At 36.8% G+C, this 144,179-nt stretch overlaps 1 protein-coding gene across 1 annotated transcript; it reads left to right on the top strand.

Moving 5' to 3' along the window:
• Window positions 1–71,153: 71,153 nt before the first annotated feature.
• On the top strand, window positions 71,154–139,277 carry LOC117432353 (spondin-1-like). Its single transcript, XM_034054150.3, has 16 exons — window positions 71,154–71,793; window positions 73,521–73,627; window positions 80,374–80,507; window positions 84,063–84,136; window positions 84,367–84,489; window positions 88,698–88,846; window positions 126,200–126,264; window positions 131,882–132,083; window positions 132,499–132,639; window positions 132,848–132,923; window positions 133,264–133,446; window positions 135,148–135,321; window positions 135,787–135,954; window positions 136,071–136,235; window positions 136,634–136,897; window positions 137,961–139,277. Exons 1-16 carry the CDS (start codon window positions 71,565–71,567, stop codon window positions 138,122–138,124), a joined length of 2,418 nt encoding a protein of 805 aa, XP_033910041.3. The 5' UTR covers window positions 71,154–71,564; the 3' UTR covers window positions 138,125–139,277.
• The last annotated feature ends 4,902 nt before the right edge of the window (window positions 139,278–144,179 follow it).

Raw genomic sequence — 144,179 nt, 5'->3', positions numbered from 1 at the left:
TTTCCCTGTGGTACAGTATATGGGTTACAATAAGAAACTGGCTTAACCTTGGTCTCCTATCAGGATTCATTTGGACACTGCTTGAGCTGTAATGGTTATGGATGTACTTCCACTTGGCATTTTATTACTGTAGTGATTTAGTGTTTAGAGGCTCCACGCCTATTACCTTTCCTTTTCAGTAAATGTCTTGTGACTTGGGAACAGTCCTTTGACAGCTGCTTTATGTTGAAGAGTCAGCACATTACCGGTTTGAAGGATTTCTTCCTCATACCTGCAGCACCTGCTGTGCTGGTGTACTTCAAACACATTCTTTACCTCTGAGGTTATTTAACCTCCTTACTTCCAATTGTTCTCCCTAAACCTCCTAGGTAATGACTGGGCTCCTGCAAAGCTCCCTGTATACTTTCATCTTAAGCAAACTAAAGCACACCAGGCAGCTGTTTGTAACTTGCCATCTAGATCAGGGGCTCTCTAACTTTTTTTGCTGGGCCACCCTTTGGAAATGTTTCAGGCTGTGTTTAAATCAACAAGAAGCCTGTCATTTGTGTCGCTTGTGTGTTTCTGCTTCAAGATGGTTGTTCGGTGTGAATTAAGATTTAATTTTGCCATCAGAAATGGAGCGAAGCATCAAAACCTTGCATATAGTATCGGTACTGTCTACTTGTAGACTCCTCTGATTTGTAAATAACACCTTTTTTTAAGTTCCACTTTCAAAGTCTCTTCTTCAGGGGTATGTAGACATTTAGAAACATGTGTCTGAAAAGTGTGCGTCTTACCTTTTGCAGACAACAGGATGCAGTTCTGGGAGCTGGACGTGCTTGCAAACAAATAGAGTAATAACATTGTCCAAGGATTGTGGCAAATTGAGAATCCGTGTGAAACACAAAAAAATCTGAACATTTAAAAAAGTTTTTAGACCGGCGCTAGCACTTTATACACAACTATATACACATACAAACAAGCATCTGGACACTTAGTAAACAAGCGGGAGGTCCGGCTGCATATGACATCCTTTACTGTTAAGGATTAAGTGTATACTCGCTGTAATGTAATGCTAAGGATCTTTAGGTTATGTCAGTATGTTTTTTGATCACGCGACCCCCTCTACAATAGCCTTGCGACCCCCTTTTGGGTTGGGACCCCCAGTTTGAGAAACGCTTATGTAGATCATCAAGAGAATGCATTTCTAAACAATGCCTGGCAAAATAAATCAAGAATGAATCATGAATTGCAGGCCAATATGGTTATGCATTAAACAGGGTATAAGTGGAAATGTGAATTGCTTCTAAACAAGCTCTCTGTATGGGTGGTTGTGCGCGTGTATGTGTCTTAACTCCCACAATTTTCTAAAGAGCTTTTAGAAGGGCTTTGAAGATCAAGGCATTTTTTTTTTTTGTTAAAAAAAAAAAAGCTTCTTTGCATTTTCATTCATTTTTACAAAACATTCTACCTTAGTTCTTTTCATCTTGAAGTGCTCTTATCATTTTTTTTTTAAAGCTTTACCTGAATATTTGATCCTTGTCAGCAACTTTTATTAATATAAAGTAGAGAAATTTTAAAAGCAACTAATGATTTATTTACAATTTCTGATGTTTCTTTGAATCCTGTTGTCACTTTTGAAAGGTGACAAAATCCAGTTCATTTTTAAAAAACTAGAGCCAAAAACTGCATAGTCTGAGGTCTATTAAGCCCCTGTATTATTCTTGTGACATTAAACTGACATGGATTTTTTCTCCTTCTAAAGGAGTAAATTACAGACTGGAGGCCCCATTGTCACTGCTGCCACCTTAGAAAAGGAGTTTGCTCGATGTTCTTCAAAACAGTAAATACGTGCAACTGTCAATTTGAACCTTTTATTCAAAGGGTGTTGGGCAAATACACTTTTAAAGTGTGTGCATGCCTTTCTTTTGGGGGTCTGGGTTAGACTAGGAAATAGGCTTTAGAGTATCATGTGGGGATTTTAAATCTTGTATTCTAATTCCAGGAAACCAGATACAGTTTTGTGAAACATTTTTGCCATTATAACACACATTAATATTTCAGTCCCGTTCGGACACAGGGATTTTCTTATTTCACATTTTGATCCAAAGATAATTTTTGGTCAAGCAAGAGCTGTGTGGAACACCCAGAGCTCCTTGCAGGTGGCAATCATTGGCGTTACAATACATTATAATTAAGACTTTGGAGAGCAAGATGATTGATTGGTACATAGTACGTGTGCTGAGCGACTACGGGGAAGTCATGTAAAATGAAGAGAAAAAGGAAACCAATTTTAGCAAGTGCTGAAAAATCAGATACATAACTGCATTGAATTCTATTTCTAGCTTCATATGTTGTAACAAGCTACTGCACTGTTTTTACATCAGCTGACAGGGCCTTAACCCAAAGACTAAAACTGGCAATGGCTCCACCTTCTCAAACCTTTTTAATCACAAATTATAATATTAATATAAGAAACCAACCAATCACAGTCACAGATTTATCAAAAATCCAGCACATATCAATCCTGTTTACAGAAGTCATCGACTGGCTGGAAGACTACAGCACAATTTGAAAGTTCAAAAACCCAAACCAATAGCAATTCCTGAAGTACAATCTTAATTAATGAGTATATAGCATATATAGTGGACCAGTCCATATTTACTATATATATAGTAAATATGGACTGGAGAGAAGGCATTTAGTGGTTAACTATGGCCCACAAGGGAAGAACTATAGTTACCAACAGGGGAATATAATGCCCGTAGCCACAAGAGGTAACTATAGTTCTTCCCAAGGGGCCTTTAGTTTCCCACTATGAGCCGAGGTCTGCCGTCCATATTTGTTTTATGAATCATTCAAGAAAGTAATGTTTTTGAAGTTATTAAAGTTTTTTTGGAATAGAACTGTCCATCTGACTTTCTCACTGCGGCATAGAACTGATGACTGCAACTGACTGCCTCCTCAGGACTGCAAGTCCTTTCGATACTCAGTTTAAAAGAGTTTCATCCGCACCCCAATAGAAACACAAGCAGCCTCATACCACCACAGCTAATTATTTCCTAAAGCTTCTTGCTGGCCAACAAAGATGACTTTTTTTTTTTCTCCACAATCTTGCAGTGACAGCAACCCTTTCAATGCAACATATCTCTTGTGGAGACCTCCCTGATAAAAGGCTGTAATGTAACACAGGGAGAAGATGGCCTGTCAAGTAAATTGATGGTGGGAAGCTCAGCATGTCTTTTTACATAATGTGCTGCAAACAAAGTGCCTCTTCAGTCATGTGGTTTAGGTTTTCTGCACATTTTCTGTTACAGGAATATCTACCACAGATTACTTCTCAGTCCGGATACACTATACAGATATTGCTTGCCCCTGATGTAAATGCTTAAGCAGGCGCAGAATCTGAAGGGGAAAGAGGGGTGAGGGATGGAATGATGCTGTATAAAGACGTAAATTGTCTTTAATGCAAAAAAGCCAGTCAATTCTAGTAGGTTAAAACTAAACTTCGTAAACTTCAAATAAGAAAGAGAGAATGAAGAAGAACGGACCTACATCAGGGTAAATATTGGTGCCATACCTCCAAAGTTTAGTATTGTTGAAATAAACCCTAGATAACTTTTCTTTGCCACAGCTCCATGAGCTAATGAGGTTGCACATATATTCATGAAATACATTTTTAAAAAAGGAAGTGTGTCACCTTCGATTACAAAACTGGATTTTCTGAAATCCGATATTCACAACTGCCTGTTAAAAATGAACATATGATTCCCTCAAGTAATCTTCTATGCATTTCTACTAAACTGATTTTGAAATGTCTGAAAATCATATCAAGCCAGACTCCCTTACAGTGAAAAAGGCAAGATTTAAATCATATGTTAATATTATGTCTTTTGTATCTGGACTTGAAGCTTGTAAATTCTCTTTTTCTGCCTTTTCAAAGCTTCTTTCTTTGCCTTGCAAGGTCTGCAGTTTGTCTCTCCCTTGTATTGATGGGCCCTGCATACCAAATAAGATTGCAACATTCTGAATATGCAGATGTGGCTAAGTATTTCGTGAGACTGACAGCATATCCCTTTCAGACTAGCCTGAATAGGACTTGAACTTCAAATGCCCTAATGCTTCCGTTAATATTAATGATCAACCCCCCTGGTGTGTGAACAAAATTAGAATGACCAGGGTTAATAGGCAGTGAGCACACAAACAGTGCAAAAACTGAATAGGCTCTCGCCAGAGAGCGAGCAATCATAAAACTCCCTCTGTGTATGAGGTCTGTTGTGTATGCATAATGCCTGCCAACTTTGTGACTTAAAATCAGTGAAAAGAACCTCAGGAAAAGACCTCTTCATACAGGAAGTTGCTCATGTTGAAATATAAACTTTGCTCACTTTTTTAAATCCATTAATTACAGAATAAACTAATATACTGCAGCATATACTGCTCTGCATAATTTTTCTGCATATTCTCTTTGTTAATGATAGTATGCAAAGAATAGAGGAGCCCCGACAAAAACTGAAAAAAAATCAGCTGCTTCTGCATTCTGAGTGAGAAACGTATTTTCTAGCTATAGACCCATGAAGGAACCAAAGACAGGAACATTCTTCTGCAGAGAAGAAGGCACCCTGAGTGGAGCTGATCTTATTAGTACAATACCAAGAAGACCTTGAGCTCACAGCTCCTGCCTTGAAAAGCAGGGGTTCCCCTCATCTAAACCTTTCAACTGAGGCAAAGAACGTGTGGTTAAAGCTTTATATCGGGCTGCGGGATTCAAATCACTGATCAATCAACCTGTGGACAGTGGTACGTAACTGTATCGTCAAAAATACTATGTAGTAGTGCATAAATACCCCCCACTGGCATAATTCAAGTTTGTGTACCAAGATTGTGGAAATCAACATCATTATCTAACAGTAAAAATATGCTAAAAAAAAAACAAAAGCAATTTAGTGATTTAAAGGACATCATATTTAGATCCGTTGTGATCAATGTAATAGACCCCAATGTAGATAGTCTCTTTGGGTGTATACACCATACTGTATAAGTACAAAGATTTACAGTGTCACACTGAAAATAACTCTCTTTACTGAGACAAGATTTAGGGGGACTAAACGTACAGCATTTTCTGTCAGGATTTTTGTTTCATATAAAACTGTTATATTCTTTCCCAAGGCTCTAAAAATCCAATGCAAGGAAAATACTTGGACTAGTTGCATAAATAAAACTCCTTATGCACGTCACTTAAGCTCAACACTTAAGGGGATTACTTAGTGCTGCACAATACACTGTAATTACTCTCCTTAGGGAAGGTAAAATCCTTAAGTGCCTGTGATGTCATTATTAATAGCCAATGGTTGAGGAGCTTACTGGCCATGTTATCAACCTGTCACTGTGGCAACATGATATTCTTTCGTTTTTAACCAATATTTACCCCACAAACAAACATGTCAGTAAAGAAAAGGAATCCAAACTGGACGGAGGCAGAGAAAGTAATCCTGTTACAGGAATATGCAGTGTGAAAATGCATTTTAACCAGCAGGTTTAATCCTGGGGTGACATCTGCCCTGAAACAAAAACACTGGGAAGAAATAGCAGAATCTGTTAACATAAGAAACACTACAGTGAACAAAAACCTTCAGGAAGTTAAAAAGAAATATGAAAATGTGTCCTCAGCAGCAAAAAAAGAATATAGAGAATTGAAAAGGGATCTAGAAAAAGCAGTAAGTGAAAATATCTGTGCCAAATCAGGGAGTATCCATGCTTATATAAGAAATGTCAGCCGTGGTGGGGTTCCTGACTATAACCCTTTGCTTAAATTGTGAGTAGCCAGGTCACATGTTTAAGCCAGGGATTTAACTTTACGAAAACACACATGCTCTTTCGTTATCCAAACTCAAGCCTAAAAATGTTTATACAATAATAATTCCATATTCCTTTTATTCGGACACAATTGTTCAAACAAAGGGAAGAGAGGTCCATCTCAGAGACACAAGCTCTGAGTAACTGCATTTCACACAAGAAGGCAGACTATTAACTTAATTGAACAATAAGAAAGAGAATGCATCTCGTCAGATAGCATCTCATTATCTCCCAGTTCTGTCCAGAAATGAACCACATATCTAGTCAGAAAATGGTAAATGCATGCAGCCTGCTACATTGTAACAATTAGGCTGGCCCGCATAACCTCTGTTTAATTGAAGAGTAATCCATACTTAGGATTTACATTGAAAGAAGGGAAAGGGCAAATATATTTTAAAGCGATGGTAAGGTATGAACAACTTGTGTAGATTTCAACAATCTATTTCAAGTGATTCTTTTTTACCCCAACAACCCAACAAAAAAGCTACAAAGGTACAGTATCTTCTTCTTCAGTTCTTTTTGGTAAACAAAATGCAGTTCTGTGTCCTGTATTTCACTGGATCATTTCATTGGGTCCCATTGCTTAGAATGAAATGAAAAAATATTTTAATGTTTTAGCTTGACCTGGACCCTCACAAACAGCTGCACAATCAACAGCAACCTTTATATCTGATTCCCTGGGACTTTCTTCAAGAATCTTAGCTGTATCCACCTACACCCTCCCTCCCGGTCCAAACGAGAGGCCTGTTGAACAGCCTCCACAGGTCTGGCCAGGCCCATGACTTCCTTCACTGGGGCCTCATTCCCCACTAGACTTACAGAACACCCGCAAAGTGGAGGAACTGGATGGAATCCGTACAGCCATTACTGTGGACACAGGATAGTGTCAGCCTTAGATCCCATATATACATGAGTGTGTGTGTGTGTGCCTGGATACAATTCAATTATATATATATATATATATATATATATATATATATATATATATATATATATATATATATATATATATATATATATATATATATATATATATTTAAGGAAAATAATAATAATAAAAAAAAAATATATATATATATATACATAATGCAGGAATCATGAAATTTGGCTGCTAGGATTCTGGGCAATACACACATTGCTTGTACTATACTGTATCTTTAGGAAGTGTGAGGCCTTGTGATTTATCCCTATCCTGCTTCACAGAAGGTGCTCTGGTTTAAAGTCTGCAATTGGTACAATTGGCAAACGCTGCTTACTGGTACCAGAATCTCAATTTCAGAAATGAATGTTTTACTGAAGAATCAAAGACTTGCTGAAAACAGCAAGAAAAAGCTGAGTAGTGTCTGAAAGGAGCCAGCTGCAAAAAATAAATGAAAGGCTGTCTATTCTTAATGCTGAGTCTGCTGCAAAATGAACTGACAGCTTCAGTTATTGCCTGTGGAAACATCCTAGACCACCTTAAACATTTAAAAGCGGTGCATGTATAGCATGTCAGGTCTTTAAGAGCCGTGTGCTACAGTGCCTACCCTCTCTTAAAGGAGACAGAGCTAACAAAATAAGTCCAGTAAGTTTCAGGATTGTGACTGTTCTGGACAGCAAAATAGAAAATATAACTAGTTTCTTTGCAACATATTATTTGCTTTTACAAGACCTGGTTTGTTTTTGCCTATAACTATAATATCCTTTTTGAAAGTGTCCAAGTGCCAGCGGGAAGCAATATGACTGTTGAAACATAGATTGATAAATCCAGTATTAAGATTTCTTTTCTAATCAGCGCATTCAGAAGATCATGACAGCCTACTTGCAGCATCACAGACTAATTAACTGCAATTATTCAGTAGTTACAAAGAGCTTAAGGTACCTGTTTTCATACATCATTTATGAATGTGTTTTCCAATGGTAGTGTCAACCATGAACCCTTAGAATTATTAAAGTTAATATGTACAGATCCTAATATATATATATATATATATATATATATATATATATATATATATATATATATATATATGGAATATTAAACAGCTGACTGCTGGTTGAAAATGTGGGAACTGATTTTTAGGTCCAACTAAAGCCACATCCTTGTACTGAAGCTTTAATGTTCGATGTAGCGGCTTGCAAAATTGTTATCTAATGGCACCTGGAAATCTCCAAAGAAGCACCTAAACAGTTCAAGGTTTGATCCTAACCTAAACAGTTCAAGGTTTGATCCTAACGTAGTGGAATCTGGGTGTATTCAATAATGTTATTTGTCTAGGGCCAGGGAATGGTAAAATGCTTTGTCAGCAGCAATAGCTCGAACATTCAGTCCATTTGCTTTATAATCTTTCACTATTTAATGTTATGGAAACCAAAACTAAAAAGCACTGGTCAGCGAATCAGTTAGGAACTCTGAATATTAGATAAGAACAAAGTGATATCCTGAGAATAAGAAACAGAAATAAGTACAGGTGTGGAAGTGACACAGTGTGGCAAAGTGGCTGTAGTGTGCAGGTGTAGCGTGCATGTGTATTGCACTGTTTAAACTACGGGTTACAGTCCCGAAATAATATACACAGTACTAAACAACACAAGACACACGCACAATACACTTTTACAGTGTAAAAGGAATTCAGAGACACATTGGTCTTAGTCCTGTATTTGTACAGGTCACTACTGGTCAAGTACAAAGCAAGGGAGCAGTGCTGAACTGTAGCCCACTCCAGAAGCAAAGTCCCAGGGTGGCAGAAGGGGGTTCAGGTGATAATTGCCTCAATTGCCTTTTTGACTGAGGAATCGACTTTCTGTGTGCTATTCAAGGTAGATAATACTACACCAATCAGTATAGCAAAGAAAGTGCACACACACCAGGAAATATAGCCTTCTAAATGGAACCTTTACTAGGGCCTGTGTCAGGACATGTCTAATAGGTCTGCCTAGATGAAGTTCTGCCAAGGTAGTGAAAAAACAAAAGCTCATAAAAGTTCAATTTAGGAGCATTTTGCGTTGTGTTTTCACACTTCTCTTGACAATATATATTGTGTCTCATTTGGTACATAACCCTTGAAAGTGTTTTGAGAATTCCCTTAATTGTAAAACACCAACCATTGCTACATAATGCTGGCAGGTGATTTATGCATTCAATACAATGCTTGAAGAGCATGTTGTTTTTCTCAATCCTTCTACCTAGATGAACAAGCTGTGTGGAAATACAACAAACAAGCATATGGAGAAGTACTTTACATAGAGCTATGGCCAAAAGTTTTGCATCACCCTATAGAATTAACTAATTTTGCTTCATAAAGTCAAATGAAACCTACTGAATAATGTTATGTTAACATATTGAATTACATATTGTACTACTAATATGGAATCCAGTAGTTCTTTTGCGATATATTTTTGTAGTTTCTTTGATTATATCATGTTAAAAAAAATATCTAAATTATGTTCATAGTTTTTTTTTTTTTAATGTAATTATGTCCCATGGCCCATATCATAGCTGTACATGCCCATAGCATTTATGTTGTATACAGTTTGTTGCTGCTGGAATGATTCATTGAAGAAAGTCAAAAATTGTACGCTAGGATAGAGAGTTAAGTGGAAAGCTGGCAGATTTTATGCAGATGAGAAATAGGTTTCCAGCCAAACCATCTAACAATATGTTTAAATATTCAACTCATGAGCACAAAAAAGACAGAACAAAGAAGTTGGAGTGAGATAATAGAAAAAGCAATAAGCATTTTATCAGTAAACTCAATAAAGTACTGCTGCCACAGTGATAGGCAAAGAACTCTGATAAGCACAGTCTGCACCCCATGCATAATATTTAGCAAAGTAAAATCTTCATTCTTTATTCATTGTTCATTATTGTCATCTACAATTAATATGCAATTCAAATCACATCCTCACAATTATGCAGGTGTCAAGACAAGAGCTTAGTGATTTTTTTTGTGTGTGTGTGTTGAAGCTACCTCCACCCTCTGCTACCTCCACCCTCTGCTACCTCCACCCTCTTCTCCTCACTCACCTCCTCCCTCGACTCCCTCTGTCCCCTCACCTCCCGACCCGCTCGCCCCTCCCCTCCCCATCCCTGGCTCTCCTCTGTGCTCCGCTCGGCAAGAATCACACTGCGATCTGCTGAAAAGAAATGGAAGAGAACCAAACTCCCTGCTGCCCTAGACCTTTACCGCACTCTTCTCTCCTCCTTCTCCTCTACTCTCTCCTCTGCTAAATGTGCTTATTTCCAATCTGTAATCCAAGCCTCCACTAACAACCCACGTAAACTATTCTCTACCTTCTCCTCCCTCCTAAACCCTCCCCCCCCTCCTCCTCCCTCCTCTATCTCCCCTGACGACTTTGCCTCCTTCTTCTCTTCTAAAATCTCAGATATCCGCAAACTCTTTAACACCTCTCCCTCCCCCGCACCCCCTCCTGCTCCAACCCCTACACCCACTACATCCCCTACTAACTCGCCCTCCCTCTCCACCTTCTTGCCCCTCTCAGACTCTGACCTCTCCTCCCTGCTCCAGGGTCACAAACCCACCACGTGTGCCTTGGACCCCCTCCCCACTCACCTCTTTCAAGCTGCTGCTCCTGCTCTACTCCCCTTCATCTCCTCCCTCCTCAACACCTCTCTACTTTCTGGCATCTTCCCCTCTGCCTTCAAAAAAGCCTCTATCACTCCCCTCCTCAAAAAACCTACCCTCGACCCCACCTCCCTCCAGAGCTACCGTCCTGTCTCCCTCCTACCCTTCCTCTCCAAAACCCTCGAGCGGACTGTACACCGCCAGCTCTCTGCTTTCCTGTCCAACCACTCTCTGCTTGACCCTCTCCAATCTGGCTTCCGCTCTGCTCACTCCACTGAAACCGCCCTTCTCTCTGTCACCAACTCACTTAAGTGTGCCCGAGCTGCCTCTCTCTCCTCTGTCCTAATTCTCCTCGACCTCTCTGCTGCCTTTGACACTGTTGATCACTCTATTCTACTATCATCTCTTGCTGACCTGGGGATCTCTGGCACTGCTCTGGCCTGGTTCTCCTCCTACCTCTCCAACCGCACTTACCAGGTAACCTGGCGTGGAGCAACCTCCACACCTCACCCTCTCTTGACTGGAGTCCCCCAAGGGTCAGTCTTGGGTCCTCTCCTGTTCTCTCTCTACACCCGCTCCCTGGGCCCCCTCATCGCATCCTATGGTTTCTCATACCATTTCTATGCTGATGATGCTCAGATTTTCCTCTCCTTCCCCACCTCTGACTCCACCATCTCCTCCCGTATCTCTACCTGTCTGTCTGCTATTTCCTCCTGGATGCGCTCGCATCACCTCAAACTCAACCTCTCTAAATCTGACCTCCTTTTCTTTCCCTCCTCCTCCCCCTCCTCTGATCTCTCTATCTCTGTTCCTCTGGAATCTACCACACTCTCTCCCTCTTCCTCAGCTAAAAACCTTGGAGTCACCCTGGACCCCTGCCTCTCTTATTCCCAGCACATCTCCACTCTGGCACGCACTTGCAGATTCTTCCTGAGCAACATCCGAAGAATCCGACCCTTCCTCACCAACTATGCTACCCAGCTCCTGGTCCAGGCCCTGGTACTCTCCCGCCTAGACTACTGCAACTCCCTCCTGGCTGGCCTCCCTGCGTCTGCCACCCGTCCGCTCCAGCTCATCCAGAACTCTGCTGCTCGCCTGGTGTTCTCTCTACCTCGCTTCGCCCACGCTACTCCACTACTCCGCTCGCTCCACTGGCTCCCGATCACCGCTCGCATCCAGTTCAAGACTCTTGTACTAGCCTACAGATGCCTTGATCAGACTGCACCCAGCTACCTCCAGACCCTCATCTCTCCCTACACCCCCACTCGACCTCTCCGCTCCGCCTGCACTAGAAGACTGGCTCTACCTCCGCTACGCTCCCCTGCCTCCCGAGCCCGCTCCTTCTCCACCCTTGCTCCGCAGTGGTGGAACGACCTTCCTACAGATGTCAGGACTGCCCAGTCCCTGACCACATTCCGGCGCCTCCTTAAGACTCACCTCTTCAAACAGCACCTGTAGAACTCCTCTGTTGTATCCTGGGACACTATCACCCTTCATTTAAATATGCTTTATTTTGCTCTTATCTGCCCCCTATTTTACTGCATTTAATCCTGTACCTCTGAATATTGTAATCTCCCAAGTGTTTAATCTGTAGTATTTTGTACTTAATCATATCCTGATGTAACTATCACTACTTAATCATATCCTGATGTAACTTTCACTATTATCTGCTGTATTATTGAATTGTGGTTTGTCACACTTGAGAATTATTGTATTTCTTGTTCTTATTGTATGACTTATATTGTAACACTTGAATGTATTTGTATTTGCTTGCGATTGTAAGTCGCCCTGGATAAGGGCGTCTGCTAAGAAATAAATAATAATAATAATAATAATATGGAACTGATTGCGATGCAGCAGCCTCACAAGGAAGTTGTCACATGAACTGCTAGTGATTAACCTTTGCACTGTAAAACAGTTTTATCAAAACGCCCTCAGGCGCAAGTTTGGCACGTAATGTATGATATCATTTTCATCAGCTTGTTGTCTTGCAAGAAGTGTATATAGGCACTGATTTGCCTACCAAATAAAAAAGCCTAAATATTTTTATTCAGAATGTTGTCAAGGTGAATAAAATCAACAACAGGGCATTCTTTAAATAAATGAACCTGTTTGGTGTCGCAGAATTTTGAAAGAAATAAAAGGTATTTATTATTTCTATCTTAAATTTACTTTACAAATAGCTTTTGTTAACTTAAACTTGTACAATGTGCAGTAACTGGAGACCATCTTGGTCAGAAAGTTTTTTACCAGGATTGTTTATCTCTGGTGTAATATACAGCACATATTGTACAGCACATAGATAAGGATATTTGGATTATCAAGCATGTGTTGATGTAAATGTCAAAACTGTGATGTCAAAACTCTGACATCCTTAATTGTTAAGCTCTGCCTATGGGGTGATGCCTTATAAATATTGTTTCCTCGTTATTATTGTTAAAGGTATTTTGTACCCAGGACTAAGTCGTCAAATAATTAGGAGCTACAGGAATGATTTATGAGTTTATAAGCAAGATATACTTGTCTTCACTGGGGGAACAGAAGAATGATTAGCAATAATATATTGGTTATACTGGGCTTGTACCATACAAGACCAATCTTTTTTATCTGTGTTCTTGATTAAATATCAAGCTTACATTCAGAGCCCCTTGCTTCTTATCAGACACAATTCCACAGTGTGTTGTTTTCTTTTCAGGAAGGTCAATCTGCAAACTGCTGTCTCAACAAAGAAGATGAACAATAGAAAAGGCAGTGTGGCCAAGAGGGTCGGTGGAATTCATCAAGTGGCACCAGTATATGGCATGTCACATCTGTGGACAATGAAATGAAAGATATTCAAGAGGTATGCGCTTCTAATTAAATATTAATATTTTATTCTCATACTTTTTCGATGTCTGTACCATATAAAGGCATTATACAGCAGCCACTATCCATCTGAGACTGTTTAATCTTAAATGTCTGTGCAGTAAACACACTGTTCATTCTTTTTTTGAGATGTATATTTAAGTGAAGCACAGTCCTAATAGTTCCCTATATTAGTGCATAGTGTTGTTTTATATTAGAGGTTGGCACAGGTAGAAAATCCGGAACTGGGTACCCGCAGTGAAATATACTTGGGTACCTGAAAATGAGAAGAATAGTCGCAGCAGTTATTATTATTGAGGTGTACTTGCCACTCGCTGTGTGTTATTGTTTTCTGTAAAACATTGATATCCTGCCAGTTAAGAAAAGGCTTAATCATGCCAAGCTTGTTTTAACATTGTCTTTATTATGCTGGCCAGAGACCCGCACATTTTTTTTAAATTCTCAAGTTAATTAATCGATACCTGGGTAGTAAAAAGAGACCCGGGTAGTGTCTGGTAATTTAAAACCGACCTCTACTTTAGATGTTGTACAACAGGTAGTTACCTGTGTTTATGTTTTCTGTACCAATGACCTCCTGTTATCATGTCTTAAAATAATAAGTACAATAGAGATTATTATGCCAATGGATGAAAATCACTTTTTGCAGTATTTAAAAAGCAGCTACTGACATGTGTCATTTACATTTATTGTCGTCCATGAACAAAAAATGTCATTATACAGTATAACAGAAGAATTGTTATCAAGAAAAAGCCACATTAAGGTAGAGAGGGCATGATAAAGGTGTGACCTTATATGGCTCATAATTGCTTACTGTCACACCTAAGTAAGTAAAGCCAGAGTTAAGAGGATATAGCAGAAGAAAGAATGTCAAAATCATTTATGTACTTGGATTGCATGGAGGGCTGCCCATTCACATCATCTGTAAGCCTTTTAAAAATGCTGTGTTTAAAAGCAGTATTAAGAACATACTGTGTAGGCTAGCATTGTTCAGCCCACTTGCTTGGGGAAGGTCTGACACAACTGCTTTTCTGTTACCTAATCATAGAGCAGCTATGTGGGAAAGAGCACAATAAGGTGAAGATAGGGCTATAAGTCCCACACGGCCATTTCCACTGACAGGCAAAAACACACAGTGCGGCACAATCTGCTGGGAGGTTACTTTATTCACATGTTGAATAGAGAGAAAAAAAGAAACAGACAGGGACTTAACACTTTCTGAATGTCCACGGGTAGGCTGTAGCAAGTGATAACATTCATGCAGTTCCTAAATTGTTATCTAAAATCATTACCCTTCAAGGTTTGGAAAGGTCACTGACGCAACTAAGAGAAATAAGATGGATTTTTCAAGCCAGATAACATTGAAGACCTTGGTGAAACTTAATGCGGTGTCAATAGAGGAGACAATGTAAAGATCACTATTGCCTTTCAACATTTTTATTTGCAGAACTTCATACCACTGTTAGTTTATGCTCCAGCAGCACCATTTATTAGTATTAAACGAAGGGCTTATCAAATGCTCCCACAAGAGTTTATTTGCCAAAGCTCTGGTGGTATAGCACCTAGAACATGAGAATAAAACAGCAAGTTAAAGAATACATGATGTTGTCATTTTGATGGAATTGTATATGCATTTGTATTAAATGTTTTAGAACCTGGTTACAGCTTTGCAGCAAGTTATATACAACAAAAAAGATGTGTGCTTTTGTTAATATTATCCACACAGGCTTGCATGTTTTCTATATTCCCCGTGGGTGTAATTTTGTTTCTCTTTGTATGGACAGCTGATTTTTTTTTTAAATTTAAGTTTATGGTATTGTCACAAAGACGACCAGAGTGGGTGGCGTCAGACCAGAGCCAGGAAATAAAACAACAAGAGAGAGGTGGAGTTTGGTGGAGCTGAGCGAATGGTCTCGCTCAGCATTTAATAAATAAACAGAACAGCAAAATAAAAAAGGTTGTAACATACAAAAACACAGGGCACGGCACTGGTAGCCAAAATAAACAGACAAACAAAACAGACTACACAGACAAACACGGTGAGCTTCTATTTTTACCTCCGTCTCCAATCCCGTTCTCCACTCACCGAACACACAACCCCGAGTGAGTCAATATATACTGTTGTGCTGGGATTCAATTACTAATTAATTATTCACTTGAATCCCAGGACGTGAATTAATTACGTGCAACCTTGTGCTCACATATTAAATACTTTAAATGCACGTGAAGTGAAGTGCAATCCTGTGCCTAAATACAATTATACATTTTAAATAACTCGTGCTGCACACACCCATTTATATCCCGTGCAGCCATCTCTATACACCAACATTAACACACAACACGTAACATACAACACAGAAATGCACACAGGGGCGGAGCACATTGCCACAGGTATATATTAAAAACTATCTGAGCTGAATAAGCATGCTTCAATGGCAGCCATCTAGACCTGTGTATTCCCATGACAACAAAATCTCTGTTGCTGGGGCCTTATAGCTGTGTCAAGCGAAATGTGATTATTTTTTACTTCTTAAAATTCCTTGCAAATGTCAGTCAGCCGTGTTTATAGTTTCAATTTACAGAAGCAGGGAGCAGAGAAGCAATCTAGTGGCTATTGTTGGGTATCTCGTGTCTTGGATGAGTTCAATAATGATACTCCTGTAGCCAATATAAAACTATATCTGTGCACAGAACCCCTACAGCAAAAGGGCTGCAAAGTAATGTGTCGCAGTTTGCTAATAAACGCTTACCTTGGTTTATAAATGGCTGTGATCAATGCTAGTTATGGGTGAGAAGAGAACAACAAAACCTGCCTAAAGCACAAAGTGACCTTCCTACTGTTCTTATTTAGTCATGTTGTTCTTTTTTTTTAAATAAGACATTATTGTGGTGCTAGCTGTTATATACTGTATTGAGAGCCATTTAATTTCAGTCATCCCTTTTTAGAAAACCAAGGATTCTGTTAACATGCAGCATTACAGTACTGTGAACCTCTTTGTTTGTCTGCTGGGAAGGACAGGAGCTGTCTAGAGTCTTAGAGTAGACTGTCAGAACTTAATTGGGTTTCTTAAAAATAAAATCTATTTTGAAGGTGTGGGTGTGCAGGATGCATTCAGCGTTATATTGCAAAACTCTGTTACGTTGGTTTAGTGTCCCTGCATACTGGTCAACTTACAAAACATTAATATTTTCCTTTTTAATTTTATTTGCATATATGTTTTCAGTCTTTTCCTCGGAATTTGTTTTACATTTCCAATAGCACCATCTTCCACGGCAAGAATCTGAAGGTGCTTTACACAAGCTAGACAGTAACAACTCCTTGGCAACCCAGTTTATATTTAGAACAGTGTCACAAAGACATCCTTAGGCCTGGAGTTCCACAAGCTGGGTGTGTAGTATGGTTCTTGCATCAACTGACTTGAATGCTGGGCTCTCTTACAGCTGGAGTTTCGATTGATTGCCTAAATTATTCAAACAAATCTCCCTATACAGTATCAAAAATAAGCACATTCAATGCAACCTTGATTATCTGAAATGTGTTGCCAGTGGAGTTAAAAGAATATAACTACCTACCTACAGCAGTGTAGAGTAGTGGTTAGGGCTCTGGACTCTTGACCGGAGGGTCGTGGGTTCAATCCCAGCTAGGGGACACTGCTGCTGTACCCTTGAGCAAGGTACTTTACCTATATTGCTCCAGTAAAAACCCAACTGTATAAATGGGTAATTGGATGTAAAAAAAAAATAATGTGATATCTTGTAACAATTGTAAGTCGCCCTGGATAAGGGCGTCTGCTAAGAAACAAATAATAATAATATATCCCCCCCCCCCCCCCCCCTCCCCCACATGCAGAGCTTAGGCACATTACAAAACGATGCTCCCACTGCAAGACAAATGGTAAGTGCTCTACTAATTCCCAATGTCTGATTTCTGTGTGGTTTTATGTTTTTTTCAATGATCTTTCTGTGTATAAATCTTTCCGTTTTATATGTAAAAAAAAAAAACCTGACCTTTTTCTGTTGTTGCTTTATCCGCTATTGCTTGGTAAAACAAGCTTATCAATTCTGTCATCCTCTCTGAAAGTAATTGCAGTCGTGGTATATAAATCCATTCCTGAGTTTTACGTGCTTGCCCCCAAGTTTGCAATAAACAATATTGGACTGATTTATTATAATAAAAATAAACATCTATCAGTAATAAATTTTCACACATAGCATAAATCCATTCAGTTTAATGCTCTTTTCGGTTTACTGTTTGTGAGGGTGTGCAGAGTATGTTAATTCATTTTAAAGTTGCAGTGTCCCTTTCTATATATTTAAAAATATTTCCAAAGAATTTTAGAATTGAGACATAAATTAAAAAAAAAAAAAAAAAAAGAACTTTATGAACATAATTTAGATATTTTATTTAACATCATGTAATCAAATAAACTACAAAACGATATCGCAAAAGTTTACCGGAAGCCATAATAGTACTACAGTATTTAAGATTTCGAAATGTCACATTTTTCAATTTGTCAGTTTTTCGTTAAGTATATGGAAAACCACAAAGCGGTATGTAATTCAATATGTCAACATAACATTATTCAGCAGGTTTCATTCGACTTTATGAAACAAAATCAGTTAATTCTATAGGGTGATGCTAAACTTCTGGCCATAGCTGTACAGTAGTAACAATAAATAAAAAAAAAAACCTTCAAACGAGGTCAAAGACCACATGATTAGATCTGCTGTAATGGAATATATTTATAAGGAATACATGTCTGGGTGGCCCAGCATACCACTGTTATCCATGCTCCTTGAGTATGTTGTGCACTTGTGCTTCGTACTGTCCCCTGAGGATGTGATTATCTCATGGTATTACCCCCCATGTGCCCTTTTATTGTATTCATACTCAATCATGCTCCTGGGGTGTGCACTAACATTTTATTAAAGACATTTTATGATGATTAAACAGACAAACCCTTTGTGAAAAGGCATAAGTACTGCATATTTTAACATATTATATGATACAGACAGTTAATCAATTTTTCCTGTGACGGCAAATACAATAATCCATAGGCATAAATCATTAAACTCTGTTGATCATTTTCTGAAGTTCCTATTTGGGTGGCTTTCTGAATATAAGTAAATACTGGACTGTATTGGGATTTTTGTTTGTGTTTGAAATATTGTATTTTTGTGGCAAGTGTTAAATACTGTAGGATTTGTTATATTCTGACCTGCTTAGCTTCAGATATGATCTGTTATGTTTATATTAGGTTCTTGATCAACTTAAATGATTTCCTTCTAGGTGGATGGAATCACGCTGCTAAGGTGTATGCCTCAACCTAATAGATTCTCGCATAGTTGCCATGCCTCATTAAATCATCTTTTCTCAGAAGTAATAGGATTTTCTGAAGATTGTAACACTATGTATAAATGTGTCATTTTTAAAGAGGATTTTTGAAATAAGAGAAGCAATTCTATGCATGGTTAGCTTTTTATTTGCTTTTACAATTGAGAGACTACAAAAAGATGACTGTATTTTACTTCATTTACTTTTTTTTTTTTTTTTATGCTTCTGTGCTAGCCTAACTGATTATTTCTGCTGTCTGTTGCCTGCCTGCCTGTGAGTTTGAATTGCTTCTGGTTTGTCTTTTATCCCATACAGCACTGAAAATATATGCAAAATATGCAAGATAGCTATATTGGTTTAATAACACCACTTTTCTTTCTCTAGCAAATCACAACTTAATCTTGATTTTTGTTATAATCTGGGAACTGGTGTCATAGAACCTGCTCCTATGACAGAATGCAGAAAAAACACCTTTAATGCCCATTTGAACAACCTTTATTCCCGACAGCTGACATTCAGTAGTGCCTGCTTCACAACCAATTTCACAGGCAATGCCAGGCTCTAACTTTACTCATGAATCAAAAGTTCCTACCCAGTGCATTGCAGTGATCTGGTTCATATGCTTCCCTCATAAGATATTACTATGAAAGCGTGTTTCATCAACAGAAGAGCTGCAGATGGACTCAGTAGGTGATAAAACTGTTGCCTTGTGTGTTTCTCACTGATTTGTAAATGACTTGGCTAAAGCCATTCATTCTGCTAAACATTCACCCTGGAAGGATCTGGGGCCATTATGGATCTCCATCCCAGAGAGAGATAACAAAGACTGTCGAGAGAACGGCCGTCTATAAGGGCACCCGTGGCCCAGTGGCCTGATGATGTAATGCAGAAATACAAGCTTCTTTGACAATTCATTTGAACCAGACTAAAACATTTACTGTGAGATCATTTGTCTCTGTTTTGCTTAATAGACTCTGTGTGCCCAGCCCCGTACAACAAATGTTTAATAGCCATCTGCCTCCCTAAAAAAACAATTGCATTTACTCTCATTATAATAAACAAGGAAACACTGTGGTGGCGGCCCCCAGCATACCAAGAACTCATTACAGACCACATTTTAGGCCTGGTGTTTTGGGAACATGGTGCCCTGTGTTCATCCGTTGTTTTAGTTTTTTTTGTAATGTAGCCCTTCAGGACAAATCAAAATTTCCAACTAACTTAAAAACTTTTATTTTTAATTTGTAAGGTTTACTTAAAATATATGTGGTTGTTAATTACGGTTTTGGACATTATTGGTATTGTTTACACAAGGTAGGGCATCCTATGGTACAACATATTAGTCTTCTTAAATGAAGCTGCAGAATGGTTTGTTTGAACACTTTTAGAAACAAAGGATACTCGTGAACACTGGTGCAAAATGGCATTATTTTCTTGAATCCTTAACTCTAATGGCTAATTTGAAAATACATTAGGGTCTAAGTTTCTCTGTGTTTATTCCCTGGGCTTCATTACCCCAGGCTCCACAATTTGCCTGTCAGGGTTTCCTTGATAAATCTATCTAATGAGGATAGGAAACGGAAACACAGCTAAATTATACATCATTGTTGTAGTCTAAGGAAGTCTCTGGAGGTCTCATAACTGACCTAGAAACCTTTCAGCTCCCCTTAACAGCCTTGATTGACATTTCTAATTTATTTCCTAGGCCTCTGCTTGTTGTTGCAGCTGTACAGATGGGATACAATGATATATGGTTGGACTATATAGAATTGTTGCTGTGGTGATTTAACTAAATATACACAGCTGTGGTAAATAATATTGCAATACAATTGAGAGGGCAGCAACTCAACCCCCAAGTGAAGGAATCTTTCTGAACCAATGAGAGGATTGCTCTTCTGGAACTCTGGTGTCTAGGCAGGGACATACTGTACATGCAGTCATACTTACTGGACTCCAGTGGGAAAAGCTTCAATTCCTATCCTTAGCCTTACTGCTGCAGAATAAGGTATTCATTCCGTTTCTGTTTAAAAATTGAAGTCTTTAAACTGCCTTTATGAGCCTGTTATGATGAACACAATTGTTGTTTGGGGTGACCAACACAAGAGTTGTCTTTAATTTACTGTTAAAATGATCTGCAGATTGGGGCTCCATTCATCTTTGATGAACAGTTTATTTGAAGTTGTGTGGCATGAAATAAGCTGTCTTTTTGTTTGTTGTTATTTATTTTTACTCAATTAGTGAAAGGTTAAATCTCAATAGTAAGGAATGTCATTTTGTATAGTTTCATTTATTCATTCAAGGAGACGTGGGGACTGCTAAATTTAAGAGCAAGTGTTCTTAATTACAAGGCTAGGGCCATGAATACAAGGCCAACATATTCTCACCGTACAGTACTTTAATTTGTCATGACCTTAACTGCGTTATCTGTTAAAATGTGCCCTGAGATTTTGCAACAAGCTCTTTAGTTAAATAAAACACAGCTTGTTGCAAAAACTTGTGATTGTGGGAATATGTCTTCAATGCTTTCCCACAGTTGGTTCTACACATTAACTATGTTACTTGGCCTTTAATGCTCTGTTTTAATGCCAGTTGTTAGAATTAAAGAATGTCAGGAGTGAAAACTTCCGATTGCAGTGGTTCTCCTAACTTGTATATTAGTCCATGTTTAGAAATATAATGAAGTACCGTACATTCTTAGTTGGTGTAAATACCATTTGTATAATCAGTTCACATGAGTTGGAGTTATCTCTGTAACTTGAGAACCATCGAACACTCTAAAACACATTTACAATAGAAAAAATAATATATATATACATAAACAGTCTGTTAAAAAAAAAGTTATTAAACACCTTCAGTTCATTTCATCAGTTCGTTTGTGTTTGAACCACTAATGGCCTGACCTTTTTTTTTAATGACAGTACAATCACATGCAGTGTGACACATTAGGGCTGGACTTGCTTCAGTTTGGTTTAGAAAAGTGTTTTTTTTTTTGTTTTTTTTTTTTTTTTTTTAAATGACAATACATGTATTGTGGACAAATCCTTAAAGAAAGGTATTTTTTTTCTTTTTTAATTTAGTGGTTGCCAATTATTTTTATTGTTTTCTCCCCAATTTAGTAATGTCCAATTATTTTTAGTCTCATCCCACCGTTACCACCCCTGCGCTGACTCGGGAGGGGCGAAGACAAACACGCTGTCCTCTGAAGCGTGTGCTGTTAGCTGCCCGCTTTTTTACGCACTGCAGACTCACCATGCAGCCACCCAGAGCTACAGCTTCGGAGGACAATGCAGCCCTGCGCAGCTTACCGGCAAGCCCGCAGCCACCCGGCCAGACCACAGGGGTTGCTGGTGCGCGGTCAGGACACGCCGAGGACACCCTGGCCGACCTAGCCCTCCCTCCCCCCGGGCGGCACTCGGCCAATTGAGCGATGCCTCCTGGGAGCTCCCATCCTCGGTCGGCAAAGGAATAGCCTGGACTTGAACCGGCAACGTCCAGACTATAGGGAGCATCCTGCACTCCATGCGGAGAGCCTTTACTGGATGCGCCACTCGGGAGCCCCTATCAGAAAGTTAATTTTTAAGAAGACTGTTTTAGGATTGGAAACCTATACTTTTCATATATATATATATATATATACAGACGTGCTCAAATTTGTTGGTACCCTTACAGCTCATTGAAATAATGCTTCATTCCTCCTGAAAAGTGATGAAATTAAAAGCTATTTTATCATGTATACTTGCATGCCTTTGGTGTGTCATAGAATAAAGCAAAGAAGCTGTGAAAAGAGATGAATTACTGCTTATTCTACAAAGATATTCTAAAATGGCCTGGACACATTTGTTGGTACCCCTTAGAAAAGCTAATAAATAATTGGATTATAGTGATATTTCAAACTAATTCGTTTCTTTAATTAGTATCACACATGACTCCAATCTTGTAATCAGTCATTCAGCCTATTTAAATGGAGAAAAGTAGTCACTGTGCTGTTTGGTATCATTGTGTGCACCACACTGAACATGGACCAGAGAAAGCAAAGGAGAGAGTTGTCTGAGGAGATCAGAAAGAAAATAATAGACAAGCATGGTAAAGGTAAAGGCTACAAGACCATCTCCAAGCAGCTTGATGTTCCTGTGACAACAGTTGCAAATATTATGAAGAAGTTTAAGGTCCATGGAACTGTAGGCAACCTCCCTGGGTGCGGCCGCAAGAGGAAAATTGACCCCAGATTGAACAGAAGGATAGTGCGAATGGTAGAAAAAGAACCAAGGATAACTGATCAGTTTCTGATCGCACCATCCGTCTCAAGTGTTTAACCTGTAGTACTTTGTATTTAATCATATCCTGATGTAACTATCACTATTTAATCATATCCTGATGTAACTATCACTATTATCTGCTGTATTATTGAATTGTGGTTTGTCACACTTGTACTTTGCTTGAACAAAAGTTATTGTATTTCTTGCTCTTATTGTATTACTTGTATTGTAACACTTGAAATGTATTTGCTTACGATTGTAAGTCGCCCTGGATAAGGGTGTCTGCTAAGAAATAAATAATAATAATAATAATAATTATGTTGAATAAAAAATCAAAAGCAAAGTCTGATTTCTATTAAATATGGAATAAACAATGGTGGATGCCAATTACTTTTGTCAGTTTCAAGTTATTTCAGAGAAAATTGTGCATTCTTCGTTTTTTGTGGAGGGGTACCAACAAATTTGAGCACGTCTGTATATTGCCTCACTATTTAACATTTTCCCCACTGGTATAGCCTTTTGAGAGTGGAGAAAAAAAAGTCAAGGAATCAGGAAATCTTACATGAGAATGTATTTCAGTCCTGTTTGTGTTTTTACATACTGTTTCTGCAGTGTGTAGGAGAATTTTGAGCCCTTCAAGGTGCAAAGCTAGAGATTCTGCAGACTGAACAAACATATACTGGGTTTCAGTATGCTGAACACGCATCGACTCACTTTGCTAGCTTTTCTGTTTCTATCTAGGAATAATAAGTCACCTGGGGTTTCAGTTGCTAATACTAAGAATTACTAATCTCCTCCGAGGCGGGCCTATGTTAATTCTGCAGCATCAAAAAGCCACATTTTTATCTCTGGTTTGAACTATTTTACAGCTGTACCATAGAACCCACATAAAGAGAACCTCAGTTTCTGCATTCAGTACAGTACGTGGGTCTGGTGATGTTTTGGTTCAATGCAGCCAGTAAAAGCTGTTTTTTTAAAACGTTTACTGGCTTTATATTCATATTTTATTGTTTTCACAAGATAGCATCAATCCATTATCAGTTCTCCTGCTAGTGTACAATAAACACATCACAAATATCAGATTTTTAATAAAACCAGGAATTATTGTAGTTATGTTGTGTTCGGTGTAGACATTTTTAAGAGGGGGAAAGCTTTCTTTTTTTCAACCAACTTTGAAATGACCAATTTCTATATCGCCTCACTGCTGCAACACAATTGGCAATCCTTACCCGATAAACCAAAGCTACACATTTAAGCAAGTGACTAAACCCTCGATATAAAGGCCCAGCTAGTGGTCACTAAAAAACTAGCCCCTTCCAATTTCCTCCATAACCCTGCAGGAGTGCAATAGCCAATTGTAGTGTTCCCTGTGCGAAAATGGGGGGAAAAAAACCTTTCAAGTGACTGTCAACTTTGAAAACAGCAAAACCAAGCAAAAGGTTATAACCCCAAAGTAGGTGGTGTTTATACTCAGCACAGAGGCTTAGTTAATAACCCTTTTTATTTTTCAGCAGCCTTTGCTGTCAGACTTTTGTTATTTTCACATATAGCTGTATTTTGTTTCAAGTGCTTTTTAACCCTTTTTTACTGTGGGTTGGCACGCAAGTGTGCACTTGAGACATAATTGCCCGCTACTTTTAATGGAAAAAGCAAGACCATGGCTTACGTTAGAGATACATCTTATCTCACAGTTTCAATTTATCGCAGGCATTCAGCAACTTATTGAAGATTCATAATGGACCCTGTTTCAGGAGAATACATTGCATGAAAGGACCATGTGTATTTGAAATACTATTCATTAACTAGTTAATTCACCACAACCCCCGCCCCCCCCCCAAAAAAAAAATAAAATCCAACAAACAAAAAAACTAGATTAGAATAAATACCGTTCTGTACACTGATAAAGGAAGCTGATTAAAAGTGACTTATTAAAAAAATATATATATATGATAATAAAAATCCCTGATTTGTATCTGTAAAATACACAATAGTTCCAGCAAAACTGCTCTTTGTTAGCACCCAAAGAGGATCTATTTACTGCAACCCACATTTTCTGAATAATTTGCAAGTATGCCTTTTAAAACAAAATAAAACAAAATAAAAAAAGAACAACTGAAACCACTAAATTTGATCAAGCCTTTGGGTTAAATAAGAGATCAAAGTACCTGGGTGACGACAGAATTCCTTTGACAAAAATAGTCCTGCATGACAGTAAAAGCGAGCGAGGAAACTGTTGTTTTAATATTGACAACACAAAGGTGCCATTTATAACCAAGAATACAAGATACGTTGGAATTTAGCAAACGGTGAACCATAAGAAGCACTATCGCAACATAGGCTGACAATAAAGTTCTGAAGGTTTCTCGACAGATAATACAATGAAATTCCATTCAGTGCTGGACTACTTACCTCATGTTAATATTTTTTTCCTCTCAGTTCAAGACAGTGACAGCGATGAAGAAGTGGAAGTATCGCTAAAGAAGAGCATCTGTGCCCCAGGAAAGACTTTCTCCTAGTCTAGAGCTCAGGTACAGTTCAATTTACATTTTTAATGGGCTTCAATATACAGTAAGACAGAAATCTGTATTATAAGTGTTTATAACACAGAGTTGATATACAGGCTACAGCATGTATTTCCTAATTAAATATTGATTCATTTTTTTGCTGATAAACAGACATGGTCCTGTATCTCTAATGCAACTTGTAATGCAACTTTGAAAACACTAATTTTACAGTACGCTTTTGTTCCATTCTTGCATATTTGTCAATGATCGTACATTTTTGGATAATATTCATCTGATTGATTGCCAGATAAGGTACACAGCCAGATGTCAGCTTTGACAGGAGTCAGATTTAAAGTAAAGAAATTTGGCTTGCCTATTTTTGTGTATAGTTTGGTGTTAGACAAAATAATCATTCGTTAAAAAAGATAAAATAATAGCATGTTATGTATATTATACTACAGAAAATAAAGCTGATACGTATAACAAAGTCCAATGCAGCTCATTATTTATACAAAACCTGACATATTAATGAAATGAACATGTTTATACATCATACAGTACTTAATTTTACGACATTATGTGATTTCAAACCAACTTTACAGCTACAAGTAGTGAAGGAACCAGTAGCCTATTGTGTTTATTTAAAAAGAGAAATCTCAGATGTTTGTCTGAGGGCCCTGCAGTCAATGTGACCTACATTGTTGACCTGTTCTTGTGAAGAGGCAGGTTGACTTTATAACTCTGCATCCTATTAGCAAGAGCAGATTTATGTGAAATCTCTCACGCAGACAGACTAATGACGATTCACACTTTTCTTTTCTTTCTCTCTTTTCCTAATTTATTAACCTCTCAAGCGAAAGATAAATGTTCTTTGGCTCAATCTTAGTGACCACAAATCACACTGAACAAGCGTATATAGTTGTGTTCCTATTTTCACACCAAGCTTAAAATCTGTCATTGCTGATAGACTCCTTTTAGATAAGGCTAAATACACCAGGTCAGGTTTGAAACTAACCCTTGCAAAGAGGATCTGCCTTTAAAATTTAAAGAGTTATGCTGAGGCATGTTGGGATGGAAAGTGAGTCCTTCTGAATCTAGCTGTAGCCATATCCTATTCTATTTTAAAGGAAGTTATCAGAAGTGGTATTTTCTTTTAATGTAGGTTTCATTATCGAAACCCTTTGCAGACATAACTGACAGAGAAAAGCAGAGAAAAACAGATGCCGAAAGACAACGCAATAAAACACAGCTGAGAGAAAAGCAGCGGTAAGTGCACCATGTCTGTGTTCTAAACAGAAAAGCAATCAACATTTTTTGAAGGGATAAAGGAGAACAGGGAAATCCGAGTGAGGCTATTTCCTTCTCGGAAACCTATCTGTTGAATTTCTGATTTGTTTACCTTGGGTGAACATTATCTGCAGAGTTCCAAAACCAGCCTTCCGTGCAGCAAGCTAAAAGGGCATGAAGCATGAAAGAGTCATTTTGATGACTTTTCAACAGTGTTGTCCCTACCTTTGTGTGATTTTTCACAATTCTTCTTTTTATTTTGGTGCAGTTCACTCAGAATCTCCTGAAAGGAAGCATCATGTCACTCAGGCTGATCCCCACCCTCTTAATTTTCTCTTTCTGAGCTGCAATGTTTTATCTGGTGACTTAAGAGCTTTAGAAAGAAATGTAAACCAAGCACACATATTGTAAAACTAAAAAATACATTAATACAAATTACCGGGAGAGTCAGTAAAGAAGGAACCCATCTCTTTCCATTAACATATTTCCTCATTTTAAATCTCCTGTATGAAGACAACTTGTCTGAAAGACCTCTTTCATGTATTCCCTTGACTGTTTGTTCAAACAGGTTTGACTTTGGAGAACTGTGAATAAGCGAGTACTATTATAAAGGCGTCAATGTCCATTATTTATGCTTCTTGCTTCTTTAATTTGGTTAGTGGCTGGAAAGGACACCATAGCAACAATTGGATCTCCTTGTCATGTAGATTTTCAAAGAGTGGAGGCAAGCGTTTTGCCATATTTATAAACAGGAGTACAAAAAACCAACACCTGCTGCCAGCATGGAAGGTTAATACAGGTCAGTAAAATTATACAAGATGAAATCTCCCACTGAATGTTAGTTTGGAGATGAACATTTTGTGATTGTGTTTGTTTAATCACAATGTTTCTTTTGAAAAAAAAAAACTAATTATACAGATTGCTCATAATGAGAATCTGAGATAACAGGCAAAAACAGAATCTGTTGTGTGTAAAACTGTGGATTGGAGCTATTAGTCCTGTGATGGTCAGTGTGTACAGGTGTATAAATCAAAGTCTGAATTTATTCAGTGATTTATTCTGCTCAATTTACTTTCTATTACCTGCGTCCGGCAGTCACCAGTTGTGTTTGAAGTCCAGGTTGGACTGTTGATATTAATATGTTTGAATTTGAATGCATTACTGAGTAAAGGAAATGCTGAGCTAACATGTTGACAGATAAAGATACGTACAGTAATAGTCATTGTTCTTTGAAAGTTTTAAAGGCTGAAAGTAAAGCCAGGATAGTTAATGTGACAGAGGTACTTATCTAATGTGTACACCTTACTGAACACAGGGTTGACATTTACTTTGTGCCAGAAGACATATTTTATACTATGTCACACCTCAACGAAAAGAATGTTACTTTTAAAGACCGTGACAAATTTGTTTTGGCTCTTTGATGCTAAAATAAAATATTCAGAAGCATACAGTACAGTATTCAAATGCAGTAGATACAGCTTTTCAAGTTTTCATTCAAGTGGAATATTTATATTATAAGTAGATATTTATATTCTTAAGAGATTTGTTGAAATGTGTGTTATCCAGAACAGGTTAGTCAGATATCAATTATGGGTATACAGTATTAGAAACAGGAGAAAGTGTGAAGACAAGCTGTGCACGTAGACATGATAAAATACAAAGCCTGACACATTTGGAGATGTCAATGTGATAATAAAACAGTATCAAGTATATTAAAGTGAATGTTCTTTTTTTATTTATTTTTTTATAAACCTTCTTTAGACAGAGCCAGAAGACTAGTCTTGGGGAAATGGGACTGTCTCAGCGACCAACAAAAAAAGCACCAAGAAAGATGAGGAGAGCAAAAGGGAGAAGACTAGGAAAGACAAAGAGCTTGCTGCATGGGGAAGAGCTCATGCTCAGGTAAGCTTAGTGACAAGAAGTTTCATTTCAATAAACTTCAAGAATGTGTTACATGCACTGAAAATATTTGCCATACCAAATACCCGAAATGTAAATGGTACTGAAACTACAGTTATACACCCGGATTGGTTATTGTTGAAACCACCTCACTTCAGAAAGGTAGCGGTTGGGGAATGTTTTGGTATAAAAGCACAGTAAATAATGATCAATACAGACAGCAATATGGATAATGGTAGGGAACACACATAATATGTTATTATTCAAAGGAAAAAAATAAACAATGTGACTGGAAGTACTGTAACTTAACTACAAGTATTTAAATTTCTCTGGTACACGTGAAATATTTTTGTATGATGGTGCCTATCCAGTAGTAGAATTGAGAACATTGTATTCCATTCTCAAATTCAGTCATTCCAGTTGGGATGTCCTGCGGGAAAAAGGCAGGGAAAAATAATGAATGACTTACTAGGATTACCATATATAACCGACCTTGACATTGTTCAAGACAGCGGAGGAGAAAAGGAGGTGGACTGATTTTTAAATGAAATTACAGAGAATGGCAATGCTTATATATTAGAGCATTGAAGTATAGCAGAATGTTATGAGGATTATAAATCATAGGTGCATGTGCTTATAGCCAAGAGTGATGCTTTGCAGGGCACTTACTTTACTGATACACACTAGAAAGGAAATGAAGGCAGGGGGTAGGATGGAAAAGTTATTTTTTTTAATTATGTAGATTAAATAATGGCCAGTATGTCACATGCTATACACTGTCTTATGATTGGATATTGAATGCACAGTGTTGGATTTGGGATTATCTGAGGTATGTCACCTTCTGCTCCAGTAGCATCTGCCTTTTATTTTATTATTTCTTTGTATATCCCTTCAGAAAATCATGCTGTCAGTTTTTAAAAATGTCTGCATTGGGAACGCTGCAGCCTGACAGGTACCTTTGTACTCAGGTAATTATTTATATCTGTCATGCTGCCACAGTATTGCTGCCATGCCTACATTTAAATGGTTTCCATGCAGCAGCAGCAGCCCTCGTTTCTACCAGAATACAATAGTTGCGGCCACTATTCTGTTAATACTCTTCATATACATCGTGGTGATCAACTTTTGTGTGATACTGATACAGTATCTCTGATTCTGAATTCACGCCTGTGGCAGGGGGTGTATGTTAGTGGCATACTTTGATTAACTAAGCAATCACTGTGGAACTTGCATGTTTTTTTTTTTTTTTTTTTAAATAAGACATTAAACTTGGACATATTTGTTGTATTACAGCAATCAAAACCACTTGTGCATCAATAACCATACGCTGTTAACATACAGCTATTTTTTTCACTGCAAAAAAATGTGATGTCTGCAACATTGGCAGATATATTGGATGGTACAGTAATACATGCATCTATTTGTGTTACCTTTACAAAGGTCAAAGAGCACTTTGTCTGTTGCAATGCTTGTCCTCAGTATTTGATACCAATTGTGCTTAACAGAAAAAAGAAAAAAATCAGTTTGAAAGAATGCATTAGTAAGCAATTTATCAAATCACTGACGGGTTTCTTGTGCAGTTATTTATTACTGGTTGGGTAACTTTACTGGGTGCGTTTTAGCTTTCTGAAAAAAATTGTGCTAATAAGGATTTGAAGTAACGAGAATTGAGAATCTAGCTTGTTTCCGCCTATAAAGACTCTGATAACTTGTACAGTACTTGCATTTGAGGTCATTATCATTTGTGTTTTGGATCTGTGGTCATTTTGTATTGAGATACATGGTTAGATGAAATGAGTAAATTACCCCTAGGGATAATAGCAAAAAGCAATGTATGTCTGCTAAACTTATACTAGTTGCTCTCAAAGGATGTCAATTTAAATGTACAATACTCTACAGTATGTCTACTCTGAAAAGACAAGGATCACCTTTGATGTTCCATTGAATACAGGGTAGAGCACTTGAAGAGTGCTAAAAGCCCATTTACACGATGTGTCTGATTGCGTGCTTTAGAGTTATTTTGTTTAAATGCCATGCTTTACTTGCAATTGATTTTAGTCAGCATGGCTTAATCTTCCTTTTTAGACATATCCTGAAGTGCTTAATTGAAAAACTGACTGTAAATTAGATCAAATTAAATCCTTATATTCCTTAGGGATTGTGGAGTCTTTTCAATCAATAAATGCCTTCCTATCTAAACTGAACATTCATAGCATGTGTCTCATCAAACTGTCTCACTCTGCCATCACTGCTTTTTTAAATGTGATTTATGTAAATTATAAGTGACTGCTTCTCTTATTACTAAAAAAAGAAATGCAAATGGCACATTAAAGTTTTATATACTACATACACAGATTCCACCAATGCCCTCACTTTTTAATGACAACTGAACAATGCAAGCTTTACTGCGTAAGAGAATCCTAAACTCTTTTTTTTTATGGGCAATAGTTCTGAGTATTCAAGCTGCAATATTGATTCTAGTTCTGAGTAGTTTCCTGCTGTTTTGTGATTTTTAAAATCTTAGAAATTAAGAATGTAGTGCGCACACTTCTTGTCTGGATCTTAGTAAAGCAAATACATTTTACGGAGCTGCTAAGAACTGAAACCTATATTGCATAACACAAACTCTCTAATAGTAGACAGTAGATATCATTGTTTGCTGTGCTAACCTACATGGCCTACAAGTGCACTTCACAAACAAATGCAAGGACAGAAACAATAGTGTAATAGTGAGAAATCAGATGGGCTTCAGAGAAGATCGTACCATATATATACATTCTAAAAACAGCAACAGAGAGGTTCTGAAGGAAAATAATAAAGTAGAAATAGGAATAGGGGCAATAAAATATATAAAACACAGTAAGAAACAATACATAAACAAAACAAAAATATGATTGCTGGTTGTTTTGGCAATATAAAGCTTACCTAGTTATTATTAATACACCTAATAATGAAATCATATTTCTCTTGGAAAACCTTAAATAGATGGGTGTTCGAAGTGATGTGGGCTATTCAGGTTAAAACTCCTAATTGCTCCTTGCTGGGGCTAGGGAAGGCACTGAAAGAAACCAATATGCATTCTTACATATCTCATATTGTTAGCTTAGTCAAAGTAAGTTATGATTTATGTATTGTTTTTACATGTATAATAGTTTAGTGTAATCACATTCCGAGTCTATACTTCATAGTTATGCAGGATTCAGATTTCTTGCTGATTTATTTATATGGATATTCTGCTTAACTCTTTGATTTTGAATTATGTCTCTTCAAACTTATATTTCCCTATAAAGATAATCAGGCATAATTTGTTCTAATAACTCTGAGCGTGTGCACTGAGCCTGCTCCGCTCAGCCCAGCCTTGTGGCATACTAGGTTATATTGTGTTAAAATGATGAGCGATGGTAAACAGTGTTCTGGTTAGTATCAAAATGTAGGAACAGCTAATGGATGTGATGTATATCTAATACAATTCCACATGAGTACCTATCTCTCTTCAGAGCTTATAGACTTGTCAAACAGTACATGAATGGAGACAATCTCCAGTTTCTGCACCTCACTAACGACAGTAATTAAACTATTTTAAGTTAAAAAGGGTGATAGAAATACATGCCTAACAAATTATACCACCTACCTGACTGTGTGTGGCTTTTCCTGACCGGCAGTATATCACAGTACTGAAAGGCTAATACATACAGTAATTTCTGTAATAAATATCCAACCCCCATGATGCTGTATATGTACTATATGAAATATTGTACTCGGTTCACAAAGCTTTCTCTTTTGTTGGATACAATAAAGTTTGATAATCACTTGCTTTGACTGTCAATGATATGACCAACAAGAAGAGTTTCATGAATATTAAACTGTATGTATTTTTAAAAACATAAAAAAAGATTCTTTAAATAACTCTTTAAGATTACAGTTCCCGAGAGCGATGTGAATTTCAACACATCAAATCAATCTAAGAAGACTAAAGCAGCTGGGTGTTCAGTTTCTCTATTTTGGTCCATTATGTTCTCAGAAACCAGCTAATCCATATTCTTCTTGTGGTATATCAGCTGTATTTTGTATTAATACAAGTCATTGTTACTTACATTTGTAGGAATGAAATACATGTATTGTCCAGTACCCTGGTTAATTCTTGTTTTTGCATGAAACATGAATAAATTCTGCACAGAATAAATTTCAGGTATTACTTTCCTAGTTACCTTTATTGGGAACAAATCATCTTAGGTGACTTTGTGTGGCCAAGCAGGTAATGGAGATTTAGTTTAATGATCTGAATTCAAACATGCTGTAATCAATTAACCTTGTCTATAACCCCACATATATATTAATTCTAGTAAGGTGAAGTGGCACGGCAAAAAAAAAAAAAAAAACATTTTCGGAGCAATTATTTATCAGAAGTCAGACGAAAGCAGAGTTTCACTGCTATAAAAAGTGATTTGATAAATTGCTTACTAATGCATGCTTAGAAAGCAATTATAATTGTAAATGATGGGTCTTCACTTTAAATAATGTATCAGTAAGTATAACATTTAATGATTCCCTAATCAGAGCATGGATGAATAATGCTCGAGCCAAAACAATGCCACATCTGCATGAAATGTTCTTGACACGTTTACAGTACCTACTTTAATAATAGTTTCATTAATTTAATGGAATCACACAGGGGCAAATAATATGTTCTGCTTAATTATCTGCCTCGTTCTGAATTTGTTAAGATGGTGTCATGTATATTAAGGCAATGAGGCAACAGAATGGACCAAGAGATATTTATTTGATGCTGTGGGCTAATGTGGTGTTGTCCTGTGTGCTGTGGAGTTTTAGCTTACCAAAAATCAGCTGCATCAATAATCTCTTATAGCTCTTGCACACTAGCCTTTAATACAATGGCAACAGTGGCCTTCCTCTAGCTGCTGTTTGCCTTAACACCAAAGATAAACCTCCGCTCCATGCTGCTTGTTCAGATGTTCTAGTAAAGGGTTAAATAATTGAAACTCACTACTTCCTCTCTAAAGATCTCGTTCATGCTGCTTGATTTCTGGTACTGTATGTGCAGATTAAATGGGAGTTAGAAGACATTAGCTGTTGAGTTTGTGATCATTATGAAGTGATTAAAAAGACCTATGCATATTAATATACCAAAATGTAATCGCTGAATCCTTCTTCACATTCAGACCCATGATTCCAGGTACATTTTTCCATAATGCTTTTCATGTTCAAGCATACACACACAATATATGTGTATGTATACACTGTACAGCTGTGCAGAGCATACACACTGAAATGCTAAGGCAAAGAATGGAACTGACACTTAACATTGCTAAATGTTTTATTAACATTATGTATGTATTTACTCACTACCTCAACACCTCCTTAAATTTGGAAAGTTTGTAATTTGATAAGCAAGTTGTAATGGACCTGAAGAAGAAAAAAAATAAAATCACAGACCTGCAAAGTACTGGCAATTTGAGCATGAGTATAATGTAGTTTACTTTCCATTCAAAATTCATCTTTGGAAACAAATTCATAAAAAAGACAGGTAGGTTAGGTTAATCCCGCATTTTTCAAATTGACTGACACATAAAGGAATTTTAATAAGAGATTTATTGAAAGCTGACATAAAGACTTAGATAAAGATGGCATTGAATTGCCTTATTGGTTTCCTAGATGGAAACCTGTAAAGGATTATACAAGATTATTTAGAATGGATTTAGAAATGCATGGCAGCATGAAGACAAGCCATCTTGAAGTTGCATAATCCCTTTTTAAATAGATCTGCATGTTAATTTTAGGATTTCAAATGGTACCGGATGAATCATTAAAATTAACACTTTGAAGAACAATCCCAGAGGAATCCACAAAAAAAAGGAAATGTGATCCTTTTGTAAAGCACTGTAAAAGCAATAACCAGGACAAGTTAATTGATTCTACTTATTAAACTTCATCATTGAAGCTAAAACCACAAGTTCTCTGTTTGTTATGTTAAAGAGTGCAGATGGGAATCTGTGATCAATGAGTAATACATTTTACCAGATGGACAGTAAGCATTGACTTCATGAATACAGAAATATATTACATGTATATTCAGAAAGATGAAAGTATAGATGCATATATACAGTACAAGTGGCTACTTACAGTGATTCTATGTTAGCTATACAAATGACAGGTATAACTCAAACAGAATGCTGAACCTGCAGAGATGTGTTATCTTAACACAGTATGGTCAGTCTTTTCAATCCAACATCTTGAGACAGAATATCTGAGAGAGCACATCCACGTACCTCCATTTATACCATGCTGTGGGGATCAGCAGCACAGCCTACTCAAATAACACAGCAGCTTCTTTCAGTATTAATATCAGTGGCATCAAAGAGCCATCTGGAGCAGATTTTGACAATTTGGTGTTTAAAGTTAAAACCATAAAGGCATGTATGTTACTGCAAACTGCAAAGCAAACCCTTTGCTGCAAAGGTGAATAACTTTTCAGTAAAAATTAATATTTTTTTCCAAAAGATCCAAATAAAAACTTCTGTCGCTTCTTAATGTCCTACGCGGAGCCTGCAGGCTTTGGCAAATCATACTGAAGTCTTCCCTGATGCATTAGATTTTCATTTACAGCTCTGAAATTTGGTGTGGGGTTGGCATCTGGTAAATGCCTGTTAGAATCTAGTCTGGCACTGACACAAAAGGGCACATTCAATTAACCTTTTACCTGGAGGGATATTATGAGTTTGTGCAATTAGTGGTGGGTGTGGAGCAATATTTTATCATTTTCCCTTCGTGCTTGTTTTTTCAAGTGTTCTATTTTCCAGTAGATAAAAAAAAAAGTTGAATTGATGAAGGTCCTTTCATCCCAAAACAGTCATTCAAGATCACCTTTTTATTTTGTGGAAATAATCAATTTAGTTTTTACTGCAAAGATAATTATGAATACATGACTTCTATAACATGAGGCTATGAACACAATTATTTTAACAAACTTAATGGCTAATTTCACAATCAATAATATAAGTCTTAACCCTGCTGTATATACTGGTGGTTTTGCAGTTTGTCTGGTTTGCACAATTGAAACCATGGCATTCAGAACATGTATTACTTCTCTCTTACAAGTCTTTCAGAGATTATGATGGTCACCATGGCAACAGTTGAGAATAGTCTCGGGTTTGGCACAGTGACAACGCTACCAAATTGATTCCTCGGGGGCATGGACAAAGATTTGTATTAACAGATCCTAGACAATTAGAACTGGCGAAAGGACAGAGTCGTTTATCATCATGCTATTTATCATTGGTACAATGTTTTTGTGTTACTTAGACCAACAATAGTTCCACAAAAATAGCCTTATTATGGAACTGTGTGTTTATTTTGATTTCCTTTAGCTCAATCCAGGAATATAACAGCAAACTGTACTACACTGATGAAAACAGAAAGCTGAAACATTTTCTAATTCACTAATTTTATGAAAGTTAGATATAATAGACCAGTGTTTTGTATCATACTTGATATTTAGAAGGGTGTACATGTTTCTGATGTAGGTAGACATCCATTGGCAAACAAGTTAGTTACGATAATCCCATCTTGACTGGGGATTATCATTACAACCTTTTAGTGTTTTACAACATTATTGTATCATGTCAATACTTTATTAAAAGTGACTTGATATTTCACAAAATAGATGCATGTTTTAAGTGTAATGTATTTATTGATAAGTCTGCAGATGTACACAGAATGTTTCACAAAATGTTTCTATGTTGTAGGACAGGACATTTCATTAGCTTTTTTTTGCTGTCTCTTATTTGAAAAAAAAAGTGTGTGTATATATATATTTGTTTATTTAGCAGACGCCTTTATCCAAGGCGACTTACAGAGACTGGGGTGTGTGAACTATGGATCAGCTGCAGAGTCACTTAAAACTACGTCTCACCCGAAAGACGGAGCACAAGGAGGTTAAGTGACATGCTCAGGGTCACACAATGAGTCAGTGGCTGATGTGGGATTTGAATTGGGGACCTCCTGGTTACAAGCCCTTGTCTTTAACCACTGGACCACACAGCCTCCTATCATGCTTCCTATTATGGAAGCTAATATGCATTGGCAAGCATGGAACATTTTACTAATGTGTTTTGAGAACACTACATTAGACTAGACGAGAAGCATTGTTAAAAATGTATTACATAATGTTACGAATGGATTGAATAGGGTGCAAGGTTAAAAAACTTACTGCATTAAAACTATTTATATTGATACTGACAGCATAAACATAATATATTACTGCTTAGTTACGTCTTAGAAATAATACAGATAAGAGGTTTGCATCAAGGTGACAGCTCAGGGAGACCTGAAAAGCCCTGGTGACTATTTAGCTTCATCGGGTATTCATGCTGCATGTTCTCATAAACTACTGCACACCACCAAACACTGATACACTGCTTTCAGTTCAAGATGAGGTTGGTGAACTCTTGGGAGGAGATTTATTTCTTGTTATATGTTGAGACTATGTTGTTAGTAGTGACTATTTAATAATATATTTATCCCCATGCATGTTAAAATTACCTGTATTTAAAGACCACCTATCTATAAAGACCAGGCTTACAGTAGATGTGGTCTTTATAAGAATATTTGACCGTAAAAAAGAATCAAGGACATATAAACAAGCCATAGAGCAGGAGTAGGTAAACTAGATCAACATCACTTATAATATACATCAATTTATATAGAACTTACAACGAGCATGGCTGTTTATATGAATAATAATGTATAACGCGTTTAATTATGGCCATTCATCAATGAATTCAGTGTGGTGATACAAAACATTATTTGTTGTGCCAATAATTTACCCAGATCACCCACTGCTATTGGTGCAACTACTTTTTCTAAACCAATAAACCCATGGGTTGGGAGAACAGAGAGCCATGGAAAGCCATGCTGTTGGCTGTTTTAACCACACAAGTTTCATGTATGTCACATCTTTAAACATCTTTGTGAACAGAACATTTATGTACTCAGGACTATAACTAATTAAAAACTGATATTTAATTAAAAAGACTTACTACAATGGACCCCTCTTCCATCACATTTATAGCTGCAAATTTGTAGCTGCAAAGTATATTAAAGGGTGTGTTGTCTTGTTGTAAAATCTTAATTAAAAGGGAGTGATGATAGGTAGAAGTGAAACATAACATACGGTTAAGAGATAGGCACTATCTGTGATTCATTCCTGAATCCTTGTTTCTGTCTGCACTGGTGCCAAAATTTTTGTAACTTTCTAGAATGTACTTTTTTAATCCTGGTACTGTATATCATTTATTTTCTGATTTAATATTGAGTTTTCTTTGACCAGTTGTCTTTGAGCTTTAACCTATCCTGCTTTAGAATGTGTTATACACTAATCCTGCATTCCCAGGAACGTATTCTAATTGTATGATGTTTCATTATATTAGTTCATCCCAGGAACATTCCGGGATAATTATTCCAAGAACAAAGTCAAGTGCTTCAATAAAACTAGAAACTAAATCAAGTGGCACCATAAACTTTAACAAGGGAATGTAGATCAAATATTTGCAGGTGTAACCTAATTGTGCATGTAACGACCTGAATGAAGTGATTGAATATCAAAATGAATTGATGACAGTTTTGTTGAGCGTTGAAAACTCTGATCAGTTATTTAATCTATAAACACTGTATTTACTTATTTTAAGTGTGCTTCTGGATAGCTTGTCTTTTTATACTAAAGACATTTATTACAAGTATATATATATAGGTTGCTTTATAACCATTATTTGCCACTTCATAAAGAAAAAATCCACTCTCAGTAATTATGGAAAATTAATATTTTATAGTAGTGTTATTTATACGGTACCAATTAGTGTCATTGTTTCAAACTTCATTATTACAGCAACAGGATAATATTCCTATTAAGGAATTGAGCAATTCATCATCTTCAAGACTGATTGAAGTGCTCCAGAAATATTCATAAAATGGAAGTTTTTGACACACTAAAGACATGAACAGCACTGAAGTGTAACAGACTAATGTCTCTGAAGAAGGTAGGAGAAATTCAGACGGTCATTGAAAACTGAAATGTGCCTTGATTACAAAACCACCGCAGAGGTATAGACATGAAATATAGATGCAATTACAATACAATTAGAATGAATTACATTGGGCAGCTTGGCCAGATGACCCTACACTTTACTATTCTATATCCTGGGAGTCTTTGTTTTTACTGCACTGGTGCTTCTGTGGAAATCGTATGTTCTTTAAGGAAAACTCACAACTAATAGCATACGTTGTTAACTCCATACAATTTGATTAGAGTTTTCTTTTAATTATTTACAAGAGGGTAAACGGTTCCTGATATATCACACACAGCAATAGGCGATGGCTTTACCCATTTCCTCTGCTTCAATATTACAGTAGTTAGGTATGCTACAGTAGTTAGGTAAATATTTCTGAACATTTCTGAACTTCTATCCAACATCCCTTGTGATAATACAGTAATCCGTTGCATATCTGACTGCAGTGGGACCAGAGTCAGGGTGGATATGTAAAAAGGCTTTTATTAGGGAGTTCCCCTAATTCCCTTGTTTTAGAAAGATACAGGGTATTTATGACAGAGTAGCCGTCTGCCGAGTGGGTACGTGCATTCGCTGCAGAGTGACAGGCAGGATATCGAGATGGAGGTTGAAGCTGATACAGGATTTATTTACCTATCAGCACAATGAACAGCTCACGTGACACTACTAGCAATGGTTGCACACAGAGCACATACAACACAGTGTACGAAGAATTTTGTAGGATCTACAATCTCTGAACTAATCTGCTCTGTTCAATAATGAACTACCGTTGCTGATGAGATTGATCATGGCGGATAAACAGTTAGGGCGGATATGTGATGGGCGGATACGCGACGGATTACTGTATACTTTAAGGGCTGTAATTTAATTCAGAAATATGAATTAATAAGTGAATGAGTGTATCAATTCTGATATTCCAATTTTGCCATTACTTTGCCCCCCCTTCAGTGGCCTAGGCTGAGGCTCTGTAAATGGTGTGCTATTCAAGATGCTTGAAGGCTGTGTGGTCCAGTGGTTAAAGAAATGGGCTTGTAACCAGGAGGTCCCCGGTTCAAATCCCACCTCAGCCTTTCGGGTGAGACGTAGTTGTAAGTGACTCTGCAGCTGATGCACAGTTCACACACCCTAGCCTCTATAAATCGCCTTGGATAAAGGCATCTGCTAAATAAACAAATAAGGTTTAAGTGAGTCTTTAAATCTCACATCTGATAGTGATATTATATCCATCCCTTTATTATTGGGGTGCTTTTATGGAAATTTGTTTAAAGTGTAAGCAAATGAGTTCCTGAAAAATATATCATCTGGTGTGTGGCTGTTGTGCAGGGCTGCACTTAATGGAACTGTGTACCTTAGAGATGCTTGTAGGCAGAGCATATTTGCTCAGTAGCTAGGGTGATGAGATCCAGAGATATCTCTTGGTTTCCTGGCAACAAGTAATGAAACAAGATACTGAAAAGCTCTTATTTTACCAGATTTAAAACATATAGGAACTCTTGACCCTTTTGTTTCCTCATTTTCTGTTTAAATAGTACCCAACATACCTCAAATTTTCCCAAGCGGATCTAGCTAACAAGTTAATGAAGGGATATGTGAAATTGCAATTTCCTCGCTTGCATGTATCAACGGTGTAACATCTATTGTTGAAAACATCTCTCAAAGGATGAAAAAGAAGAAAATGAGGACAGCATGTACTTATGTAATTGCTAACAGCACTATAGCCACATGCTGTTGGGGCTCTATGCTCAGTAAAATGACAGATACAAATAGGATGAAAGGGACTAGTACTGTAGTTCTAATCTAGAAAGTATTCATCCTTAATGGGATTCTATTGAAGTAAACAGTGCATTCATGATTTCATAATCGCAAAGGCACTTTAATAACAGTAACTCAAGGGCTATTTAACTGGGAAGCAAAAATGAAAATGTGTCAATGGCAGAATATTGAATAGAGCATCCCCACCCCCAACTTGAATTATTATTAGAGGAAAACTAATTTGCCACCTCGGAGTTTAGAGAATGATCAGCCTTTTAGTCTGTCGACTTTGACAGCTGTTGTGGCAATGCTGTGTCAGCATTCCTTAGGCACGATCTCAGTGCTCTGACACTTTCTTTACTTTGTCTGCAAAGTGCTTTGACTTCAGCTGCTCTTCGTGTTTCCTGGCTCCTGCTGCTTTGTCTGAAGTCCAGGCTTGACACCTAGCAATTGCAGTTGAAGCTGGCTTTGAAACAATCTTAAATCCTAAAAAAGTTAGTTACCGGTAGTTAGTTAATTAGACTGGCTGAGCATTTACCTCTAAACATATGGCAACACTAACATAATGGTTGTAAATTCAGATAACTTCAAACATTTTGTATTTCCATAGGAATACAGTCTGACTAGCTTGACCTAACTGCCATTGTATGGCTTTTTAAACTCAGAAATAGAGAGGAGGTTGTGCAGGGTAGTTTTAAGATGTGAAGCGTATATTAAGAAACAGATGTCACTTGGGGGTAGACATCACTCTCACTGCAAAAGGTCGACCAAGAAACTCCTGATTAAAACCCACCAGATTGACATCAGCTGTTTGGAGCTATAAAAAAGTATACTGAAAACAGCAGTAACATGTGAATTTACTTTGGGACAACTTCATTGTTGTTAACCCTAGAAACCTTGTGGAGGTACTTCAGAGTCTTACATTCAGTCCAAGCTCCATTCTACTGATTTGCCATTCATATTCTGTATGTATCCCTTTCCTTTTTGTCTTTCATAAATCAATATCCACCTGAGCCTTACTAATGGCACACTAAAGCACATGCCCACTCTGCTGCTCCAGCAGAATGTTCCCACATGCGGCTTGAACGGAAGTTGTTACAGCAACAATTGCAGTTAGGATTTTTATTTTTTTTAAATAAACAAACACAATAAAATAGAGAAAAACAAAACAGCAGCTCCAATTCTAAGACTAATAGAAATTTATTCACATGATTTACAGGTTATAGGTTTTACTGCTAGGGTATCAGCATCACTTCATACACTGATACAAGCACTTAGTTCCTATGGTCCAGTCTTTGATATTCAGGAATCCCTATCAGCAGCCCAATCAATTCTAACCTAACTTGGCACTCTGAGATCTAGGTGCACTGATGAAGAAGTCACTCAATGTGGCTGCTTATGCGAGTTTTCATCTTGAAAGAATACTAATCTCATCTACTGCCATTGTCCTGCAAGTTAATGAGCAATTAAACACTGTGCCACAGTGTATTTTTTTTACAGAAAATCTTTGGTACTAACTATACAAAAAGCTGTGCCTTCCTGAAACGTTTTAATGCTTTCTGTCTCCATTTTGATTGAGAGTTTGTGCTCTGCACCACCATTCTCACGGAAAATTCTGCATATTCATTTTCACTTTGCCACAGGCAAAACTCAGGCTTGTATCATTGCAGCTAAAGTCTTGTCTAATAAATATTCCGTGTTCTCTTGCGCTGCCTCCTTAGCATTTCTCAACCTTTCTGCATGTCTAAGCTGTCAGGAATTTCCACATCCTTTCCTTGTTTCAAAGAGCGTACCTTACAGTTTGCTAGCTGAGATAAAAAAGGAGCCCTTGCAGGCTAAATGCCATGTGCTAGATGCTGTTAGTAATAATGCAAAAATGCGGATGTACATACCCTTTCAAATTATACAAAAAAATTCTGAAATTAAAAAAGCTAATACTTTTTTTTTATATCTGCTTTTGGTCAAGGATTGGGTTTGAAGGCTGTGAATTGAGTGCAGTCTGCGTTAGGAACAAATTATACAAATAAAAATTGGATTGAAAAAAAATATATATATATTACAGTTTATTTATTTATTCATTCATTCATTCATTTATTTATTTTTGTAAAAGCGAAAGGTAAAAGTAAAAAAAAAAACACACACACAGTTGGTCTTTCTTCTCCGTGCTGGCTGGCCCCTCACACTGCACGCTCACTGCATTCACTGTTTTAACTTCTGTCTCTCAGTACTTGGAACTGAGCGGCTACTGAACACATTATAAGTATGAAATGTTCCAGCAGTCTAGTAATGTTGACCCTGTCCTGAGAAGCAGACTTAGGCCACCAGAGCAGCAGGCTGTGGTACAGTAGGATAGAAATGACTTTAACTTTGTCAAAACCATTTCTTGTAAAGTATCTAATTAATGATCCTAATGTATGCAGTGAAGCAAAAAGTATACCAATGTTAATGTTACTTCTTATTACCATATACAGAATATACAATATTTTTTATTTATTTATTGTTCCAAACAGTAGTAGTACAACTAAATAATGAAGTGGAGATGAAATTGCTAAGAAATTCTGACCAAAAAAACTCAAAGCATTTCCTGGAACTAAGGATGCTTAAAATTGATAAAAATGTCTCACACCATTAAAGTGTCCTTGTGCTACCAGTGCCCATGTTCAGTAACATTCAATTTCCAATGTACAGAAGTACCACTGCATTGCCATTGAAAATATATTGGAAAGGATCTTTCTGGGCTTTCTAGTATATTTATTATACATAGTATTGCTCTAATGAAATGGATTTATATGATAACTGTATATCAATAGCTGTAAAGCCCCATGGTTTCTATAGGGGATGATGTCAGAATATATGTGCATAATTCTGTTTTAATCAGCTCTTTTTGTAAATGAGGGCAATTTAATGAGATGCTTGTCTGTTTCTCTTGGAAAGTACTGTATCGATCATGCCCTGAATATATTTCTACTGCTGCTTCAAGCATACAAATCCATAACCATGCTTGAACAAACCCATATTTAATAGTTTTACAATGTGTGAGGATACTTGGTACTTTTGGTAATGAAGCAAAAAAAATGTTCTCCCATGTACTTGGCACATTATGCAAAATCAAGGTTGAGCCACAAATGTTGACTGTATCTAGCCTGATAGATGCCAAACTTGAGGTGTCACACCTTATGTTATTAAAATATATCTCCCACACGGCACTGCCTGACAAGATTTCTATTGCCAAACTGTTTCATGTATCGTGTTTCCAGAGCGTTTAACAACTGAGGCTTGCTGGTGTCTTCTGTTAGTACACCAGGTCTTGACAATACTGAAAAAAAAGAAAAAAACCCTACACAATAACTGACTTGGAATGACATTTTTCCAATAGATAATTGAATAGGACTGTCATAAGATAAGGGAAGTAATTGGCTGCAGTGCTTCACAAGGGCCTGGCAATATAAATACAATAAAATCTTACTAATCCCTAGGCACTACGTAACCAACCAGTTCACAATTGTACACGTGTTTAGGAATAGTTTATTGCCCTCTTTGGATTTTGATCTAATTCCATTACACACAAGACCTGCTTGCAGCCAGAAAGGAAAATAAGGATTTGATTTCCAGAGTGCTGTGTGTTCGAAACACAAGATCCACTTCTTATGCTTTCTGTTGAGAGAGCAGTACCGGTAGTCATTTCAATGCAAAACTGAGTTCATGCATAGTGTCAGCACTTTAAAAATGGGGGTAATTTAAAAAATGTGAAATACAGGCTTCACTTTCTGTGGCTAGATACTATGATCCATTGACGACAGGAGGAAATTACACTTGAATTACTCCAGGGAAGCAGATTTGTAACATTTTGTTCCTATCCTACAGGACCTTTCAATATAATGACAGTCTGTGCTATTTCAGCTGTGATGCATTGTGTAAATTAATGCTGTCCAGAGCTCATTTTCTTGGGCAGAGTGCATCAAAACCTTATGCTAAGTGACCTGCCCAATCTCAAAACAGTATTATTCCCCAATTATAAGCATTCTAGCCTAGCAGATTTGTATATGTTTAATCAGCAGTCAATCTTCCCTGCATTTTCCAATTAACTGCTGTATTTCTATGGCTTCCAGCTAAGTCAGTCAATGAAACTCCATTGCAATTTAAACTAGAGGCCATTCTCAAAAGAGCAGTCTGGATTTATAAAACCACTTAAAATTCCATAGATCATAGCTTAGAAAGTTTTACAATATATCTCTATTAAAGAAATTGATGACAACACCTAAATTATACATCACATATTTATTTAATATTTACTATTTATTTACTAGTACTCAAAGGTTGTCTATCAACCATGCTAATAAAATGCAACTGTAATAACTGAAGTTGATTGTGAATACTTTAATTGTTTTTTATCCACAGTAACTTTTATGCTTCCAGACAGCACTGATCTTTGATTTGTAGCACTGTCAAGTTAATGTTTTGTTTTAGTTAGAAATCCTTACATGTTAACTTTTGAAAATTCGGGGGGCATGAACCAGGGCTTCCCTATTTCCTAATTTCACCTGCCTATCATCATTGACTAATTTCACCTGTCTGTCATTACTGACTCCCTATTTAAAATCAGTCACAGCCCTGCTCTTTCTCTTGCATTTGATTTTTCCTCCTCCCTCCTCCTCCTCACTTTTTTCATATGCCGCATGTCTCTGTGTCGGTCCCCTCTGGGGGGATAGTGAGTCTCACTTCCCCGACCTGGAGTTCTAGTAACGCCACAGGTTCTTCATGTGGTCAGAGGGGACCACCGGTCACACTATTCTTTCGGAGCTCTTGTGCTATATCTTGCCTCACGAAAGAAGGCTCTGTCTTACTTCCTCCTTTACCCTCCTGGGACGTGGCCCACTACTAACAAGTGGTCCCATAACTAACAATTATTTGTGTTCTTTCAGGTTCTTTCTTCCTTACGTCAAGGCTTCGTATGAGCCGTTCCGTCCTGTGAGGGTCGACCCTGGTCGCTAACTGGGACCCAGTCGCGAGGCCGAGCCTATAATGACTCTCTGAGAAGTCAGAGGACTCAGGGGCCCAGAGGCCATTAGGGCTTTTCAGGGGCCCAGAAGCCATTAGGGCTAGCCTCGACTCCATAGTGAAGCCTCTCTCGGTTGGAGTCCGGCCCGTCCTCCTCTCTCTCTCTCTCTCTCTCTTTCTCTCTCTCACTCTCTCTCTCTCTCTCTCTCTCTCTCTCTCTCTCTCTCTCTCTCTCTCTCTCTCTCTCTCTCCCCTGCTCTAGAGGCCAAGCCTCGAAGCCAAAGTTGCAAAACACTCCCTTTCTCACCCTGTGAATTTCTAAACTTATCGTTGTAGGAGATTTTACTACTAGAAAAGTGCTTTCATCTGGAAAAAAGCAAATACTATATGAGTTATCTTTGACCATGAGCTCTCTTTTGATTCTCACCTACTTTCATCTTAAGAATATTTCTAGAATCCAGCCTATGCTGTCTCAAAAGGATGCAGAGATTTTGATTCACGCTTTTATCTCTTCCAGGACTGATTATTGTAATGGTCTCTTCATAGGCCTTCCCGACTCTACCATGTCACGACTTCAGCTACTCCAAAACTCTGCTGCACGCCTGCTAACTCATACCAAACTAAAGCCCCTTTCACTCTAGCATGCTCTACCCAGGTCAGAACCTACCCGGGACAGGACCCGGTGTCATGTGGGCTGGGTACGCGATTTCACACTGCTTTTCATAAAGCAGGGTTGACCTGGGTGACAGATGCAAGTACACAGTGTGCGTATTAATGCCCCGGAAGCAGCTTGTTATGGACGCTTCCATCCAGGCTTCAGGATTGAACTGTCAGCCCAAATGTTGATTAGAGCAAATGTTTTTTCATCCCTGCTGCGTCAGCTTATGAACAACCATCATGCATTTTGTCTCGCTCAACCCGGGTCAAAGCGTGGCGACCCACATCCTGAGGTGGGTCGCTGTGACCTGGGTTAACCCGGGTACAACCCAGGTACGTGGCTTCACACTACGTGGGATTGTGACCTGGGTAGCCAGAACCAGGGTCGGGACCCGGGTAGGAGTGCCAGTGTGAAAGGGACTTTAGACAGCACATTAGCCCTGTCTTGTAAAGCAGAGAATTTATTTTAATTCTCTCGGTCGCTCTCTGCGTTCCTCTAACTCAGGTCTGTTCTCTGTCTCTTCCTTCCACCTCGTCTCTAATGGGTGGAAGAGCTTTTTCTAATTATGCGCCCAGACTCTGGAACTCATTCCCTGAGAATATCCGCCAGGCTGACTGGCTTCTGATAGTTAAAAATAGATTCAAACATTTCCTTTTCGATATGGCTTGTTCTTGATTGAATCTATTAAACAATGCATTATCTTTGAACACTAGAATTATGTTTAATAATAATAGATCATATTGGGACTGACCCCACGTTCAGGAATCAGAAAAGGTTTTGGTAGCTGACAGACTTGACAAGACATGATCCAGACAAAGTATGAAGAACATCATTTACATAATGTATGGAAACTGGGTCATTTCTGCAAGCTCCTAGAGTGTCTAGCTGTCACATAGTGTATTTATTCTGAAGTCTTTTATTTTTGTCTAACAAAAGTAGAAGCATTGTACCATAGGGGAAGAATTCTTTTTTTTGTATTTGTTTTTAGAGAAATAGAGAGAGACCAATCCACAAAGTTTCTGTGCAGTGGTTTATTAGGTCATGCAACTGCTTCACCTTTTGTGGTATTTAGTCCAGGCATTAGAAATAGATTATAAAAATAATTGGCGGAAATTTTATGTTTTATGTAGGAAGTTCTATGTCTATGTATGAAGTATGTTTTTTTCCCCTGAAAATGTATTTTCATTAAACCTACTTTATGGTAATAAAATGTGTTGAAGGTTAAACTATGGAAAAATGTATCTGTTTCTGGGGCTCCAAGAACTCACTGAATAAATTCTTAAAAAAACATGAATCTGATCATTGCCATAGTACATAATTGCTATTTACAGTGTGCTGATTTTTTTCTTCATAATTATATCAATGTTCAACGAGAAATTAAATGCAGGTATAATTATAACCTTACTGCAAATTACTCTCTTATACAATTTAACATTATATCATGCCTGAACTAGTACAATTTAGATTGCTTAAGAAATTTAAAACCTAATATTAATTTGCTTATTTTTTCGCCATAATCATTTGCTCTATATTTGTCTTTGGAGCCACTGATGTGCCTGACCTTATTGTAGTATTATAACAGTATGCTTGTCTAAAATGAATGGATAAAACTATTTGCTTGAGTCTGGACCTCCTGCTGTGTCAGTTTGAGTGGATTTATATCAATCAATACTAGGGTGAAAATGTTGTAATATCATCCTCCTAGAATCTTGTGTTACAATTAGGGTTTTCTAACATTGTCTCTCACCTGTGCTGCATCCCCTACGTGTAACAAAATGAGTGTTCCCCAGTTATTTATATATCAGTGAACCAGCTTTAAACAAAGGTCTTGGATATTGGGTATTAGAACGTTATTAGTACATTACTGTCATTTAAATTCTTAAAGCTGCTGCTGTCAGACTGGGGGTATTCTTCTGAGTGCTGTGGCTATCTTACCAATCTTTTCAATCGGATAATTGGTCATCCAGAAAAACTGATAATTTTTTCAAGCACAAAAAAATTGCAAACATTTTTCTAACATTAGAAATGGTCATGATGTGCTTCCTCGCACCTGAATAAGGACACGGATGTATGAACTTTGCTAGGAACTAGTCAGACCTGGTTTCCAGACAGTTTTAGTAGCTAACGTTTAGGTTCTACGTTCTGCATGCTGCAAAGCAGTTAAGGGAATGCAAATGAAATTATACCAGCTGTCAGGAAAACTAGATTTGTTAATACAACATTTAGCATGCTATACAAAGACTCAGGAAATACATCATGAATTACGTAGCTGCTGTACTGCTGTTATAGATACAACCGTAAGAGTGGTTTTACAATTTTAAGGAGCTTTCAAACCTACAAAACCGCATCATTGATTACGGTATCAGAAAAGCAATCAGTCAATAGTTGCTCTAACCCTTTTCTTTTTATAAAACAGGAATGCTTTGTGTGCACACTGGAAAATTAAACCATTTCTACTAACTACTTTCACTCTTATTTACTTCAGCAGTATAGGAACAGAGTCACTGCAGCTCTTTGAGTGCCATCTTTTATGGAATGGAGTAAGATGATTTTCCAGTACCAAAATATGCCTCACAGGGGCACCATGTGCAATAATGCTTAATTATAAAGAAAAATTAGAAGAATGTATTTGTCTCAGTGTGCATACGGTTGTCAGGTTAGAACAGATTATGCTTTTTTTTTCTTTTTTATAAATTGATTCACATGAAATGTGAAGCACTTGGTTCAGTGTAGAAAGATTTTTTTTTTCTATAATGTTTTTTTTTTTCATGGCTCGTAAGCAATGATGGATGATCTTAATTTTTTTACTTTAATTTCTTGCTATTCAGTCGAGTAATTTCTGCGATATTAAAGAAAATAAAATATATAAAAAATGTACCCCCCCCCCCCCCCGACAATCATTGTGTGGCTGCAAGGAATAATTTTATTTTATAATCGCAATTAGAATTCCTTTACACTAATTAGAAACTTTGGATGAAACCAGTTGTGATTACTTTGTTTGTTCTCTTTTCTTTTAGATAGAGTCTTTTTGGATTCTCAACCAGGAACTGTCAACGCACGTTTCAGGTAGGGCATTATGATTATTCTTGCCCATTTTAGTTTCTGTTCACAGAACGTTATCTAATGAGTTATCTAAAGAATATTAACAATATACGAATACAATACAGTTTGGTATCTTGTTGTAGACACTTGTTAATGAAACCCATAACTGTCTCCAGAATACAGTTTACAATGCTTGAGTTGAGAATTAATAGGTGAAGTAATAATCAGTGGTACTGTTCACAATATTAAAGACATACCTAGAATCTAGGGTCATTTCTTGGTTCTTGTCCCAGTGTTATTTTTTTAATATTTTCTTTATTAATACTGTCCGCATTGCTGTAGTGGATTACATTGGTGTTTCTGAACTGAATATAAACCCAAGATGTTAAGGTTAAATAAGAGGTTAGATAAATACATAAGAAGGTTGTGAATCATCCAGGGTCCTTGTGCCTAATTGCCCATATCATAAAAATATAGTGGCCCATTTCTACCTTTGATGATGCTAACCAGTTTTGTATTCCTATTGTTCTGCGAGATCTGCTCTATTTATTATTTGCATTCTGTTTATTTACTTTCTATAGATCTCTGGGAAATTGTCTTCTCAATCATAATCACCTCAATTAGTCCATAAGAAAACTGGGTGAGAATAATGAGTGCTCTGAACAAATACTGCAGATTAATTTCAGAATTCAGAAAAAAAATCATTGTTGATTTATATATATATATGTGTGTGTGAAATTGCCTGTGCTATTCCCTTGACATCCTAGTAAATTTATCACTGTGATGATTTTTCAAGCGACTTTCCCTTTGTTTGTTTAAAGTTGTGCCATTTATACCTATGTAAAATGCCACAGCATCCATAGGATTTAGATCACTTATTTGACCATGAGATTGAAAAAAATAAAAACTTGGAGTAACTGGTTAGCCTCAAACTGTGTTTCTAAAGGTCACGCTCATATGAAATCGAAATATAAGAGGTCCCTCTCCTGAATTCTCTTAAAATGCATGACAGATTTTGTCAGCCCGCCTCTGGAGACTGTTTATCCATAATCAATGTCAGAAGATATTTCTATTCAGGCTGTGGTGCCGCTTTTTCGTAATATGCTTGACAACTGTGTTTCTGTGCCTATAAGCATCATAATGTAAAGTGCAAAACAAATAACTTCTTCTCATCTCTCAGTTCTCCCAGTCATAAGAGAGTTTAAATAAAGGTACTGTAATAATAAAGGAAATGAAACGGAAACCCATGAAACTATACTACTCTTAAAGGGTACATAAGGACCTTTTTATTTTTATTGTGTTACATGTTCCCATTTGTTGCTACAACTGTTCCTACAATACAGTTCCTAGTGACACCCCAGCACATTTTGGTCACGACAAAACATCAGAAATGGTCAGACTATATTTTGAGGCCAGTTTTTTTTTGTCATCAAACAGATCCCCACAGCCCAGGAGTTGTACACCCCATGTCTTTGGTGAACCAGTTTCCACATCCAGCCCCAATCTTCAATTTGCATTTCAGGAACATGAAAGCACCCCAAGCTTTTCCTTGGAGATCAACTCAGGTGCAAGACTTAAGTCATCAAGTGCCTCAAATGGAATTTGTAAGTGATTTTTATGCATGCAATTCTGGTGCCTATCGTTTCAATGTGCTGGATCGATCTTATTGTGTGAAATATACTTTCTTAAAGGGATTCATTCTACTGGATACTGAAGTATACGATTACAAAAACAATCTTTTCATGTGATTAAAAGAGAGCAGTCTCAAGTGTTCTGCTCTTTATAGTTTTGAGAATCATTATTTGTGTTGGATTCCAAGATTATCAGAAGTCATTATCATGGCTTTGCTGCCTGATGGCATTACAGTGCTGATCGCCTTTAAAATTCAGAAATTTATGACAGGCTGTGTTAGCACTAGTTGGTATGGGATGTCTGTGCTCAATTCAGAGAAGCTGTTAAGTCATTTACCTCAATTATTCACTACCAGACAGAGTGGACTTGGCTGTTGCCAGGCTTAAGTGAGCAAATAAAAAAGTACTCTAAATGGATACTAATTTGAAACAGTTGTCACTCTTTGCTCCACTCTGTTTCTGATTGATGGGTCATTGAGACTGGATAATGAAGCTACTTTATTGCTGGGTTTAAACACTATCTTTGCAACAGTACCTACCACTACAGATTCCTGGCATGTGGAATACAATAATTATAAGGTGGTACTCTGGACCAGTTATTAGCTAATGGCATAATATTATTTTAGGTTAACAAGAAACTTGGTTTCAAGAATCTAAGGAAACTGCCTATAAGGGGTATAGTCATTTCACAGAATGATGGTGTTCGTCTCCTTTCAGTAAGCCTATTACACCTAACACATTCATGCACTGAAAAATATTCCACTGGATTTATTTGTCATGCTATACATTTTAACTAAGTCCTTGGACACTTAAGAAATTTCAAATAGAAAAAAGGCACAGCATTATTATTATTATTATTATTATTATTATTATTATTATTATTATTATTATTATTATTACATTCAGTAAAATCAGTAACTATATAATATAACTTCAGTGTTAAGGAAGAATCTATTATAGTTGATGTGCAATAATAAAAGCAACAACTATCTACACATTATTACACACTATAAACATGACATCTGTGTGTAGTTAACGAGATGTGTGTCTAAAAACAGCAATATGTCTTGAGTTCTCTTTGTTACTGTAATGTATGTGGGTAACTGAGAAATGAGAACAATGTTTACCCAAGTGAACCCTGATTCTTACAAGGTTGATTACTAAGATTACTAAGATTACAAAAAGAAAAACAAGCAAAAGATGGGTGCTTTGGCAATAAAAGGGGGGCTTAAGGAGGCTCCTTCACAGTGATCCATAGCTTAATGTGACTATTGAGGCTTAGGTTTATACTAGAGCCACTTGCTAAAAACAGTCCCGGGTCCATATGGCATATGACTAGGGCATCTGATTTTCGGTTTTAACTGATAAAAAACGATTAAAGTTTTTATCGGTTAAAACTGTATAGCCAATAAATATCGGAAACCACCTGAAAAACTGTGGGAAATGTCCCTCCTTCCTGACTTGTATCTATCATTGATTCGTTCTGAATACTTTAAAACCACCCCAACTAGTGAGTGACAGCACATTCCTACATTTCTATTGGAGACTCCGCTTGCGAGATTTAAAATGAGACTACAATCAGGAATGGAGGCATGTTTGCGGGATTTAAAGCAAAACAGAATTGCAAATTGTGGCGAAATATAAAAAAATGCCTACACACAAAAACCCCAGAAGAATGTGCCTGTGACCATAAGGGTTGTGGAAGACAACAAAGGAAAGATGGTCCAACTTAAGTGTGCAAGTACTGTCAAGTTACTACTATACATTTTATGACGGACAAGCATTTTGGAAATTCACCAAAAACACTAATTTCATACAGTATATAAAAAGCGAAAACCCCCCCACCCAAAAAAAACCCAAAACGATTTACATAAAACTTGGAAATAGCTAATAAAAATAAGCACTGAAAAATAAAATGAATAAAAACTGAAAAACAGAAGCTGTACATATGACATAACGTAGCTGCCCCTAACTCAAGCTTAGGTGTTTTTCAAGGTCCCTTGACAAATTAATAGGTACAGGACCTCTGAAGTGCTCTGGTTACTTGGATATCTTGGGAAGCAGATATGTGACCCTTCCTTTAAATTTTAAAGATGATCAACAGTAGAGTACTTTTCGTTTTAATTGAATTACATTATAGAGCTAACCGTTCTCTGTGAATGGGTTACAGGAGGTTATTTGCTCTGATGAGATGGCCAGCCTGTCCAGTGTATTTTCCTATGTTGAATGTTCTGTCTTTAAAAGCCTGTGGGGTATTCCTAGGAATAAAGTAATAGATAGAAAAAAATGCAAAGAAAGTCAAGAAAACATACACCCACGGTATAATTTATAGATACATCTTCTGGAGTGGTTGCTGAGGCACTCTTAAGAGCACTGAATCTGAATGCCATCTACTCTGAAACCTTTGCCTACAAATACCTTTCCAAGAGAATTTCATGGATTTTATGCTTTCTCTTTTGTTTTCATGTAGAATTCCTATGGAGCCCCATCTGTGACAGCATCCCCCACACGCAATGGAGAATGGCCCTGGATGAACCCTCCTCAGGCTGCTTTTAGAGGACCTTTGCCTTATCCATGGCAAACAGTAAGACTCCCTTTATCTACACCTTCTTCAAAGTCCAGAATTCTCCACTTCCAACTTGCTCAGTTTTTATTGAAAGAATAGCTCACAGTATTAGGGGGAGATGGATAACGTGTTTCTCATTGAGGCAGTGTACCTGTCTCAATTAGAAATGCTGCTGCCTTTGGCAGTGTAATTGAGCTAGAAAAGGACTTGCAAAGAGTATAGATAATCTTTTTATTATTATTATTATTATTATTTATTTCTTAGCAGACGCCCTTAAGTGCAATTGATTGAGTTTCATATTTGTGTGCTTTCATTTTTATATTAACTTGGTTGTGTCTGAGCACTTGCAGCTCCTCAGTAGAAAACAAACATTTTTCATTCATAGTCCAGCTCGGTTTGGATTTTCACACACCTAATGTCTCTTAAGTATCCCTTTACTTTTGAAAGGTTCTTCAGTCAGGGAAGCACAATTACAGTGCTTTTAGTAAAATTGATTTTCACCACAAATCTTTTCTTCAATGAAATGACTTGTCAATGACCTTTTTTTTAATAACTCTTCCCAGTGCTAGTTCAAGTGCAATAATTGCTTTTCCCTCGCAGACTGACTGAAGCATCTGCCTGTGAAATACGTTAATTTTTTTTTTAAAAAGTGGACTTTTTTTGTCTTTGCTTAGTACAATGCGTTTTGAATATTTAACACATCTGCAAAGCATCTGGAAAAGCTGAAGTGGCCTTGATTAAATGGCATTGTGAAGGTATAATGTGCTTGAGTTGATATATTGACAGAATATTAAAATGTGTAATATTATATTAAATTTGTGCTCTTTGGATTCTAGTGAGGAAGATGGATGACTAGAGGCCATTTACTGTATGGTTTTAACTGCTGTTCATGTTGCAGTTGTTCTGTTATTTAATAAATTCTGATTATACTTATTACACATAAAAACAAGACAAATAAGCAGTAAAAAGTTGTAGTTAAAGAAGCAAACAAGTTTAAAACAAGTTCACAAATATAACACTGTATTTAATTCAGGCTTTGCTTTATTTCACATAAAAACCACACACAAATTTCTAATTGAATCTAAGTAAAACCTACCTAAAAATAAATATATAGTCCCAGATGATATTTATTTATTGATCATTTTATATGCATTAAAATAGATAATAACCACACATCACTCAAACACTTATTATTTTGAGAGACTATGTGGTTAAACATTGCCTCACTCTTGTGTGGCTAATTGAGACAGCACACTGCTGTCTATTTGATTTCTTTATATTTTCTTACATTTTCTATTTATGCATGTCTGATCTTCATCACCCATTGTAACACCAAGGCGATGACTGCTTTTCTTGGGGAGTTTCATCTGCATTTGGCTGAGCCCCCTCTGATCTTTGTACATCTTTCTTTAATCGGTATTAAAGGCATCTAGAATGGCATATGCATACTTAATATTGCATAGGGATTAAGTACTAAACACAATTGCACATGTGCAATGGTGGACTTTGAAAGGGAAAGTTAATTGTTGCCACGGTAAAGCCCTGTGTCTGCACTCTGCAGTGATACCCAAAGGGTAGATGTATAGCCTCAAGTACTGTTGCCGTCGCTGCACTGTGTCAACACAAACTTTCAAAAAAGAGCATTTATCCTCATCATTCAATGTGTATCTTTGAGTCTGACTGCGATGCCATACTGTATGAGTGAATGTGGCTGTAAATCCCATACACCAGCACCTCTACAGCACAGGGGGGTGCTGTTATGAACACCCCCATTGTGTTCAGACAATTCAGTTGACACTGTGGGTAATTAACATATATATTAAAACTGTAACAAAATGTCAACTTGTGATGTTTCAATGAATAGCACCTTGAGGAATTCGAACCGATTAATAAGAAAAGTAAATTGCTATTATTCGTTTCATGAGTTCTGGAAGACTGATCTGATTGGAAAGCCTGTTTATACAGTAACATTAAAGATAGTCAGCCTTTGAGGTAATACCTTGTATATTAGAGCTGTGGCTTTACATTGTGGAACGTTAAAACCTGCGGAATTCTTGAAAATAACATGAAGGAAATGAAGTAATAAAAGGGTTCACTATAATTCAAGAGGGGAATACAGAGATAGCTGTCAGATGTTTTTTTTTTCTCCCATGAGTTTGATAGAATTACATTACAAAGCTTTTGTTCTGATAAATCCAATGCATTTTAAAAACACATGAGTATAGTTCTATCCATGGGAAATGTACTAATACAATATCCCATACAGCACATTTCTATTTTCCATTCATAGGTGTCGCTTATGGTAAAATGTATTAAAACGTTTAGATTTTGTGCAAAATCGTTTGCTCTTCTATTGCAGTGATATTGTGTAAATGTAACACGTAAATGTAAAGCCTTTGGTCTTGTATACTGCATATTTCAAGTAGAAAGTATATGTGTACGAAGTATATGTGTGCGAGTTATCTTTTGTTCATTTGGGAGTGTGGTACTGTAGATGCAGTTGCATTGGCTTGTAATGAAGTATTCATTGTTTAATTGTTGTTTACAGGGTCCGTTACCAAACACAAGACACAATGCTGAATTTCTGAGGTGTGTCCAGAACCCTTTCCAGTCACTGTATAATCCAGTGCCTTAATCCCCGGATCAATCCCTTATTTTCTCTCAATGTTCTAACCTACCTGGTTCAATGCAATATGACGGTGATGAGACAAGTGGCAGTGAATCAAAATCAACAGAGTCTAATTCCCCACAAAACAATCAAGGAACACAAGCACAGACTTGACTTGAGTCAATGACTACTGAAACCACTTACAGCCCAGGGCTCCCAGTTCTGAGCCCTGGTTCTGGACACTACCTGCAGCTCCTGATGTCATTAACTTCTCAGCCCACACATCTTGCTGCCACACAGGTGGGAAGCAGAGGAGAAGTCATGAATAAAAACAGGAGTCAAACCTCCCCTGGTGGGCAGTTCATTGAGGGGCGTGAGCAAGCAAGAGAACGCCGTAAAAAACATAATTAGACTGTGGCTTCCACAGACGAGGCACAGGTATCAGAGGAGCAAACACATCTTCATAGCATCGGACAACAGTAATAGTTCAGGGATTGGACATTCCAACAATGTTCTGTTGGTTTCGGGCAGAATTTGGAATCTCCATTCAGTGGTTTTGCTATCTTGTGCTGGTTATAATATTAGATTACCAAGGACATTTCATGCTCATAAAATCATAAACCAACATGCTGAAAACATCTGATGTAACCAAAGCAATTCTTCAAGTAAAATCAGCTTTTTTTTGTTGTTGTTCAATAGAGTCAACGTAATATTTTTTAATAGTTTTTTTTATAGATTTAAGATTATATTTGTATTCACATAGCTGTAATATGATATATGGAATGCATACCTTTTTTTAAGAGCAACGTTTAAAAAACACATGTTGATTAGTTATGTTACCTTGTATGACTAATATTTATGAAAATAAAACAATACAATGTTTTAAAAAGATATTCTTCTTGAATTCTAGATTACTTATAAATTGTTATTTTCAGACTTGCAATATGTGTTACAGTCAGTAGTTTATTGATAAATAAAAGGTCCTTCAAATGTCACTAGTGTTATGAAGAAAACTATTATTTTAGATCTCAATTTCGTGTTTGTGGTTGTACACATTTTCCCTGATAATGGGGTTAGTTTGATAAAAAAAAAGGATACTAGACAGACCCTATATGCCGAGTACCATCATGAGCTAACAAAGGCAGGCAAGAATTTCACAGTATGATGGTTTTGACTGAAGAAATCCCCATGACCTTAAACTGCAGTAATTTTCAGAAGCTATTTTGATGAAAACCTATTATATGTGAATTTAAACTGCCATGAAATCATTATAAACTGTTTTATTATAAGCAATAACATTACTAATAGCTGCCTTTCACAACTTGCCAAGTAAATAAAATGTGTATTTGTTTTTTTTCTTACGTGAGACCTGAAGTTTACTTTTTCAAAGTCACATATTCTGTTGGAAATACAGTTAATAATACAGAACTTGATTCACATCCACCGACAAACTCCATATTGGATCCTATTCACAAAACATTAGGGAAATCTTTTTTAAGTGAATATATTAAAAATTATCTTAGTTAAACAATACTTTAAGAGAAGACAATAACAAACTTCTAACCTTCTCTTAAACACTTGAAAAGGGTTTCATGAAATGTAGACTTGATTTAATTAAACAAAATTGAATTTAAAAATCAGGCACTCTTTAAAAACAGTCGTGAATAAGGACCACAGTACTTGATTCAAATATAATTAACATAACTGCGTTAAAAATGTAAAACAATATTCAGGAATATTCTGTCTTGTTTTTGCACCACTTACATGGTCAGAAAAAAGCCCACCTCTAAACCAAAGGGCTCCCAAGCAAGAAGCAGACTCACAAAGCTGAACCATGTCACCATCAGTAACAAGCAACTTGTCACTTGAATGATCCTTTGCAATGTAATCGCAATGATCCAGACACTGACTGAAAAATGGACTGCGCTTAGTCTCTTTCTGAACAAATAATAATAATAATAATAACTAAACATGTTTAGTTTTACATTCAATTAATTTATTAAGAGTCTAGTACCACCGTTTAGAGTAAGCTAGAATATTGTATGTGTAAGTAAAGGAATGCAGTTTCCTAAAGAGATCAGGTTCCAATGTGCTTTAACATGAACACATAAGTCTGCCAGTTTTATTTTTTTTGTTTCAAACCCCTGGTGACTCTTTACAAGCAAGATAAACACTGTTCTGGAGTTAAACTACTTGACCTTTGTTACAGTATTTAAATTTTTTTATGAACATTCCATAAATTGGTTTCCTGTCCCTTTCTCCTTTACAATGCATCAAGTTAACTGCTTTCTCCTGTGATTCATTTGTAAACACAGCTTTTGATGTTAAGTCACTTTTAGGGAATAGACTTTAAGGAACATGGAATTGCAGTCTTTGTGTTTTCAAATGGAATTGGTAGAGATGTAGGCCTAGTTCTTATTCCATTACCATTAGCAACACAATACATTTTTAAGAAATAGAGGTTTTGCTCCCCTTTGCACTATATCTGCCTTTGGCTGGTTTGAGTATTATAGCATTAGGAAATGTGGTTTTCGAATCTGTGTTATAAATCTCTTTACCAAAAACAAATGTTGTGTGTCACTACATCAAGATATCATTCCTTTGGCCAACAGCTAAGAAATCAGTGGATTTGGAAGTACATTTTGCCCATATTTTTCTGTTAAACTTTATGACACATTTTGTAAAATGCAACAGACACGTTGCAGCAATTCCTACTGAGAGAACCATACAATTATCACTTTGTTTAATTTTCCTGGAAGAAAAAAAAATACAATCTATACACCAAAATATAAGTAATGTGTTCTATAACCCTATTTATTTATTTATTTATTTATTTATTTATAGTTTTATAGACCACAGCCACCTGATCAAAGTTCGCTAACTGTATATGACATCTGTGGCGTATTCAACTAAATTACTTCACGACCAGCTAAGGAAGGGGGAAAGGATACATTTGATACAGTAATTATTTAACACACTACTCTGCCAAGACACTGACCCTCTGCATTAGAGTATCACAAATTGAAATCCCTCATTTGTCTGTAAGACTGATCCAGACACAGCCTAGAGATGTGTTACATGTCCGGATTTAGAATAAGATCTTCCCTTGATCCTAATTGGCTGTCACAGATCATTCAGTAGAAATTACAGAACAGGGAATGCACCAAGAGCGGTGGAAGCACTACAATCCCAGCAAGGGTCACTGTAGGGAACAAGGTCTAAATGTGTATTTCTAATTATTGTGATAGCTTATATTCATTTAATTAGTTTTATTTAAAATGTTGTAAAACACCGGCTAGGACACTCTTTGTTTATAAACACTATATAGTATATCCAGTTGACAATGGATGGAATTATAACAAAGTTATGTTATTGATATGAGACACCATACAGCACGCATTTTGAAAAAAAAAAGTTAATTCCAGCTCTGACATTTAAGATCAGAGAAGCAATTACTGTGAGTGTTTTTAAGACGCATGCATTGCAGCTCCTTAATAATTGTACCCATGTTTTCTTTCTCCTGAGGATGCTCAAGAGAGCGGCAGTGAGCACTTCATCAATACAAGACTTTGATCTGCCTGTCAGCATGGTTCCAAAATACAGTCGATGGACAACAACACCATGTTAGTAATGCAGGTTGGTCGTAGTGTGTGCTTGGACCTCTCTAGGGACTGTACTGCAGTAGCTTTGGTAGTCTACATATATATATTAAAAAAGATAATTGACATTTTAATTTTTTTGTTGACTTGCCATAATATCCAATTGTGCTCATTATTTATTATTTCCTATAGTTATCTCTAACTAGCACTTGAGTTTGTGCCAAGTCAATATTAGAACATTCAATCAATCAATAAATCAATCAATCAATCTTTATTTTATATAGCGCCTTTAATAGTGGACCACCATCACAAAACACTTTACAAGATGCAGTAACAACAAGAAAATCCATAATACTTTAAATACAGAGAAATGCATAATACATGAAATACAGTGAAAAATGCATAATATATGATATAGTAGCATAATACATGAAATAGTAGCAACAACACAGCAGCTAATAGCAGATATCAGGCTTAAAGAGCATGGAAAGCAAGAGAGAACAAGTGGGTCTTGTTCAGAGGTGTCTGAAATTGAACCTTATCAACACCTTTTTTGTTCAATTTTTTGATTTGCTTCTCTTAGCTACAGGGGGGAATATAGGTGCCATTCATATCACCTCCTACTGCTGTATGGCAAAAACAGCTTCAATAAGAGAAAGGCTTTGTGTGTCTGTAGCGGAAACTAGCTTTAGGAAATGTAAACAAACTGGACAGTCAAAAAGGGTCTTCTAAAATGCATATAAAGGTAAACTATGGAGGAATGTACTGAACAATGACCAAGGAATCCACATCTATATACAACTGGACATGTTTTTGGGGGGCCTGCAGCTCTAATGAAGCATTAAGTTATGACAGAGGGTGTCGTACCACACATTGAGGGGTTAAAGGCCCTTCGCTTCGCGACGGGTCTTATAACGCCCTCAGTGTGTGGTTATCTCATGTTAGCCCACCCCCTGGAGTGCCTTAATGCTATTAGAAATCAAATTTAAAATTACTGTATTTACTTTTTAACTTAACACAGCAAATTAAAAAAATATGTTCAAAAACAGTAAATATCACTACGCACAGAAAAATAGTTCCAGTGTAATGTAAACAAAATTTGTTAAATGTGTTTATTTCTATATTGTAAATATAGCATGTATATTATTAAAATATAAAATACACTTCAGTGGATAACATGAGTGGGTAATATGAGTGGGATAATATCTTACCAGGACTAGTTTTGAATGGTGCGCCCGCTGCCTTACAGAGACTAATGGACCAGGTCTTACGCCCACATCGTGAGTATGTAGCAGCGTATACTGATGATGTGGTTATCTACAATCACGGCCATCCTGCAGTCTCTGAGGGTAGCCCGGCTGACAGCCAACTTGGGTAAACGTGCGTTTGCCAAAGTAGAAACGCAATATTTGGGATTTATTATGGGACATGGGCAGGTGAAACCCGTCGCCACCAAAGTCCAGGCTTTGATGGACACAGCAATCCCAAAAACCAAGTCCCAGGTGAGGTCTCTCTTGGGGTTGGCCGGTTATTACCAACAATTTACCCTCAAGTGAACCTCATAAAAAGAACGCACCAAATTCAATTAAATGGACAGGCGAATGTCAGGGGGCATTTGATACCATTAAGCAGAAACTCTGCCAAGCCCCTACCCTCATCACACAAGATTTTGATAAAGAATTCATCCTCCACACCGACACTTTGGATGTTGGCTGGGGGTGGTTTTGTCCCAGCAGGTCGACGGAGAACACCCCATCCTCTACATAAGTAAAAAAAAAATGTAACTGCTCCGTCATAGAGAAGGAATGTCTGGCCATTAAATGGGCCACTCAGACCTTACGCTACTACCTATTGGGACATTCATTCAATCTCGTCACTGACCATGCCCCACTCAGATGGTTAAGCTCGATGAAGGATAACAACACCCGGATAACTCGGTGGTATCTAGCACTACAACCCTTCATTTATTTTATGACACACCGTGCAGGGAAAGATGATCAAAATGCGGATTACTTTTCCCGGGAGGGGGATGTAATGGGAAAAGTAGATTCAGCCGAGTGTTCCTTTGGTTCCACTCTGAGCGGTGGGATATGTGACAGAGCGAATGAATCCGAGTCAACAATCTCCCTCCCGACCTCTGAGGGCGCTGTATAACAGGAACAGTGTGCCTCGTACTGGATGGTCTGGCAGTTTATTCCAGGGTCAGTCGGAAGCCAGCCATCCAAGAAGGGGGCGGAGTCACAATGCCTGAAGTCATCGCCCTATGCAGTACGCGATGTGTCAGTCATGGATTGGAGGAGACGTGATTGAACTAGCTGTCGCAGGGGGCGTGACTAAGGGTATAAAAGGGGGTGTGACGATGTAATATGTTCCTTTGATGTGGTTGCTGAAAGGAACCTTTTGGGAAATGGAAGTAATTAATGACCGTAAGTGTTAAGTGTTTTGTTTGTTGCTAAGTGTCTGTGCTTGTCATTATAGAAGACTAACCTCTGGGAGCTGTAGCTAAACCGCCAGCAATTAAACCCGGACACATCGTTGTGTAGAGCCAGGTATTATTATTTGCATCAGCAAAAGAGCTGCTTTTTTACCGTGAACTGTCTTGTGTCTATCATTCCTGAGCACCGCGTCATCTCTGCACTTGTGCTCTACAAACCACTTTGCCACAATGTGTTATTGAAAGGACAACAGATTGTACATTGACTTTGAGGTTTTGAGTTGAATTCTTCTTTTAATAATGACTTGAGTGGACCTTTTGTAGCCCTTTCATCAATTAGCACACATAATGGCATTTCCATGGTCTTAAAACATCATTATGGAAATGTAGTCTAATGAGACCACAGCGGGGTTTGTGACTTTAACGAGGGTTTGTTTAGTCTAATTTAAATTCTAACTTTGTTATGAGCCTTGACTTTTTTGTAAACACATGACAGGGGGTTAATGAGCTGGAGAAGTGATCTTAAATCTCACAGCCAGAAATCAGGAAATCAGAAAATGAAGGAAATGCTACAACCTTTACCTCTTGAGACTAATGCTGAGCCAGACTCTCCAGCCCAGCAACATTGAACAGCGTTACAAATACAAAACAAAGCCTTCTTCTGCAGTGGCCACAACCTGCTACTGTAACTTCAGTTTGAATTAAACATTCATTGGGTTTTGTTTTCTAAAAAAAGTGTGGACTTACAGGTTTGTAATTCTGTTCAAGTTCAAGAGTTGTAAAAATATTAATCTGTGTTTTCTTTGTGTACATATGTGCTGTAATTGAACCTGTCAGCATGTCTATCTATATGTGAGCTTGATGAATGGTCACCAACACAAAGGGTACAATGCATCAATCGCATGTTATTTTTTTACTGTAAGGAAAATGACATCTTCAATACAGGAAAAGCAGAGCATTTCCGTAAATAGCTCTCTGTTGTGCTCCATTACTCTTATTTGGTGTTTATCCACTTTATTACGCAAGTTAAAAAAAAAAAAAAGATTCATGATAAAAATATTGTTCTTGTTAAGGAAACGAAGGTCTGTATTTTTAAAGGCAGCATCCCAGTGTAGAACGAAAGCTAATTTAAAGTGTTTAACAATTAGCTGTCAGACAGGTGACACCCCTGCATTTTATAATATTTTGCAGCAGTCCAGATGTACATTTTGAAAGTTTTCATTCATGAAACAGATTACTTCCGCTCACTGATACTGCTGTTAGTTTGTCCTGTGAAATGTTGCCAAGGCATACTCAGTAATGGTAAGCCACGTGTTCAGCCTCTCAATGTACAAGGAAATACCCACTGGCATTATGAAGCTGATATAAAAGTTTAATATGCTTGTTAGCATACCTTTATATAAGCATTTCTAAATCTTTTGAGTTTTTGTAGGTCAGAACTCAACTTGAGTTTTGCTTTTCCAATGGAAAGAATGATTCTTGGTGATAAATCTCCCTCCTGACCTGTGAGGATGCAGTGTATAGGGAACAGAGTGCCCTTTACACTGGACTGGATGGCCTGACAATTCATTCCCAGGGTTAGGTGGAAGTCGGACATCTAGAAAGGGGGCTCAGCTGCAGTACATTAAGTCATCGCCCCAGAGGGAAAGCTATGTGGCAACCGTGGATTGGAGGAGAAATGGCTGCACTCGCTAACCAAGGGGGCGTGACTGAAGGTGCAAATAGGGGAGGTGGCTTGGTGATCTGTTCCTTTGTTTATAGTTAAGAGGAACGCTGAAGGAAGAAAGTAAAATAACAGTGAGTGTTTAGTGTTTGTTTATTTTGTCAAGTCTAATTGTACTGTTTGTTATTTATTAGACGGCTAACACGATCCGGAGCTGTCGCTACAGGCCAGTACAAATACCGGACAACACTTCCCTACGGTGCATGAGTAAATTGTATTTCACCACAAGCACTACAGCACAAACTCTGGACTTGTGACCGTGTATGTGTTCTGTGTGTGTTTAAATACCGTGTTTATTATTCCGGGACTGAACCCTGTGTTATTTAACTGTGCATTACACATCGTTGTGTATTGCCAGTCCTCCATTATTATTTACTGTTGTCATCAGACATTGGATTACAATTCAACCACCATTTCACCAGTACTTTGTTGTTTGTCATTGTCTTGAGCACTGCATCACCTCTACACCTGCGCACTGCAAACTACTTTGCCACAGGGAGTCACCTCATTTAACCCTTAGGGACATTTTTCTTTTCCTCAGTGTTCATAAAATCATTACAGCGCATTATCTTTTTATTTAAGTATGAACTAAGTGTTTGGCTATTTCTTCTTACTGTGGTCCAGTTTATCACTGTACATTTTGTATGTTGTGGCAAAGTGGTTCGCAGTGTGCAGGTGCAAGAGTGATGCGGTGATCAATAACAGACAGACAACAATAATCCAGGTGCAATGGTGTTCTATTTATAATCCAAAGTCACTTGACAACGGTAAATAATAATGAATGGTAGTACACAAGGCTGTGTACCACACAGTTTAACCCAGGGGTTCAGTCCCGAAACAGCATACCGGCAATCATGACCCCTTGGTTAACGATTGCAACCGCTCCTCCAATCTGCGGCTGCCACATCGTTTCCCTTCCGGGTCCATGATTTAATGTACCGTAGTTCTGCTCCCTTTCTAGATGACTGACTTCCGCCTAACCCTTGGAATGAATTGTCTGGCCATCCAGTCCAGGGCACTCTGTTCCCTTTACATAGCGCCCTCACGGGTCAGGAGGGAGATTTATCACCAAGAATCATTTTCTGTCTCTGTCACAAGTATAGGCTGAGGTTCTGCCACAGTAAAATCATAGATTTCTCATGTCTACTTGGGGTCTGCCACCTATCCATTCTTCTAGATACTTCTTGGCTATAAAAACATTCTACACTTGACTGTCCCAAGCTAATACAGTATTGGTGCTGGTGATTCATAACCTCAACATAAAAATATCCATCAAAGTTTTATTTTAAAACACATTACATATGTTAACTCAGAGCACAAAAGTAAGTATCAGTAATGCATGTCCGGTAATGAATACTACCCTACATACATAACTGAATATTATGTAAAAAGGCCCATATACGTTAGTGCATTAAAAGCAGGCTGTGTCTTTGAGACCTCGGACGTGTAACAGTTTTTGTTTTGTTCTAGTCTGTCATACCGTTTGTAAACACCGAATGATAACATCTCCTAAAAAACCAGCTGTTCCTGAGAGAGAGGACGGACCAAGAACAGCTGGTCTTTATTGGATTAAATGTGCCCATTCACTTCTCCTCCTTGCTGTCTCTCCCTGGGAATATATCCCATTGAGAGTGCTGCTTTGTCTACATGTCCTGGTAAATATTTAAACAGGACAGTCTGCTGCTGATAGCAGGGCCGTAATCCAAAGGGTTCTGACGTGTGAAAGATTGTGGTAAAAATGACATTTTATTTTCTGTGTGGGCGTTCAACAATTGCCTTCATATAATTTGCTCTTATTGTGAGGAATTTACAGCAGTTGCAGTTGTAAAGCCTCACTCAAGATGTTGCAAGTGTGTAGTATTGTACTTATGATTGAAAAACTTTTTTTTATCACATGGAGAAAGACATACAATAATAAACAATGCCATTATTTATAATAGATGAAGAACAGTTTCTTGTTAATTGCATTTAGCTTTTGTCTGTTGTTAACAGTCGTTGTGAATGTTGAAGCCATTCTTACAGGGTACCAGCAAGAGAATTTATTACTGTACTTAAATGTCTATAAAAAAATCTAGATCTTGTAGATGTTACATCTTGTAACTGGAGCAAAGTGATGTACAAGAGCAGCACATAAACAGGCAATGGGTCATACTGTAACCACTACAGAAAGGTGATGCTGCTGGCTAATGCTTAACTACATGTGCAATCGATCAATGCATGCCAAGCCAAAACTGTATGTGAATGTGCATTAATTTATTTCATTTGGTAAAATCTATTGTTTTGGTGGGAGATATAAGGTCATTGTAATGGTTGTTTTCCTTTACGAAGTAAAGACAAAATACTGAAGTCTCCTAAACATAATGCCTGGTTTCCACTTGCAATGTGTAAGTCAGGAGTGCTTCCTTAGCCTGGAGTCCTCCCTCACACACAAGGAAAGAAAATGGCTCGTGCGGTGAACTGCATGCTCCTCACCTGTTTTTGGATTAATTCAGTTGTGAGTAATGCATGGCATAATTAAAAGATAACACAATGACAAACCCCTTTTATTATTTTTTTCACAAGAAGAGTTCCCCAAGTCTGGTACTGAATGTGAACCTGGGTCCCCTTTTCTGCCACTGCTCTAAAAGAGCACTGCTGGAGGGGAGCTGCAAAAGAAACATTAAGTGACTACTGTATTGAATTACTTGTACCTTACCGCTATGGCCAAAGGTTTTTCATCTCTCTATAGAATTAATTAATTTTGCTTCATAAAGTTGAATGAAACCTGATGAATGATGTTATATTAACATACTGAATTACATACCGCTTTGAAGTTTTCCAAAGTACTTAATGAACAACTGACAAAAATGGAACTTCGAACTGGCATTTCGAAATCTAACATGAAATACTGTCCTACTACTATGGCTTCCGGCAGACTTTTGCGATATCGTTTTGTAGTTTCTTTGATTACATGATGTTAAATTAAACATCTAAATTATGTTCATATATATATATATATAGATTTTTTTTTTTAATATGTCTTAACCCTAAAACTTTTGACTATAGCACTATTTACTGCACAACAGAGGAAAGAGAGGACATTTTAAAAGACTAACAACATGAAACAGATCTTCTAATGCTAAAATTAATAAGCTGTGGGAATGGACTAGTCTGGTAGGAAATAATACCAAACAAATGGGCCATGGAGGGAAAAGTCTGTTGAGAGACTCTGCTTTAAGGACTGTGAAAGACCAATACTATATTACTGACAATTCAATCACCCAAATATACCACAATTGCATTCTTTTGGAGTATTATCAACAGTAATGGCTGTTGAAAGTAGTTCATGATATTTCAATTTCCTTCTTGCTTTTTTTTTTAAGTGTTGCTATGGGAACCACAAAACCTCAATTTTTCTCTCTGCAAAATAAGTGGGTACCTCAAGGAAATTGTACAGTTAAGATTTTATCAGTCAGTTCCATTTTTTTCAGCCTTTGTTGTACACTTTACTCCTAATGCTGAAAGGAGAGTTCTCTTAAGTGCTGTTAAGACTATTTGGTACATAAAAAAATAAAAAGGAAAATAATTATAATAATAATAAAGAATATTTGGTGTCAAGTGCTGTTTGTCCAGTTCTGCTCAGCATTGCATAAACTAAACTGTCTCGTTCACACTGTAGCTAGCTGATCATTTTGGAGGGAAGAATGGATCATTTTGAGAAGACACATTCAAATGTTAATCACGAGAAGAACAGTATGCTATCCTTGTTACTAATAGTACAAATGAAATACTCATGTTAGTGCTTCTTGTAGTGATTCAAGATAAGGATATGAAACAGTGCCATGCATCACTGTGGGATGTGATGGAAAACGGACCAGCACATTTTCTGCCCTAAATGTGAGATGAAGTTGACACTGTATCTCATAACACCAGGGGATGTTGACTAGCTACATCTGGTTGAGAGTTTGAATTTCATCTGTGCTTTTCAGGTGCATTTTCTTCCTTTCAATCAAGCGCAGCACAGGGTGTCTTTCCTTGGAAATAAGGTAAGCAGGGGAGTGTAAAACCTTGATAGTTAGTATATGTCCACCAAATAAAATGGTAAATGGAAAACTGCATACAGCATATACTGGTAAGGAGCCAATAGGTACTCTAATTTTCACCTCACACAGCAGGGGTCACTATTGCACAATGTAACAATCTCCTACCTAGAGGGATAAGAAGTTTCAAAAGTATACAAAGCAATAATTTAAAAAAAAAAATGTGTGCGTTCTAATTTCAAGTGAGATAGACGATGGCAAAATTTGATTTGTTCCAGAGTAACGCATTAAGCCAAGATTTCAATCCAACATTGGCTCCTTGTTCTTCACTTTAACTAATAAGCCGTTCTGCCTTATGGTTAAAGCACCATCTACTGGTTAAAGCTTTTTTTTTTTTTTTTAAATATGGTTTACAAAATGTTCAGTCAAGCAGTTTGGACTTGCATTTTTTATCAGGAGATTGAACATGCAAGGAGAACATTTTTTCACACGCCCTGTTCTCAAAGAAATTACCCCCTTGCCTGCAAAATGAATCTGCGATAAATGGAAACACAAAAATACCCAGAACAATATGAACAACCACCCCCCCCCCCAAAAAAAACAGACTGTAAAACCATCAGTTCTTTAACTCCCCAAGCAATGTCTCTAAGTATAAAACACCATTATAGGGAATTTGGTACTGGGATTTCAGAGCATATACACTGTTTAGTGAAGTTTGGTGCAGGTAATTTGGTATCAACAAAGCAAATGTTTACAAGAACACTGACTAAATCTAAAATTCACAACATGTCTGACCCTAGGACACAAGCGTTCACTGCTGTTGTCAAGATTTTAATGCATAAAAACAATCTTCAATAACAGCATGATAAACATTTTACATAATTTTCTCATTCGCCTCTAAAAAAAGTTAATGCTACATATTAATGTAATATTTTCCCATATTCTTTGTCAATTTGAAAAAAAAATTGATGTTGCTTTTCCAGTTCATGTCAAGACTTGACTAGATTCTCAAAGCTTTACACTGATTAGCACATTGTCTTTTTTCTGAAAGGAACAAAAAAAATTATTAAAAAAACAACAATTACAATTCTCAAATGAGTAAAACACAGGACAAGACCTATAATGAACCAATCGTGCTAATGACCATTTGGAGTAAATAGCATCGAGAATCTCACCCATATTCTCAAATAATAATTCGAACAATAGCATAGCAACAGTAAACGTTCATTTTTAAACAAATCTTGTGTAGACTTTAAACAAATAAAGGAATCATGCTGCTTTTATTTGGAATTCAGTAGCCATTTGAAGAGTAATGTGACACAAAACATTTACCCATTGCAATTCTAAGACCTTTTCTCCTTAAGACTCAAATGACTGGATTCTCAAAGCTCAATCCAAATTGCTATTATCTCAAGGGGAAAAAAAACACTATTTAAATGAATAATAAACTATTAACTACTAATCACAAGCCCCCAACTTTACTGGGTGCCTTTTAGCTATCTGAGAAAAAAAAAGAAAAGAAAAAAACATGCTAATGATGATTCTGAGTAAATACTTCTGAGAATCTGCCTCAAAGTGTGATCATGAGGGAGAAGAAACTTTTAGAACCCTCTTACTTCATTTAACATGATAATAAATCCAATGGCATTGTCAGGAACAAAAGCATATAAAGTGAATGTTTTTTATAGGTACAGAGCAAAAGATCAGAAATTACCCCAAAGCTATGGATAGTTGTCACGAATACTCAAATATACCAGAAACATGTAGGCTAGCACTTTCATAGGAGACACCACGCCCATACACATATACAGTATACTGTATAATAATCATTTATAGTAATCAGCAATACATCTCATGCAGCAAAACTATTATTTTTTTACATTTCCATTATCCCTTAACCTCTTACAATAAGCAGTGTTTTAATAGTTTTGACATTAGACATTATGAGTGCATCCAGCTTAAAAGGAAATGCTTACGTATTGCTATACTGACTACTTTGGGTCACTCTTTCGATTCACGAGGCCATAAAATAGGGTAACGTTTTTAATTAATGTTCTGTTATGAATGATTCATAATATATCTTTACATGAATTATTAAGGATGATTATTAAACTGATAAATAAGAATAGATTATTTGTATGCCTGTTATAGATTTTATATATTAACTATGCTTGGTGATTTTTCAATTCCAGATAGGGAGGTATGGCCTATATATTACTGACATATCTTTGTTTTATGGTGTATTGATTATTATGCAATATCATGGCCTGAATTAAATCAAAATGATGACACGTTTATAATAAAGAGCTATGGTGACACCCCACACATAAAAATGTGAAGGAAAAGCCTAGTAATTATACTACAGAACAATTCAAATACATATGGCAAGCAAAAAAAAAGCAGCAGAAAGGATTTTCTATTAAGGTATTTATTTACTTATTTTCATCAGAGATAATGTCGATATAGTTTTATGAATAATTCCCCTTATTGAATGAAAATGGGCCACTTGTAATTTGTAACTTGTAACCCCACCCCCAAAATAAATAAATAAATTCATCTTAAATTACATAGAAAACATTTCACACTGTCTCAGTTTTCAACTTTCAACAATCCTGAGTTTTCAAATCACGTGCTTTTGGCAGGTGTTCTACCCCCTGGGTTTGATTCCAGGGATTCAGTTGCAGAAGAACTGCTTTACAGTGTAGTTCAAATGTGTTACAGTTCATATCATAAGCCTCCCCTGGAACTAGGGCCGAAATAAAAAATAATATTGGGCAACCATGTAGCCGCTAAAGCGCTCCTGGAATCTGCTTCACTGCCACCGCAATAGTTGTCAGTAACCATAGTGAGAGCTTTATTGACCCCAAAGGGATAGCCTTTTCAACCTGACGTTAGGTAAACAAATGATTAACACTGATTCACTTGTGTTCATTTGTCCGAGTAACGGCTTAAAACATTCACACACCAATATTACTTTTGTAAAAAAAAAAAAAAAAAAAGCACAAATTCATTATAAGGAGATTTTGTGTTTCTTCTGTATTATGAAAATCATTAAAAGATTCAAACCAACAACTGAGTCTTTTTCAGCATACTGCTACCATTATAAATGTTTACTGTACACATCAGATACATTTGCAAAGCATGCCAAAACATTACAAATACACATGTTGTATCAGGGGATTTTAAAATCCTATTTTTTTTTCAATTATATTATTATGCAACTACCACTTTGAAAAGTAATTGATTTGAAAATGTAATTATGTTACTGTACAACAGTTATGGATATGTTCATATATATATATATATATATATATATATATATATATATATATATATATATATATATATATATATATATAAAATAACAAAAACATCCGCGTTATATGCATTAACAAAGGCAAAGAAATCTAATTAGCAGCTGTTGAAAGTGCGAATCACGGCTGTGCATAATTAACACAAGCAGGGTTTAACTGCCTATATTGAACGCCAGCAACAAGAATGTCAAATGAATGTTTGCGTTCACTGTATGTCTGCGTTTTGTTGAAAGTCTGTTAGCTCAATCCATCTAGTCCAGATCTTTGCTGGATGTCTTGGAGACAGCAGCGTTACCCAGCACTCTGCAATTTCATCCGACCCTGTGAATTGTACTCTGTTAAGTAAACAGCACAGACCCACCGATCATCACACGCTCTCACAAATCACAGCTTTTCTCGGGAATTAGGGGGATTGGGTTTTCCCCTCTGGTCGTTTAGGGACGGGTTCATATCGTCATTTGTGTGCACTCTCTTTTCTCATGCTAAGTGAAAGTGGTGTGTGAAATTGACAAGTTTGGTCAATTTCAGGAGTTGGGGGAGGTCTTTTCTAACAGCTTCTCTTAGACGGTTTGAAAAGATTGCTGATAGAATACCAAGGATGGGACTACATCTGCACATTTTGCTTTTGCAATGTCTTATCTCGACATTTGTTTTAAATGCGTTTGCTTTTTCTGACGAAACGGTAGATAAATTACTACCAGTGAAGTCCGATGGATATTGCAGCAGGATTTTGAGGGCTCAGGGCACACGGAGAGAGGGTTTTAATGAGTTCCGACTGAGAGTGGAAGGGGATCCCGAATTGTACAGTCCCGGAACCACCTATAGAGGTATGTGTTATTTATTTTTGTGTTGTTTTCTGCAGAAAGAAAGAAAACGTAGTCTACACGGATCGATTTAATTAAGCCTAACTGGCTTAATTGCGGGGTTAGTAGGCTAGTCTTTCTAACATCTGAAATGCAATTTATCGTCATGACATGTGTTGTATGTATTCAAATATGAATAATAATCGAGATTTCAGATGGCTAATTTACTGTATAAGCACAATATACATTTTAAGTCTCTCTCGCAAAGCACTACGCAGGTGTGATTGTGATAGAATTCTGTACCCAATAGTTTGTTTAGCGAGCAATAGTTTTTTTAATTGTAAAAAATAAGTTATAATATGCGCAAGTAACTGATGTTTTAAAGTTGTACTGTATTTGAAATACATGTGCAAACATTTTTTTTCTACAACGACATGTAAAAGGAAAAATCAGTTAAATCTTGGATGACCTTGCCGATAACTTAACAGATTTCCGTATCTGTGGGAAGCCGGCTAATGAATGGGAACTGGCTTGTTTTCATGTCTGCAATTGTGTAAGCTGTCAGTAAACCTAACACAATTGACTTTGCTGCTGTTTTTGGTAAAGTCTGATACCATTTGGTGGTTTGAGTTACACATAATAAACAATTCTTCATACGTGTGTACCTGTAAAACGTACCACATTTCAGAAGCACAAACACTGTAGGTATGAGTGTACATAAGTTTATGTTTGCTTACTCAATTTTCGTTGTTCTTTATGTTTGCCAGTGCGTACCACTGTTCTCACTATTAGGACCAGTATATCCGACCGATTCAGTTTGAAACCCCCCCCCCCCAAAAAAAAACGTATTTTATCATCATTATTATTTTTTTTTTATAACAGAACTGAGGTATGACATTGTTTTTCAGGCAAAATACACATTACCCAAAATTTCTATGAGTGGGTTACTGAATCTGGAGTGTAGGGTGCATAAACCTGACCTAGTGTACTCATGTTGCATTCTTGTGAAAAAAAAATATATAAATCAGATTGTGAGATCACAAAACATTTTCTTTGTTGGGGTTAAAAATTAACTTGATTCAATTAGCCAGCCTCCCCGACCTACTGTAAATGTATTGCATTCCTACATTACATACTCTCAATTAAGTGAATTGCTTAGATTTGCTGTTTCTTAGCATTGAGAGAATGAAGGGTTACATGTCCTTTGCTGTTTGTTAGGAAATGTGCAGAACGGCTTTGGATTAATTAAATATTGACTTTGGTCACAATTCAGTCCACTCCTTTCATATTTTTTCTTGGCTGGAAAAAAACAGTCTTTGCGCAGCAGGTAAAAGTTTATTTATGCCCTTTCTTTGATGCTTCTATTACCCGAGCCTTGTTGTAAGAAACACCGAACATGTGTAAACGCATGTACAAGTGAAAATTATGTACAGTTTGCACATATGAATAAAAAGCACTAATATTGACCAAACATCAATTCAATAACGGTGACATCTGTCCTAAACAGTTTGCTAATGCTATAGCTCTTTTCATAGGGGTCAGTTTAATTCCTGTGAGTAATGCTATCATTTTCAGTTCCCGGTTTTGCCATGAGGTAATGCAAACCTTACCTAGGAGCACGCTTTGCAGGAACCATCTCTAGACAGGCTTGTGTGATAATTGATAGTTGTCTCTGGAACAGATGTTTATTTGAAGACCTGTTGTGTATGACCTACATTCCACTTTGTGTTTTTTTTCCCCTTCACTTCTAGTGACTTTGTATGCATCCAGCCCTTCTTATTTTAGAGGCTTTACACTTATTGCTTTGAAAGAGGGAAAGGAGGGTGACAACGATGACGATTATGCTGGCAATTTTGAGGTAAGAAACTGTTAGTTTTGTAAATGTTTTATCCAATTTAAGGTTGGTACGGTCTGTGTAGGGTTATAGATTTTTTAAAATTTTATTTTGAGGTTCCCTAGCTAAATTTTTTTTTTTTTGGGGGGGGGGGGGGGGGGGGTGTTGGGGCAGTGTTGGGGCAGGACCAAGTAATGTATTGATGATGTTAAAATATCCAGGTGCAAAGGTCTTCCAAGTATGTAAGGCAGGCCATATTTAGGCATGTTGACGTCAATGCCATTTGCTCTGCAAGAGGATGCAATGAGTTCATTTGTACAACCCCCCCCCCACCCCCTCAAAAAAGCACATGGGATTTTAATGCGAGTTGTGTTGCTGCTTCACTAGCTGGCTTTATGTGCTATTTCAGCTGTTTTGTTCCAGACGGGTTTTTTTTTTTTTTTTCGGAATGAAATGTAATGATGTCAGTGTTGTAAAACGAACAAGAAACAACTTGAGTTTAACTGCCTGCTTATGTGTTTTATTTGTATTACCTTTTGTGACGGGTATGCCCCGCCCCTGTTAATTTGTATTTTTGTATTATTGTGTGGCAGTGGGGCAGGGGGAAAGCCCTGCCAGTGCAGGGGTGTGTATATATGGGGAGTATTGGGTGGCAGGGAGGGAGTTAAAATCCTCCCTGCAACACACACGTGGGAATGTGGCTGGAGCCGACAATTGAATGAAGTGATTAAATAATTAATTAGGCTCCAGTCAATAGGTGTTCCCAGGTGGTAATGAGAATGAGGGTTGAGAATTAATGTCGGTGTTAGTAGTGGAGGTTAGTTTTGTGTGCTGTGCTGTTAAATGTATACATATAATTAAAAGCCAAGCATGAATCAGTTTAGCACATCGAAAAACAGTTCAGCAGTCCCCTTCCACAAAATAACCATACACAAGGTGGAAATGTCTTCATGTTCTGACAAACATTAAAACAAAAGTAACGAAAAAAGCAACACAATATTTTTAACCAGATTCTTAGTTCCCTGACCCAAAAAAAAAAAAAAAGATTGGGAGGCAGGAAGTTCCATTGAGGCTTGTCCTTTGCTAACAAACTGTAGCCTCAGGAACGTATCTAATTGAATGGGCCCCAGTGTTGAAGTTACTAAAACCACAGTTGTATTTTGGGTGTAAAAAATGTTCCTCCTAGCATCTATTCGGAACTTCCATTAGCGCCATCCAGCCCTACTCTGTAGTGAGTTTGAAATAGAGACTTTGTTTTAACTTGCTCTACAGGGTGTCCACACAGTCCTGTTACCCCTGTGTTTTTTTTCTTACAATGATGATTTACAACAAGATGGGGTACGAAAACATCTCAACGATGTCTTTAGGGACCATTGAATTGGTCGTGGATCCTCCCATTTGCCAGCTCCCATTCCGTGGCCACCACAAAGCAGCGATATGAGACTACATAGGAGCTGAAACAATCTGCTAAAAAAGCTTGTTATTCCATATTAAAGAGCAGCTTGATATGAATCGTAAATATCGCTGTGAACTTAACTAACCTGTTCTTCTTGTTTAGTTTTACTGTTTCAGCCATTGCATCCTGGTGACCTTTTAAAATTTTAAAGTTTTAAAGCACCCATGAGGACTCTAACAAGTTTGTTTTGTAAGTACAGCCGGTGTGCATCAGTAAGAAACACCACATGGAACGACACCTCTGGGGCAGTGTTCCAGGGGGACAGGTTAATAGTTACAATCTGGTGTACCAGCTGACATGAAGACACATTTCAGGACTTTTCAGGCTTTACCAGTGGTGTAGTCCTAAATCTGAAGGTATTGGAATGCAACTAAAATAAAGATTTTTATTTTTATTTTCTGAAACAATAATTATTTGACAAATTCCTTTTTTATTTGTATACTGAACTTCTTTTACAAGTATTTCCACAAAGTGTCTTTCTCCATCTTGTCAGAATGCTTTACTTTACATGTCAGTGGCTTTGTTTTTGTGTCCACAGTCGTAGTCGATCCAATCTAGCCTTCTTAAAGAAGTAGTTTGTAACCGAAGTGCCTAATGCTCTTTCCATTACATCAAGAGTGCAGCTGACTGAATCTGATTGAATCATGTGACTTAGCTTGTCTATGATGTGGTTCTTGCTTGACTACACCACTGCTGCCTATTGAAAATAATACCGGAACAGCATTCCGATTTGATTACACCACTGGGCTTTAAAGTTTAAAAAAAATCCCTAGGCAGAGATGAAAAAACAACAAAAGAAAATGACATTAGTTAAGATATTTCAGACCCGTACAAGTTTAAATTTAAGACTGCCCAGTTCTATAGCTGTTTTCTGAATAAGATGTAACAAGGCATCAAGATCATGTTACTGGGGCATGGTAATGTGCAGACCCCAGGAAGAAGGGCTGTCAGCAGTTCTGTCAAGCTTACACTTGAGCTGTTCACTGGTTAACTCATCTTCAGCCTTTAAGGCGTCTGTCGGCAAAAAAATGAATGTATGAATGTAAACACTTCAGTGAATCCACTCTAACCATTAAGATGAAGTACAAAGACAAGTTTTTGTTCTTGCTATTAATTTGTTTTAGAAATTCCTCATTGTGCAGCAAATTACAATAATTAACAGTTTTCTTGCACATGTTTACACAGTGCTTAATTAAACTGGAATGTTTTAACCACAGGTCACTGATTTACAACTTCCAAAAATATGTGGACTTTATATTATTGCTTTCCCCCCCACCCCTTGTATATTGTTACCAATGGCAATATTTTAGACAAAACAGTTATTAAGAATTCTTGTCAACAATTCCCCTAAGGGTAAAGGAAATGTAATAACTTTTATAGTAATATTTTTATGCAGTTTCATATTTCTTTTGACGTTTTGCATTTTATATATATATATATATATATATATATATAATAAATTAAAGAAAGTCTCACTAAAGATCCAAATGTTGGCAAAGGTTTGTACCTTGTTAGTAGACCTTGTAGAGACGTCTTGGTGGCACACTCCTCATATAATTTATAAGAACATGACCACTACAAGCTACTTATTAAAACTTATTTCATTTTATTGTTAAAAACAAAAGCAGCATATAAACAGATGGCTGTACACCACACAATGCATGTCTTCGTCAGGTCGTGTCTTCATTTTGTTTTTAACAATAAAATGAAATAAGTTTTACTAAGTAACTTGTAGTGGTCATGTTCTTATAAATTATATGATGAGTGTGCCAGCAAGACGTCTCTATGAGGTCTACTATCAATGTATAAGCCTTTGCCAACATTTGGATCTATATTGAGACTGCGTGATATATAAATTGCCTTATATTGGTTTGCACCTCTAATAACAAGCTTTATGGTGCACTTTGTTTTTTAGTACATTACATATTACATACATACATGTATTAAAAATCAGCCTAACGAATTCTTGATTGCAGCCTCAGAAAAAAGGCTTCAAGTTTCTATTCTTGCTTTAGAAAAATAATAGCTGCAGTCATTGCGGTGCTAAAAAGTTATGAATGGGCCTATAGCGCTGCTTTGGGTATGCTTCAATTTTGATTGAAATCAAGCCAAAGTGTTTTAACAACCATACAATTGGGTAGAAACAATACAATTAATTCTACATTCATTGTGGGATGGTGGTGTGCTTTCAGAAGTTCAAACCTGGATCCTTACTGATTTTAACAGGTTCAATCTGGGTCAATCTGACCTGGATCTCATTCTAAATTAGCTCAGTTGTTCCCTTGTGACTTTGCAGTTTTACTCTATTTCCACAGTAATAGAAATTCTGTCGGATGAGGTTTGCAGACAGAACCACATAGGCTGATCAGTCTGACATTCATCTCTGTTGTATTGCTTTTGAAGTCAGATGCCCGCAAGCTTCCATGGCCTTCACAGCATCCACATTCATACAAATACTAAGCACAAAAACATAGTTCCATTTATTTGTAATTTTTTATTTATTTATCTCACCGCTCTAAACCTCTAACTTAGAACACCCGTCTTCATTAGTTATCCCTCGCTGTTTGTTCAGGCTCCACAGGGCTTTACTGTGACTAAATTAAAGAACTGGAGTTGTTCCAAGCTCAATGAATGGATTTAACAATAGCCATTGTTTTTCAACCTATTCCCCTAGCCCAGTCAAAATGGAAAACATCTTTAGCAATTGAGTATAAACAAACTGTTGCTTTGCATCTGTCAGAAATCCTTTGACCTGTGGCACAATATTTAATATTGCAAACTTTGTTAGCTATAAACTGACTTCCTTTGTAGGTATCAAATCATGAGAAGATTATTCTTAGTAGTTGAATGATTCATTATTTATTTAAAAAATGTATGGGTTGTATTTTGTTTAGTCCAGTTTCTTGCCCATCCCTCCTTTTTAAATAACATTTACTTAAATGACAAAGCTAATATTATGTGGCTTCCAAGATTCGTAGCGGCCAGGAAATCTGAAAAAGTTGTGGGGCAGTTCCTAATGCAGCATGAGGCTGCTGCTAAATGAAATCTGTGTTTCTTTCTTAACCAAGTTTTGAACACCATCACTCTGTAAGTCTTGCCCCAATGCTGTATTCATATGTAGGTTATTATACACCCTGATAAGAAGTGTTTGGATGGTATCACTGAAGAGAAACAGCATTTCTTCCTTCAACTACCCCTCCTCAGCTACGACTGAATCATTTAGTGTTTAAAAAGCCACTGCAACCTTTACAGCTGAGATAAAGCAGCTGCTTTCTGTAGCCACCTGGGAGAGAATTACTGTTCGAACATAAACACTTGGCTGATCGAGACCATCTCCTTTTTTTTCTCATTCCGATTGGTTCCCTTTGACCTCTATTTCTGGTTTTGGTTCCATTCTAATGCCAACAGTGACAATTAAAACAAGTTCATTATCCTTCTCTGAGCTGATGTTTGCTGTATCCTTTAAAGCCATTTGCAAAGAAATATGTTTGAATTGAATACTCCCTTTTGACTCTTGAAATCAGGCCAATTTCTAGTTTTACACAGCTAAACAGATGTGAAAACTTTAAAGACAAGAACACTGATTCCATGCAGTACTGCAGTAGATATGAATAGTGTGTAACAAACACATATATGTATTAACACATGTATATTAGCACCCTTGGGTGCTTGTTTATGAATGAATTTGTTATAGTATGATATGGTCATGATCTTTATGAATTTGGAATGGTGGAGGGGGGTACTATAGGAGGATATCCAGCAGCTGTTCACTTGACAAAACAGGATATCAGGATTACATTTTTTTATGATGTGTGTATTTCCAATGTACCAAATGTCTAAGTCATGGCACTAAGAAGAAATGCAGTTCTAAACTAACTTTGTGAACGAAGTAAGTCCGCCCTGGGTGTGTGGTCAGCTCATTTCCATTGGCACAGGAGTTCACTAGGATTGATATCTCTGGATTTGATTTTAATATTTCACGGAGCAGAAGGAGTTGGAAGTGTAGCTTTAAACTAGCCCCTGATCTCCCTGAATCAGCAGATATCAGGGCTTGTCACTGCGTTGGTAGCTCACATTCCAGTCTTGATACTTTGGCAGGTATTTCCTTTGCCATAATGGATAGTTGAGGAGCCTGTATGGACTGTACATACAAATGTAGTATACGTGATGCATCACACTGACATTTGTCAGATATATCTTTTCTAGGCTTCAAGTCTCTTCACATTAAATTCCGCCAGTGTGCTGTAGATTTTTTTACTACTGTGAATAATGTCCGAATCTTTTTATTGAGTTTATTGCAAGGTGATTTTAATGTTTCTTCTACAGATTTTGTTTCTTCTGGTATCTTTCTCTAGGATTTTTCAATGGGATTTCTTGTTCCATGTGTTTGTTTTCTGACCTGATGGATCAGAAATAGGGAAAACATGACTGTTTTAGTGTATTGCTTTTTTATTTTTTATAAATGCATCCCTTTTGAACCCTCCATTGTATTCAGCCTCTTACATCTCTGTACTCCAAAGTCTTGATCAATGAGGTTTCCCTAACTCTTGAACTGCTTTGAGATTTCACTGCAATGTACTAATATGTTAAATTCAAGTTTTAATTTAAATCTATCTGTGAGTGTAAAGCTGTAAAATGGTGTATTGATTTTATTATGGTTAACTGCACAGAAATGAGTGATTTTGGTTCAGAGTGAAACTTACCGAGGAGTCTATAGGTTGGTGGTCAGTGCATACATTTGGTGAGGATAAAATGTTTTGAAATAATGCTTGTATTCATTATTCTTCAGTCATGTAGGGCTGAACAATGTTATGGTTTAAGGCAAGATTTGTACAGATGAACTGAGTTAATTTTTTTCTCTTTTAACATGAATACCTCTTATCTTTGTCAGAATGTTAGAGCCCACAAATCATAACACCCATAAAGCATCATTCAATGCTGCACTATTGAGGGGGCTGAACCTTTAGGGCATCGCCGTTGTCAGGACAGAAAAGTTTTGATTGCTTTACTTTTCCCTCTTCCCTCTCTACCATCTGCTTTGGCTGATTCTGAAAAATCTACAGTATTTATTTCAGAAATAAATGCGCTAGGATGTTTGTTATTTTAGGCCACTTGTTAATTGTAGGTGCTTAAATTTACTGTCTCCGAGTTCTCCAGACGCCTGTAATCTAATCTGCTATCGGTCACATGACAAATGCATTGGAGCTGCTTGGAGTTCTGGCTGTGGTTATTGATTGGTGGATGCAAGTTCTGAGGTTTATACACTGGACATGGATGCAGTAACTGTCTAATAACAATTTTTAATTGTTCACAGATTATAGACGAGGAGGATACCCAGTTCATGACAAACTGCCCCCCCGCTGTCACGGAGAGTACACCCCGGAGGAGGACAAGGATACAAGTTTTCTGGACAGCGCCCCCTTCTGGAGCTGGCTGTGTTATCTTAAAGTAGGTGATCATGTGCAACACATTTTTGTCCAATGTAGAATTGCAATTGTGGAACAAGGAATGCTAATGATTTTGATTAAGGGTGATAGTTAAGGATAGCATACACACTTTTGCTTGGCAATACCTCAGCAGCCATTGTGTTCCTATTTTTAGTTGTATTTCATGTGCATGAAATTGGGTGATAGATTTGTTTATTTAAAAAAAGAAAAAAAAAACTTGAGAAATGAATCCCTTCCGTTATCATCAGAGAGTAGGTACGGAACAGTGTTGGGCTTCCTCACACTTAGCAACGTGCCTTAACCCTAGTGACCTGTGGAAGTCATATTTGGCCAAGGGGAGAGGAGTGCAGGTCAGCCTCCAATCAGCTTAGCCAGTCCAGCTCCCCCGCTGTGCAAGCAGTGCCAGTTTTAGTGAACTGGTCCAGTAGGTTTTTTGCTGGAAGAGTGAAGATTTTGAACCTTCCTAAATGTTAATTTAGTCTGAGGTCACAAAGCAAGAAAGTTCTTCCGTTGCATTTAATGGTTCTAAAACGTGCAAAGAGATTGGAAAGGTGTACTGCTTTGTTACTTCTCTGACCCTTTGAGTGTGTCTCAGAGAAGTGTCATGAATCTCTTTTAAAACAAGTGCCCAGGTAAAGGCACATTCAGGAGAGTAAAACTGAAGCCTTTGTGTTCGTTCCAAAGTGTAAGTTTAAGGTAAAATGAATGAGACCAACTCAAGTAGTTTCTTAGTTTAAAGTTTTACCTTTAGAATTCAGATATTTTTTGTTTAATTTTTTGGATAATTCAGTATAACTTTTTTAAAGTTGCGTTAACCTAGTATTTTCATCCTGATTGGTTGTGCTTGTGCTTCTTGTGTTGATGATGCTATTCTGTGGATGTGCTGTAGGTCATTGTGACCTATTTTTCACGGCACTGAATCCTGTAGTGCTTTATTTGTGTCATCTAGCATTGGATATACATGTTGTCTTCCTTTACTTAGACAGTGTAGACAATTCCATATTTATATATATATTTAATAGCTTTTGACTAAAGCTTAAAAAAAAAAAAATTATATTGTCATTATTAAAACTCTTATTGAACACCCCTTGGTGTCATGTTTTCTAAGGAATGTGAATGGGGGTTCACATTTTTATTAATGTACATTATTATGCGGTTGTTAAGAGGAATGATGAGTCCTAACAAGTGAAATTTATTTTGCTTCCCTGTGGTCTAGTTTTTGAACTTTTGATGTGGTCTCCAGCTCAGCTTCAGAAATAAATTTCTGTACCTAGTCACTGAGTTAGTATGTCTGTGACATGCAGAAAACAAAGCAGAATGTTTTGAATAATTGCTCATCTTTCCTGGGACAGAGACAGGCGTATACTGTAGGGAGTGAGAATTTTCTTGACTTCTTAAGAATTGAATGGCTACTTTCTAGCAAACCTCCAGCCTAAAAGACCAAACAATTCCATACCGGTACCATCAAAGCAGGGAACGAAATGATTTCTTTGAACAGTGGGAGTTTAATTACAGTAGGAAGGAATGTGGCTGATTTAGGAATCACTTCCAGTAATTCAGTGGGATGTTAAGTATGTACTGATTTCCTAGCTAAAATACATTTGAGGATCATTTTAACTAAGATTAAATATGTGTTAAATTGTAGTGTACAAGAGGAAATGGATTGATAGGGTGGGTGCTCTCTCTCTCTCTCTATCTAGGTGAATCAAGGATGTGCAACACTGAGAGCTAGGCTTGCAAATAGAAATTTCTAGAAACTAGTGTAGGACCATATATTTTATTTTCAAATAAGTGAGTGTGGTATATATGTATATGTTATGGTTCATTAATAAAATCCTTACTAGATGGTAAATATGCTGAGAATTTCATCCAGTTGCTGGGAGACTGTGCCCAGAGCACACCTACTAAACATCAAAAGCACATTTTTCTTTAGTTTCATGCATTAAGGCAATTGAAAAGAAATGTGTGGTGTGCTGAAGTGTATAAGGTTGCTTTTCGATAGCCTGAAGAAATCGTACAGTTTGAGACTGTTACATTTAAATGTTACAGTAAAAAGGATATACATGCATATATATCACTATTGTCTTTACTAGGAAATAAACAAGAGTGTAGTTTACTCCAAATAAATCCACTTGTCTTTGGACTCCTGCTGTAAGGAAATCCTATTGCACGTGTTCATTAGCAGAGATTAATGATAAATTATCAGCCCAAAGGGCCCCTTTTGTTTTGGAGTATTTCCATGTGTGCAGCAGCTGGGTCGTTGCTACCATATCGAGATGAAGGACTGCACATCTCCTGGTTTCTACAAGTTTCATAGTTTTGAGGAAGGCAAATGCCTTGTGTATTGTACTGCCACTGAATGTTCACTGTCGGTGATTAAGAATTTAAGAAATATAAGTGTTTCAATCCAGTTGCCGTTATTAGTGTTGAATGACCTGAAATGGGCAGAAAACATCTTTATAAAGTCAGGTGGGTGCGTTCTGAATAGAGTTGCTTCTTTGGGCACTTTCCCCAGGGAACCGGTATAGCCTGCCAGCAGAGGAAATAGCATCTAAACCCATGGCTTAGACCAGAACAAAAGGATCATAAATATTCTTATTTGAACTGATCATCTGGAAGCAAGCCAAGTCTTGCTAGCGGCATTAAACAGAGAAGAGAGAGTAGGGATGAAAAAGAAATTCTGACTAGGCAATTAGTACTGCATTTAAACACCTCCTTTGTTTTTGCAAATGCTTTTATGAAGACCTTCACATACAAGCTCTCTTAGTAAGGGATGGACTGGCCTCCATTTGAATGAAATGCCTCTCTGACCTGTTTCTGTGAATCTTAACTTGCATTTAAAATGTTATGTTAAGAAGGGAAATGTAAAAGTCGGTTTGAAGTTTTAGGATTGTAGCACCTTATTCATCTTATCCCTTTTATGTTTCTGTCAATAAATGTAAAAGGGATGCAGATGTACCACCACAGTGGAACACATATGTTCTTGGCTTATCTGAAAGGTCATAGAATTGATCATCTAGCTCCAAGGCAACCTCCCTGTAGCTTTGTGTAAAAGTTTTAACCTTGACATGCCATGGGATCTATTCAACTGATAAGAACAGAGGAAGCTCTCAATACCACCACTGACATAATTCAATTTGATGTATGGAAATCAAACACATGACAGTTCCTTGAAGACATTGGAAAGAACTTGAAAAAGCAAAAGACTTTAGAGAAAACGTTTATCAAAGAATGTTACCACAGCTGCTGTCTTAATAGCTATGAATAAAATGTTAAATCAACAAGGTTTAAAAAAAAAACAACTGAAGAATATAAACTAATTCTATAAAGGAAATATCTTCAATTTAGATGGGTTTGTATGTAGACTGAAGGAGTAAATGGTTCCATCAATGTGATGCACAGTGTTGCAATGTGATACCCGATCGGTATACAGTAAGTAAACATGAAAGTGGTTCTTGCTAATGAAATAGTTCCACATGTCTTACCTGTTGAGCACGTCAGTTTGCTATGAATTTACATGTGCAACATTCTGATACTAAATGTTTATCCCTTGCAGGGCAAGCATTGTGCAAAAAAGAATCATCTATTTCCAAGATGAAGGCTCTCTCACAAAAAGAATGTGTGAAAAAGGTAAGCTCCTCATCACTTTTTTACACACACTTAGTCTCACTCAGATTGTATCTCACGAATGCACTTCTGCATACAATGGGCAAGGGATGCAGGCCTGCGGTCCTTTTATTTGCATAATCAGAAAATATCATTAAGTTTACAGAAGCTTCCCTTATGTTTACAGCCCTGAGCTACAGTGCAGTATTAGAAGGTTACCATTTTTACAGTCGGTATTCTGTTTAACATTTCAGAGCCATTATCGGAGGGCGCAACTGAAAGGCCAATCATTGACTGCTGCGCCTGTGGGACTGCTAAATATAGAATGACCTTTTATGGAAACTGGTCAGAGAAGGTGCATCCCAAAGATTACCCAAGTAGGTCTTGAATTGTGTGTGTGTGTATATCTATATCATTCATATATACCATATTACTTTGAATTACTGCCACCCTTGAATAAGTTCCGCACTCGGATATCAGATTGTATTGTATACATTTCTTAAATGCATAAAGCGACCTCCTCGGTGTTGAATTGACATTTCTGTCTCGTTAGAATTTCCCTCTCCACATTACACTGGTATGTGGCCTCACCTAGTCAATCACTGATCTGATCTGTGAGCTCAACAGATTTTAATTTTAAAGTTGTACGACTTCTTCGCCATCCTAATCAAGTTGTAGCCGCAGAAATAAACTTCAATTCTCTCTATCTATGTGTATGTTTGTGTGTGTGTGTGTGTGTGTGTATATATATAAAATCTATTTCTCTCTCTCTTTCTCAGCAGCCTGTTTGTACAAATAACCTTGAAACCACTTTTATAGGTATACATTAAGCTTAGGGATTAATAAGAGACGGCTTTCACCCAGATAAAATCTATATGAGTTGGAATGCAGTCTTGGTTTAAGATAAACTGAGAATTACTTTGCACATAATGTATTAGCTTAAGGGATAAATACTACAACTGACTAAATATTCAAGTTGATTTAGAAGCCCATATGAGCCACAAATTTTGTGAGACTGTCTTTAATATTAGAAGTTGTACTTCTAGAATGGAATGTAACTGTTCATATGTAAAGTGCAACACACCTTGCAGCATTGAGTAACTGGGTTTCTTTTAAGGGTTTATTTCCTGAAATCCATATGCAAAGATTGAATTGCCTTGGCATTTTGCCACTGGGCTACACAACATCAGTTCTCTGCATGGCTTTTGACCTGGCCCTGGCAGTGAAGGGTTTAAAAAGGGTAATTTGGGTAATTATTATTTTATTAAATCAAATTGTAATGCTGAAACCATTACTAAGGTCCTTAGACCCCCTCTCATCTTCTCCATTCCTAATTAAAGTCATTTAACATACATTTTTCAAGAATTGACATAAAAAAATCAATGTTCACAGTATCAAAGGAAATATGAAATATTATTAGATTTTAAATTCTGTGATTGCATATTAATGCTTGTTCTACTGTAGGCGGATATTTCCCACGATGCATTATTGAATTTTCAGGAACAAAAATCAATATCATACAAAAATCTGTTCTAAAAGGAATAGCAAAAAAAAACCCAAAACAACATTCACATTAAAAATTAAACTTTATTTGTAAAAATTATTGAGTCCTGCAGCTGATCAAACAAGTTTATACAATTATTCAAAACCCTAAATCTTTAGCAGTCACAGCACATTGAACATCACAGATATTTGGCCAGAACATTAACTCTGCATATAAGTAATGGGAGTTAATAATACAGGCTTTACTGAAAGTTTTTTTTTTTTTTTTATTATTTTTTAATTTAGTAGTCGCCAATTATTTTTTCGTATTGTCTCCCAATTTAGAATATCCAATTATTTTTAGGCTCAGCTCATCGCTATCACCCCCGCGCTGTCAGCCGACCACTTCTTTTCACACTGCAGACTCACCGTGCAGCCACCTCGGAGCTAGAGAGTCGGAGGACAACGCAGCTCTGTGCAGCTTACAGGCAAGCCCGCAGGCGCCCGGCCAGACTACAGGGGTCGCTGGTGCGCGGTGAGCCGAGGACACCCTGGCCTACCTAAGCCCCCCCACGCCCCCCCCGGCGGCGCTTGGCCAGTTGTACGCCACCCATTGTGAGCTCCCGTCCACGTTCGGCAATGGAATAACGGACGACGTCCCGGCTATAGGGCGTATCCAGCACTCCACGCGGAGCGCCTTTACCGGATGCGCCACTTGGGAGCCCCTTTTACTGAAAATTCTATATTAAATATATTTACTGTATGTGGCATACTAAATCACTCCATTTATGATGAGGTCTGTAATGGTACACTTAATATGTGCTCCTGAATGACCACTAGGTTTATTATTGCTCTGTTGCAGCATAGCCGTCTAAAAAACATTACAATATTAAAGTGTGCTATCCAATGCTCTTTATTTGCTTAGTTAATGTTGTTATGGGCGCTGCTTTGTTATCCACATAGCCTGATTGCAGCTAGACCATTTGAGTGAGTTTGAACAGTGACACATGAAGGGATTAGTTTCCCAGTAGCAGCATCAACTTTTCTTTTTTATGTGTAACGCTGTCTTTGAAATATCGGCATATTCCAAATTGAAGTATAAAATACAAGCAATAATACAAGGTTCTCAGGCCACTGCCTCTAGCAACAGAACAGTAGAACGTTGAGATCTTCAATAGGCACCACTATTCTAGTGAATCATGGCACTATTTCGAGCACTATAGGAAAGAATGCACTGGGTCAGAACAGATTTATTTACTCAATGGGTTTTCCATTTTGTTTGGAGGAGTGAACTTAAGACTGCATGTCAGAAATTGATTAAATTTATCACTCTTTCCTTCACTTTACCTGGCTGGCTTGCCTGTCCTATTACCGTTGCTGTCAGGGAGCTAGGTTCTATTGCTGACTCTGGACCCCACAAGGCTACTGTAACTAGTATCAAGGCATTGTTGCTTTTGTAGAGTTCATGATCTCTGTGGGACCTGACGTTGGTGTAGATATTTGTGACAGCAATATGGTAATCTCTTTCCACTGGTAGATTAAATCATAGGGCACTACGGTGAGACTGCCTGCTGGAAGTAAAACAAATAGAAGTAATGAATTTAAACTCTGCTTTAAAAAATTATATATATATATATATATATATATATATATATATATATATATATATATATATTTCTTAGCAGACGCCCTTATCCAGGGCGACTTACAATTGTTACGAGATACCACATTATTTTTACAAGATATCACATTATTTTTACATACAATTACCCATTTATACAGTTGGGTTTTTACTGGAGCAATTTAGGTAAAGTACCTTGCTCAAGGGTACAGCAGCAATGTCCCCTACCAGGGATTGAACCCACAACCCTCCAGTCAAGAGTCCAGAGCCCTAACCACTACGCCACAGTGAAATGAAAGCACTGAAATAACATGAGCAGGAAGGTTGGGATTTCACACAGCAATTGAGAAGAGGATGTTGTCAATCAAAAGCCTGAAAGGAATATATGCTGCAGTCATGAAGTGATATATCAGTTCTGTTGATGTACTGTTAACTCATTTCTCAACTATAAGCCGTCACTTCCAAATTTAGGTGCAGACCTAGAGCTTGGCATTCAAATGTGGAGCAGAACTGAAAATCTCATTTAAACATTTCTAGTAAAGTCACTAAGGCCCAATCTGCAACAGCAATGAAAGACACATTATAAGATTACTTGTTTGTACTTGAAGACATTGCAAAGAAAGATAACCAATTAAATAGTTCCAAGGTCTTTTATAACTCTTTTATAAGTTTTCTATCTGGAAATGCCTCAGACCAGTTTGCTTTGCTTGAGTGGAATTATTTTTCCCAGACTGCGATTAGCTTTCTGCTTGACTTGAGTGGTTACTTTTCTAGATGGTTCAGGTGATGTTGAAAGAGTTGAGCTAAGTTATTTAGAAATGGCTTATAATCTTTTTCGCTTGCTTTGTTTTGTGGTCATTTAATGATAACTTTAATGATGGCTATCATGCAGTTCACAAGGTAACATTTTTATTGCACACTGACAGTCTTGAAAGGAATCTGAAAGGCAATTATATTAGTGGCAGTCCTCCTTTGAGCTGTGTATCTTTCTTCAAGAGACTGAGTGAAGATGATTAGTTTGTTACAATACTGTTTAATTGCACAAAAACTGGTACTATAATGAACTGAAGGCCTCTGGACTCTTGACCGGGGGGTCGTGAGTTCAATCCCCAGTGGGGGACACTGATGTTGTACCCTTGAGCAAGGTACTTTACCTAGATTGCTCCATTAAAAACCCAACTGTATAAATGGGTAATTGTATGTAAAAATAATCTGTATAATGTGAAATAATGTATTATGTGATATCTTGTAACAATTGTAAGTCGCCCTGGATAAGGGCGTCTGCTAAGAAATAAATAAAAGTAATAATAATAATAATAACAAAATTGTGCTTTTTTTAATTGAATGGTTCAAGAAATAGGTTTGGTCTTTATTTAACGCTCTGACTGTCAGGTCTGACATGGCACATGGATGCTTTTCATGAAATTCAACGTCTTAAAGAACAAATACATTAATACGTTAAATAAACCTGTTTTTCCAAAGGACGTGCTAACCACTGGTCGGCTATCATTGGGGCCTCCCACTCGAAGGATTATGTCTTGTGGGAGTATGGAGACTATGCTAGTGAAGGAGTGAAGCAGGTGGCTGAGTTCGGCTCCCCGGTGAAAATGGAGGAAGAGATCCGACAAAAGGTAAACACAATAACCTCATAAGGGTAAAAAAATAAAAATAAAAAATACAGAATGTATATGTGCTATTATAAATGCAATGTCATTTTGTATTTATCTGTATATATGTTCTGTGAGACTTCATCTAGTTCTGCATTTTGTTGCTTTATTTATGCACTGTATCGTTCACCTTTTAAACGATACAGTGATCCATTTTGTTAGGGCAACCCAGGGTCTGATGGTAAAGTTGCAGGAACTCAGAGAGACAAACGACTGGATTTATCCAAACGTGGAAATGTCTTTATTGCTATTGCACTTAACCCGGAATAGTGGATAAAATGCAGCACTTAAACAGTTAATAACTTGAAAGAGAAAATAAAAATAAATAAAATACAATAAACAAAACCTTATCCTATATAGCTCTCTGAACATATGCACCTGTTCAGGGCGATATTGGCGTTCAGACGTCGGTAGCATCTTTTTAACCACGTCCTAGTATTTATTAAATCAGTTATGTATTTATTTATTTTTCCCCTCCATAGGTTTATTTTTTAAAAACTATTTTCACAGTGCTGTAAAATATTACAGTGAGGGTTTCACCCTCACACATTTGTAATATATTTAGTTTATAATTGCAGATACATTACCATAATATTGGAGAGGCAAAAACAGCACCCTCTTGTGTATTTAAGCTCTATAGTGTCCTACACTTGACACAACTCATTTTCTAATCAGTGAACCCGTTTCATACTTCCTATAAAAATTAGTCGGGTACTGTATGTAATTATAGACACTTGTAACCTTCAGCTGTGTGTTAATGAAAGCGAAGGACAAGTCATTCTGAAATGAATTTTAATTTATGAATTTGTGCATATGATTCATTAAGAAACTACACATCACAATAATTAGATTCCTCTCAAAATAAGAATGTGTCCTTCCAGGACCTGAAACAGGTGGTCATGCTGGCCAGCTTTTGAAAAGTAGTAGCTTAGATTGGGAGGCACTGTGTTAATGAAAACATTACCTCGGTCACCTATTTGACTTCATGATGGTGTGTGACACCAGATATTTTATTTAGTGTTTGTCAAGTGATAATTAGATTTAGATTTACTTGTGTAGTCCATTTTATGTCCATGTAGACCAGCGAATGAGATAGCTAAGTGAGCAAGCATTTAAATGGGTGACCGCTAAAATACCAAAACATGTTTTCTTTAAAGACAGAAGAACAAATGCTTCAGAGAACAGAAGTTTACCAACTTAGAGGCATTCTTTACAACATGTTGTTTGTTTCAGAATTGTTGAAAACTGTAAAGCCTGGTTCATGCTTCTGTCGCAGATGAATGCGCCATGTCTGGGGCAGACAACTAAAAGCTGTGCAGCTTCACGATTTGCTGTACAAAGGACGCATCATGTCACAGCCCTTTTGACTGTGCAAAGTGGTCGCAGCTGTTGTTCATACTTTAAATACAGACTGCATTCGCAAAATTGGATACATTTTACATTTAAGTACAGTAGGTGGGATAAATGAATCATGTTTTAAATACCATTATACACAGATGTAACACTACATTCACACAATTATTGTTTTGAGATTCAGCTTTTATTAGGGAGCTCCACTAAATCCCTTGTTTAGAAAGATACAGGGTATTAATGCTGGTGACCAGAATAGCCGTCTGCCGTGTGGGTGTGTGCATTCACTGCTGAGTGACTGACAGGAGATCGAGACGGAAGTTGAAGTTGAAGTTGATATACCCTGCAGGCGAGCAATATTTATTTATATATCAAGTCAACACACTGAACAGCTCATGTGACACTACCAGCAAACAACACAGTGTATGAAAACTGTGGTGGGCTTTACAATCTCTGAACAAATCTTCTCTGTTCAATAATAAGGTAACGTTGCTGAAGAGCTTGATCATGGCGGATAAACGGGTAGGGCGGATATGTGACAGGCAGATACACGATGGATTACTGTAGATGTGCTGAGCCAAAATCATAGCCTTAATTATGTGTTCTGATTGGTGGAGAGGTATATGATGAAATAAATACTCTATTGTGGATTAACTGAGATAGCACTATGGTACTGATTCAGAAAAAAAAAAAAAAACTAGTGTAGTATTTCAAAAGTTACCAGAGACCATAGCTTTTGTTTTTTTTAATTTTGTTATATCGACATCAAGTGACACCCTATAATATAGAACCACTGCTATGCTGATGTACTGTATATGGATCAATATGTTCTGTGATTGCCTCAATTTTAAAGAAAGAGCATGATTGATTATACGCTTTCCCTGAGACAGTAGGATGTGTTTGAATTATTGTCTGCTCATTTGTTAGATATATTGGAGATAGACTTTCAGTTTCAATAAATTGATTAGATGCCATATCTGTAACTAGATGATGAGGATGGTGGGGCATTCTGAAGATAATTATTCTAATATAACTGACTGATATTCTAATGTCATTCATAAATACATACAATCCATTTCGATTTCCAGTATTTGTAGACGTTCTCTGTGTAACAAAGGGTTAAGTTCAAGTTTCTGGCTCAGCTGGGTGTGAGTCACTTCTGACCTTTTTAAATTTTGGATATGTATTTTCCTTTGTGCATGAGTAGAGAATGTTCCACAAGGAGTCACAAACCAATGTTTTCATTCTGACCATAAATCAAGTAATGCTTCAAGCATTTCAATGTGGATTGACTTCCCCAGCTGTGGTAATGCTGCCAGTAGTGTATCCTGACTTTGACCGGACCTTTATATTACATGCACCTCCGACCGTTCAACCAGTGGAAAGCTGAGGCGACAATATCCAAGCTGGGCTGCCTGCATAAAAAAAATATTAAACAAGATGACTTGATGCCTCAGCTTCTGGTTTATTGCTTATTGTTTGAAAGCTTATTTTAATATCTGTTTATTCATCTGCTTAGTTGAAAAAGTCTACCTTGTCTTCTGTCGGTTTATATGTAAAATCCATGCTGTTACAACTTGTGCCCTTAATTGCATATTTAGTCAACTATTACAAAAGCACAGTATGGTCTTAATGAGGAATCTGATGATGCAGCTTTGATAATGTTAGCCTTTTACAAGGGAAGACCTCCTGTCTGTTTTGATAGATTATAAAATCCCTATTTCCTTTAACACACTTAGCTTACACAATGAATATGCTGGGAATAATAACAGTAAAACTACAGGGGTATTGAATTACTCTGCTTGCTGGAGTCTGTTCATTTACTGCAGAATTGAGAAATTTAATCTGAGAACTAAGTTTCCCCATTTTAAAGTACATAACAGAAACAGGCTGTTGCATACTTCGGTATTTTATTAGTTTACACAAATTTCCTGCAATTAGGAAGCACACTATGATACATGAGGTAGTTGTACCAAGGAGAGGCCAAAATTGTTTTGTACCAGTGTCTTACAAAAATGTAGTTCTTTACTATAGATCTCATTAATTGCCACTTTTGACACAGGCCAGTGGTCAGTAACAATAATAAAATAGATTTATCACCCAGTAATAACACTGACCTGTGACCTTCAAGCCATGTCGTTTTGGAATGCCAGTGATCCTGACCTTTTTTTGTTTATTTTGAAAACTAAATATATTAGACTGCACGAGAGTGAGAGAAATTTTGTTTCTAGACCTAATGTACTGACCTTGATTTGCAGTAGCTTCCACATATGCTTCAAGTTCTCATGGGCTTGTGGGTTTCTTGCCTTATTGCTGGTGTCAGTAGCTGCATGCAGTTCCCCTTCGACATAAAGACATCATCCCGAGAGCACCAATAAAGATTGCTCGAATTTGCTCCTAATTATCAACTGTGAGTCTAAACAGCCCGAAAGAGTGGTTATTAAGTGGAGTCAGAATTCTGATGAAGATGAAAGAAATCCAGCGTCTTTGGTGCCCACACAACACTTAGTGAAGATGTGATCACTCTCTTTTTAAACCACCCCTAGCGCAGTGATTCTGCATTTAAATGAACTTTAAAGACATTCTGAGAAACTCTCACATTTATAATCCAGATATTTATATATTGATTTGTCTACGCTGTTTGCAGTCGCTTCCTGTGGTTCTGAAACACTCGCTGCATTTCCAAGGACCAACGGGGCTATTAAAATCTGTGGTACAATCCATTGTGTTGATGTATGAGTTACCCATTTATTGTCCCCCATGGAGGATGCAAATGCCTGGCAACAGGGATACACCGCAGTGGAGGCACCGTTACATACAGTATTCTGCATGCATTTTTATTCTCAAGATACAGCTTGAAAACTGCTCATTCTTGTGCAATTTTTGTAAACCTGTCATGGTTACCTGCTTTTTCATGTCACTTGCCTCTGTAATGCATATACATCTTCAGCTTACAGGAGGAAAGAGACCCCATTAGGGCTGGCAAGGGTTAGCTACCCTTGTCGGCAGTATCCAGCTCTGTGTTTACAGGATTCTGGAGACACCCGCCCAAGGCTTCTAAGAAATTAAAGAGAAAAATACCCCTAGAGTCTGCGAGAGCAGGGGGCGGAAGATGACTCCATGTTGGACAACACGGTTAACGACTTAGGAACGGTAACGGATATGAGAATGGAGAGTACTTTTGTAACAACTTTCTTAGTTAAAACTGACCCAAAATGTACCATCAAACATACATGAGTCAACAAGTAAACAGTTACAGCGTAATAGAGAATTTCAAGGGTACAGAGTGTAGTGACCATGCAGGGTTTATTGTAAATGAAATGCTTGAGGGAGAAGGGACAAGGGCCTCGCATTGATCAGTACTTCTTACGAAGTCAGTCAAGTCAGTCTAATGAAATCTAGCGACAGTAAGCAAACCACAGTTCGCAGGATGTCAGCACCCCTGTCATAGACGTGAGGAGGACTTGCATGGATAGTTCTGCACCTAATGATCCTTGCGAACCCGGTCAGACAAACCAGCATAAGAGAGAAAAGAACCGGTGCTGCTGTGACCACTGACTGTGTACAAGGTTTCTTTGACAACAGTAGAGAAGCTGGAAGCTTTAATCAGTTCATACATCAGGAAATGGTTGGGAGTGACACGCTGCCTCAGCAGAGTGGGACTTTATGGTAAAGAAATACTGCAGCTACCAGTCTCTGCTCTAACTGAGGAGTTTAAGTGCGCCAAGGTCCAACTGAAAATGACATTAGTAGAGTCACGTGACAAATGCGTAAGGGAGGCAGCACCTGTGTTGAAAACTGGAAGAAAGTGGGCGACAAAGAAAGCCGTGGAAGATGCAGGCTGCCCTTCGAATCAGTGATATCATGGGGCAAGTTCAGCATGGAAGAGGGGGTCTTGGTCTTAGTTCAGCTCCTCCTTCATGGCACAAGGCAATTCAGCTCAACGGATGGAAGGTGCCCTCCTTCATGTAGTTAATGCTAACAGTTTTTATTTGGCTGTACTTGACAACAACCATCTGCGGACCAGCGAAGATGATGCCAAACACATTTACTGCACTATATCGCTGTAAAGCATGACCTATGAGGGGATCAGAGGACATTTTAAAATTAACATAAAATTAAGACTTCTTCAAATCGAAGCATTTTCAATCAAATCACATTACTAAGTACAGTATGTGTCATTATATCGGAAAAAGACATTATACCCAAAATTGCCTCCTTCTTTTTTTTAAGCCCCAGACTTCCATGGCAATTCTTAATGATAATATTCTAGCTATCATCTGAATTATGTATCGCTGCCAGTAGCTATCACTGTAGATATTCATTTTATCTTAAGCTGTTTAATGACCATGGAATACAGATCAGATGCAATTTCATTGCTAACTGAATTATTAGATCGAGGTGAGGGAAGTCAAGTCTACATTGATTGGACTTTGCTATAATGGATTTATTTTAAACCCCACATATTATCCGATCCTCAATTTGTGAGCTAAACCAACTACCTGCAGCAGCAGAGGGGTATTATTATTATTACTATTATTATTAGTTTATTTAGCAGACGCCTTTATCCAAGGCGACTTACAGAGACTAGGGTGTGTGAACTATGCATCAGCAGCAGAGTTACGTACAACTACGTCTCACCCGAATGACGGAGCACAAGGAGGTTAAGTGACTTGCTCAGGGTCACACAATGAGTCAGTGGCTGAGGTGGGATTTGAACCGGGGACCTCTTGGTTACAAGCCTGTTTCTTTAACCACTGGACCACACAGCCTCCTATGGATTCTACATGTAAGCACTGTTTTAACTCATGGGAAATTAAATAGGATACTTTCTTTGTTCCCTTTGTTTGAAAAGTGATTTTTCAGCCTTCCTTGCAGCAAGAATTGAAACCATTAAATTGAGTAATAGCGATCCATACAATTGAAGCGTTCTTTGTTTTTATTTTCGTATTCCCTTATTATCTGAAGTGCCTGATGGCCTTAACAGACAATTTACCGACAAATAACAATGCCATAAATCACAAAGAGTTTACTAAGGACTTGCTTATTTGTTTTTGTAAGTGAATGTATATGTTTTTGTTAACGGCCCATGCCCTTTTTTTAAAAAAATAATATAGTGTATCGGACCTGAATTTGGATGCTACACAAAATCCACCATGTGAAGCAATTCTCACACACAGGCTCAGCAATTCAGTTTTTTTGGTTTGGACTAAAGTCTTCAACCTGCAATCTTTGCTAAGGTTAAAACCTAATGCAAGGAGCGTCTGAGATGGTAACCCTTCACAGCTACTTTCATTTCAATTGTAGACACAAGTCTGCTTTTGCTTTCAGTCTTTCATTTTGATCGGTCATGTTAATTTATAATTAGAATAAAGCTCTTTACCTGCCGCTGAATCATGAAGTGATTGTCCTTCCAGATACCTGCTTCTTTATCAGTGTACAATGTATTCCTATAATAAACGAACATATGCCAACGGTATTTAAGCCACAATACAGTAAATATATAATTATCTCTCAAGAGTTGGGGTCCTCTGTAAGAGTGTTTCTATATGTTTTACATATACATAAATTTTGATTCCATTCCAGGTATAGTAAATAGGGATTTGATACAGAAAATTGTAAAATGCATGTTTGCTTTTATAAAAATCAAAATAAATCTGTACATCTGTTTAATATGTAATGAACAAATGTACTATATTTGGTCCATTTGGGTAACTGGGAATATTTTGTAATCTCTTTGAACCTAATCCCCTTATCTGTCAGTTGGTAGCTTCCTATTTCATAAATTGGATTGCTCATTGTTTTGAGTTTGTAATACAGTAGTTCTCTGGTTCAGACAATGCAAGTGTATTGTAGGATTTGTGTTCTTTTCAGAGCTTGTTTTCTTGACTGCAGAGGAAAATGCCATGTCCTTTAAAACATGAACAGCTATATGCTACCTCAATTTTCTTAAGGCCTTGCCTTAAGAATAGAGGATGACAAAAAAAGAAAACTAAAAATGAATTGCAGTACAAATGAAAATACATCATACAACTGCCCTGGATCATAATCCTATACGGCAGCATTTCCAGATACAGTAAGACAGAATGTCAAAGGTCAGAAACATCAATGTATTTCTAACCTCAAGAAATCTATATGGAGAAAGTGAGTTGATCAACACAATGTTCAAACCCTAGTAGCAAGGAACCCTGGGGATATTGCAAAGCCATTATTCTGGACCAATGGTCAGACTAAATTTCAATTATGTATGTTATGTTAGGAGTTGTGTCTAGCATGGTCAGTATGGAATTACAATTAGTGTTTGATACTGTATATATGGATTTTAAAAATTGCTTCTTAATTGTATGACAAAGAACAGTACTGGTATTTTTGCTGTCTAGGAGTATTCCCAATGTTCTAATTGATAGATGGACAACATTTCGACTCTATACTAAGGTTTCTTTGTTTTATTTTTTTGTTCTGGAGAAATGGGTAATTGGCCTGATTCACTTGAACAATGATAGTACAATCCTTTGTCATTATGTTATTGTACAGGGTGTTGATTTCAGCTGCTTTACTCGGGTATTGGAAGGAGAAACAAGAGATGTACTTTAGAAAAAAAAAATTGAATTTGCCTCACAGATGTTCCATCAAGAGTAAGAACACAACTCGAGAACTTGAAATCTGTAAAAAAAAAAAAAGATTTATTTGGTTGTTCACCTAAACATTCAGAATTCACTGACTTTTTGGGCCATTCTGTAGTGTTTGTTTGTCCTTTTTAAAATTCTGTACGCGACAAAAAAATTAAAACTCAGGAGCTGTTATAGAATAATTTTAAATAATTTTAATAATTTTAAAGCTGTTTTAGTCCTATTAATATACTGAGGTTGGATTTTACTAGTACAGCAGAATTGTTTTTGCCTTTCAAAGTAAGTTTTTATTTATTTATTTATTTATTTATTTTAATTTTTTTAAACTTAAGGCAGGAAAACACAAAAAAGGTCAAAGAGCTGTGTGCTTCATCAGCACTTTGCTTCTTCATTAGTAGCAGATCTAGAAGCCAGCTCAACAAAGTGAATCAGCTGCAAAGCTGTCCGATAACCTGATTGAATATAAAGATGTGATGGGCATGTCATTGTGTGTAATGGGGTGATTAAACATCTGAAGCGTTTCATTTGGGGAATTGAATACCAGGCACATGCACTGCCACTGTTTTCTTAATGTTTGGTTCTGTCAGTTCTATAAGTACAAAATAAAATCCTTCCTCAATTACACATCAATTCCTGTATTGTATTTAATGAATAAATATGTTTCTGTACCATTACAGTTATAATAAATATAATGACATGTGCATCTGTTACATGTATTTAACACATATTTACACATGTATGATTTTTTAAATCATGGGGAAAATAAATGTGTATATATATAATTTAGAGGTTGGCGCGGGTAGAAAATCCGGAACCGGGTACCTGCCATGAAATGTCCAGGTCTCTTTCGGGTAATAAGTGGGGAGGCTATATATAGATAGATCATTTTTTAATTTTTTTTATTTTTTGAGTAATTTTTGCATTGCATAAGGTTAGTTTGCCTTTCAGAACCATGCTTAATCTTCCAAAGGCACTCCAGCCCATTTTTGCTCTTCTGTTGATTTTGCACATTTGGTTCTCCGTTGCCGAAGATTACACTCAGCGGGGTATGGAAAGATGCATGCTGGGAATAACAAGAAGAGGCAGGAAAAGGAAGGAATGGATAAGAGCGCAAACAAAAGTATGCAATGTTATTATAAGAGTAAAAAAAAAACTGAAATGGCCTTGTATTTTATGTTCGACTCATAACTGTTGAAACATTAAATCAAATAGAGCTGTTTAGAGTTAAAACGTCAGAGAAAATGTTAGCGTGTAAGAATTTACCATCCTGGTATTCACTGACTCTCCTAAAAACACATTCCTCTGTAGTGCTATTTTTTTTTTTGCAAAAGGTTGACACCAAGTTGAGGAAAGAACCATTTTCAGTAAATAAGGCCCCTGGGGAGGAAGGGCTGGCCGTGTTAGCGTGCAAACTCCAAGCCAGAACTGAACATTGAGAGCTGACAATAAAAATATTGAGCAACTCCTTTCACAGACAGTCTTAAGCTGTCAGAGCTTTGGAACTTAGTCACAGGATTCTTTTCTGCATGCATCTTCTGCTCACTGGCCCCTTTGTTCAGACTGGATTCAGCTGTAATGTTGTATTGTTTGTATATGTGTTCCAATATTTCACAGTCAATTGTTTAATTTCAACCAACTGGCATTTCTTGGGTTGCCTGTCAGATCTGTTTTAGGAGTTGCACATTGATTTTCCACTTTATTAAAGTATGGAAATATGCAGTTGAGGTCTAAACCTAAGTTTTAAAGACCTGCATTTTTTCCTGCCTTAGGTGACAGCAGGGAAAAGTGCTTGGATGGGTACAAAATATGTATGGGAAACATACAATAACATTGCTGCTGACTGTTTGGACATGTATCTGACATAAAAGGAAACTGAAATGAATTGTATTTTGTGAGATTTCAAAAAAATGATTTCTGACTTTCTTGCAATGCAGCAGTATAACGTTTAATTCTATTAAGTATGTTTCCAAAATGGGCGGTGCGGTGGTTAGCGCTGCTGCCTCACAGCTCCAGGGTCCTGGGTTCGATTCCGGTTTCAGGGGTCTGTCTGCGTGGAGTTTGCATGTTCTTCCCGTGTTCGTGTGGGTTTTCTCCATGTACTCCGTTTTCCTATCAGTCCAATGACATGCTGGCGAGGTGGATTGGACTCTCTAAATTACCCCTTAGTTGCCCTGCGATGGACTGGTGTCCCATCCAGGGTGTAGTCCTGCCTTGCGCCCTGTGTCTGCCGGGTTAGGCTCCAGCTCACCGCGACCCCTCTATAGGATTAAGCAGTTGCATATAATGGTTGGATGGATGGATGTTTCCAAAATTATCCCAAAAGTGTTTTTTATAATATATAACTGGAAGTGGAGAGGTGCAGCCAACAGTCAAAGCCTATAAAAACACATCACTACTACACTACGAAACTTCTATAAATACATATAAAGTAAACAATTGAATTATTATAGATCCTGTTCCTCCAGTAATGTGAACATGTCACCAGAACAACATTGGCATGATTAAAATGTGTATTGTTTACCTCATTTAGGGTAAATGCAGTCTCACTTCTGATAACCATATTTTATAATGGTGGCTTCACTTGCATGTAAAATTTAGGGCTTGTTATATGAACATCAGAAACAGGTGTGATCCTAATATACAGTTCTCCAAAGCTTTTTCCAAAATGTTTTTGGAAAATAAAATTTTTTCCAAAAATGTCTAATATTTTGTGTTTCCATAGTACATTTTATTTGTACCCACAGTTTAGATCATTTGGATTGGGATATTATACAATATAATGCTTCTGAGGTACAGCAGGTGAATGAGGAAAAGGGTCTCCATGCAACATGTGCAGTACCCTTTGCTGTGTGACAGTAGTACAGTGTGTAGTAATCTGGGGATTTGGTTCCAGTCTGAAATATCTGGAGTAGAATGATCTAATAGTAATTTGGTCTCTCAGATGTAATTTTACATTGACAAACCTAAAGCTTTGAATGGCTGAAAGATATATTTTTTTTCATGAATTCTTGAACAGATGACACACTGTACAACATAATTGTTTCATCAACATTGAATATTACTTGTCTGTAAAGGCCAAAGAACTATAGCCCTTGTATTATGAAGGCCTGATGAAATAGTTAATATAGATGGATAGATATTGAATTTCTGGTAAATATTGTTGTTCTGAAGATACATAATGCGCATGTCAACTTGTATATGTTTTCTATGTGCTGGATCAATGTAGAGTAATGTTTCTTTGTAATGAAGGATCATTTGCACTCACCTCCCCACTCCCAAGTTTCTATTAGTGCTATAGGCTACATTCTTACACTGTGATATCATGAGAGCAAAAGAAATACTGTCAGATGTGTCAAAGCTTTATAAAGGAGGATGAACTTGACAGGAGGCTGAAAAGAACAACTCATCAAATCACGAAACTGGTCCAAGGAATCAAAGTAGGACAGTATAAACAAGTTGCATGTTATGATCGCTTTTTTATGTTACATGTGACAAAACAGGTAGTTAAAAAAATAAAACATCAATAATAATAATATAAGCAATAAACTCTCTTGGCAAGATAAATGACGAGACCGAAGATGGAGTATCCATGTCACCAGAAGCCCGAGATACAATTACAGGCTTTTTATTGCACACTTTGGTGTACTTTATTTGTTATAATTTGTTGTAGCCGTTGACGATAGCTTGAAAAAGTAGCACGTGACCATTTCCCTTCCCTTGTTTTTTTTTTTTTTTTATGCTTTTGTTTTGCCACAAAACCTTTCTTTTTTTGTGAAGTCCGTTTGGTTATTGTAGTAAATTGAACTGTCATATTTGCGTCACGTTAGATAGCTGTCTTTCCAGTTTACTGTAATGTTCTTGAGTTGCTATACTGGTATTTGATGAATTTTCCTGTTTTCTCCATTTTCTTTGTTACGCTTTTAGTAAATTTGATATCTCTCTGCGTCTTTTTTCGAACATGTCTCTATTTTCATCAGTAACATTTTGAAATCTGGTCGTCATTTTCATTAAATTGCCAGTTTGTGTGCTGTGGTGAAGTCAGTTAAGATGCCCACGTGACCTGTACATAACAGACCTTATAATTTTTACAGCTGTACATAAGACTGTAAACTCCGGGGGTTCTAATATTATCTAGAGGGCTGTAAACGGCTACTACTGATTAGTAGGTACAGTTCCTAATAAAGTGGCCAGAATGTGTGTATCAATATTATTAAATAATGTCAAAGTCGATCAACCATGGGCTAGCTTTCATTTACATTTCTAAGCAACACGTTGCAGACTTTGTGGGAAAGCTCCTTACAGTGGAACAACATTGCCTACAGTTACTTTCTGAATTTTTGGTGTGCTCTGTATGAAAACGTGAACCTGTCCTCCCCAATTAGGATTCCACAAGTATAGAGCATCAGCCTTTTTCTTTACTTTAAAAAATCATTTTAAAAGCAACCTTTATAAAGTACAGCACTGTTGTAAAATACAATAGACCCACATTATGATGTCTTTCTTTTATTCACGACGGTTCCTTAATAAATCTGTTTTCAATAAAGGCTGCTCTCTGGCATGTTTCCTCTACGTAAATTAACCCTCTGTAAGGAAGGGGATGCTTGACAGTAATCTGCTTATAATTTGGTTTGTAGATTCTTTAAGTCATGCACTGAAGGCTGTGAAAGAGCACACATTATTCAAACTGAGCTTGAACAAAACAAACTAACACAACATGCACATTCTGAGTGACGCAGTATAAAAAAAATACACATTCTGTGGTGTGTGCATTTCTGAACTGTAAACCATTAAAGTTCATTGATGAACAGGCTTGTCAAGACTAAAATCTGGTATCTTCTGGTGCTGTCTAACGGGTTGTGCCAGAATCATTTAACGACCCAAGATTAGAGTGTTTTTACGTTGCTCAAAAACTGCTATAAATGACTTGAGAGACCAGGGGGAAGATGCAATGTTACATGTCTAAGTTAGGACGTTTTGTTGTTTGCGGGTTGGAAGATGTGCGAGTCAAGTCATCACAGCAGTAACCTCTGTATCCACACTATCGCAACACTACACACTGCAGTTTTGTCACAGTACGTTAATCGCAGGTATGGTTTATTAAAATAGCCACAATTCCCAGGGTAATAATAATAGAAGAAGCCTTTGCTTTCAATGAGTATGTTTCTGCATTGCAAGAGCTTGGGGTTTCCTGTGTTTTTCTGTGTTCTATTGTAATATATAACCTCCCAGGTAATTAAAGGGATGTCTTGACCTGAGTGGGTTACAGATGCAATTTATTGTGTGATACTGAATGTAAGAGCATTGGAATTGGGATCTGCATGCTCCATGCATCCTTAGCTTGTAATGTTAATGATGACATGTGCAATGATGATGATTAGGTTTGAATGGCTTACAATGCAGTGCAATTTAGGTAATGGAATTGTTAAAAATAAGGTGCAGTGTATTTCAAAGAACCTGAAGAGCAAGACACAAATACAGGTATGTATTGTAGCTTTAACATTTTTATTTGAAAAATATTTTTTTAAAAAAATAAATAAAGGGAGGGAATGTTATTGCAGGGTGATGTTTGTGTTGCTTCCACAGAAGTCAGTCGAAAAAATAACACTTTGCGTGTTTCTCATACTTTCCTTGCTGTTTTGCAGTTAAACTTCCTAAAAAATACTCTTCGTACTACAAATTCCAGAATGCAAACATTGAAACATAAAATGACATAAGTGCAACTTAAAATTCAAGAATAACAGTGTTTTTGTACCCCTTTCTCGTCAAGTTGTGCAAGTTTTTAATAGTGTGTCATCCTAATAATAAGGCTGACAGATGATGAGGCTGACGGATGCTGCAAAAGGAGAAATTAAAATGTTGATGGTAATAGGATCTAGGAATGATAATCTCTCACTTGAAAGCATGACAATATGTTTTCCCAGTTCACTCTACGATAACCTGATTTTATGATCCAATTACAACTTTATCAGTGGGGGGTTTGATATTGTGCTTTATGATTTGTTTTTGTTTTTATCAGACTGGGTTTAAAATGAAACCTTTGATTGAACTAATACTAATTACAAAAAGGTAAAGGTGTTTCCCACTGGGAATTTTTACTTGTTGCTGACAAGATTTGTTATTTTTTTTTTTTTAATGTCTGGTCACAATACATTACTGAAACAAAGGTTTGTAATTAAAAATAATAATAATAATAATAATCTAACAATAAAACAGATTTAATGAGTGTTTTGCAGCTGCTGCAATGCAGTTATTAATACAGAGAATAAATCATGGTTTCTAAAAGATGGTCTGTTAATTATAATACACACTTATTGTTTGGCCTGATTTATCCACTAGTCCACCTTCATGGTTTGCAATTCATTTGTCAGATGTTTTTCAATAATACCTATAATAGTAAGTCAGGTTTAGATTGTACAATTGTAAAAGGAAAGAAAACAAGAATTAAAAAAATGTTGGATACCGTAATTGTGCAGAGAGTAGACGCTCTCAGGCCGACAAAGTGATTTAGAAAATGCACAGGAAATTCCTAAAGAAACAAGGAAACAATCATTTTTCTATTGGATTTAAAAAAGAAAACCTAAGCAAGCTGTCTGACAAAACCAAAATTGCGCTTCTCCTGTTCTCCAGTAGTACATAAACCATCAAGGTGATGCAGTGGTTAATTCGATTTTGGGCTGAAAACCTAATACAATTACCTGCGAGTTCTGGTAAGAGGCTGACAAGTTGACAGAGGGGACTGTCTGCTGTAAACTAATAAGAATGTTGGAGAGGAATTTTTTTTTATTTTTTTTATTCCAGCGTCTTTTCAGTTTTCATACACCCGGCATCCATCAATTTACACACCATTTCTCTGTGTCTATAGAACCTCTCCCAGGCTTCCACTGCAACCCTTCATTATAGAGAGGCCTCCCATAGAGTGACAATAATCAAACACTGATTGCATACAGATTGAATAAAGGGAAAATAAACAGCAGGAACAGAAGAGTGGCACTTCGAGGAGACAGCTTTACGCAACCATTCAGGCTAAATGAGAGCAGAATCAAGGCAATGCAGCCCTGAAGGTGTAAATAACAGACAACCATCTCAAAGGACAGAGACTAGATTGCCTGTGCCGAACTGAACATTCACATCTGCCTTGCATGGACATAACGCAAGGCATGGGCCATGATGGAAGCAGGCAGACAACATAGGTTTTTGATATCTACAGTAGGTGTAAGGGTATCCATACTGGGTGGGTTTCAAGTCCATTGTTATCTGTTTCTGTACAGCCCTAATCACTGTAAAAAGTCTTCCAAAACACACATATGTATGTATGTATGTATGTATGTATGTATGTGTGTGTTTGTGTTAAGGGTGAAACCCGATGGTCTGGCGAGTCTAGTTTTTCCCGGGCCAATCTAGTTTCGCACAAGGGCTTCTGGGCGAATCCCAAAGTTACCACTTTTTTTCAGCACTCGCCCGCGTCCAATCGGGCAAATCTAGATTGGCCGAGAACTTGAAAAAGACGACTGGGCGAAACCCGTTTTTTCAACAGTTTTCACTGAATTTCGGGGCTAGCCCGGGTGAGTCTAGTTTTGCACAACGCTTCAACATCGATGGCAGGGGAGAGTGTAGAAATGCCTGAATGAAAGAATGAAAAAAATCCCTGTCAATTTCTGTCCTCAAACCTATAATCATAGCAAAACAAAATTACAATGAAATGTTTACTGTTCAATAAGTTGCTAATACAAAGTAAAAAATAAAAAAGGTTTATTAAAACGGTGCTTTGCATCCTTTATTAAATGTTCCTAAAAAAAATTATTTGCAGTTTGTGCAACCCTTGTAATGTTCCTACTTTTTATATAGTGTAAAATGTATGTACTATTAAAAAAAAATAAAAAAAATAAGTGTTTAATTTTGAATCTACCTTGCAAGCTAATAGCTTTTGAACTGCATGCTGGGAAACAGCACCACATTTGAGGTTTAGCAGTACAGCTTTAATAGAAATACCAGCAGGGGTGACACCTAGGCCCACTACCATGGCTGGCTACATTGCAATATCTTTTAATCATTGCTAAAATTCCCTTCATTAATAACAAGGATACAATTTGAGCTTCATTTTATGGATAATCATATTAGATACTAGTTCCCCTGAAGTCATTTTATTCACAATTCAATTTTGCGATCAAGAGACTTGCAAAGTGAAGCTATAGTATTTAGCCGTAAATCTCTTACCCCGCTTTCTCCGTTGAAATATGATCTCTAATAAACAATGGAAAGTTTCTCATTACAAAAACAGAAATGTACATGAAAAGCAGTATTTCAGAAAGACACTGTCGTGCCTGCCTTAAATCCCTTTTTAAATATGTATAAGCATTGTGAATAGTTCACGCAGTTCTGAATTTGGTATAAGCTCTGTTAAGACTTTTAAACCATACATTTTGAAACCCTTTTATATAAAAAAAATATAGCTTGTCCAATGACCAATAGTACAGGTTAAGTGTGGGGACCTATTTTACTGAAGTTTGCTTATGGTATGTATCTATTTGATAAGACATTTGAAAAATATGTTATATATATATATATATATATATATATATATATATATATATATATATATATATATATATATATATATATATATATATATATATATATAATATAAAAATTACTTATTTATTTTTTTAACTGATCAATGTTTGTATTCTTATTTGAACCATACTTGTCTGAGTTAATATGGTTAAATGTATACAACAAAATGATGAAGATAACCTGCCAAGATTTTTTTTTTTTGAGACCCCTAGGCATTAACATATGTAAAAAAAATAACCTTTGTCCTTTTTCAAGAACGTAATCAGGGACTCGGAACTTGCAGCAAATAAATTATGTCTATATATTAAGTACTATTGCCTGAAGGGGAAATGGCTGGTAATAACTTTTATTGTTTTTCACTCCAAAGTGATTAAATACTAATCTGTGACCAGTGATGAAGTTTTTTTTTTTTTTTTTAAACTCAAGAAACCATTATTGTTAAATTAAAATATTTGCACAGAGAGCTCAATCACGTCAGTGGCATTGTCTGATGTTCAGTGGCATGTGGTAGAAATCCATTTCAGATGAAGGTGCCGAGGACGTTTACGAGGTTCTCCTCGGATTCAGGGGCAATGTAATAGGATTTTTTGTATCTCTCTCTACACAGTTGTCAGAAGTAATGTAAATGGTGATATGACCAAGTGCAATTAAAATATAGAAATTAGGCTTTTTGACCCAGGGCAAAATATTGTGGAGCTGGAAACATTTTTTCAATCATGCAGTTCTTTAATCATGGTGCTTGAATGTCTCATACATGCTGTTTTTAGACCGATAACCTTGTATGTTTTAAAATATAAAAGCATTAGGTGTCACAGGATTTGCCTCTGGTCCTCCATGTTTATGTTAAATGTCAGTCAACTTGGCCTTGTTTCTTAGGGGACAGTGTCCAGATGTCCTGAGTAGGGAGATCTGACCAATCACCGGAGAGGTTACCAGAGCGATTTTATTTTCTCTTTTCCATGTGAACAATGATCAAGTCATTCCTCGCATTCACTCATAATTCCAGAGAGACTCTTGAGCAGCAGCTTCTCGTACTGCTCGTGGCAACTGTAACATACGGTTTTAGATCACACCTTCAAACAGTTCAAGAGATCGAACTAAGAAACGTGAAGAAAATGAAATACAACTGTCGGATTTGTCTGAATCACTCAGGTCTTCAGTTCTAGTGTAAATGAAATCCACTTCTTAAATACAACCCATCAATCTATGAACAGCCTAGTGAAGAGGCTGTTATCTTGCATCTACTGTGTCTTGTTTAAATGATGAAAATGAAGGTTGCAGACGTCTTGGCATAACCTCACAAGTCATGTTTGCACTGAGCAAGTGGATAGGATGAACAAGGATTTCTAAAAACGCAGCAAAGATCAGTTTGTGTGATCATGCAGTTGGCCCCAAAAATGTCCACATCCCTTTTTTTTTTTTTTTTTTTTTTTTTTTAAATGGTTACATTTATTGAAATATCACAGAACTGTCTGTGATTTTCTTTTTTAAAGCTCCTGAAAACTGAACTAAAACTAAAGGACCCATTACTTTTAAAGGTTTTAATGAACACTGATAACATCAGGAGTGCATTTAAAATAATCAAATTAAGAAAATTACTTTTAGCATATATGACTTTTTCCTTTCAAAGAAAAAAAAAGACCTCATCAGTAATATAACTCTTTAGTGGGACTTTGTGAAGTTTCCCTGTTGAAGAGTAAAACATTTGTTTGCAATTTGTAACATTAGTCTATGTTGTATCTTTAACTTAAACACTTGGAATGATACTATAGTTCCAACTCCAACAATAAATAATGTACAAATACAATATTGTTCTAACATTAGAAATATGTTTTGCTAAAACATTACCAGATTCCTCTTCATTACTTAAAAGTAAAAAGTGATGCACTATTTACATAACATACATATTTTACCATAATTGTATCACACAATGTACTACAAAAAAACCCAAATAAATAAATATGTATGTACATTTCACAATACTAACTGATAATCATACACCTTACAAATAGCCTGTTCTGTAATCAGTGGCTGTGTTAAAGAACCAAATGAAGCATTGTAATTTAGAGACGGTCATAGCAAATTGGCAAATACGTATAATTAAAAAAGGGATGTGGAAAGGCAGGTTTCCTAATTATCAATCAACATTTATTGTTGAACACTTTTCTGATTCTGAACAGGCAGAATAAGTAATCGACATAGCAATAGCAGCTAATTAACGTTTTAGCATAGTGATTAACTTGCAATTAGCATCTGTGGTTCTGCAGTAAAGGTACACATTCTGACCCAGTTGTTTTAACTTGGCGAGGCTCTGTTTTTGGCTATAGGGTTTGTTGAATCAGTTTTATAAAACATTTTTAAAGAAGGTACCAGCATAAGGAATTATGTTCTTCATTTGTCGCAAGACAATTAATTAAATGGACTTGTCATAACATTCGTTCGGGCGTGTGTGCTGATTTTTCACCTGTCTCCCTCCTGTTCATTGTTATTATCGTGGATCATGGTGGGGTGCCACGATAATCTCATGAAACCACCAAATTGCTGGAGACATCACCTGGTCTTTGAACAGCATCATACAGAGTACCCCACGAAATTCACATTTTAAAAGCTAATTAGTAAAATATTGGATTACGTTTTAACATTTTTACTGGGAAAGGCACCCTTACTTCAGCAGGGTAATTGACATGATGGGAATGTTTCATAAGGAGCTTGGAGTCACAGAACCCAATTCACAAAGCTTTAACTCTGGATATATATAATTACTGTTTTATATACATAATATATTTATATACTGCATTACAATCTTGAGTATACATAATTTCCATGTAAACTGCCCCTTTATTTATGTTATTATGGCAATTACTGTTGGATGATAACACACTGTGGTTTGTTAATCATTTAAACCACATTATTATCTATGAATAAAATATAACTTTTAAACAGAAGCACTGTGCTAATGGGAATCTTTAAATAAAACATGACATATTCTAAAGACATTGGTGTTCAGTTCAGGTTCTTCATTTCTCTGATTTGATTTAATAGACCCACCTATGAATTAACAGGTGGATAGTTTTTACTATTGACTCAAGATATTCAGAATGAAAGCTGTGGAAAGACAGCTTACAGTTTTGATATTCTAATTGTACCTCATTAGCATACAGTATGTAATGAGCAGCAGTTGTTGTTTGGGGTAGGGGCTTTAGGCCTTATTTTTTTTATAACCATACCAGTAAAGAAACAAGGATTGTGCTTTATCAGTATCACAATCATAATACTACTGTACAGGTCAAGTAGACACACATTTTGCATGCTGATATTTAGCTCATGAATGGTTTGCAAAGACCAAACAAGAAATGTGCATGCAAGACTCTAGACTTAAGCAGGTTAGAGGCAATCAAAGCACGCTAACACAGTATTATGGCATTCGGGACATCCTTCCTGATCCTTGTGTTACCCTTGCGTTATCTCTTGCTTTAAAACTTGGATTTATTGCATGATTTTGCATCTTTTCCTGCCATGAAAACTTTGAAAAGATTAATATCCATTGGAGCTTTTAATGAGTGTGCACATCTGGTAATACCTTCTGTGCACAGAAACTCAAATCCTATGGCATTGCTCTTCCTCTCTGTAGGCTGTAGTTCATAATTACTGTATTTGTATGTTCTTACTTGGCACTGCAGATGGGTTTAGCTTATAACAGTACCCTACATGCAGTACTGTACATGTAGTTCTACTAGGTTTCACTCCGGACAACACTAGCAATAATACAAAACGGGTTACTGGTTTATGCTACAATTATTAATGGTTGGTAGTTTCAAATCATTGACCGGTTACCTCCCTGGACCATCACATTCCTTTACACTCTGTATACTGCATACACATTGTGAACCCCTAACACGAACTAAGAGTAACTTTTTGGGTGTAACCATTAAGAGTCTTGCTATGAATACAAGGCCAGTACATTTAAAATCCTGAACAGCAGTTATCCACTGGCTGAACCATCCTCTGCTTTCCCCAGATCCTTAACTAATCATCTCAGCTGGCACTAGAGTAGTTGTTGCCTCAAGCTTTTCTAAAGAGCTGTTAATACAAACAGTGTTTGCTTTGTTTCAGTGGGTCTGTCTAATAGCTTCAAGTCAGTGGATATAACTGGCTCAGTTTTATAAAGTCTCCAGAGGTCTGTTGGGTGGCACTTATGGTCTGTTTTTGGATGGTTTGTGGGCATGCCTCATAACTTCGTGGGTGAATGCCCTCGCCATTACTTCTGGGACAACCTAACAGATTTGACTAAGCACATCACCAGACAGCTGGAGTTTCACAAGTTTGTAAAATGCTAACTTGAGAGGTATCCCATGCACAAAGGTACATCTTATTCCATTATCATGGAGAACATTTAGGTCAATGTGATACTGGATCCCATGCACAAAGTTTGAACTTGTGAGCTATGTAAAGACAGTTTTGTTGGTTTAAATACAGTTTGATACTGTTGATTTATAAAATACTACTTTGTTGTGTAGGGTGGCTCTAAATGTCCTCTCATGACGTTTGGGCTCAGACTATGCAAAAAAGCTGTTTTATAAGAGATACCCTAGACACAAAGTATGAAATTTAAAAAAAAAAAAATGAAGATTCTACTCATTAACTACTATTAAACTACTATTTTTTTTTACTTGAGAATAACAGTATATAGTGGGTTCCATGCGCGGGATGACTATACACAGGATAACATATATAGACATGTTGAAAAGTCCTTAACAGTAATTGGATTATTTCTTATCTGTGATTTTATGATATTTAACAATAAAAACATTCTCTAATAGTGATACAGAAGTTATGGGAGGCTCAATATCTTTCCTGTTTTTTCTTTTCTCCCGTAAGAATAACTAGATTTGAAAGCAATTTTAACTTTTAACCTTTCACTTAGAGTAATCCCTTTTAAATACCAGTTTTAAAGCTTAAGAAACCAATCACGAACCACTTCAGTGAAAGTTTCTGCTCTGACTATGAAAAATGACTGTGGTACAGACGAAGATAAATGCTTTGCTTAGTTAACTGATCTCTGCAGTTATTACTTTGAGGAGGAATTACCCCCCTAATGGGATTAAAAATAATAAATATGTATTCTCCATTCATGAAGCTTATTAATATAAATGTTGTGGGATGTTTGGAAGCAACACCACACTTGTTTGTTTGTTTTCGCACCACCCCGACTGAAAGAAAGGTATATTTAAATTAATTAACATACAGATTTGAGTGGAGCATTATTAATAGTGAATTTCAGTTGCATTTTGAGAACGCTTTAGTTGTCTGTGTACTATGTACCATGGGACAATTTTTAAAAAAACTTCCTTTGGAATGCATGTAAAGAATAATATGAGCCTGTATGATGACAAACTGAGTATTAACTCTTACCTGTCAGGAAAGGCTGTCTTACTCTAAATGTTAGAGTGTTGTAAGGTGCTGTTTTTCAGAAACTTTGTAATACAAATCAAATGCTGAAATACACAACTGTGTCAAATTTAAAGTCAGCCAGTATCTTAACAAAATGTCTTCAATGTTTTCTCTCTTTCTTTCGCAATACTGTAGTTCAGCCAGTTAGAGCAAATTAGTCTTTATGATTCAGCATGCAGTGTGAGGTACAAGATGACTACTTGTAAAAAATAAAAAACAATACTTTGACCTTTTAGATTTGTCTTCTGCAAAGTCAAAACCATGCTGTTGCTCTTGACAATGCTCTTTGTGTTGAATCTGTTTATTTAAATGGCTCAGTATGTTTATGTTGTCATCTTAGTCTGTGCTGCAGGCATTAAGTAAAATGCATGAGTTATGTTGTGGTGTTCAGTAAAAAAAAAAAAAAAAAAAAAAAACTTTTTAAATGGGTGTTAAAGCAAGGGCAGAAGTAAAGATGTGTTTTTTTTCTAAACTAGCTAAGTTTAGTTGTAGGCATCATTACTTCATCGAATAAGACAGTTTGTTGAAATGCTGCCCAACATTTGAACCACAAGAATATTGTGATCTTAAAAGAAGCTGAAGCAAAGTATACAGTAGGGTTGCATTTCTTAATGAGAATAAACATTTAAACAAATGGGGTAAACCATAGACTCAACAAATAAACAGTTCTCCAATTAAAAATGTAAAACTAAAGCCTACTCATTAGCAAAACAATGATTTCAGTAATATGATCGCATGCTTTTATCCAAAAAGACTGTGACCTCTGTTTTACCCACGCAACTTGAAAGTAGTCAAATTTCCACATTTTTGGCCAGTCAGGGTTGATAATCCACAGAATGTTTTGAAAGACTAAACCCAAGTTTCTTATATAATATGTTTACGAGTAAAATGTCAGGTTTGTTTAAGGTTTTAATAAACACTGCAGAAATGTATTGGGTGACCTTTACATTTTGTTTAGCTTATGAACTGTATAGTTGTGTTATCTTTCTTGGAGTTGCATGCCTTTGGTAACAGGGATATACTGTAGTGGGAACGCTTATACTGTAAGTAACATTTATACTGCTGTGTGAAAGCGGAGCCGAACACCATGCAGGATAAAGTAAATCTCCAAGTAAAACCGATTCTTTTAAGCTCAGGGCTGAACACTGAACAAATGTGGCTCTCGTTGGAAGCTGTCAGTCCTCTTCTGTTTGAGACTGCAGTGTTTTTTTTTTTTTTTTTTTTTTTTTTCTATTCACCTGCCTGTAACTGTAACTAATGTGATGAATTCATTTGTCAGATGAATGTCTTAGTTTCCCCACTGCATCCACAGTATACATGTCTGAAATGGAGGAGAGAGGGAGGTCAGAGCTTCACCCTGATTCCTTAGCACAAGGTCCAATGGTAAATGGCCTACTGTGCTAATGAATGCATGAGAATAGTTTTCCGTTTTCATTTTGTCAGTTTTTCTTCTTTTAAATAATTGGTTTATGATTTGTTATCAGGAAATATCATTATAGGGTCCTCAATCAAAGCTGTGCCCTCCTCTCCCTGCATTTTTATGTGTTTCATAAATTCTTTATAAGAGAAACCAAACATTAACTGTTTTTGTTAAAGTAGCCTTTTAGTATCTTTTGTTCAATAATGAAAAAATATAGTCACTCAAACATATTAAATATTCCCTGTATAAAAGAAATACATACAGGCAGTTTCCTCCCATTTACTGTACATTGTCTACCGTGTTGTGCTGTGTGGATACCTTTTACAGTCATTTGATGTCATTACTGCTCTTTTTCAGGTTAGAAGTAGATAATGGGTTATTTATGAAGAGAACCACGCTGTGGTATTCAAGTTTTCCATTAAACTGGGCAATTCTTTTCATAGTGCATCATTTTCCTAACGCTAGGGATAATCCTTCCTTCTTAGAGTGATGACACACTGAGGACTGGTGGGGCTCTACATTGCTGTAGGTGTTTTTAAGGATAACTGCACACTCCTGTTTTTATCAAGCATTGTGTCATTGGTGTTCTGTTTAATCTTCTGCTATTCTTCTGAACATTTTATAAGCAGATTTTTCTGATGCTGTACATCACCACCCAAAGCAACTCCTGCTAAGACATCTCATTGTCGTCAGTTTCTGGGTCCACAATATAGGCCTGGCTTTAAAAATGGCAAATTATTTCTCTCTTGCCCCAGTTGCACCAGAGCTGCCATTGTAACGGACAAAAAAAGTGATTTAAGATCCAGTATCCCCACCACTTTTTAGGGCTCAATTGTAATATCAGTTTGCAGTGAGAACACAACTAAACACAGGATTCTGTAGCATTATATAGTGTAATCATTGCTGTATTCCACTCATTTACAGTAGCTATGCAGCCTAACATTGTTTGTTTTTTTAATTGTATCTCTGAATTGGAGTATACTGCTTGATAGCCCCAGGGTCCTTTTCAAATTTTTGCCACAGATATTCAGTGCTTTAGACTTGTTACCATAAAATGTATTTTGCTTTAAGTTTGCTCGGCGACAATATTTTAAGACATCTGTGCTTTTTTTCGGGTAACTTTCAGTTTATTTTCTGAGGATTTGCAATACAATTGTTATTGTGGAGTCATTTGTCTCTGACAGCGATAACATGCTCTGTGCAGAATCTACCCGTTTGAGTTTTGACAGTACTTTAATAGTGTCATGACTCTTGTCTAAAGAGATAAGAGTGTCGCTGTTTCATTCTGATAGAGACATCGCTTGACACGCTTTTTATTACAGCATGGGCATAATAAGTGCATATGGGAAAAATACTGTAATTGGTTATGATACATGACAATGATACTGCCATTGTTTTCTTGCATTAAGAGCGTTGCTAAACAGCATGTGTCAGTCCTGATGGTTCAGGTTCCAGTGGTAAAAAATAATTCCCAGCCACCTTTGTTTATTAATGGAGATGTAATTTGCATATTGCAACATTTACTGGAGGCTTATATGTTATAAGTGGATTATATAATATACATATATTTAAAACCTATATAATATACAGAGTTAAAGCGTTTCCAGCTCATTCTTACCACGTGTGCTGTAATTTATTTGAAAATGAGACCTGTAGCAGTTATTGTTTTACATTGAATTGCACAAATATTGTTTCTTCAGGAATCGTAGATAGAAGGATTGTAGACTGTAAAGAGACTACAAATTGGAATTCACAACAGCAGCCACCGCATAGCATTTAGTATAATGAGAGAATGATTTACTTCATCCTTCAGAGCATAAAACTTTCATGTTTTAATGTTCCCATCATCCCTATATTATACATACCGTACAATGATATCCTTTTTTGCTGCAGAACCCCTGTGTTTTATTATGCTAAACCACTGATCATAGGCTAGATCTTCATTGTACTCTACAGTACAGTATATGCAAATTATTCTTCAGCTGATGTAAAATTGGATTTGAAACACTGCACAGGTTTAAGTGGGATATACTCAGCAGCATGAGAAATGACTGTGGAATGCAGAACAGATTAGCTTTGACATCTCTATTGATCTGTCCGTTGATGAGTTGTAAAATATAGTAATGATTAGTCTAGTGTAATCAAAGAACCCAAATTATTTCAATATCTTAAAGTGCATTTGGCCCTTCAGGGTGTGATGGCAGAGTTTAAAAAAGTTTCCAAGACGAATGAATCAGTAATAAGTGCATTAGCAAGCTGTTTTGAAAGTCACACACATTTACATAATGCTTAGTGAAATATTTATAATTCTCAGATAATTCTGTCAGAATACTGCTTTGAGCATTCCCCAAGGGGCCCAGCATTTAATTTTGTGAAACCTTTCTTTAAGTTCATCATGTCAATGTGACAGAACTTGCACAAGCTATGGTATAAAAATGACCAGCTGGGTATCATATGTTCACAAGGTGCAGGCAAGGAACCATGTAGTTAGAGAGGATTTAATTTTCTCCTGCTTGAAAAAGGGTATATCTTCCTTTTTAAGAATGACGTACTGACCAGTGGGGGATTAAAGTGCTGTATAGCAACCGTCATAAATGTGAATAGAAGTAATAAAGCATGATTGCAAAGGCATGTGTTGTGTTTGTATCGCATCACATGGAGGGACAGAGCACTGCCTTGCAACTTAATTGGACTCTGTACACTTAATTGATCCATATAAAATGATTGTTTCACAGTGCTGTTGGCTGTTAATGGCGAAAATTAAACTGGTCTATGCTGGAGTACACCAAAAGTAATACAGTGCAAAACCGTTCTTCCAGTTAGTTTAGAAGGGGGAAAAAAACAAAAAACTTTACAGAGGGTGTTATTGAGGCAACATCTTTTGATTTGAATATTTTTCAGCAATTTAAGAGCAATTCTTTTTACACTGTAATTGCGTGCCATCCTTGCATACATTGTAACACCATCTGTTCATAAGTAACAATGATTCTGAAGAAAGAAAACCAATTAGTACATGTGTTAACTCAAAAGGCATGATTTAACTTCGTGGTCACTTCTCTAATGCTTAACAGTGATTGATGGTACAAAACAGTAATAACCAAGGTGTTTAACTAAAAGTCAGGTTATGAATAATCAAGGCAATTGACTAGATGCCCTACCATTTCAATAATAAGTTTGAGGGTGTAATATTTTTTCATTACTGCTGAAGCAAAGTCAGAGTATGGTTTGAAGCATTATGTGTTTGTAGAATATTAATGGCATGTGTCTATACTTCTATATACATACAGCACCAGCAATGCAAGATAATATATCTTTTGTAATTACGTTCAATATAATCTTCAATACCTATTATGACAGACATACATGTACATGTACCAGTATGCAATTCCATTCACTAAAGATTGCTGCAGGAAAAAAAAAAAAAAAAAAACTGACCTTACATTTCACTCTGAAAGTATATTGTTCTGTAGGTTTCAATTATAATTTAATGATACACATGTCAGAATATTGTTTTTTGGAAGTACAGTAACTGAAAATGTCAGAAAGCAAAACTGTTTTTTTTTTTAAGGTGGTATTGCTAGAATACATTTAAAGGTAGTATTGTACTGGTAATACATGTAGATAACCTGGGTGTTAATATTGTTTCCTATTCTAGAAATTCCATAAACTCCAGTGCTTAATACATTATACATAACCTTATATTGTATAAGTCAATCTGGGAAAGTAATGTATCATAAGTTCTTATGTGGGAGTCTTTTGTGGGATATAATCACTCTGGTAGTTCTGAGTTTCTAGCTAATAAGAAACATTTATTTCAAACAATGAAAACACTGTGGGTAAAACCATAAAACTAATGTGGGGTCTTTACTGTAAAATAAACTTGATTCTGAATCCTTTTTTTTTTTAGAATACTTAAGTGTTTGTTTCAGTGAATAAATATTGTTTAGATATGGTTTAGTCACGCACAATGAATCACATAATGGTAAAAATAAGTGTCCAAATGGTTTGCTCGGGATCATGGCAGCATAATGTAATGATGCCATGTGATGCATGGCCTGCTGGCTAATAAACTAGGGTAATATTACTGTTAAATAGCTATTTGTATGCTAATTTTTAAGCAGTACAATATGAAAAAGCTCCAGTAGATCTGAATGTTTGAACAGCTGTTTGTTAGTAAGAAGATTGAAAAACCTGCCGACTTTAGTTTATCACTCAAACGCATTGCCTTGTAAACAAACGAGCAAGGTGCGGCGCCTGCAGCATTGTAATTTTAATATCTTATAAAAACCAAGAGTTCTGTCTCTTTTCTCTAGCTGCCAGCTACAAAGATGTTTGGGATGATACCATATTTTAAACCTTTTCGGGGGATTTTCTCATCAAAGGTATTTAAAATGAAAAGGAGAACCCATTTTAAATCAGTCTAGGGCTGGAAGTGAATATAATTCATGTTAATATGTTTTTTTTTTTTATTCCAATGTTCTGTAATATGAAAGTAATCAACCTGAGAAGCGTTTATCAGATGGCACAAATGTATTTCCATATATTTTTCCTTCACCTACAATAAGCTGTTATGCATTAAGTATCCAGCAGGTGGCATTGGTATATACAGGTTATGGTTACTTCTGGGTGTTCCAAAGAAAGAAAGTTGTTTGGACATAAACAGAGTAAATGACCAAAGCACTTTTTCTCTTTTAGACATTTTAACACAGTCCCAATCACTGCAATTTAAAATAAACACCTTTGTTTGATTGGTGGTGTGAACTTTGTTTGTAACTTGCAAAATCCTTATGCTATATAATTTGCACATGTCTGATAAATTAGAAAGCATGACAAATTAGGTATATCTTTTTCTTGATAAGCTTTGCATAAGCCTATCTTGAGATTTTAAATTAAATCTAGGCAAGAATTATTTCCCAACAAACATGGTCAAATATAATTGGAGTTGTTCTAAGAAATCACAAAGTATGACCAATTAAGCCAATCTGAAGTTAAAGCTGCTGTTAAGTTAAAAACCTTTGTCCGCTATAGCAAGAGAAAAGTGAGATTGTTAGACATCAATACATTCTTGATTAAAAAGTGTTCAATGCAGAATTTAAATGAAGAGATTGAGACCTCTCTGACCCTTCCTTTGATTTCCTGAGCCCTGCGTAACAGTGAGTCGCTGGAAAATGTTTACATTGACAGATTGTAATCACATGTTCATCTAAGAATATAATCAGCCACGAAGGACATTGGTATCACAGCCTTTTACTGTAGTCCGATCTTAGCGAGGCATCTAAACAAGGTCACACAATATTAGTCTTTTAAAAATATCCGTGGTGTTGCTGTGCATTATAATTACTGTTCCATCTTATTTATTTATTTACTCTATACGGTTTTTTATATGCAGCATACTGTGCTATATCAAACATCTTTAAATATTTCTTACCACTCAGTAGAACTCCCTGTTGTAATTCACGTCCACTGTTTTTAATATCTGTAACCAAATATCAAGTCACACATTCAAAAATAGGGACAAAAAAGGTTATTTTTCTTTTTAAATTAGGTGCAGTTCATAATATAAATTACCAAGGGCTACCAGCGCATTTTGTATTATTACATTTTTCCTCCCAGGCTCTGTTCTCTCAAGCAGTGCATGGATCCCATGACAAACACTAACATAATTATTATCTCGCAACAGAAGTTGTTTGCAGTCCTCTAAGCGCATTATTGAGGTTCCTGAAATTGGAGAAACACACTCTCATTCTACTGTCGTGTGTTCAAATGGGCTGACAGCAGATTTCAAGACAAAAAACCTTGTTAGAGAAACTCATGCCATTGTTGGCTTGCCATGAGAAGAGACACTTCTGACAAACGATTGTGAAATTCATCAATTATCAAAAATGAAAAAAAAAAGTTTTGTGGAAAGGGGTGAACCCAGGGGAATCTGGATAGCGTGAGAGGTCAGTGAATGAAGTCATGCAGCAGCTTGGAATAAAAAAAGAAAAAATATCACTATAAAGGTGATAAAAGTGAAATTACTGTTGATAACCCCTCAGTTTATGAACTACACTGTATAGTGATGCCTTCTTTATCAGCATTTATAACATGCCTTCTTTTAATGGGATGCTTTCTACCTGCTTGGGACCATTCTTTTGTATGGGTTCTGTGCGGTTTTCTGTGCTATTTTCTGCACCAATTATTTTGTCCCTTTTCACATTGCCTGACAAGCCAATTTGTGAAAACAACATAACATTGATAAAATTGTCCCCTGCAACTTTGACTGGCCCTTTCTGTTTAATGAAATGGCACCACATACAGATGAACTGTAGTTCATAGCTAATGCTTAAAATAGCATTACAATGCTGGCATTTGATATAACAAGAGTCTCAATCCTAACCCACCACAGTACCTGCAGTAAAGTACTGAGCACCGCACTGTAATACACACTGCATCTTCAATCAGACGTCAAACATCTGGGCCTCAATACTTATAACGCATGCTGAGATAGAAAGGGTTAAGGAGCTACTAGTGCATTACTTGGAGTACGTTGGAGTAGTAATAACTTTCTGGATTATATTAGGGTGGGGGATGGGGGGGAGGTTAACCCGTTTAAAAACGTCACTTTTAATACTAATATTGTCTTTGAGTCAGTTCCAACAAATGATTGAAGCAATGTCTGATTTACCATAGTATTATAATACATATTTATTTTTTAATAGTTATATGCTAATTTTCCTATGGATGATAAGTAGTACAGGAGCATAATGATGTTGTTGTTGTTGTTGTGTTTTTTTTTTCTTTTTAATAAGGACAGCTGAGAACAAACAGGAAAGCAATTTGTTGTAGCCAGGAAAGAGGTTGTTATTATAACCGCATCAGGAACTAACATGGTGGCTTAAAGATGTTGTTTTTATGTTGTTGCTTTTCAGCCTTTTTAATGAGGAGTAACTAAGATGCAATCCCCTTATAAACATTGCTAGAATGACATTTTCAGTGTCCGGGGGTTTTGTAGGGTGACCTCAAGTTAGCCCTAGACATTCTTCTTTTTCATCTTTTAATATGCATTATATTGTTAAGGGCACAATACAGGCCTGCTGTGTGCATTTCATTATTCCTTTTCAAGTCCATGGGTACAGTAGATAGTTGATAGTAAATAGCAGTTTTGTGTCTTGGTTCTGATGCTATTACTGAGGCCGTGATGGACCTTCCCAATTAACTAGATTGTAGTAAAGGTGGGAACATGAACAATCGCACACACACACACACACACACACACACACACACAGCAGTATCACGTGACCGAGGCACTACAATAATGCATCCTAGTACCTGACTGTGCACAGTGACCAGTACAGATATGCTATCATTTTCTGTTCCCTCTCACTCCATCTGAAAAGTAATGTTATCCCTGCACAGCACACATTTGTGTCGTGCTTTTATTGCAGTAGCAAAGGAAGTGGGATGGCTTCTGTATAATGGATTCTGTATTTTGAATAGTAAAATCAGTTTGATCCGGCAGCAGTGTAATGTTTGCATCCGTTCCCATGTTTAAGACCTCGAAAGGAACTCCACGTTTTCAAGTTGATCCAAGCTTTCGAATTCCTTTTCATCTGGTCCTTTGGTGGAGACCCAGAAATAATAATTTCCATTTTAAGAGCGAATGTAAAGGCAAGGCACATCTGTGTGAAGTGTAAAGCATGCCCTCGTTCGCTGATTTCTTTTCATCTTCCTTATACTTTTAATAATGACATCTTCCGTTGACTTACGAGATAACCCTGAAACTAAAATATCAAAATTCTATTAAGTTTAAATTTAAAAAATCCTCAATACACTGGTGGTGTCCATGAGAACTTAATAGCACCGTAAAGAGGATCAACTTGTTATTAGTCTCTGTGCTTTCTAAATTAACCTGAAGAAATAAGGATCATTATAAAATGATTATTACTGTCCTAATACTCATTCTATACATGCAGGCAAATTGAAAATTATAAATAGAACATGCTATCTAGTTGTATTTTGTTACAGTAGCATTACATTTTGAATCTCTGCTGAACCGTATTGTGGCAGGGACACAGGTGTGGCCACTCACCAGTTAGTGCAGATTGGTGCCTGCATAAAAGCAACCAGAAATCCTCTGTCTGGTAGAGGAGTTTGGTGAGTAAAATCTGTGTTGTTATGGTGTCTCTGCATTGTGTACTTGTAAATTAGAGAAGGCGAATGCCCTGCCTACGTTTTTCTGTTTGGTTTACCTGTATTTTGGCCATTGTGCCTTTTTGTTTGTACTTTGTGTTATTTAGTGTATTAAATGTGTGCTTTATCGCTGAAACAGCAGCATCTTTGCTTCTGAGTGTCTGTCTTGCTGCTACCCTGCAACACATAAAAACATTCGTTATAGTTTTTTTTTTTTTTTTTTTACCTTGAAAGGATGAAATGTAAAATACCATTTTATATTGTATTAACATTGAAATGGAAAATGGATGACCACATTGGATGACAATAAGTAGTGTGCTTAGAATGAAATAGATTTATTATGCAAGGCAGCAGTGTGGAGTAGTGGTTAGGGCTCTGGACTCTTGACCAGAGGGTTGTGGGTTCAATCCCCAGTGGGGGACACTGCTGTTGTACCCTTGAGCAAGGTACTTTACCTAGATTGCGCCAGTAAAAACCCAACTGTATAAATGGGGAATTGTATGTAAGAATGATGTGATATCTGTATAATGTGATTCTTGTAACATTGTCTTGTAACAATTGTAAGTCGCCCTGGATAAGGGCGTCTGCTAAGAAATAAATAATAATAATAATAATAATATGTACAATTAATGCACAGTTAAAGGTGATGACAAATAGTCAAATTATGTTATGCTCTGAGACCTCAAAAGTATTTACATCACTTGATTCCTTTTGTGTATAATGTTCCATTAATTGGGTAATTTTGTAGTCTAATATTTTAGAAAATTAAGTTACGAAGTACCAATGTATTATGTAATTTAACAACTGCCTACATAAACAGTGACAAAATATATCGCCACCTGTCACAATCATGTTAATTTAGTTAATGCAAGAACTAGTTTAGGAACCCATTGAAGGTAGCTTCAAAGCTGTGGGGAATTTGTGATGAGCTGGACATGTATGTGGTTTATGCATCAGTGAGTTGTTGTAAGGGAATAGATTTTCCACAGCAATTTTGTGTCGCAAGGAAGCGTATCTATGTGGGGAACTTTAAATTAAATGGATCTAAAAACTAATCCACTTTATAATACTGTTTCAAAAGAGGACTAGCATGCCTGCCTGGCTTGCATCTTTCCACAGTTATACAACAATGCTTTTTTTTTTTTTTTCCTGGCAAATGTACCAATTTCTATGTTTTAAAAGTTACAATTTCAGTACTTGTCTTTGAAAACCCTTTGGGGCGGTAAATGTTAATGTAAGCACCAAAGCAAAACAACAGCATAAGCCCTGGGAGACCTTAAAAGGACTGCGTTGTTAGTAATTTGTTATATAGAATAAATCAGTGGTTGATGAAGCTAAACAGCCCACAGCTATCGCAGAACCTGCATTGTATGTGAATGCTTATTGTAGCTGAGATAAACCGTATATGTTAACCGTACATGGGCCCCATAATTGGGCCCATGTTAACCCTTTCAGTCTGTATCTTGGCGCCATCTGTTAACATAAGGTTTCTGTATCATAGTGCTACAAGGCAAGTAAGAAAAATATTAGATATCGCTATTCAAGCGAGTACAAACATGTTTTGACGTTTGTGGCTAAAGATTCCTCTGCTGTAATTACACAAGTTATTTTTCATAATCCGTGGTAGTAGTGTTTGACAAAATCTCTCTTTCAATACCTACAGATCATAATCAAGGGGTCTATCATGTTACCGTGAACCTATGGATTGTAATGTGTTGCCTCATTGTCTGTAAAAATGTTCCCACAGGATTACTGTGGAAGAGGCTGAATGTTGCAGTAGCTTGCTCCATCATCTAGATTTCCTGACATTTCATTTTTACAGTTGACATTTACGGTACTGAAAACACTGTGAATCACAGAGCCGGGCAGGAGTAAGACATTAGACTTGGAGTATATGCCTTAAACAAAATGGCAGCTGTACTTTTAGAGCTTGCATGTCTGTAAATACACACTGGATTGTCACTAATTACAGGGTTTTAAAAATGGTACAAAAAAAAAAACTACCTTGAGAAGAGATATTAAACAAAATAGGCTTTTTTAATTTTATTATTATTAGCCTATGATTCAACACATCATGCTCTGGATTAACAACAATGCTGTTGGTCCTAAGAGGCTTTGAGAAAACTCCCAGGAAGTGAGTTCAAAGTGAAAATGCTCTTCCTATCCCCCTGTGGAACACATTAAGCTGTAAAGTTACTGTGCTAATACAGCAGTCAAGAACTGGGAAGCCCGGGAGTAATTGAACTCACACTTGAAATAAACTTGTTTACTTTTCAAAGCCTAGTCAGTGCCCAGAGGCCTTCAGTTCTCCAAGTGACTTCTGTGCCCTTTGGCAGTCTCCACCAGAAAGCTAATACTTGAGTTATAATAAACATGTACCTGCTGGCATTCTCAAACCTGATTTTTCACCCCTCATTAGGTTTAGTACCGGTTTAACTCAACGCTCAGTCATCACGTAGCAAGCAATATTTAATACTATTATGCATTGAAATGTTTTCTTCTAAGAAATGTGTAATCTTTCCTGTGCTGGTATTTCACTTCATATTTCATTTACAGAATATATTTAAAGCGTTCTAATACACATGTAGTGGATAGCACTGTGGTTAAAGTAACAGTGGATAAAATGTATTAAAGAAGGCTGGAGTCGGTCCGATAGATCAGTGCATGTCTGGGATTTAATGTATAAAGAAGGCTGGAGTCGGTCCGATAGATCAGTGCATGTCTGGGATTTGGTTGAACAATTTGTTCTGATCCCAGTTTCTAAAAGTGAATTAATCCTCGGTGCCACATTCCATAAACTCTACATCTGGTGCATTGAGATGAAAAAGGTGGAAGCTTAACCACTTTGCCACAACGACACTTTCCGAGCCAAGTGGTTTTCCTTTGACTCCCTGTTTTCAAATGAAATAAGAGAACCATAAAAAAATGCTCCATGCGAACAAACATTCGTTGGATAAATAGTCCCCTGTGATTACTGCAGTGATGTAGAGCACTATTCAAAGATGGTACAAATCTGTGGATTAAAAGCAGCAGGGGGGATCTGCTGCATGTACCACTTAGCAGGCAAAAGACACAATTATTTCTAAACTGAAGGAATAGCACTGTAGGAACTGTCAATTACAAGTGACTTATGACTGCATCGAAGTGTAGGTAGAGAACATAGCTGCAGAATAGCTTGAAGGAATTCTGTGCCTCCCGCACTTTGTGAACCTTTAACTCTTTCAGGACCGAGCATTACAAACGTTTTGCTTTTTATTTTTTTTTAAAAGTATTTTTTATTATGTATTCCACTTAGAGATACATGTGTAACAAAGTGTTATTCTATGACCAGAGGGACCTTACATCCTGAAAGTTTTGTTGAAAAATATTAATGTTTGGGCACATTACAAGACATTGATTCAGCTGAGTGATTGCAATGACATAATACACGTTTTTTGTCTTTATAAGCAATAATGGACACTACTTGATTTAGTTTCTCAAAATAAATATTTATAAATAAAATGTTATTCATTACATTATTATCAGTAATAAGGAGAAAAAAACACACCTGATACATTTAGTTCATGAAATAGTATATGCTTATATCCACTCGTTTCTTGATATTTATAAATATTGTAAAAACATATATTAAAACACATGGGACAGAATAAATGTTTTAATATAATTATAAGTCAAATACATCAGATTTACATTGTTTCCCCTTTTTTATTAGCTCTAAACAAGTTCCTGTGATGTTTTGTTTCTGCGGGCTGCTGTAATCTTTCTCCACCCTTTAAACACTAAATGCCCCTCTCGGTGACGTCACACAAAAAAAAGCTATCAGGAAGTGAAGGTCAGTCCCTCCCCTATCCATTGATACGTGTTTCAAGACTGTACTGCAAAGTTCGGTGGCCCTGTAAGTCATCAAAACAAAGGTGCTTTTTTTATCGTGTTTACATGATAGTGGTCCTAGAAGGGTTAAGTGTGAAAAGCAAAAACTCAGCTGAAGCTACTTGATGGAGCCCTGCTGGCTTCTCCTATGTCTAATCCCCTGTCTGTGAACTCACAAACTGCTGATGCGGGTGTTTCTGTTGGTCATGATTTGTAAACAACACTGACCTTTTCTTCCAGCCTGCACAGGTGTTCTGTCTTATGGTCTGCAAACCATTTTTTCTATTATGTATTATTTATTTGCTTTTTCAATGGCATTTAATATTTGCTTAAGACAACTGTGGGATGCTGGTGGAGCGTGTGAGATTGAAATGAACTGTATTGCTGAAATTTTAAATGAAACAAAATTCAGAAAGACCTTGAATACAGTAGCTACTGTATCACTCACATCTTTATAAATACTACACCACCCTCTCGATATATCACGGGTGTCAGGGTCCAGTATAAATCTGCTATATATCAAGGGCAGTGATATAGTGAGAGACCCATAGAAAAACAAATAGGCTAACAAATACTGTACAACCACGACCTTTTATCGGGGCCATCACGGTTTAATATAAATCCTCTACGCAACCTGCTTTTTGTCATTTTTTTGTATAAAAAGCAGTATATCGTTTTAATCGTACTGTGGAGGGTAACTGCTTCTCATCAACTTAAGTCTCATGAGTCTTTCACTCCTTTCTCAAATGCACAAACGGGCTGCATTGAAAGAATCCATTCCTAACATAGGAGGCTTGTTGCTAAAGAGCTGACATCACTGCCCTGTGACTTTTGCAAGTGCATTGCTGCTACAAGTGAACACGTCGTCTGCTAAAATAAAAACTGCTTCAGCAGGTAGATATTTAATTTGCTTTGTGTTATTGTGCAATGCCTGTGTATATGATAACAGTACAATAGTAATGCTTTGTTTTTAATTATTTTGTATATTTTTTTTTGTGTATCGTGCAGTACGAAATAATATATACAGTAATTAACTATGTATATTGCAGCTAAGGCATGTGCAGTTAAACTGTAAAAATGGGGCTCCAACTCCAGCACTGCGACATATCCGAACCCGCGAGGGGCGCTATTACGAGGGGTGGGTGTATTTGGCGGGCTTGTTCACTGGGATTTCTGGTGTTCAGGAGTGTTCCATTTCTGTTTTAACTTAGTTTAAAATAATAAAAAACTACTATATTAATGTGTATATGACTACATTTGTATAGCACTGAGTATATTTAATATCCAGTATTCGATCTGTTCCATAAACAAACTTACTACTGTATAAACATGTCTGTATTTCTCAAGCATATTTCTGATAACATGTAAACGTCTACATTCTAAACAATGTTTAAACTCTAAACTATTAACACCCCTAGTGTGGTCAATAAAGTATGAAGTCTTTAACCACCAGGAGCACTTCATGTCTTACAAAAGTCCTATTAAAAATGAATGGCAGTTTATTTCATGGTTTATACAGCCGCTTGAATTCACCCTTTTAGATCCCACAACACATTCCTAGAACGTCCATGCTGTTCAGAAATGGCAGAAATTACAATTCTACTCCTGTGAAAATTAAACCAGGGTACTAAAGGCGAAAGACATTGTATGTAACCCATTGGCAATCTGCTATCTGGTGCAAGTGCCCAGTGCTCCCCCTCTCAGAGTCCTTGTAAAGTCTACAGCAACACTAACAAGGTTTTGTTTTGTAATGTATACTTTCCTAATTCTAGACTGGAACAGTTTTTCATGTAGAGTATTTGTAGAGATAAAAAGTGAATTTCTAATTTGTATTTTTTTTTTTTTTATTCGTAGGGTGATGATGTTTTGACAGTCATCAAAGCTAAAGCACAATGGCCTGCCTGGCAGCCACTGAATGTGTAAGTAGGTAATGCACGGGGCCACACTCCTGGCTCATGTATGTATGTATGTATGTATGTATGTATGTATGTATGTATGTATGTATTGCATATTTGTTTGCTGTTCATGAATAATTTGTATATATAAATAGTGTATAAGCTTTCGTATATATTGAAAAGTATTTGAATTGCTTGCCACTTTTATTACTTGATTTTGCAATGCTTTGTTTAATTTGCCTTTACTGTTTTGTGTTGAGACTTTCTATTTTGATAAGCTTATATAAGGCAAACGGGTACGAGGCCCTCAGGGTGTTTCCTCAGTTTTTAGGTTAATGAAATTCCACCAGCTCGATTCATTAAGACACCAAGTCGACCTATTTTTCACAATGTACTGTCAATCAAAAAGGAGTCTCGAATGAGTTGTGCAGAACGAATAGATCAGTATTTACCAATAAAGAGACAGATTTCTCCCCTTAAATCAATTACTCCAGCGGCAGCCCATTTAGAATTTAGTGTAACCCTGTTCAAAATGGTTTAATCAAACTAATTAAACCTCCATCAAGACCCTGAAGTAGTTCATTATCTCATTTTACCTGGGATGGCCCTCCAGGACTGTGATTGGCAACCCCTGGCTTACACACTGGTTTTGAAAGCCTTTAAAATGAAACCCAGAACCACACAATACAGTACTGCAAGTGGGTTTCTACATTTCAAGGCTGTACATTTTTATCATGGGTACTGCCTTTTTTATTTTCATTTACTTCCATTGATCATAAATACAGAAGACACCTAATTGATTTCTGCAAGACACACATGGTAAAAAGACCTGATAAATAATGAATATCAAAGCCACTAATTAAACTTTTTTGCATTGTGTAATCAGGACATACAGGCACAAAACCAGAAAGGCAGGAAATTCAGTAAAAACGCTGTTGCAGACGCACTATTTGTCGGCACACATTTGTGATTTCATCAAAACCAACGATGGTAACTATTGCAGTTAGGTTCGAGAGGTTGTACGATCTAATGCTTTTGAAAATCACAAAACCTATCAAACTGTGGCCTTTGTATAGTGTGTCTTCCTGATGCAACATCCCTTACACAATGCATGACACACAGTGACCCTGGCACACAGTGATTTCGAGTTTTCCCGCTGGTGTTCTCGTTTTGAGCTGTTTAATGAAAATTGATTATTTGGGATTTGAATGGGTTTCCCTGGGACAGATTCTTTTCTCTGTGCTGTATAATATCAGGGCAGTTCATGGAACATTTATACACATGGTTTTTCTAGTGGGAGACATTTTAACTGCTTTTAAAATCATAAACATAAGTTAGGCATGCAAAAGAGAAAGCAAGTTCATAAAACCTGTTGTGGAATGGATCATTAACCCTTTTCAGACCTGAATAAATCCAATCCCATCAATAACAATACAGTAATGTACAGTCAGTATCAATTTGGCATTGTACATTGGTCTAATGTCTTAAAATTAATCTACCATACTTGAATCCTATGTATGATCCCCACTATATATATATATATATATATATATATATATATATATATATATATATATATATATATATATATATATATATATATATATATATATATATATATATAAAATAGCATTGGCATATTTCAAAGATATTTAAACCACAGATATTTAAACCAGTCTAGTTCCCGTGGTTCATCACATCAGATAACTTGCTTTTCAAGTCTTTTGGAGCATCCACCCTGGTGGTTAATAGATATTTTTATTCAGGAGTCTTTCAGGAGATTCATGCTGTACCTACAGTACCTTACCTTTATGTGCTGAAAATTAATTAAGAGAACAGTGTGCAGTGAGTCCAAGCATTGCTTATTCGTTGGTAATTAGGTAGCCCCAGAAAATCCCTTTGGAATAAGTGAAGCAATCCACAGAAATTAAAATAATATAACTGTGACAGCTCACTAGGACACATTTAGAGTGAGATTCTGTCTTAAGTGCTCTTAATATTTCAAAAGTAGCAATACATACATTTTTAGTTATCTAATCTAATTCTCTACATCGTCTACTGCAGTTCTGTTAAAATTAAAAGCCTTTTACTTTTGTGTAAAAATCTCTAAACTGTTCTCAGGAGCCAAGTCTGGTTTCCATTATGTGCAGCTAGGGTAGCCTTAAATTCTCTTGTGTGGTTCTAGGGTTATCTGCAGGTGTCTCAATGAGTAAAGACATTTTATAATTGGTAAAAATATAAATAAATAAAAAGCATACCTATTAAGTGAGAGCAGTAACCCATAACAAAGTGTTGTGTTATGGTATTAGATAACATTGTCACAGGCTTGTAACTTTGGTACTTCAGTCAAGGGCAGTTGCAGTGACTTGTTGCCATGGAAATGATGTTGTAGTGTGCCTTGCTCATGGTTCGTTATTTCGACACAGTACCTTGTTGCGGGTTTCCTTTTTTTACCATTAAAACCTTGTTTTAAATGATGTAGATAAAGAAGCACATGTTTATTTGTCATGTCAGATACCTCGCACCTCTTCATATAGACAGAAAATTAAAGCAACAGCTTGCTGCTTTGTCATGAATTTTTACAGACAAAGAAGATACTAATATACAGCGTCATGTTGGTATTCTTTGCTTATAATTGATCTTTTTGTGTATTTAAATGTTGAGCTAACAATCATTCACATGGGGTGTTTTTGTTGTGCATTTTTGGGTTACCTCTCACCAAACCTATTCTTGGATCATAAAACATTAACAGCCTTGCAGGAAGCAATACTATTCAAGTGGCACAAGTTTGTTCCGACAAGAAGATACATAAATAAAGGATAAGTTAATAACGGAATTGAAAGAATGGGAAAGACGAATGAGGCTAGTAGAATAAATTTATGATGAAACACACAAAGAATCAGAATGTGTGTGTGAACATGGAATACAAATTAAAATAAAGAACCATTGCACTCCTCCAGAGGGAAGAAACAAACGGTTAGACATGTATATTGTAAGTTCTGTCATTAACTTTACAAATATCAAACTGCTGTCTGAGGTTTGTAATCGCACTTAAGCATCACCAAGTCTGACAGTAATTTGTCACCAAGATGAGAGCGATGGGGTCTCATCAACATTGTTTTAGAAAATAGTTATTTTACATTTGGAAATAGAAGCTACAAACAGAAGAATGGCACAGCAATAGGCTCAAAATTAGGTATGTATTCTGCAAGCACGTATATGGGCAAATGGGAGGAAATGTTACGGAGTAAACTAGACAAGAAACCATTAGAATACATAATATACGTGGATGACATATTTGGAATATGGGCACATGGAGAAGAATCTCTTGTACAGTTTTATAAATTAGCAAATTATATCCACCCTAACATTTCGGTGGATTTAAGTTGGACAAAATCTGAAACTGAATTCTTAGACACCTTGGTTAAACTTGATGAAGGATCTATTAAAACAGATCTTTACTCGAAACCTACTGATATGCATCAGTACCTACACATGTCATCTGCACATCCTATCTATACTAAAAGAGCAATTCCTAAAGGACTGGGTATAAGGATAAAAAGAATCTGTTCTGATCTAAATTATTACCCAACATTTCAAAAAATTGCTTGGAAGCATTTACGTAACCTTCATAATTCAGAAAAAATTAAAAATATTTCCGAAAGCACCGATTTGTAGCTTTTAGAAGGGATGCAAATTTGGCTGACATTTTAGTCCACAGTAAACAAAGGATTCATAGATACATTAAGGGACAATGAAACCTGTAAAAGCACATGTAAAGTCTTTAAAAAAAAATACAGCGCTTCACTTGAGGAAAGCTATGAACATGAAGGTCAATTTGCATAGTGTGTATTTTTATTATTGTTTTAATTATTATTGAAAGCACATACCATGCATCTTTTTAGACAAATAAATATGACCTGTAGCACAGAATAACCCATCACTTCTGATGAAGCTGACCCTTAACGTAGTTCTGTTCTGTTAGTTACAGGGAGCATCTAAGCAAGAAGAATGTTTTTGTTTGTGTGTTTTTTTTTTTTATTGGACCAACTAAAATGTTATAGGTGCCAATTAAATCCTATCCCAAGCCTGCGTTGACACTGGCTGGATTCTGTGTAGTTTTGTGGTCCTCTATAATATCTAAAGCCATGCTAAGCATTATATGTACCTTCCAATTTCTGTTCCTAAGGCTGGCGGAGAGGGTCCACAATAATCTTTTCATTTTCTCCCCCCTTAGAGGGAAGCCACTCTCCTTAGCCTGTGAGTGATGTCCTGCAGTGCACGTTTTGAGAACTGAAAACTTGTGTGATTGGAATCTAACACACATCCCTCTGATACAGAGGACAGAGACTTTCTGTGGGAGAAATAATTCAAATGAATGTTAAAAATGCTAATTTAGTCAGTTAAGAGAGAATGCAAAATGACAGTATGAATGCCATGCCACGTTTTCTATTTTACAAACATGGCCACTTAATGTTCATGTTCTTAAGAAATGTATTCTATTTTTTTTTTTTACTCTGAATCTTATCTTCTTCTCTTTATCACCCTTGGTCCTTTTCCTATAATACTATACAATATCTACAACAGAATATTAAATGAAAGGTATGTTGCCTTATCTTAATGCGTGTATTCCATCACTGTAATTCTTTCAAGCAGCAGTGGGTTCAGTTGAAAAATTCTGAGTAGCTCTTTCTTTGAAAGACCAGATGTTAAGATTTAAGCAGCTTGCACATGATGCAGTTCAGCATTCCAGAATACTGAAACATGTGGCGTACAAACATGGAGCAAGTTAAATATTTCTAGTAAAGTCTTTCTTGCAGTTCTTAATGCCTGGCTTTTCATAAGGTTTTAATGCAAGGGATGCCAGGTTAACCCTGTGTTGAGGTATGTAGTATATTGGATGAAGACATAGATTTATTGTCTTTTAATACAGTCAGTCCATATTTAAAACATGTGTCCTATAGATCTGTCTTAATAGAACTAAAATACGAATAATGTTGTGATTTAGAATCTTATATGCATAAACACAAAAACAACAAAAAAAAGCTCACACACATCTAGACCAAGTAATACGAGTCTGGCTTGCATCAAAATGACACTTTAATTCAGTAAAATGACACTTTAATTCAGTATGCACTGTACATGGTAGGCATGTGGTTCCCTTTGATAGATAATGTCATTGTGGCAAAAAGTGGATAAGGAGTCGATTCAAATGTTTTTTAGCAGTAAATCAGACCCTTTTAGATTTTACCCCAGTCCGCCCAATGTAAATGCAACATCTAATTTCTAGAGGCCTACTTCCTTTCAAGGGCATCAAGCAACCTGTGCCCCCTGGTGTCGTATGAAGTCATTGGATGAGCTGGGATTCAGAGCCAGGATATTATCTTGGATCTAAATCCTTGGCTCTTGCACAAGACCAAAATATCCATTCCCCCCTCCCCCCTCCCTGAAATAGCTTTTATACTGTAAATTGCTACATACTTTAGTTTTAAGCCACATATATTAGAATTGATTCAAATGTTTGTAGAATTAAAGAGCTTAGGGTATACCCACAGACATACTGTACATAAACTGTATATTTACAATGTTTAGCCTCTTTGCATGGGCAGAGCTCCTTAATCCTTTTCTGTTTGGTTTACAGGAGATCAGCACCCTCTGCTGAATTCTCAGTGGATAGAACTCGTCACCTCATGTCCTTCTTTACAATGCTGGGTCCCAGTCCGGACTGGAATGTAGGCCTTTCAGCTGAAGACCTTTGTACAAAGGAATGTGGATGGGCTCAAAAGGTAGTTCAGGACTTGATTCCTTGGGACGCTGGCACAGACAATGGAGTTACCTATGAGGTGAGCACAAATAAATACATAACAAAATTATAAATGTAAAAAGAAAAAAAAGGCCTTCCGACCCAAATACTGTGTGTCGGTGAGAAATTTATAGATAGTACAGTACGTTCTAAGCTTACTACTAAGAGTCATAGTTGTACGAGTAATAGTGTTGTTGGTACTACTTTGACTTATTACAAGAGGAATAGTGGTTTTAAAAAACATGGATACAGTACTTTAGTAAAATTCTCTCTGCCTTTTGTTTTTTACTGGCTCTTCAACTACTGTGCCATCTAGTGGCCTGTGAGAAGAATCACTGAAAGTAGAGCAGTTAAGAAAGACATTTCTGGTTGGAGTTCCATGGAATTAGTTCGAGAAGTGCCTGACATCAGTTGCCTTACAGTTATTCTCACTCGGTTTTCTTGTTTCATTTCAGTCACCCAATAAAGCTACAATTCCTCCAGAGAAAATCAGACCTCTTACCAGCCTGGATCACCCTCAGAGCCCTTTCTATGATCCAGAGGGAGGCCCCATCACTGCTGTTGCCAGAGTGGTTATTGAGAGAATTGCAAGAAAGGTAAGCAGTCATCACCAGAACACGCGAAGGAGGTGGTACAAAGTGTTGAGTCTGCAATGCAACTGGTGTGTTTTGGACAGACCGACTTGTGGAATATGTAAACTTGCATAATCTCAGCTTTTCCAGTTTCTTTACCTTTTTACACTGTATTGAGTTTCCTTGCCGAGCAGTATGCAGCATTTCTCAGTAATACATGTTGTGTTTACAGGGTGAGCAATGCAATATTGTCCCTGATACTGTGGATGATATCGTGGCTGATCTTGCTCAAGAGGATAAAGACGAAGGTAGGCACTCACGTGTTTCTTGTGTTTTCAATGAAGACAGGCACATCTAATTATCGTAGTTAGCTTTGATTCCTTTTGTTTTGCACTACCATTTTGCACAGTGTAAAAATATGTATTCCTCTAAGTATGGAAAAATGCTTCATTTTATTTTATTTAGATGCAGGGAATGAAAACCCTTTTATACTAATCATTTTCTTTCTGCAAAGTCTATTCATTTTTCAATGACTTATCCAGTCAGAAGCATTTGCAAAGCAAATGTTTTGTGCACACTGCCAGCATCGGCCTCTGATTAGGGTTTGCACTTTGAGAATCCCTTATGGCTGTACTCCTATCTTTCCAGATGATACTCCAGAAACCTGTATCTACTCCAACTGGTCCCCTTGGTCTGCCTGCAGCTCCTCCACCTGTGACAAAGGAAAGAGGATGAGACAGAGGATGTTGAAGGCCCAGCTAGACCTCAGTGTGCCCTGTCCACATACCCAGGACTTTGAGCCCTGCATGGGGCCTGGTTGCAGCGATGAAGGTGAGATGCACCAAGTTAACATTGCTAGTCCTTTTTATTTTGTTAAATCACTGCTAGAAATCTTTTTGTACTTCTGTTGATATTTTTAGATTAAAAAAACAAACAAAAAAAAAACAGTATCCATTGGTATCGTTAAGCTATATTCACACCAAATATTCTGTCTTGGATGCATAATTACAGGAGATGTATTGGTCCAGGATTTTGTTCAAGGCTTTCCTTTTTCTTTCAGTCATTCATTATGCTCGGGTATTTCAGTTCCGAGTTTTCTTTGTTCTCAGTTAATGGTCCGATCACACTTTATATCGATTTAATGATGCTTGTTCTACACAACCTGTGCTCTAGCGGGGTTCCCTGGGGTCTCTTATCAGGGACACTTTATATGTTTTTTTATTTTTTTTATTAATGATTGCATTAGTTCTGGTTTATTAACTAACATTGAGGTTACTGTTCTAGTTACAGGTGATAAATCAATGGGAACGTTGAACTGATTTGGTGTCTCACTTTTGGTATCCAAGGTTACAAGTGCTGTAATGCAAAAAATGGATCACCTTTTGAAGCAATGTGCATTTTGATTGAATTAACACACCAAGTTCATTTATATTGCTTCATATGTTCTGTCTTTATAGTCTTAACTTGTCAGCACATTTTTCGCATCCACTCCCATCCATTTGCTTTTCAGTATTTGAACAGATAAGTGTCCAGCTATTTCACTTAGTGTTTTTCCTTCTTTATGCAAGTCAAGGTCGTTATAATAGTAGAAAACACTAGTAGAGGCTTTGAGTAAGTTGTTGATGCTTATAATGCATCAGAGTAGAAACATGTCAGAGACTTTTGCACAGCAGTGTATATATATATATATATATATATATATATATATATATATATATATATATATATGTTATATTATGTATTGATCCTAAAAGTCTAGGTGATGCAAAACGTTTGGCCATAGCTGTATTGTTGTAAGTTAGAAATGCAGTTGCAATTGTATCTTTCCCAGCATGTGCCACTGTAGAGTGATATTCTAGAGTAATGCTGGGCTACATGGGGTGAGAAACACTGCAATACAAATACTGCATTTTCCATTATTTTACTGTATCATTATCCTTTACACTTGGCATGCCACTGGCAATATCCAGTTTATATATTTTAAAAGCATTGGTTGTCAGATATCCCTGCAAAGTTGCAGCAACATGAACTAGTTGCTGAGCGGGCAACAGGTATTTATATCTAAATAATTTCTAAATAAATACATCTTGTAACATCTTGTTTGATGGTGTACCATATAATAGAATTTAATTGCAATGATGTGAACTCGGAGGCAGCGTTCAATCATCCAGAACAGTTTGTTGGTAAATGCATATGTTTCTATTAGAAGCAAGAAATTGCAAAAATCACTTTGACAAATGAGGTGTCATCCTCCTGCCACAATACATTTCAGCAGACTAAAATTACATTTGCAATAAACAATCATTAGTCGAGAGACCTGGCTAATATATGCAACTGAATGCTTTCAGTCCCTGGGATATGCCTATGTTTTGTTTATATAGATATAGATAGATATCTTTTAAACACTTGGTAAAATTGTCCTGTAAAATTAAGTCTGAATTATTTAACTGCTGGGAATATGCAATAATGACTTTTAGCTGTTTATCATTTACCTTATGATCCAAGTGAACCTTTAATTCGTGCTGTCTTTAGTTGATGCGTCCACCTGTATGGTGTCCGAGTGGATCACCTGGTCTCCCTGCAGTGTCTCTTGTGGAATGGGTATGCGCTCCAGAGAGAGATATGTTAAGCAGTTCCCTGAGGATGGCTCCATATGCCAACTACCCACAGAGGAGAATGAGAAATGCATTGTTAATGAGGACTGCTGTAAGTATGCTTTCTAAATACATGATTGGAATGAGCTCTCCAGTGCTGGCCTATCCTGAAGTAATAAGCATGTTGTTCTGACAAGGACAGACTCTTAAGAGACTGGAAAGTGTTTTTAACACTTGACATTGCGTTCCTAATTACTGTGTATTTACATAGTAGTTACTTAGTAAATACATGTGTACTTACACACAAGTATAATGTTATTGTGCATACAGTAGTTACAATGTACTTAATGTGTACATCTTTTTGTATGATATAACCCTATCCCTCACTCTTTTCTGATACAATTGTGTACTTCCATATATGGTGCAAAACGATTTACATATTAAGTATATTGTAACTATACATAACAACATTGTAATTGTGTAGTTACACATGTATTTACAATGAGTTAAGAGTACATGATCATTCTATAATGTATTTGGTACATGTAGGTAAGTGATATTAATCCTGTTTTATTAGCCCCGAGTAGCTGCCTCATGACAGAGTGGGCTGAGTGGGAGGACTGCAGTGCCACCTGTGGTATGGGCATGAAAAAACGCCAACGGATGGTCAAAATGCCTCCCTCTGATGGCACCATGTGCAAGACGGACTTAACAGATGTTGAGAAATGCATGATGCCTGAATGTCGTGAGTAGCATGGAACTTACACTGTTGTTTCAAATTGAAGCTTTAATCAAACTTAACTATTTGTGTAATAGTTTATCTAATTTGTAATAGTTTATCTGGTTTGTGCTTTTAACCAGACACGATTCCCTGCTTGCTGTCTCCTTGGTCTGAGTGGAGTGACTGCAGTGTTACATGTGGGAAAGGAATGAGGACACGACAGAGGATGTTAAAGTCTCCAGTGGAGCTTGGTGAATGCAATGAAGAGCTTGAACAAGTAGAGAAATGCATGCTGCCGGAATGTCGTGAGTATGCACATTATTGGTTCTGTTGCAGACTTGTTTTGACAAAGGCATTACTATATTACTGTCTTGTGCAATGAAAAATGAAAAGTGTCTGATAACATACACACGATTTACTTGGGGAGGAGGGGAGGGATTACTTTTTTGTTTTTGCAACAAGAAGAAAAAAAGCATTTTCCCTCACTTATGAAAAGCAGAATTTTAGGAAATTAAAACAGCAGCAGCTTTTGGACCTATCGTTAAAGTAAGCAGCAAGACTGAGGGATAAACCCAATTTATTCGTTTTGGTTTATATGTCTGCAGCCATTGCTATTATCTCCTGGAAAATCGAGTTGTTGGGGAAAAAAAAAAAACGCTGTCATTTTTTAATAACTTTTTGCATCTTCATGTTTCACTTCCAGCCACGGACTGCATGGTTTCAGAATGGTCCGAGTGGTCCGAGTGCAATAAATCATGTGGCAAGGGTCATGTTATCAGGACCAGGATGATCAAGCTGGAGCCTCAGTTTGGCGGAGAGCCGTGCCCCGAGACGGTACAGCGCAAAAAATGCAAAATCAGAAAATGCAACCGGGGCTCCAGTGACGAGAAGAGGCGCCGCAAGGAAGCCCATGAGAAACGAAGGAGTAAACAGACCAGGGAGGAACCTCAAGATGAACAGCATCCAGGTTTGGATTCATCAATATGTGCTGCTTTTCTGCCCATCATTTTCTCACTTTTTGGGGGAAGAAAGTATACTTTCCTCACTGTCCCTTCATGTATAGATCTCTTTTGTGTTCTACAGCAGTGCACAAAGTGTTGATGTGGGTCTACGTATTGATTTACTGCAGTAGGAAACCTATATAAATTACATTCTGATCACTGGCAGGAATTTGCGTCATTTAATTTTGAAGCACTTGTAACCGAGTGGAGTCAGTCGGCTTAGGTGCACCACATCATGATCCTAATAAGTACAGTGCCATGAATAGTGTTCCTTAAGTTACAGGCAGGGAGTGTAATCCCAGCCAAATATGTCCACCTATTACTAGAGTTAGCTTCTAATTTAAGCTACAGTAGCAATGAACTGTGTAAATAACTTCTGACTTTAAAAGGTACGTGGTGCTGATGAGTTTAATTTGCTGCACCATTTAACAACAACTTCAGTAAGTACTTTTAAAATTCAAATTATTTTTTGATAAGCATAATGAACTTTCTGTTTGTGGTCAGGTTTAATTATTAGCTTTTGTGGCGGTAAAAACAAGACAAAAAACATGTACCATATTAACTCAAACTGAAATTATGTATTGTTATAGTTCACACAATAATTAAAAAAATAAAAAATGTAAACGCTAGCTCAACCACTCCAACTTATTTTACACATAACTGCTCAACAACGAAACGTAATATCATTCATGGTGGTGCCATTACTGTATCACACTTCACTATTGGTTATACATACAGTGTTCGCCTTTTATAACAAAACAGTTGGGAACCATAGGTCATTTTCTGTTCTGCCTTATAATGAAAACAGTGTAATGGCATCATGGGGCAATGACCATACTCTCTTGTACTGTGGTATAAAGGGCTGCGTTATAATGAGGGAGCATTGAAGTTTCAGTTTTTACATGCCAGTTAGAAATGAGGGGTATCTCCTCAACCGTTGAATTTACAGCACACATAATGGGATGAACTACAGTTTAGCTTTGTGTTTCCAATTTATTTATACATGTCTTTTTGTCTTTTTTTTCTCAGGATGTAAAATGAGGCCTTGGTCAGTCTGGACTGACTGTACCAAACTCTGTGGCGGTGGAATTCAAGAGCGCTTCATGATGGTGAAGAGGAGGTTCAAAAACGCTCAGTTTACAAGCTGCAAAGACAAGAAGGAAATCCGAGCGTGTAACGTGAATCCTTGTTAAGGAGCTGCTGCCTGGAAGTTTAACTCTGCCCGTCTCTTAGAGCTGGCAAAAGGAAAATCAGTCTTGTTTTAATCCAGGTTCAAGTGAGGTGGCAAAACTCCGCTCCAACCTCGGCTGTGTATTCTAAAGAGAATTCAGTATTTCTGTGGGACTGGAAGTCAATTAAAGGACCATCCATTTCGTCAAGATATGGACAAGGTTATTTACCGTATTTACCATTTGTGTGTGTGATCATGTATGATAATGAAGTACATTGCACTTGACACACCTTTATACACTATCTCTGGTGTTTCGTAATCATTGATAACTGTATGCTATATCAGTATACCAAAGTATCCAAGTATTTTTTCAATAATCACGTTCATTGAAAAGATTCACACTTAATACGATCGATGCAAGTCCATGATAAACATGACCTTCTGTTCTAGGCCTTTTAAAATGACGTGTTTTTGGGAGGTCTGCTAATGTTGGCTAAGTAGAATGCCTGCAGTATAATTGATCATGTTCGAGTTGTGATATTATCACAAGTCTTCACTCTGATCCCTTCATTTGTATGTACTTATTGATCAAAGAGGCAAGTGCCAATCCAAATCTGTCAGCCACAATAAGCGTGATCAGCGAGGTTAACCTGAAATCAGTGTTAATTCATTTAAACAGACCAGAATGGTTAAAAAAGATTGATTTTCCAACATGTGTACAATAGCTCTGTTGCATTTAGAATTCTTGCAAAATTACTGTAAACATGTTGTGGTATACTATTCATTTAAATACCAATCAGTTAAAACAAGTACTAGAACTGTTATATCCTGTGGTAATAGCATATTATTCTATTCCTGAACTAAAAGCACAGGTCATCATTCCAGCATTTTATAAACCTCAAGATGCTGTTTTTAGAATTGCATTGTGAGTTTTTATCCAATTGTATGACATGTAGCAGCTCTACAGTTTAATATGGTAGGAGAACAATAATTAATAGCATTTTTATTTTATTTGTGCATTGTTAGAAGTTTGGTTACTTTTGCTGTGGAATTTTTATAGGAATGTCAAATGATTCTTACCAGAGTCTTGTGTAGATGTTTTGTAGTAGTCTGTCTAACACATTTACTATTTTGGAATAAATCACCTTTACAATAAAAGTAAAAGTGAAAAAACACCTGTGTGAGCGATTTTACTTTTTGCATAACCCAACATCACTTAGCCTCACACATTACCCACAGTTAGCTTCAGTAGTGTTAGTTTTACATTTCATGAAAGCTACATACAGTAATACATTCGCTTCACTTCTACTACATTTTCTTAACTTTGAAACAAAGTGGTCCATGTGATCCACAGGTAATAAGAACCAGAACCATAAGGGGCTGATGTAAAGATAGGCACAGTGCAAACAACTGTGGCTGCAAAATCCAAACTGCCTAGCGACCAGGCAATTATTTTGCACTGTGGCCCATGTAAGTTTAAGAGCAATGCAAATCACTCAACACGCACAAATAATGAGCTGCAATCATGATAATGAGGGTCACAACGAGTGGCGCCTGTGCATCGGGTATTTAGCGGCCGCACTTACAGGCCAGAGATGGGTGTGATTTGAGAGTACAGAGAGCAATAAGTGCCGTGTGAGATTTGTAGAGCACGAAAATCAAACCAAACAAAAAAATATGGTAGAGGAAGGGCAGCAAAGTCCTCTTGGTGCACAGGAAAGAAAAGAAAATTATTACAGCTGAGGTCACTCAGCATGAAATTGAGTTATTTGGAAAAGCCTCAGCCAACATCAGTTATGCTACCAAAGAGGCCATACGGTCCTCTATAATGGAGAAAGTCAATGCTGTTGGTGTTACAAGGAGAAGTCAATCCGGTGATGAAAAGGTGAAATTCAGCTATTAGGTCTAGGATGACCTGCAGAGTGAGACGATAACACCTTACCACCACATCCTTCGGCATCCCAAACAAAGTGACTTTGGGTTTGAATATGGGGGGGGGGGGGGTCTTCTCCATCTTTTTGGCCACAATAGGGGTATTTCACTTTGCGTGCATTCTTACATCAGCCCCTATGTGTTTTTCAGAATCAATATTCACCTGTTGGCCCCAGTTTATGAAACAGCATGTGAAACAGAGTTTCAGCTGTAAAAGCAAACAATAAATAAGGAACAGGTGCAGTCAATGAAGTATTACAAATATATTTAGCACTGAAAAGATCTTGATTTACAATAAGCATGCTCTATGCTGGTAACCTATCTACAGTAGAAGGATCTAAAGAATTTCTACTCATCAATACACATGGAAAGCCACTAGTTGGAGACAAACACTGCCGGATTGTAGGAGCTGGAATGCCAGCAGTGCACCTATTCAGCCACTAGATGTCTGCAAAATATCTGCAAATAGTGTAAAGAAAGCTGTTGTACAAATATATAAAATCATATTTGATACAATTTGCATTTGAGGAGTAGAGAGTAAAACATACTGTAGAGAAGCATATACTGTTAGGGGGTGATTTTCACAGCTATGTATTACTCACTGATAACAAGGCGGCTTGTTATAACTACACAACCTTCAATGGGCAGTTTGTTGCAAACAGGAATTGCACCACAGGACTGACTCAGACAATAGTTGCATTAAATAAAACAAAACTGAATACAAAATGACTACAATCGAGCAACAGTGTAAACCTACAACCTACATTACTGAACCAAACAAAATAAATAATAAACAATAATGCAATGGATGTGGTTCACACAGAATCTCTGAAATGCAGTACCAATAAATGCCACTGGAGGGTGACAAAGAAATACATGCTGAAGGAAGTACAATCTTGAATACCTCAAGAAGCATTTATTGAAATAAATCACAAAGTACTCCTTATACTGTAGATGGAGAAATACAACTTAAGCCGTTTATAATGAGTGATAACAAATACATTTACCGCACTGTATTACGGCGGTATGGATTGTTCAGATGTGATACTTTAAACTGAAATCACCAAAGAAGCCCAATACTAACTGAAAGCATGGCTTGGCTTGCAAACACATTTATTTAACCAAGCATCGTACCAGACAGAATGTTTTAAAATAAATAAACATGTTTACATGTTTACTACACATTGGAGATCTACAGTGTGGAACGAATGGCAGTGCACAAAACGTCGGATTTCTGGAATTATTCTGTCAGCTTCAGTCACTTCTTTTTAGAATTCTTAATTAACACAAAAATAAACCTGTTAATTGCACAGGGATATTGCACAAAATGTAAACCTTAACCTTGTTACTATGGCAATATCGATAAATATAGATTTCACAAACCAAAGTAATTAGCAGGGTATTTCACATTGTTTAAACATCCAGTTTGTTGTGTCAAAACAGGCTCTGCCCGGGAGGAAATGCAATCACAGTTAGAATTATAGGAAAAATACATAATTGCACCACATTTAAAATAATTAGCTTCAAATAATGTTAGGGGGATTTACATAACCAGCAGCTTATGAACAACATATAAGAGACAGACATCCAGTTAAGTGACTTTCATAAATTAACCTGAAGAAATGAATTATTTCAATGCTAAATTGCTAGGATAATGGCACTACTCACAATATTTACTGGATTTTATTTGGATATTAGAGGTCAAATTCAGCATTTACTCCACTTTGCATGGTCCAAAAAACTGTAAACCAGTCTTGTATGTATTTACCAAACTGCCTTACTTTCATATATACACACATTTTATCTGGTAGTGGTTTTGGGTGCCAAGATATAGAACCCCCCCCCAAAAAAAAAAAAATCTTGTATCAAATCACTGTAAAAGGAGAGTGTAGTTGTTGAAAAATTGAATTATTAATTACTACACGCTCCCTGGAAATTGCCTTGAACTCCCAATGCCAGATGGGTAGAGCAGCACGATATTCCTTTCCCACTGATAATATTCCTATATTTGGAACTAGTGGGAAGCCTAGTTCCTGTTTAAGACACATGCAGATAAAGTCAAATACAGACAAATGGTGTTTTGTTTAACCCTATTCAATGTGCATTGATTCTGCATTAGTAAGGTGATATGAATAGTGCTGATCCTCGTTTGTAATTTGTCCCTGATAAACTTTTATACAGCCTGTTTTTATAATTGTGTTTACCAGAACCAATACTAAACAAGTCATACTGTAGGAATGAAAACAGACATCATCAATTAAGCAATTGTGTAAGGGTGTGCCTCTAAAAGCTCTCTGGCATCAGCTCATGCAATTAACACTAATTTAAACCCAGCCTCTAAACTGTCCATTTGTTTGGACTCAGAAGCTAAGCGTTAAAAGAAAACAAGGCAAGAAGAACAAGAAGAACAAGAAGAACAACAAGAAGAAGAAGAAGAGATTGTCCAGAATTGTGTTACAGTATTAAGAAAGCTGTGCCCAGGCTAGCTTGCGTGTTAGTTTGAATTAACAGCTATCTCCTGGAATCACTGCTACACATTTCAAGGAATGCTCGTTTTCTATCCTGAAGGTTGACCCACATACATCAATCAAAGAGAAGTACAATAGCTGCTGCTTATTATTTTCAAACTATAAAATAAACAAAGGGGTGTATTTTAACCTTTGTACAGTGTTGAGTTGAAGCACAAAACCAAAAAAAAAAAAATGTTTTTTTTGATTTCTTATAAATGTATTGTTACAGAATTGTAAGACTTTGAATAATGTCTTGTGTAGAATGAGATTTTGACCTTATGTATCACAGCCATGTTCTGAGAAAGACAACATATCTATTTCTACCACCTTTAGTGACATGGACAGTAGAATACAAGACTAAAATTGCTATATATAAATATATAAATATTTTGTGATCTTTACTTGCTATGTTCACAGAATTTCTTACATCTACTGGTGACTATGACATGTCCATCACAGTGTGGCCGGGGAGATAATATTCAGATTGAGACTTCAAGAATAACTGATTTGCAAACCCACCATGTGGTCCTGAACAGCTGCTAATAATATACCAAACCAGTGTAGTGCAGTATTTCTCAGCCTGCCCAGCTTTCTCTTTTCTATGCATTCGATTGACCCACAGCTGGATGAAAGTGTGGCAAGGTTGACTGGACTACACTGCTCTCTGTTTTGAGGATTTGAGGTTATTCCCAGATCTTATTTAAAGCAACACAGGAATAAGTTCACCACGGAACAGAGACTTATCCTGTAAAGGGAGTTCCTGTTAGCTAATACTACCTTCCACAATCTGGCCTAAATAGGCCTCATTTAGCGTGATTGATAAATTAATCAGGAAGAGATGTCATATTCTTTTCCTGTATAAGCTTGTATTAAATTGCAGGTAATTGCTACCAGAATTACTCCAGAAATCGTACATATCTTGCACTTCCATTCACTATATAGGGCTCAAATGTGCAGTTTATTTCTTTAACTTAGTGTTTCCTGATTATTTTAATAATACATGTTATAGGAACACAGCTTTAGAAATTCCCAGTGAAACCCTGCATTCTCCTCCTTCCCGGAACACTGACCAACCTCCCTATTAGTTATGCACCTGACACACCCTACATTTGTGTAAACTCTCCTTCTACTTTTGACATGAACTAGTAGGAAAGATGTTATGTTTGTTTGAATTTTATTTGACAACACTTAATAACTTTGGCATCAATCTAAACTGCTGGCTTTAGACCAAAAAAAAAAAAAGTGAACTGTGATATTGCAGTCTTTTGCTCGACAGAGGAAGACAAACTGTGTTTTCTCCTGAAACAGTAGCATTTCTACAGTTCACAACATATGGTATAAACAAGCATACCCATAAGGACCAGGGCTTATCCAGACGTGACAGGGCTGCATTAAATAGTTTGACCTTTCTTTCACACTGTTTAGGTTTGCTGGCAATATCTATGATGATGCCTGCAATAAAGCACGCTGTTATATTTGTGCATGGACCTCATCTGTCACATGGAATGTTTACAATCCAAGTGATGTTTCTTCCATAAGTATAGCATATCTTGTATCTATATTCGGTCTGCTCTTAGGGATGTTTACAAGATAAACAGCCTTGTAGCAACCTCTGACCATTTGATAACAATGATC

The sequence above is a fragment of the Acipenser ruthenus genome, chromosome 27 (genome assembly GCF_902713425.1).
Source record: "Acipenser ruthenus chromosome 27, fAciRut3.2 maternal haplotype, whole genome shotgun sequence".
Classification (NCBI taxonomy): Eukaryota; Metazoa; Chordata; class Actinopteri; order Acipenseriformes; family Acipenseridae; genus Acipenser; species Acipenser ruthenus.
The sequence above is the reverse complement of the archived record's forward strand: the minus strand, read 5'-3'. Positions and strand labels throughout refer to the sequence as shown.

Bases quoted from the DNA above. Each gene is read 5' to 3' on its own strand.
- LOC117432353 (XM_034054150.3), top strand. From the start codon at position 71,565: ATGGGACTACATCTGCACATTTTGCTTTTGCAATGTCTTATCTCGACA. The intron at 88,847-126,199 runs GTAAACACAATA...TTTTATTCGTAG, and splicing joins AGGAAGAGATCCGACAAAAG to GGTGATGATGTTTTGACAGT. The intron at 133,447-135,147 runs GTGAGATGCACC...TGCTGTCTTTAG, and splicing joins GCCTGGTTGCAGCGATGAAG to TTGATGCGTCCACCTGTATG.